Source organism: Mesoplodon bidens (genome assembly GCF_964165515.1).
Source record: "Mesoplodon bidens genome assembly, contig: HAP1_SCAFFOLD_159, whole genome shotgun sequence".
NCBI classification, from domain to species: Eukaryota; Metazoa; Chordata; class Mammalia; order Artiodactyla; family Ziphiidae; genus Mesoplodon; species Mesoplodon bidens.
In genome coordinates, this window is record NW_027672558.1 from 482,367 (window position 1) to 616,229 (window position 133,863).

The 133,863-nt window shown below is 37.6% G+C and overlaps 2 protein-coding genes across 5 annotated transcripts; one reads left to right on the forward strand and one right to left on the reverse strand.

Moving 5' to 3' along the window:
- Positions 1-24,653: 24,653 nt before the first annotated feature.
- Positions 24,654-86,430, forward strand: TMLHE (trimethyllysine hydroxylase, epsilon). 4 transcript variants are annotated; one of them, XM_081259306.1, is made up of 9 exons: positions 24,654-24,788; positions 43,416-43,597; positions 56,634-56,663; positions 58,165-58,341; positions 58,609-58,888; positions 60,484-60,603; positions 63,741-63,977; positions 82,904-83,042; positions 83,729-86,430. In XM_081259306.1, exons 2-9 carry the CDS (start codon positions 43,417-43,419, stop codon positions 83,858-83,860), a joined length of 1,296 nt encoding a protein of 431 aa, XP_081115432.1. In that variant the 5' UTR covers positions 24,654-24,788; position 43,416; the 3' UTR covers positions 83,861-86,430. The 4 variants fall into 4 exon arrangements, with proteins under 4 accessions (XP_081115432.1, XP_081115435.1, XP_081115433.1 ...); XM_081259309.1 differs by lacking the exon at positions 63,741-63,977; XM_081259307.1 differs by lacking the exon at positions 56,634-56,663 and having other exon boundaries at positions 83,729-86,429.
- A 6,685-nt stretch (positions 86,431-93,115) lies between these two features.
- Positions 93,116-115,496, reverse strand: LOC308610021 (protein eva-1 homolog C-like; the record flags this gene model as incomplete). The annotated part of the gene is made up of 6 exons (XM_081259290.1): positions 93,116-93,498; positions 106,039-106,182; positions 108,155-108,346; positions 108,765-108,888; positions 110,224-110,432; positions 115,361-115,496. The coding sequence occupies 6 exons, from the start codon at positions 115,494-115,496 to the stop codon at positions 93,116-93,118; spliced, it is 1,188 nt and encodes a 395-aa protein (XP_081115416.1).
- Between the last annotated feature and the right edge of the window lie 18,367 nt (positions 115,497-133,863).

The following is a 133,863-nucleotide window of genomic DNA, read 5'->3' on the forward strand; positions in this document are numbered from 1 at the left end:
AACTTATTGACAAACATCAAACCACAGATCCAGGAAGCTCAGAGAACATCAAGAATATATCATATTCAAGAAGCCAGAGAAGGGGTAAAACACCTTACCTTTAGAAGAACAAGACTTTCTCAGAAAAACAAAAACTGAGGAAATTCATCACCAACAGATATGCCCTGCAATTAGTATTAAAAGAAGTCCTTCAGGAAGAAGGAAAATAATATCTGTCAGGAACTTGAATCTCCATTGAGAAGAGAAGATCACCAGAAAAAGAGTAAAGGTAAAATTAATTTTAAAAGTTTTATTATTCTTAATTGCTCTAAAAGATAATTATTTTAAAGTAATAAAAGTAGCAATGTGTTGAGTGATTATAGCATATAAAAAGGCTTAATGATTGAAAGAAAAACCATAGGTGATTAGAGGAAGGAATTGGGAATACACTGTTAGAAGATTTATGCTCTACATGTGAAGCAATTTAGTGTTATTTAGAGGTGAACTCAGATTAGTTAAAAAATGTATATCACAAACTCTAGGGCAATCACTAAAGAAAACTTAAAAAGAAGAATAATAGAAATGCTAAGAAAGAAGATAAAATGAAATCATAAAATAATTAAAACCAGAGAAGGCAGAAAAAGAGGGGGAAAAAACAAAGAATAAATGTAACAAATAGTAAAGTTACCAAAAATGGTAGATACCAGTCTGAAAGTATCAATAGTCACTTTCAATATAAATGGCCTAAATATACCAATTAAAAGAAATAGATTGTCAGTATGAATTTTACAAAAAGATCCCAACTATATGTTGTTGACAAGAAACTGATTTAAAATATATACACTCAAATAGGTTAAAAGTTAAGAAATGGAAAAAGAAATTCCATGCCAATTCTAAATTTAAAAAGTTGGAGTGGCTATATTAATTTCAGACAAAGTGGACCTGAGAATAAGGAAAAATATCAGGGATAAAGAAGGACATTATATAATGATAAGAGGTCAATTCTCCATGGAGATATAACAGTCCTAAACATGTATGCAGTTAACCAATAAAGCATCAGAATATTTGAAGTGTAGACTTCAAATTAAAAATTGTTTCAAGACAAAGAAGGGGAATGATATCAGCAAGATGGCAGAATAGGAAGCCCTGGATCCTCCATTCTTCCCACAGAAACACAAATTCAACACAATACACAGAAAAATTCCCTTTGTGAGAAATCCAGAAACTAGTTGAGAGGCTCCTGTGTCCCTGGTGATGTGAAACCAGCCACAGTAAAGCCAGTAGGAATATTTGCAACACCCTGTCAGCATAAGCACTACTAACACCACAGTGCCATATTATTGAAGGAACACCCCCAACTCCCAGCTTATGCCTGGGGATGAAAGGACTAGTCCATATAACCAATATTCTGATTTTTCTGAGGGCTGACTCAGGCATTGGCTTCTGTCTCACCTGCCTTAGAGTGCTGATGGGACCCAGAATACTCTAGTCACCTGGGACCCATTAAGAACAAAAACTGTGGTTTGAACTAGCAAGCTAGCATAAACCATAGCTGTACTCCCTAGCTCAGTGAAAGTGAAAAATCTCCAGCTCCCAGCTTCTCCCTGTGGAGAAAAGTAAAGGACTGGACCATATACCCAACATTTTGATTTTTTTCTGGAGGCTGCATAAGGCACTGGTTTCTGTTTTGCCTGTCTAAGGGTGCTAATGGAACCTGTCATAGTCAAGATGCTTGGGGACCACTGAGAACAAGAACAGCATTTTGAAATAGCACAAAAGTTTGAGAGGTCCCCAGAATCTCTGGCCAGGCATTTCTCCAATGAACATATACAAATGGCCAACAGGTATATGAAATGATGCTCAACATCACTAATAATTAGGGAAATACAAATCCTACTTTCAATAACAGATAGGACAAATAGACAGGAGATCATTAAGGAAACAGAGGACTTGAACAACACTATAAACCAACAAGACTTAACAGACAGTATAGGACACTTCACACAGCAAGAGTAGAATATACACTCTTTTGATGTACACATGAACATTATCCACAATAGACCATAGGTAAAGCCACAAAACAAGTCTCAATAAATTTTAAAAGGTTGAAATCATACAAAGTATCTCCTCTGACTACAATGAAATGAAACTAGAAATTAATAACAGCAGGAAAATTGGAAAACTCACAAATATGTCAACATTATACAACACATTCTTAAACAACCAATGGGTCAAAGATGAAAACAAAAAAGAAATTAGAAAATACTTTGTGATGAATGAAAACAAAAATACAACATACCAAAACCTATAGGATGCAGCAAAAGCAGTGCTCAGGGAAACTTAACGCTTTAAATGCCTACATTAAAAACGAATAAAAATCTCAAATTAATTATTTTCACCTTAATGAGCTAGAAAAAGAAGAGCAAACTACATCTAAAGTTAGCATTAAAGAAGACCTAAATAAATGGAAAAACGCCTGTGTTCATGGATTGGAATACTTAGTATTGTTAAAATAGCAACACTCCACAAATCAATCTACAGATTCAATGCAACCTCCATCAATGTCCCAGCGGCCTTTTTTGAAGAAATGGAAATACGAACCCCAAAATTCATACAGAATTGTAATGGAATCTGGATATTCAAAACGATTTTGAAAATGAAGAACAAAATAAGAGTACTTATACTTCCTTATTTCAAAACTTACTTCAAAGCTACATGTCTTAGTTCTTTTGGGCTGCTATAACAAAATATGGACTGGGTGCCTTATGAATGATAAACATTTATTTCTCACAATTCTTGAGGCTGGGAAGTCCAAGATCATGACACTTCCTGGTTCATAGATGGCCATCTTTCCACTGTAGCCTCACAGATGCCCCACCTTCTAATACCATCATCTTGGCGGTTAGGATTTCAACAGAGGAATTTTAGAGCAATACAAACATTCAGACCATAGCTCCATAGCAACCAAAACTTTGTGGTACTGGCATAAGCATACACAATGGAATCTATAAATCATTGAAATGGAATTGGGAGTTGAAGAATGAACTCAAACTTTCATGTGTAATAGATTTTCTTTGAAGGTGTCAAGACCATTCAATGTGTTCTCAATTTTTATGAGGTTTGTTTCCAATTCTCTAGTTAGTGTACTACTTTCCCTTCATCTGGTACAATCATTGTAATGCCATCAGTGTAGAAGACTAGCATAATATTTTATGGAACTCAAGATAGTCATCATATTTGTATATTATGGCACAGAGTAGTAGAGTTGATGTAGCCATGAGGCCAGATTATGAAGGTGTACTGTTGGCCCTTTCAGGTAAAACTAAACTGATTCTTGTGATCCTTGCAAACTTACAGAAAGAAAAAGCATTCTCCAGGTCAATAGCTTCATACCAGGGGTCAGGGGATGTATTGATTAGCTCTAGTAAATACAGGACATCTGGAAAGCAGCTGTCACCATCTGGTGAAGTTTACAAGAGTCCACAGTCATTCTCCAAGATGCATCCTGTATCCACACAGCCCAAACAGGGGAATTAAATGAGGATATGATAGGTATCAACACCCTCCTTCTTTTAAGTCTGTGATGGTGTCACCAATTCCTACAGTTTCCACAGGCATTAAGTTTTGCTTTTGGTTTACTATCTGTGTACAAACAGGAAGTTCCTGAGGCTTATACTTGGTTCCTCCTGCAATAATAGCTCTTATTTCATAGATCGGAGAGCAAATGTAGAGATTCTGCCACTGTTTGAATATGTCTGCTCTATATATATTCAAGAACTGGGGGAGGGGGTGGAATAAGTAGAGAGAGGGTTATCTTACGTATTTAGCCACTGTTATTCAAACATAGGTCAAAATGCCACTTACCATTTTACCACCATAAGCCCACTTTTAGACTTATGGATCAGACTGATGATTTGCGTCCTCAGAAATTAACATTGACTCAGAGAGAGTGTCTAGTTTTCCCACAAAAGGACTGAATATTTTTTTCCTCAGTGTTGTCACCATGGTGAATGGCTACAGGTCCCTTTGTAGAAGGTTTGGGAAAAATATTTACAGTATGTATTTATGGCAATGCTGAAGGGTCTTTCCTCAAGGGACCTAGCCTCTCCTTCAGTCACAGAGCTCTGTCTCTGTGAACTTCTTAGGTCTTTGAACTGGGTTCTTAGAAGTCATGAATTTCCATTTTAGTGATTCAAGTCAAGTTTCTATCAGATCTGGAGTTTTCTTGTTAGTTAGATCTAACTACTCAGTCAATCCATGAACTTGTGATTTAAATAAGTGTTTTTATTAAGCTTCTAAGTTTTAGGATGGTTTGTTAAATAGCCCTAGATGCCTAATATACCAGTGCTCCTCTTACTAATATATTTCTCAAAGCCTTAGAGAAGGGAATGTTCTCTGTGCCATCATGAGGTACAGAGTGTATATATGGGTGGTGGTAGTAGTAGTAGTAGTGGCAATGGTGAGTGTAGAAATTGCATTTCATAAATTCACTCCATCATTCCTATCCCCCTAAGTCCTTAGAGCCTTTCCTCTACATTATGTCATGGAAGTTCTAGCATCACAATCTCATTAAATGTAGGCCACCATTCAGTCCAAATTTTAGTCAACTAGCCAGTTAAGCTGTTAGAGCTACTTCCTTCTGCAGAAGCAAATGCATTAAATCGAGACTCTTTGGTAAGTATACCTATATCAATGTATTTGGCCTGATATGGTGTTAGATTCCAACTTTCTTCATAAAACACCCTTAGAATCCATTCCGGTACATATTCCCTCAGGTTTATGGCAATATAACAAATATTAAAAAAATCTTTAAATTTTGATCAAATAGAAACTATTTCCTCTTAAGTCTGACTTTATACTTGCCCACAAGAAACATGGTGAAATCTTGATTCTAGTGATGAGCCTAGTGTCAAAAAACAGTAGGGAAGTAGGTCTTGAGGAAAGTAGAGATCCTCTTGAAAAGCAACTTTGGAAAACAATTTGACAGTATCTACTAAAGCTAACCATATGCATATTCTATGACCCAGCAATTGTATTCCTAGGTATGTACCTAACAGAAATGCATGCACATGTGCTACAAAAGACATGTACCAGACATGTTCATAGCAGTACTACACATTACATCCCCAAACTGGAAATAACCTTAATGCTCATCAACAGTAGAACTGATGGATAAATTGTGGTATAGTTACACAATGAAATTCTATACAGTAATGAGGATGAATGAGTTGGTGCTATACACAACATTAATGATGAATCTCATAAAGTTAATGCTTAGGGATGAAGATAGAACTATAACTAAGTAAATAAATAAATAAATAAATAAGATTTCATTTATATAAATTTCAAAAACAGGCAAAACTAATTTATACCAATAAGTCAGAATATTGGTTATCTTGAAGAAGGCTCCTGGGGTCTTGACAATGTTCTATTTATTGACCTAATTTGTGGCTACACAGGTGTGTTCATTTTGTGCATATCACTGAGTTGTATACTTATAATATCTTTACTTTTCTGTATTTGTGTCACATTCAAATTTAAGATGTTTTTAAGCAAATAAAAACCACAATGAAGTACCACCTCACACCAGTCAGAATGGCTGTCATCAAAAAGTCTACAAATAAATGCTGGAGAAGGTGTGAAGAAAAGGGAACCCTTGTACACTATTGCTGGGAATGTAAATTGGTGCAACCACTGTGGAAAACAGTATGGAGGCTCTTCAAAAAATTAGGAATAGAACTACCATATGATCCAGCAATTCCACTTCTAGGTATGTATACAAAGAAAACAAGAACACTAATTTGAAAAGATATATACACCTCCATGTTCAATGCATCATTATTTACAATAGCCAAGACATGGAAACAACCTAAGAGTCCATTGATAGATGAATGGATAATGGTATACAGTGGAATATTATTCAGCCATAAAAGAATGAAATCTTGCCATTTGTGACAACATGGATGGACCTTGAGGGCAGTATGCTAAGTGAAATAACTTAGACAGAGAAAGACAAATACCATATGATCTCACTTATATGTGGAATCTAAAACAAAAACAAAAACTGAGCTCAAATATACAGAGAACAGATTGGTGGTTGCCAGAGGTGCAGGGTGGGTTAAATGGGTGAAGGAGGTCAAAAGGTACAAATTTCTAGTTATAAAATAAATAAATCATGGGGATGTAATATATAACATGGTGACTGTAGTTAATAATACTGTATCAAATATTTGAAAGTTGATGAGAGTAAATCTTAAAAGTTCTCATCACAAGAAAAAATTTTTAACTATGTGTGGTGATGGATGTTAACTAAACATTATGACGATCATTTTGCAACATATACAAATATAGAATCATTACTGTATACACCTGAAACTAATATAATGTTATAAGCAAATTATACCTCAATAAAAAATAAATAATTTTTTTAAAAAGAGTAAACCCAAAAAAAGAGCTAAACAATATTTTTTAAAAGTCAGAGATGCCATTTCTGGCTTCTGATGAAAGATCTTTGGAGTAGAATGATCATGAAGCTTAAGCTCCCTAACAAATGTTAATGATATCTCATGTCACATTGGGATGAGAAAACTGAACTGAGGGAGCACTTGCTTATGTGATAATTTTTGGTTTAAAAACAGAACATTAAAAACAGACAAAAAGAATTAAGTTGAACCCCTACATTACACCATATACAAAAATTAACTCAAATGGATAAAAGAACTAAATGTAAGAGCTGAAACTATAAAAATCTTAGAAGAAAACAGGTATAAATCTTCATGACTTTGGTTGAGGCAATGGTTTCTTAGATATAACACCAAAAGCACAAGTAGCAAAATAAAAAAGTAGATAAGCTTGACATCATCAAAATTAAACATGTTTGTGCTTCAAAGGACACCATCAAGACAGTGAAACTTGCCCTGTGTGTGCTCTCAGGCAACAGGAAACTGCCTACATGAGCTCCAGGGGCAGGTGCAAGTTGCCACTGCGATCCTAGGCTCTAGAGGCAGGCCTGGGCTGCCAACAACAATAAGAGTCCTGCAAGCAGGTGCCAAGTGCTGCCCCTGTTGTCCCAGGAGTATGCAGGCTTCCTCTGCTGCTAAGAGACATGGGAGCAGGCACCAATCGCTGCCCTTGCTGTCACGGGAGTGCGTGGGCTGCCACATCTGCTAAGAGACCTGGGGCCAGGTGCCAATCACCGCTCCCACCATCCCAGGAACGTGGACAGGCCGCCACACCTGCACACCCCATATCAAGGGGATAATGGTCAGCACAAGCTGAGAAAAGAGGCAGCAAGCATCCAAACTAAAAGCAGACCCTCAATTCCTGACAAGATGGCAGAGTAGAAGGACTTGAGCTCACCCCCTCTCATGAAAACACCAAAATTACAACTAACTGCTGAACAACCATTGACAAAAAAGACTGGAACCTACCACAAAGATATTTTTACAATCAAAGACAAAGAAGAAGCCCCAATGTGATGGTAAGAGGGGCATTTCTGCAGTGTAATCGAATCCCATATCTACTGGGTGGGCAACCCACAAACTGGAAAATAATTATATCACAGAGGTTCTTCCACAAGAGTGAAAGTTCTGAGCCCCACATCAGGCTCCCAAGCCTGAGGGTCTGGCATCAGGAAGAGGGGCCCCCAGAGCATTTGGCTTTGAAGGCCAGTGGGGTCTGAGTGAAGGAGATCCACAGGACTGGGAAAAACAGAGACTTCACTCTTAGAGGGCACGCAAAAGTTTTCACATGAATTGGTACCCAGCACAAAGCAGTGACTCCATAGGAGCCTGGGCTAGACCTACCAGCAGGTCTTGGAGGGTTTCCTGGGAAGACAGGGGTCGGCTGTGGCTCACTGTGGGGGCAAAAGCACTGGTGGCAGAGACCTCATGCAATGTTCATTGGCATTAGCACTCCTGGAGGTCGCCATTTTGGCACCGAGACCTGGCCTCACCCAACAGCCTGCAGGCTCCAGTGCTGGGATGCCTCAGGCCAATCAGCAGGGTGGGAACACAGCCCCACCTATCAGCAGACAGGCTGCCTAAAGTCATACTGAGCTCACAGCCACCTCTAAACATACCACCTGACACAGCCCTGCCCACCAGAGGGACAAGACCTAGCTCCACCCACCAGTGAGCAGGCACCAGTCCCTCCAACCAGGAAACCTGCACAAGCCCCTGGACCAATCTCACCCACCAGGGACAGACACCAAAAGCAAGAGGCACTATGACCCTACAGCCTGTGGAAAAGGAGACCACAAACACAAAAAGTGAGACAAAATGAGAAGGCAGAGAAATATGGTCCAGGCAAAGGAACAAGATAAAAAACCCAGAAGAGCAATTAAGTGAAGTGGAGGTGGAGATAGGCAATCTACCTGAAAAAGAATTCAGCGTAATGATAGTAAAGATGATGCAAGATCTCAAAAAAAGAGTGGAGGTACAGACCAAGGAGATACAAGAAGTGATTAACAAAGACCAAGAAGATGTAAAGAACAAACAGAGATGAACAATACAATAACTGAAATGAAGAATACACTGGAAGGAATCAACAGCAGAATAAATGAGCCAGAAGAATGAATAAGTGAGCTGGAAGACAGTGGTGGAAATCACTGCCAGGGAATAGAATAAAGAAAAAGAATGAAAAGAAATAAGGACAGTCTCAGAGACCTCTGGGACAACATTAAATGTACCAACATTCACATTATAAGAGTCCCAGAAGGATAAGAGAGAGAGAAAAAGGCTGAGAAGAGATTGTAGCTGAAAACATCCCTAACATGGGAAAGAAAACACTCACTCAAGTTCCAGAAGTGCAGAGAGTCCCATAGAGGTTAAACCCAAGGAGGAACATGCCAAGATGCATATTAATCAAATTGACAAAAATTAAAGACAAAGAGAAACTATTAAAAGGAACAAGGGAAAAGCAACATATAATATACAGGGGAATACCCATAAGGATATCATCTGGTTTTTCAACAGAAACTCTGCAGGCCAGAAGAGAGTGGCATGATATATTTCAAGTGATGAAAGGGAAACACCTACAAACAAGAATACTCTACCCAGCAAGGCTCTCATTGAGATTTGATGGAGAAAGCAAAAGCTTTACAGACAAGCAAAAGCTAAGAGAATACAACACCATCAAATCAGCTTTACAACAAATGGTAAAGAAACTTCTCTAGGGGGAAAAGAAAAGGACAGAACTAGAAACAAGAAAATTACCAGTGGGAAAGCTCACCAGTAAAGGCAAACGTACAGTAAAGGTAGGAAATCATCCACACACAAATATGATATCAAAAGCAGCAATCATGAGAAGAGGAGAGTACAAATGCAGGATATTGGAAATGCATTAGAAATTAAGAGACCAGCAACTGAAAACAATCTTGCATATAAACAGACGGCTATATCAAAACCTCAGGGGAAGCACAAACCAAAGTCTACAATAGATACACACAAAAAAGAAAAGCAATCCAAACACAACACTAAATATAGATCAAAACACCAGTGAAGAAAATAAAAGAGGATGGGAAGAAAAAAGACCTACAAAAACAAATCCAAAGCAATTAACAAAATGACAGTAAGAACGTACATATCGATAATTACCTTAAATGTAAACGGATTAAATGCTCCAACCAAATGACATAGACGGGCTGAATGGATACAAAATAAGACCTGTATATATGTTGTCTACAAGAGATCCACTTCAGATCTAGGGAAACATACAGACTGAAAGTTAGGAGATGGAAAAAGGTATTCCATGCAAATGGAAATCAAAAGAAAGCAGGAATAGCAATACTCATATCAGACAAAATAGACATTAAAATAAAGACTGTTACAAGAGACAAAGAAGGACATTACATAATGATCAAAGGATCAATCCAAGAAGATGATATAACAATTGTAAAAATATATGCACCTAACATAGGAGCACCTCAAAATATAAGGCAAATGCTAACAGCCATATAAAGAGAAATCGACAGTAACACAATAATAGTGGGAAACTTTAACATCCCACTTACATCAATGGACAGATCATTCAGACAGAAGATAAATAAGGAAACACAGGCCTTAAATGACACATTAAAGCAGATTGACTTAACTGATGTTTATAGAACATTCCATCTGAAAGCAGCAGAATACACATTCTTCTCAAGTGCACATGGAACATTCTCCAGGACAGATCACATGCTGGGCCACAAAGCAAGCCTCAGTAAATTTAAGAAAATTGAAATCATACTAAGCATCTTTTCCAATCACAACACTATGAGATTAGAACTCAATTACCAGAAAACAAAACTGTAAAAAACACAAACACGTGGAGGCTAAATAATATGTTACCAAACAACAAATGGATCACTGAAGAACTCAAAGAGAAAATCCAAAATTACCTAGAGACAAATGACAACAAAAACATGACAATCCAAAACCTATGGGATGCAGCAAAAGCAGTTCTAAGAGGGAAGTTTATAGAAATACAATCTTACCTCAGGAAACAAGAAAAATCTCAAATAAACAACCTAACCTTACACCTAAAGCAACTACAGAGAGAGGAACAAACAAAATCCAAAGTTAGTAGAAGGAAAGAAATCATAAAGATCAAAACAAAAAGAAGTAGAGTTGAAGAAAAAGATCAATGAAATTAAAGCTAGTTCTTTGAAAAGATAAACAAAATTGGTAAACCTCTAGCCAGACTCATCAACAAAAAAAAAAGCAGAGGGTTCAAATCAATAAAATTAGAAATGAAAAAGGAGAAGTTACAACTGACACCACAGAAATACAAAGGATCATAAGAGACTACTACAAGCAACTATATGGTAATAAAATGGGCAACCTGGAAGAACTGGACAAATTCTTAGAAAGGTACAATCTTCCAAGATTGAACCAGGAAGAAATAGGGAATATGAACAGACAAATCACAAGCACTGAAATTGAAACTGTGATTTTAAAACTTCCAAGAAACAAAAGTCCAGGACCAGATAGCTTCGCAGGTGAATTCCATGAAATGTTTAGAGAAGAGTGAAAACTTATCCTTCTGAAAATCTTCCAAAAAATTGCAAAGTAAGGAACACTCTCAAACTCATTCTATGAGGCTGCCATCACCTTGATACCAAAACCAGATAAAGATACCACAAAAAAAGAAAATTACAGGCTAACAACACTGATGAACATAGATGCAAAAATCCTCAAAAAATACTAGGAAACTGAATCCAACAATACATTAAAAGGAGCATACACCATGATCAAGTGGGATTTATCCCATGGATGCAAGCATTCTTCAATATCTGCAAATCAAACAGTGTGATACACCACATGAACAAACTGAAGAATAAAAACCATATGATCAGTTCAATAGATGCAGAAAAAGCTTTTGAAAAAGTTCAACACCAATTTATGATTAAAAACTCTCCAGGAAGTGGGCATAGTGGGAACCTACCTCAACATAATAAAGACCATATATGACAAACCTACAGCTAAATTCGTACTCATTGGTGAAAAGCTGAAAGAATCTCCTCCAAGATCAGGAACAAGACTAGTATGTCCACTCTCACCACTTTTATTCAACATAGTTTTGGAAGTCTTAGCTATGGCAATCAGAGAAGAAAAAGAAATAAAAGGAATCCAAATTGGAAAAGAAGTTAAACTGTCACTGTTTGCAGATGACATGATACTATACATAGAAAATCCTAAAGATGCTACCAGAAAACTACTAGAGCTCACCAGTGAATCTGGTAAAGTTGCAGGTTACAAAATTAATGCACAGAAATCTGTTGCATTTCTATACACTAATAATGAAAGATCATAAAGAGAAATTAAAGTAACACTCCCATTTACCATCACATCAAAAAGAATAAAATACCTAGGAATAAACCTACCTAAGGAGGCAAAAGATCTTTACTCTGATAACAATAAGATGCCAATGAAAGAAATTGAAGAGGGCCCAAACAGATGGAAAGATATACTATGTTCTTGGATTGGAAGAATCAACATTGTCAAAATGACTATACTACCCAAGGGAATCTACAGATTCAATTCAATCCCTATCAAATTGCTAATGGCATTTTTCACAGAACTAGAACAAAAAATTTTACAAGTTGTATGGAAACACAAAAGACCCTGAAGAGCAAAAGCAATCCTGAGAAAGAAAAATGGAGCTGGAGGAATCAGGCTCCCTGACTTCAGACTATACTACAAAGCTGCAGACATCAAAGCAGTATGGTACTGGCACAAAAACAGAAATATAGATCAATGGAACAGGATAGAAAGCCCAGAAACAAACCCATGCACCTATGGGCAATTAATGTATGACAAAAGAGGCAAGAATATACAATGGAGAAAAGACAGTCTCTTCAATAAGTGGTGCTGGGAAACCTGGACAGCTACATTTAAAAGAATGAAATTAGAACATTCTCTAACACCATACACAAAAATAAACTCAAAATGGATTAAACACCTAAATGTAAAACCTGATACTATAAAACTCTTAGAAGCAAACTTAGGCAGAACACTCTCTGACATAAATTGCAACAATATCTTTTTGGATCCACCTCCTAGAGTAATGAAAATAAAAACAAAAATAAACAAATGGGACCTAATTACACTTAAAAGATTTTGCACAGCAAAGGAAACCATAGACAAAATGAAAAGACAACCCACAGAATGGGAGAAAATATTTGCAAATGAAGTGACTGACAAGGGATTAATCTCCAAAATATACAAGCAACTCATGCTGCTCTATATCAAAAAAAAAAAAACACTCAATCAAAAAATGGGCAGAAGATCTAAATAGACGTTTCTCCAAAGACATACGGGTGGCCAAAAAGCACATGAAAAGATGCTCAACATTGCTAACTATTAGAGAAATGCAAATCAAAACTACAGTGAGATATCACCTCACACAGGTCAGAATGGCCATCATCAAAAAGTCTACAAACAATAAATGCCAGAGAGGGTGTGGAGAAAAGAGAACCCTCCTACACTATTGGTGGGAGTGTAAATTGGTACAACCACTATGGAGAACAGTTTGGAGGTTCCTTAAAAAACTAAAAATAGAACTACCATACAATCCAGAAATCTTACTCCTGGGCATATACCCAGAGAAAACCATAATTCAAAAAGATACACGCACCCCAATGTTCATTGCAGCACTATTTACAATAGCCAAGACTTGGAAGCAACCTAAATGTCCAATGCCAGAGGAATGGATAAAGAAGATGTGGTACATATATACAATGGAATATTACTCAGCCATTAAAAAAGAATGAAATAATGCCATTTGCAGCAACATGGATGGACTTAGAAATTATCATACTAAGTGAAGTCTGACAGAGAAAGAGAAATATCATATGATATCACTTATATGTGGAATCTTAAAAAAACATGATACAAATGAACTTATTTACAAAACAGAAACAGACTCACAGACATAGAAAACAAACTTATGGTTACCAAAGGAGAAACATGGCAGGGAGGGATAAATTAGGAGCTTGGGATTGACATGTACACACTTCTATATATAAAATAGATAATAAACAAGGGCCTACTGTATAGCACAGGGAACTCTACTCAGTATTCTGTAATACCTATATGGGAAAATAATCTGAAAAAGAATGGATACATATATAACTGAATCACTTTTCTGTATACCTAAAACTAATACAACATTGTAAATCAACTATATTCCAATATAAAAGAAAAATTAAATTTAAAAAAAGACAGTGAAAAGACTACTCACAGAATGGGAGAATATTTTTGCAAATCATATACCTTCTAAGGTCTTGTATCCAGAATGTGTAAAGTATTCTTACAACTCAATAATAAAATGACAAATAACCCAATTTCAAAATGGACAAAGGATGTGAATAGAAATTTCTCAAAAGAAGATATACAAATGGCCAATAAGCACATAAAATATCTCAAAATCATTAGTCCGTAGGGACCTGTAAACCTAAACCACAATATGATACCACTTAACACTAGGATGGTTATAATTAAAGACAAACAAACAAACAACACTTAAAAAAAACCCCAAGCATTGGCACAGATGCAGAAAAATTGGAACCCTCATACACTGCTAGTGAGAATATAAAATGTTGCAGCTGTTGTGGAAAACAGTCTGGCAGTTACTCAAATGGTTAAACGGTGTTACCATATGACCCAGCCACTCCACTATTAGATAAATGAGAACATAACTCCACACAAAAACTTGTACACACATGTCCATAGCAGCATTATTCACAAAAGCCAAAAAGCGGACACAATAAAAATGTCCATCAACTGATAAATGGATAAACAAAATGTAGTGAATTCACGCAATAGACTATTATTCAGTCATATAAAGAAATGAAGTGTTGACACATGCTACAACATGAATTGAACTTGAAAATATTAGGCTGAGTGAAAGAATCCAGTCACAAAGGAACACACTTTGTATGATTCAATTTACATGAAATGTTCAGAACAGGCAAATCTATACAGATAGAAAGTAAATTAGTGGTTGCCAGTGGCAGGGGCGGTGGAAGATCATGGCTAAGGGGTGCAGGGTTTCTTTGGAACGTGATGAAAATGTTCTAAACTTGATTGTGATGACAAATACAAAATTCTGTGAATATAGTAAAAGTGACTGAATTGTACACTTTAAATGTGTGAATTGTATGGTATGTGAATTATATCTCAATAAATCTATTTAAAAACATGCCCATAAATAATCCACAAAATTAAGACTCTGGGAAACTACAGATAAACACTCCTTCAACAAACAAATGGCAAGAAAAAGTAAAACAGAGAGATAAAGTAGAAATCTATATTCAAAGAGATTTAAAAAATAAACTTACCAGTTTCAATTTCTGGACCTTACTGGGATCTGAGTCAAACAAACTGAAAAAGAGAAAACATTTACCACATGTATGGGACAGCTGGAAATTAGGATACCAACTGAATATTTGATGATATTAAGGAAATACTGTTTGGTGTGATAAAGGTATTATGGTTCTGTCAAATTTTAAAAAGTCCTTTTATTTTATAACTGCAAAGTGAAAGATTTACCAATGAAATGATAAAATATAAGGGACTTACTTCAAAATAATCTAGATGAAACACAACTTGCCATGAACTGAATAGTTGAGGCTGGGTGATATATATATGGGGATCATTATGCCATTCTCTCTACTTTGGTATAGATTTGAAGTTTTCCATTAATAAAATTTTTTAAAAATAAAAAATGCCTCAAAGCTGGAGGGGGTGCCCCTATACTCTGAAGAGGCTAACTATCACCCAGCCTGTACTTTGGGGGTGGCCTTTGGCTGCTGAGTTTGTAGTAAAAGTATGGGCAGAGTAGGGGCAGTGCAGGGGGTCTCTTGTACAGCTCTGCTGGAGAGGTCCCTCTATTACATGTATAGCTGTTGTGGGGTACAATGGGGTATAGATGAGGAGCACCCTGAATGCCTTGGGAGGCTCTGGAGTCCCAGAGACCCTGAGTCTCTTGCCCAGGAGGTCAGTCATACTGAAGAATTTAGGCCCAGCACTACTGGTAGTACCCTGTGAAGCCCAAATAAATCTTTGACCATACTGGAAGGAAGGGACGTTGGCTGATATCATCCTGACTCCCTGAGTGGAGAGGACATCATTTGGGAACTCGGCCTCCAGACTCCCAAAGACACAATTTATGAGAAATAGTTGAACCACAGGGAATGTTTAATTTAAGGAAAAGGAGACTCATGGAAGTGGGGGAGTGGTAGAGTGGGTGCAAATAAGGGTTACGGTGGACAATGCAAGGGGACCTGGATAAAAACTTAGATTTGTCAGACTCTAGAGCCCAGAGGATTTGCCTCACCAGCAGTAAGACTAGAAAGAAATAGGTAATAAGAGAAAAATTAATATGATGAGGTGACTAAAATATACTTTTTCATTGTTTTATGCATTTCTTGGTGTAAATCCAAAATGGATTTAAAGCCATTTATAATACAGGACATGCATGGAATACGTCTTCTAAAACAATGGTTTAAAACTATTTAGAATCATGTAAAGAGAATAAGTAAACTGACCATAATGATTGTGACAGAGTTTGATCAGAAAATTTAGTTGTTCTTTCATGCTCTCTCTGTGAGCAGCCATAACAGTTGCCAGATTGAGTTTCCAGCATAGAAGTGACTACAGTAATGCAGAAGTAGCAGTGGTATGAATAGTGGTTTCCTCACCACACCAGTTGTGCAGTGAATTTTTGGTTGTTGAACTTGGAAACGTAGCTCTATACCTGATTCTCCATGCCTCACAGTGATTCTGTCAGCTACTAAATATTCTTTCTTCCAACTTAGTTTTTTATCAATTATAACTTATACACAGTTAAATATACAAATCCTAACTGTACAGGTCAGTGAGTTTTGACAAATGCATACACTGTGTTAACCAACATCCCAATCAAGAAACAGAACATTACCATCACTCCAAAGGATTCCCTCATTCCTCTTTTCAGTAAACCCACATTCTCTCTGCCCCAGGCAATCATTATTCTGCTTTCAATCACCATACCTTCATTCTGTATTTTCTAGAATTTCCTATAAATTGAGTCATAGTATGTATTCTTTTGTGTCTAGCTTCATTAGCTCAGCATAATGTTTCTTTTTAAAATACAAATAGTTGGCATTTAATTGATAGTTTTTTCTCAGTTTTGACAAATGTACCATGGCTTTGTAAGATGTTAACAAGAGGGGAAGTTGGGTGGTGGTTATATGGGAAATTTCTGCACTCTGCAATTTTTCTGTAAATGTAAAATTGTTCCAAAATATGTAGTTTATTTAAAAACAGAAGCAAGGCGTAATGTCTTGGAGATTGATCCATGTTTGTCACTTGTAATTCATTTCTTTTTTATGGTGAGTAGTATTCCATTTTATGGATGTACAGTTTGTTTATACATTTGCCTATTGATGGACGTTTGGATTGTTTACAACTTGGAGTCATTACAAATAAAGCTGCTATAAACATTTGTGTACAAAATGCTGTATGAATTTGTATTCTCATTTCTCTCAGGTAAATAACTAGAAGTGGGATTACTGAGTCATAGGGAAAGTGTATTTTTAACTTTAGAAGAATCTACTAAATAATTTTCTAAAGCAACTGTGCCATTTTATTTTGCCATCAACAAGGTATGAGAGTTCAAATTTCTCCACATTCTCACCATCATTTGATGGTATCATTCTTTTAAATTTTATATATTTGTATTGGTGTGAAGTGTTTTGTCTTTGTGATTTTTCCTCTTCATCTAAAGAGTAAATGATATTGAGCATATTTTCATGTGTTTATTGGTCATTCATGTATCTTCTTTTGTTAAGTACACATTGAAGTCTTTTGTCTATTTCTAATTGGGCTTGTTTGTGCTTTATCTTTCAAAGAGTTCTTTATGTATTCTAGATACCTAACCTTTGTAAGGTATATGTATTGTGACTATTTTCTCTTCTAGTCCATGGTTTACATTTTCATTTTTATAACAATGTCTTTGATTGTAGAAGTTTTTAATGCTGATGAAGTTCAATTTATCAATTTTCTTTTATAGTTAATGATTTTTTCTGTTTTCTATCATCCTAACCCAAGATCATGAAGATATTGTCCCATGTTTTCTTCTTTCAGCTTCATAGTTTTAGCATTTATGTTTATGTCTATGATTCATTCTAAATTAAATTTTGTGTGTGGTATGAGGTAAAGTTTGAGCTTCATTTTCTTCAATATTCAATGGTTTACGAGACTTCCTTTCCTATTTAATGGCATTGGTGACCTTAGATAAAAGTAACTGAAGTAATCAAGGCAGTGTGGTATTGGCAGAAGGACAGACACCTAGATAATTGGAACTGAATTAAAAAGTCAGAAATAGGGCTTCCCTGGTGGTGCAATGGTTGAGAATCTGCCTGCCAATGCAGGGGACATGGGTTCAAGCCCTGGCCTGGGAAGATCCCATATGCCACGGAGCAACTAAGCCCGTGCACCACAACTACTAAGCCTGCACTCTAGAGCCCGCAAGCCACAACTACTGAACCCACATGCCTAGAGCCCACGCACCACAACAAGAGAAGCCACTGCAATGAGAAGCCCAAGTACCACAACAAAGAGTAGCTCCGGCTCGCCGCAACTAGACAAAACCTGTGCACAGCAACAAAGACCAAACGCAGCCAAAAATAAATAAATACATTTATTTTTTAAAAAGTCAAAAATAGACCCACGCAAATAAATATATCCAAATAATTTTTGACAAAGGTGCAAAATCAATTCAATGGAGTAAGGATAACCTTTCAAGCAATTGTCCTGGAGCAACTGGACATCCAGAGGCAAAAATATAAATCTCAACCTAAGTCTCACATTTTACAAAAGATCACTCAAAATGGATTGTGGACTTAAATACAGGATACAAAACTATAAAACTTTTAGAAAAAACTGAGAAAGTTATTTGGGATATAGGTTTGGGCAAAGAGTCCTTAGACTCAACACCTAAAGCATAGGCAATAAAAGAAACATTGATAAATTGGACCTGATCAAAATTCAGAACTTTTACTGTATGGAATACTTAGGAGGATGAAAAAAAAGAGAAGCAACAGAGAAAGAAAAAAAACCACATATCCAGCAAAGGATTAGTATCTTAAGTACTTAAAGAGCTCTCAAAACTCAACCATAAGAAATAATTCAAGCAAAAACTGGGCAAAATACATGAAGACACATTTCACTGAAGATGATATACAGGTAGCTGATAAGCATATGAAAATTTTTTCACCATCATTAATCAGCAGGGAAATGCAAATTAAAACCACAATGAAATATTACTATAGACCTATCAGAACAGCGGAAATAAAAAATATTGACAACACAAAATGTTGGAAAGGTTGCATAGAAGCTGGATCTCTCATACATTGCTGGTGGGGATGTAAAATGGCATAGCCACTCTGGAAAACTGTTTGGTAGTTTCTTAAAATATTAAACATGTAACTAGTATATAACCCAGTAATTGTATTCATAGGCATTTAGTCCAGAAAAGTTAAAACTTGTGTGCACACAGACACCTGTACATGAATGTTCATAGAAGCTTTATTCACAATACAAAAATACTGAAAACAGCCCAAATGATCTTTGATGGGTGAATGATTGAACAAACCAAAAATAAAATAAATAAATAACGATATATGTGTAGGGCTATTACTGGATTCTAATTTTTTCCACTGATTTATTTGTCATTTCTTACTCCAGTATCACACTGTTTTGATAAGTGTAGCTTTACAGTAAGTCTTGGAACCAAGAGCAATAAGTTCTACGACCTTTTCACTCTTTTTAAAGATTTGCTGAGAGCCCCAAGATATATGTTTGCTCATTCCAACATCTACACAGCTTTGCCTCCTGAGCTCAGTGAGACTGCCAAACTCAGGTGGGAATCCCAGCTCTCCGTGTTGGGGTCAGGAAATTGTCAACAGGCAAAGAGCTCACGTGATTCTGAGGGCTTACATTGTGAGTTTCTTTTCTGTGGATCACAGTCACTGTGCTGAGTATTGTTCAATAACTGTAAACAGCTTCCTTACATATCTTATGCAGTTTGACAATTTTTTGTAACAGCAGGAGTGCTAGTCTAGTGCCATTCACAGTATAGGTTTATTAAACGTTTTTCCTGCTTAAATCATCCAGACTCAGCTTTTTTTTTGCAGGCAACTAAGAGCTGTGACTGATGCAAGTCACCAATTTATGCTACACTCTAAGTAGGTTCTTAGCATTCATTACGTGATTTAATCTTCATTTAGAGGAATCTTTCCTTATAGAAAGCAAAGCAGTGGGCAAGAGGCATTTCTCACGGTGGTATGAGGGGTAAAGGGAGAGAGGTTTCAGTGAGAGAAGCTTTCTAAATGGAGGAAGCATGTATAAATGCACAGGAGACTGAGCATGATATGAAATAAAGTATGACACCTTTGGCATCTTCAAAGGATTAATTCTTAGACTTTCATAAATTCTCCTAATCCAATAAAAGCATTATAATGTAGAATTTCCTCCATAAAATGCAGTAAAATGCAATGGTTTATATAGTATACAACCTATAGGATGGTCTTAAGTGCCCCTCCCATCCCTATTAAGATGGGTACCTCTGGGATAACCAGCCATCCTCGTTTTAGCAAAGTCTCACATCCCAGGGAATCTCTCAGTCCTAGCCAAACTGGGATGATTGCTCACTCTTGAAAATTGTCCTTTAATATAATGTGACATCACTCACTTAGCTACAGTTGATTGGTTCTGCATAGGCACCAGACTTAAACTTGGCTGATGAATCCCTCCCTCAGATTTATGGATATGGGACCACAGTGTCTGTGGCAACCCTGGAGGTGCCTTGCAGATTTTCTTTCAAGAAGAAACCTACTGTGAGGAATGTAGTCACCCAACAGCCTCCAACTGTAACACTATTAGGATATTTTTGCATCATTTGATCCAAGACCATTCCCATCCCAGCATCTCCAGCCATTTTCTGAGCACAGGAGTGATACTAGGGCCATTTCTGTCCAATGTTGGATTCATCTAATCAGCAACCTTTGCTCTGGATTCCCCAGTTGGACTGGCTGTTACTTCCATAGAGTTGCACTGCAATCTCAGGCACTTCCTACCCATTCCTCCTTCATTTCCGATCCTTTAACAAGCATCAGACCTGTGTTGTGGTCTGAAGTCTCTCCCTGCCCACCCCTGCTCCTCCTCTTTATATTCCTAATCATTACCCACAATAAATCTTTAGATGCCAACTTGGCATCTGCTTTTCAGATGATCCAACCTGGCATAGTGTTCTCCAGTGGTTGAAGCTGTAAGATGAAAATTTAGGAAGGTGTCAGTAACCATATTTCCTGTTGCATGGACCTAAGAAACAAAAGGATCTCTGGAGGGATGGGGAGAGAGGGAGAGAAAGGGAGAGAAAGAGAGAGGAAGAGAGAGGGAGAGAGCTCACAAATAAATGTATGAGGAAGAATAGAGATTAAAGAATGATAGAGTCTTGATGGCATTTGAATCCTTGGTTTTGGCCATTCTTGAGGCCTAACTGTACCTTGTTCTTTCCAAGTTCTGATTGCTCCACTCCTAGAATTTTGTGAGACACCCCATTACCTTTCCATAAATTTCTCTTTCACTTAAGTTAGTTTCAGGTAGGTTTTTGTCAATTTAAACTAATGAAATGCCTCTTCAGTGTAAACTTATTGTACAGGCTACTAAATTTGTGCTGAATCATATTTCTGTTGAGAGTCAGAAATGTCCATATCCTGTTCATATCTTCATATACAAAATTAACACACTTTTCAGGTTTTACCAAATTTTTATCCATCAGTAGATGAAGGAAATTTTGCATGGCCTAGACGATTTCTTCTGAAAAGTTTTAGCACTCATTTGTTTCTGTATAGAGTGTATAGTAGAATTGTTGTCATAGACCAAAGCCTCAGCCAAATTCAACATTGCACTGTGTACAGAATATTTATTTTCTGGCTAAAGTCACTTTTAGTTACATAATAAAAGTTACTTTTATTATGAATGTTCATTTTCTTTCTTTCTTTTCTTTATTTTTTAACCTTTCAAAGATCACTAGTATTTGGTTCTTTTAAAGACCATTTTGATGAATAAAAATTCAAAATTACAGTACACACTTTGAATCACTTTTCAACAACTCTTAAGGTTATGAACAGGATTAGAAAGCATGAAAGTTTCACTAAGATGCTGATAAAACCAAGATGTAGATGTTGGCCAGAGTTGGTGGCTCCCACATACCTTTCTTATACAATAGCCCATGCAACAGATGGTGGTAATTTAGTCTAGAGCAGGGATTGTCAAATTAGAGCCCACAGGCCTAATTCTGCCTCCTGTCTATCTTTGTAAATAAAGTTTAATTAGAAAATATCCACACTCATCATCTAAATATTGTCTGTGACTACTTTTGCTCAATGAACATGGATTTGAATAGTGGCAGACAGACTGCATGTGCCCCACAAAGCCTAAAATATTTACTGCCTGACCTTTTCCTAAAAAAAAAATTGCCAACACTTGGCCTTAAGTATTAGCAGTACAAGTGGAGACAAATAAATGAGCAGATTATATTTTTGGAATCAGAGCAGGAACAAGCCTGGTGAGTTCTAGTAACATAAAGGAAGGAAGGCCAGAGTGGCTAAAACATAGAAGGAACCAGACACTATCATTGTTTTTTTTTTCTTTTCTTATTTTGTAGCACATTTATACCTATTGCTTTTTACTCAGACATTAACTCATTTATTCAACAAATGTTCTTTAAGTTCCCACTCTGTCCTAGACACTATGTTAGCTTCTTCACACAAACACACACAAATCATAATAAGGGAAACCAACAAGTAAGCAATTATAACAGAGGGGGAATGATTTAAGTGATGCAAAGAGGAGGAAATAAACTTTTGTTTCACTACCTATTCAATATTTATCTGATATGCCATATCACCTTCCCCAAATTGTACCTGAACCACACCTTCCCTGGTTGGTCATGCCTCCCCTCCAGTCACTAAAATGCATCACCATCATAGCAGCTAATACTCATGGAGCATTTACTGTGTGTCAGATACGGCCAGGTACTTTACACATATTGTCTCATTTCATCACCACAAACCTGTAATATAGATACTATTATTATGCTCATTTGTGGTAGGAAATTGAGGGTTAAAGAATTGAAATCCTTTGCCCAAGATCTCATATGTGCTCCAGAAAAGAGCACTCATGTCAACTATTTTCTACTTCCTGTGCTCTGGCTTGCTGCTGATGCCTAATGTTAAGATCATTGCTGCTTAATGGTATCACCTACCAAAGGCACCACCACCACTGCCAATACCAACCAATGTCTGTGCCAAAGTCTTAAGTCTAGAGCATTAATATTTGGGTCCAGGATATTGTTTCTTGAAGCTCTTAGTATTGTTTCTGATAGATGCCAAATATCTGAGAACAATGAACATATTTTGTGAAAGAGTTCTTTGTAGTTTTTACTTGTGCTTTTATTACAGTTCTTACCCTCCAATCTGGAGCCAGATTACCTAGGTTTGAATCTCAGCCCTGACACTTAACTACTGTGTGATCCTGCTGAAATTGCTTAACTTCTCTGTGCCCCAGTTTCCTTATCCTTAAATCAGGAATAACAGTAATATTTATCTTAAGTGTTTGTTATAAACACTTAGCTCAGCACTTGGCATATAGCACAAATTTAATAAATGTTGGTTACTATTATTAAGGCAGCTGGCTTCTTTTTCCGACTCTTAAACAGGCTTTATCTATCAACCTCTTGCCTCTTTCTGAGTACTTTCTATCTGTTGAGTTCACCTTTATTGATCTTATCACTCTAATTGCTACTGTCATGTTCTTTCCTACTACAGGACCTTTGGTCATACCGTTCCCTCCATCTGGGATGTTCCTTTTCTTGCTGCTTGGCCAATTCCTATTTGTTCTTAAACTCTATAAGGGCATGAACTCTATCTGTTTTGTTTTGTTTGGCTCTGTTTTTTTTTCTACCATTTTACACCCAGTGCTTAATACTGCACCTGGGGTTCGGTAGACACTCCTTAATGTTTGCTGCCTGAATGAGTACCAGTCTATCATCTTACTTTATTCAGTTATTCCTCTGTATATTAATTCACATCCTAGCTATAGCCTTTTTTCTTTCTACTCACTGGTTTACACAATTCTAAACAAATATTCACTAAACACAATATTTGTTAGGTCTGGGCTAGGGACTTGGAATATAAATTTGAAAAACATGAATTTTCTGCTCTCAAGAAGGTACGTGCTCATTGGGGGACACAGGCATGCAAAGAGAGAAATGATAATCCAAAATGATAAGTGGTATAATTGAGGCCTGTGCTGGATACATTTGTCATATTGGACCCACGAAAAAGGATCAATTTTCCAAATAGACAAATAGGGGTAAAGCCTCTGGCAGCAAGAATTCCAGGGTAAAAGTATGAAGGTTTTTTTTTTCTTTTGTTAATTCTGACTCTACAAATCTTTTCCTTTATTATTACCCTTTTGAGTAACAATTTTAATCTCCAATAACTACAATACTGCTCACTTTCCCATTTTCAATGTCTATACATTACATTTCTTATGAGTTGTTGCTCTCAATTTTTTCCCTTTGCCCTGAATTTACATTGCACATACTATTTCAGTGAATTTTTTTGTCCTTCTTTGTAATATGTACTGTTCTTCAATTTTTACATGCACAAGATATGAACTCTTAGCGGCTCGTTCCATTCTAGTGCTCAATGTACTTAACAAGGTACCTGGACCTTGGATTCAAGGTGCTCAAGTAAATTGGTGGGAGTCCAGCAGTGGAGTGGTATGCGATATAAGTTCAAGAAAGTGGTGGAGGGATATTGGAAGAATTTAAGTTCCAGCGACCCTCGATAAACTACCATAAATAGGAGCGTACTGGGAGGAGTCCTGAAACGGCAAGCAAGGCGACCTAGGTTTTACACGCATACTTTTATAGGTCTATCTATCCTCCCGTCTGCGGCTGTGGTTCCAAATCTGCTAAGTGAAGGCAATCAACCAGAGCGGCTCAGCTCAGCCCTGTTGCATCAGAGGCTCTAGCACGCTCCGCAGCCTGCTTGGTCCCAGACGCGCGAGGCCCCCACCCTGCATGGCCGGAAGGAGCGGGGCGGGGCCTCCAGGCTAAGCGCTGGGTCCGAGCGCGCTGGGGGAGGGGAGCGCGGAGCCGACAGTTTCAGGGCAAAAAGCAAAAGGCGGGCGCAGGGCTGCCTTCCGAGGTTCTCTTTGCTTGCAGCTCCTCCCGCTTTGCTGAATTGGGAGTCGCGACCTCCGGCACAGGTGGGTGACGCCCTGTGGATCGGCGAAGGGGTGTTCTGGGTGGGTGCGATGAGTGGATCTGCCCAGCCGCTGGCTTTCAGGCCTGGCGCAGTGAGAGGCGGCTGCTCGGCCTCGGGGTGTTGGTACTCACCTTTACCCTGGCAGAGGAGAAGGCCACTTGTGCCTTGCCGCAGGGCTCTCGTCACGGTTTGTGCCAGCTGCGCGAAACACAGCCCGCCCGGAGATCAGCGCGGGGTCAGATGGGCCTAGTGCTTGGGAAGAGCTGGAAGAGCTGGAGCAACCTTGCGCTGGGACTGACGCCCAGAGTACATTGTCTCAAACTCGATCGGACTTCCCTGTCCTGGGTCTGTCATTGACTGTGTCTAGCTTTCGGCGAGTCCCTACCCTCTCCCTGCTTCACTTTGCCGGGCAGTGCAGTGGAAGGTGGAACTCGGCTGTCTGCAAGAGCTTGCAGCACTGACTTTCTTTCTTGGTAATGTTTTCTGCCCAGATTTTACCCTTTCTCTGCCCCTCCTGAGCAGGAAACCTAGCAAGAGTCAGGAGTAGCAGGGCAGGGCATTGGGGAAGCTAGGCAAGGCAGCTCTTTCTCTGTTCTGAAAACAACTCTGAAAAGCCTATTTAGGCTTACTTACTTTACTGACTGCCCTGAAAACTGGAAACAACATTCATTCAATGCCTTGGTTGAATGTTAACTCAAGAATGCGCTTCTGAATGCCTTACCATTAAAGATTTTAACCAGAGGACAGATGATTGACCAAAACCTTATGGGTTGAATGAGCATAGTACACTGCCTGATGAAAGTCTAATCATAAAAGACTTGGTGACTTAACTATATACTCAAGCACTGAAAGACAAACTTGAGCTCCCATGTGTGGGAATACTTCCATATTCCCTTCCCATACAGCAGTCTTTTAGGGTTGCCTCTTAGCTTGGTATTGCACTTTCAGGAAACACCGTAGTAAAAATTACACTTTATTTTACATTAACTTAACTATAAAGGCAAAGAATTAGAAACACTATGGAAGGACATTGTGCTGTCATTCTGATTCTTCCTCATTAAGGAACTGGTGATAATGATAACGGCAACCATATATTATGCAAAACACTGTAATCTTCACAACCATGAGAGGTAAATGTGCTTATGTATCATGATACTTAAAGAGGTTATACTTTATCCCATAACCAGTATGATGAAGGGAATTTTCAATTTGTCAGTTGAGTCTGGGGGCGTCTTTTGCGTGTCCCACCTCATCCTCTATTTCTGGGAAGGGTGGACTGGGAGGCATCACTTCCTGGTTTTGGTATCTATATCAGGAATCGTAAGCGGTTCTGTATCTCTGCTTGTCAACCCTGGGAACAGCAGTAAAATATCCAAATTGATCACTCACTGTCTGCAGTGTTTCTGGCAGCTGTGTTTTCTGCCTGCCAGGATGGGCGGTGGGTGGAGCGGTGGGCCCTGGATTAATAAACCCCCTCGGATGGGAAACGTCTCTTTCTGCTTGGAGCCAAAGTGAACATAGACCCACCAGTTGGGCACCACTGTGAACCTCTTTCTACAACGCCAAACGTCCCCCATGCTTGTATGGGCTGTACATGTACCTGCCATTGCCCACGTGTAAAGAATTTACAGGGTGAGAGGCTTTGGGCAAAACCTGATCTCTGCCACAGCTGCAGGGTTTAGGCAAGGAGTGGCCACCGGTATGAATGTGAGTGTTCTTCAAGGTGTGGGACCTGTTGATTTCCCAAATGTTCAACAGAGTGAGAGGGAAATTCCGATAGACATCTGCTGAGCTGACCTTGTGGGTGAGTATAGGACTGGCTGTTTGGCAGGACCTGGTGGATGCATTGGCCCTATTTTTACTCTGTTCATTCATTCTTTCACTCCAAAGGCAATCAATGAATGCTTACTCTGTGCCAGGATGCTGATCCACTCACTGAGATTAGCCGCACAGGAGGACAGTAAGTTTGAGAGGACAACAGGAATTCAACTTGAAGCATGTTAAGTCTGAGGCATCCTCACTCTTCCCCATTCCCAATATCTAATCAGTACAAAATCTTGTCACTTCTGCATCCTGAATATTGTTTTAAACCCATCCACTTCTCTTTGCCCCCACTACTACTCAGAATTTCAACCCAGCAACATTCTTTTTCTGTTAATTTTTAAAATTTTTATTGTAAAAGACCCAAATCCCTGCTTGACCCTCAGCCCTCATGGGAAAACCACCATAACCATGGCAACAATGACAACATCAACAACATACAACAGCCCAGTGAGCTCTGTAGGACCCATAATAAATTGTGTCAGTTGACACAGACTTTATTTTCTCTACTTCCCAAAGTGTTTTTAAAATTTTGTATCGAGATATAATTTACACACCATAAATTTGACTCATTTTATGTGTACATTCAAGGATTTCTAGTAAATTTATCGAGTGGTGCAACCATCCCTACAATCCAATATTAGATATTTCCATCACCTCAAAGGCACCTCTCTCTTGCCCATGTGCACTTAGTCCCCATTACCACCCTAGCCCCTGGGAACCACTAATCTTCTTCTTGTCTCTATGGATTTGCCTATTCTGGACATTTCACATAAATGGAATCACATAGTATGCAGTCTTTGGTGACTTGCTTCTTTTACTTAGTGTGACGTTTTCAAGTTTCATCCATGTTGTAGTGTGAATCACTACTTCGTTACTTTTGATGGCCGAATAATGGTATATAATATATGTATATACCACCTTTTGTTTACGGACATTTGGGTTATTTCCACCTTTTGGCTATTGTGAATAAGGCTGGTATGGACATTTACGCACAAGATTTTGGTTGCACATATGTTTTCGATTCTCTTGGGTAGGTACCTAGGAGTGGAAGTGCTGGCTCATATAGTAACTGTATGTCTAGTCTTTTGCCAAGGTATTTTCCAAAGGGGCTGCACCATTTTATATTGATTACATTTACATGCACCACCAGCAGTGTATAAAAGTTGAATTTCTCCACATCCTCACCAATGTTTGTTATTTTTCCTTTTAAAAAATTTATAGGGGCTTCCCTGGTGGCGCAGTGGTTGAGGGTCCGCCTGCCGATGCAGGGGGCGCGGGTTCGTGCCCCGGTCCGGGAGGATCCCGCATGCCGCGGAGCGGCTGGGCCCGTGAGCCGTGGCCGCTGAGCCTGCGCGTCCGGAGCCTGTGCTCCGCGACGGGCGAGGCCGCAGCGGTGGGAGGCCCGCGTACCGCAAAAAAAAAAAAAAAAAAAAAAAAAAAAAAAAATTTATAGCTGCCCTTGTGGGTGTGAAGTAATATCTCATTTGGAATTTGATTTGCATTTCCCTAATCATAATGATATTGAACATCTTTTCATCTGTTTCTTGTCCATTTGTATATGTTCTTTGGAGAAAAGTCTATTAAATATTTTGCCCATTTTTCAATAAGGTTTTTTCCCTTCCTATTATTGAGATGTAAGAATTCTTTATATATTTAAGATACAAATCCTTTATCAGGTATATGATTTGAAAATATTTTTTTCAGTGTGACTTATCTTTTTCATTTTTTAATTGTGTCTTTTGAAAGACAAAGGTTTTGAATTTTTTTAAGTTCAATTTATCATTTTTGTTTTGTAAATTCTACTTTTTGGTTAAGAACACTTTGCTTAATCCAAGGTCATGAAGATTTTCTCCTATATTTTCTTCTGCAAGTTTTATAGTTTTATCTTACATTTATGTCTAATGCATTTTGACTTCATTTTTTTTAATTGAAGTATAATTGACCTACAACACTATGTTACTTCCAGGTGTACAGTGTGGTGATTTGATATTTCTATACATTACAAAACGATCACCATGATAAATCTAGTTACCACCTATCACCATACAAAGATATTATAATGTTATTTACTATATTCCCTGTGTGTACATTAAATCCACAAAATTTATTTATTTTGTAACTAGAAGTTTGTACCTCTTAATCTCTCTTACCTGTTTCTCTCCTCCGCCCTTACCTCTCTCCCCTCTGGCAACCACCAGTTTGTTCTCTGTGTCTATGAGCCTGTTTCTGTTTTGTTAGGTTTATTCATTTGTTTTGTTTTTTAGATTCCACATAGAACTGAAATCACATGGTATTTCTCTTTCTGTTTAACTTATTTCACTCAGCATTATAACCTCTAGGTCCATCCATGTTGTTGAAAAAGGCAAGATTTCATTCTTTTTTTATGCCTGAACATTATTCCTGTGTGTGTGTGTGTGTGCGTGTGTGTGTGAGTGTATACCACATCTCTTTATGCATTCATCTATCAATGAACACATAGGTTGCTTCCATATCTTGGCTATTGTAAGCAATGCTGCATTGAACACAGGGGTGCACATATCTTTTCAAATTAGTACTTTCACTTTTTAGGGTATATACCCAGAAGTGAAATTGCTAGATCATATGGTAGTTCTATTTTTAATTTTAAAAGGAACCTCCATACTGTTTTCCAGAGTGACTGTACCAATTTACATTCCCACCAACAGTGCACAAGTGTTCCCTTTTCTCCACATCCTAACCAACACTTGTTATTTGTTATGTTTTTAATAATAGCCATTCTGACAGGTGTGAGGTGGTATCTCTTTGTGGTTTTGATTTGCATTTACCCGCCTCCACAGGGATTAGACCTACATCATGGCCCAACAGCTGTCCCAGTCTTTTCAGACTCTGTCTCCATTTTCTCTCACATATGTTTCCCCTGATAAACCACTTGTACATCTCTTCCTGTCATGGCATCTCCTTCTCAGAGGACCTGAACTAATTCAGTTATCAACATTACAAATTGGGAGATTTCTTATATAATATGCATTTCTGGCTCCTCTCAAATCTGGCAACATTCGGACTGTCTGGCAATAATTAGCTAGAGCTGAGTAGTGGCTAGGATTTTTGGACAGATCAGGCATTCTTCAGTTCACCACTCTTACCACAATCCCCTATTGTCTCTTATACTTTACCTATTTATGTTACTTGCCTAGCCCCTGTGGACATTTAATTTTGAGGTCCTGGTGTAAAGCAGCATTCTTTTAACTCATGTAATGCAGTATATTATTGCACTAGTTAAACACAGACACAGATATGACAGATAATCTCAGCTTAGAGCTTTCGTATTGGCCTACTTTACATCAGATATCTTCATGAATAATTCCCTTTTTGCTCAAATGTCATTTTGCTCATTAAAGTCTACCCTGATCACCTGTTTAAATGTCCGACTACCTCCAGCACATCCCTTTATCCTGCCATATAGCTTTTATTGCCTTCTAATATACTATATAATTTACTCATTTATTATGTTTATCTTTGTCTACCACCTTCCGCTAGAGGATAAGCTCCATGAAAGCAGGCATTTTTGTCTGTTTTGTTCACTGATAAATTCCAAGTGCCTAAAATAGTTCCTGGCACATAGTTGACACCCAATAAATATTTGTTAAATGAATTGTGCAGGAAAAATGAGAGGAAGAATATGGTAGGCAAAGGAAACAACATATGTGAAGGCCCTGAGGCAGTGGGCAAGATAGATGGGGCCAATTATGTGAAGCCATTGTAAAGAGATGACTCAATCCTTCTGTCTGCCCTCAAGGAGCTTTCAGCAAATGGGAAGAGAAAAATAAACAGGCAATTATTATATGTGTTGTAAGTGCACTAATAAGGGTATGCACAAAGAGCTGTGAAAACACTGGGTAGGCAGCTACTAACTCTTCCTAGGGGAGTTAGGAAGATTTTACAAAGGTGACATTTGAGCTAGGTCTCAGGCAGGAGAGTGACATGATGAAAGTGTTTTAAGAAGATTAATCTGGCAATAGTATGGAAAGTGGATTGGAATATGGATGGAATGGAGGCAAGGAAACCATCTAGTCTATGGCAGTAGTCCAGGTATGAGGTGATGAAGGCACCTATAGGAATGGAAAGAGAAGGACAAATCTGAGAGACATTTGGAAGGAAAAATTGACAGGAGCTAAATGGACTCTTGGCTTTAAGCCTTTTAGGGGGTAATGCTTCTTCCTTAGTAATAACCATGAAAAGATTCAGATTGACCTATTATGTAATTGCTTATTCTGACTAGAATTTCTAGCTATGGCTGTTCTCCAAAAGTTTCTGTTATTATGATTGATACTTGTTGGACTTTAATTTACATTAAGATGGCTTTAGACTCTAAAGGTTGGGAAGCTCTCAAAAACATCATTTTGACTATGAAACAGCAAATTATTCTATTAAAGCAGAAATGAGGGAAGCTATGGGGTTCCAAGGGAAGTTTTACAATGACCTAATAGTTGCTATTTTTTTAAGAATAATATATAAAAGATGGAAAAGAAGGATGAATATAACAGGTGGCACTTGCCTAAAGGATTAGTATTTGGACGGATAAGCCCCCAAATTACCTCAGGCTTGTATAAATACATATTTGCAAAGACAAGAAGAACAATTTTAACTACGTTCTCAGAAAGAAAAAGTACATGTGTCCTGGGATGGATAAGTTATAACTTGATATTGTTAAACTATTCTCAATGATCAAAAGAATTAAGGAGAATAAGGACAGGTGCTTTAACACTGGATTTATATAAGTATATTACCACTTCTAACCAAAGGAAAAGGAGGAAGAGTTTTCAATCTACTAATCAATAAGCTAAATATGTCCTGGGTTAGCTTCTAGAACAGATTTTCAAGTAAGTGAGTACTTAGAAAATTACACAGTGTTATCAACAAACAAAGACGTTCCACACAAATCTAGTTTTTATTTCTGATTATTAGAGGTGTTTATGGAAATAAGACAGATATAACATATACATTGAATGAATGAATGAATGAATGAATGAAACTTCAGCAAGATTTTTTTGGGGGGGGATTAGCAGTTTTTATTCTAGTGGAGGCGACCTCGGTTGTGGAAGGGCTTGCCAAAGCCCAGGTTTTTTTTTTTTTTTTTTTTTTTTTTTTTTTTTTTTTTCTTTTTGCGGTATGCGGGCCTCTCACTGTTGTGGCCTCTCCCGTTGCGGAGCACAGGCTCCGGATGCGCAGGCCCAGCGGCCATGGCTCACGGGCCCAGCCGCTCCGCGGCATATGGGATCCTCCCAGACCGGGGCACGAACCCGTATCCCCTGCATCGGCAGGCGGACTCTCAACCACTGCGCCACCAGGGAGGCCCCAAAGCCCAGGTTTTAAGTGGGTTCCCCTGAATGGCTAGATGGCATTGCCCACAAATAGATCCCACTGAACTCTCTGGGCTTGCATTAAGGACAATAACTTAAGAATCAGTTCAAAAGTTTGAATATCAAACTTGCTTTCTTTTCTTTTTTTTCCTGGCTACGATTCAATTTGCTGATATTTTTAGGAAAGTTTTAAGCAACTATTAATCAGCCACTAACCAGAATATAAACATTCAATGTTCAAGTATTTTTCCAGTAAGATTTTAACAAGTCTTTTATGACACCCTTGTGAACAAGAATTATGAATCCATGTTGATGGGTTATATAATTAATACAATTATGTATTAATTAATTAAATTACCATACTAAAAGAGTGCTGATAGCAGACCATAAGCAAAGGAAGAGTTTTAGATGGCCTGTTGCAAACCCTACCTTTGGCTTGACATCATCAATATTTTTATTACTTACTTAACTGAAGATTTAGAGCAGACATCTTACCAGATTTAAAGAGGCTATGAAGCTGGAAGAAAAGTAATTCAATCCAATGTCCACAAACATTTATGAAATTCTCCTAAGTACTAGAAACCATGCACACTGTTAGGGTACAAACATGAATGACCCAGAGGCCTTCACATTGAGATGTGTCCAAGTATTACTGGTGGGAAAGACATAAAAACATATAATTTCAACAAAATATATTGAGAAGGAAAACAGAGGCATAAACAGACTATAATGAGAGAACAAAAGAAAGCTACTAGTTCATTCTGTGACTTTAAAGAAGAATTCTTAGATGAGATGATATCTCCACTGATTCTTGAAAGACGTATAAAAGACAGAGTAGGAACGGCTTCCAGTTTGAGGGAACAAAAAGCATGAACATGGGTGTCTCAGAATTAGGAAAGTATAGTGGGTCTGGGAAACTATAAACAATGAAATACAAGAAGGTAAATAACAGGAAGTGAGGCTGAGAGGTAGCTCAGGATCAGGTAATGGGAGGCATTACATAACATGATAAGTAAATTGGACTTTACCCTGAAGGCCCTAGGGATCCATTCAAAAGGAATGACATACTAATATATATATATATATATATATATATATATATATATATATTTTTTTTTTTTTTTTTTTTTTTTTTTTTTTGCAGTATGTGGGCCTCTCACTGCTGTGGTCTCTCCCGTTGCAGAGCACAGGCTCCGAACGCGCAGGCTCAGCGGCCATGGCTCATGGGCCCAGCCACTCCGTGGCATGCGGGATCCTCCCAGACCGGGGCACGAACCCGTGTCCCCTGCATCGGCAGGCAGACTCTCAACCACTGCGCCACCAGGGAAACCCTAATATATATTTTTTAATTCACTATTCCTACAGTGTGAAAAATGATTTGAAGGGAGGGCAAATGTGTGTATGGATAGATCAGTTGGGAGGCTTTTGCAGTCTTTGAGTGAGAAATAACGGTGGGTCTGGACTGGGATGGTAGCAAATAGAGATATAATGCAGTGGGTCAGCACTTATAGCAATGCCTGGCATCTAGTACATGTAAATATCTGATATATTTGTAATAGGAGTCCTAGGAGAGGAGAGAGAGAATGGTACAGAAACAACATTTGAAGAGATGATAACTAAGAGTTTTCCAAAAGTAACAAAGTATTGTTTTATTTTGCTATTGCTGCATACCAAGTTACCACAAACTTAGTACTTAAACAAACATCCATTTATTATCTCATAGTTCTGTATGTCAGAAGACCAGGCATGGCATTACTGGGTTCTCTGGTCAGTGTATTAAAGCTGAAATTGGGGTGTTGGGTAGGCTGTATTCTTTTCTGGAGGCTTTGGCTAAGAATCCACATCCACCCTCATTCAGATTGTTGGCTGAATTCAGTTCCATGTGGCTGTAGGACTGAGGTTGCTGTTTCCTTGCTGCATATCAGCCACATAGTCCTCTCCATCTTCAAAGCCAATAGAGAATCTCTTTGACAGCAGATTCCTCTGCTGCTTCAAGTCTCTTTCACCAGAAAGATCCCTGTCCCTTTTAAGGGATTGCTGGATTAGGTCAGACCAACCAAAGATCATCTCCCTTTCTTAATGTCAGTTGTGCCATATACATAATCTAATCATGCATGAAGTCACAGATTTAAAAAGTGCCATAACTCAGAGCAGAATAAATAAAGAAAACCTCATCTAGATGTATTTTAATAAAGACTGATAAAAAATAAAGAAAAAGAAACAATCTTAAAAGCAATTAGAGAAATAAGATGTATTACCTTACAAGGAGTAGCAATCAGATTGGCTTTAACTTCTCAACACAAACAATGTGAACATAATGGAACAATATCTTCAAAATGCTGGAGAAACTAACTGCCAATCAAAAATTCTATATCCAATGAAAATAGCCTTTGAAATGATAGTAAGACAGATGTTTTTAGATGGTCCCAACTTACGGAACCTTCCGCCAAACACCAAAGGAAATATTTAGGATCTTTAGGCTGAAGTAAAATGATCCCAAATGAAAGCTTGGAGATACAAAGTAAAATGATCCCAAATGAAAGCTTGGAGATATAAAATGGATGCAATGGAGAGGTTAAATATGTGGGTAGATCTGAATGTCCCTGTGGGATGTATGTGTGTGTGTTTGCGTGTGTGTATAATTAAAATACACAACAGCAGTTGAAGAAGGAAGATAGAGTTAATATAAATTATTTAATTTACATTATAATTTAAAAAAAATCAAAGATACGTGTTATAATCCCTAGAATAACTGCTTTTAAAAAAACAGTAAAAGAATGTATAACTAACAAGTAAACAAAGGAGGAAATGGAATGATACAAATTACCTAATCAGTGCAAAACAAAGCAAGAGAGAAAGGTAACAAAACAGGCAAGACGAATAGAAAGCAAATATTTGGCTTCACACATTAATTAAATGACAAATCATGAGGTTATAAAGCAAAATCTAACTACATATATGCAGTTTATAAGAGACAAAAGGGTGGAATAAATATACACCACAAACACTACCCCCCAAAAAAAGACCGATTTAGATATAATACTATAAAACAAGACTTTATGGCAGGTTTCTTTACTAGACATAAGGGATATTTTGTGATGATAAGAGAGGCCATCCACCAAGAAGATAAAATTATTGTTCTAATTTGTATGCAGCCCAAATATACAAAGCAAAAATTGACAGATGTCCAGTAAATAAATTCAGTCATAATCAGAGATCTTAATACATATCCCTCAATCACTAACAGATCATAAGACAAATAAAACCAATAAGTATATAGAACAGTTGAACAATAATATTAACAAACAACCTAATTGACAGACATATACAGATGACCTTATGCAACAACTACAGAATATATATTTTCTGCACACAGAAAAATAGATGATATGCTAGGCCATACAGCAACAAATTACAGTTGCACTGAGGGGTTTTTTTGCCACAATGAACTAAAGTTAGAAAACAATAATAAAAATGTAAATAGAAAATCCCTCTAAAATATGTTTACTTTTAAATAACCTGTAGGTCAAATTTTAAAAATCACAATGGAAATTAGAAAATATGTTAATTGGCTGAAAAATGAAAATATTGCATATCAAAACTCATGGTGGGGGAGGGGTGAATAGTCAGAGCACAGAGGATTTTTAAGACAATGAAGATACTCTGTGTGTTATTATAAAGGATACATGTCATTATACATTTACCCAAACCCATAGAATGTAGAACACCCAGCGTGAACCCTAATATAAATTATGGACTTTGGGTGATAATGATGTGTTGATGTAGGTTCATCACTTGTAACAAATGTATCACTCTGTGGTGGAGGATATTGATAATGGTGGGGATTATGCATGCGTAGGGGCAGGAGGTGTATGAGAAATCTCTATATCTTTCCCTCAATTTTGCTGTGAACCTAAACCTGCTCTAAAAAAAATCTTGCTTAAAAAAATGTACAGTTGGCAAAAGATCTTTGAACAGACACTTGACCAAGGAAGATATATAGGTGGCAATTAAGAATATGAAAATATGCACATCATTCATAATTAGGGAGATGCAAATTAAAACAACAATGAGATATTACTGCACACCTATTAGTTGCTAAACCTATTAATGGCTAAATCCAAAAAACTGACAATACCAAGTTCTAGCAAGGATGCAGAAGAATGGGAGCTCTCATTCATTGCTGGTGGAATGCAAAATAGTACAGCTACTTTGGATGACAGTTTCAGAGATTCTAGTAATGTTAAGTAAAACATCAGTAGCACTCTGGCATTTACCCAAGTGATCCAAAAACTATGTTCACCAAAACAAAAAAAAATGTATTTCTGTATGTATGTGTGGCAGTTGTGGAGATTTCAGCTGTATGTGATCTTGAGGTTGGTTCTCCAAACTGTTGATTGTTGATGAGTTTCCTTGAAGGAATGGGAATGGCAAATAATGAGGGAAGGAGGCTTTGACTTTTTATTTTATATATTTCTCAGTTGTTTAGATTACTTTTTTATTTTTTTTTCTTTTTACAGTGAGGAAGTGGCTTTTTCTTCTAGTTTTATTGAGATATAATTGACATACAGCACTATATAAGTTTAAGGTGTACAACATGATGATTTGACTTACATCATGAAATGATTACCACAATAAGTTTAGTGAACATCCACCATCTCAACAGATACAAAATTAAAGAAAAGGAAAAAAACTTTTTCCTTGTGATGAGAACTCTTAGGATTTACTCTCTTAACACCTTTAGTGTATAACATTCAATGGTGTTAATTATATTTATCATGTTGTACATTACATCCCTAGTATTTATTTATCTTATAACTGGAAGTTTGTACCTTTTGATCATGTTCATCCAATTCCCTCTCCCTCCACTCCCCGCCTCTGGTCTGATCTCTTTTCTATGAATTTATTTGTTTGTTTGTTTGCTTTTGAAGTATAATTGACCTACAGCACTATGTTAGTTCTTGTTACACAGCATAGTGATTTGATATTTCTATACATTTTCAAATGATCACCCAGATAACTCTACTTACCATCTGTCACCATACAAAGATATTACATAGCTATAACTATATTCCCCACACTGCACATTTCATACCGGTGACTCATTTATTTTGCAACTGGGTATTTGCACCTCTTAATCTCCCTAATCTATTTCTTTCCTCCCCCCACTGCTCTCCCTTCTGGCAAACACCTGTTTGTTTTCTGTATCTATGACTCTGTTTCTGTTTTATTATGTTTGTTAATTCGTTTTGGTTTTTAGATTCCCCATATAAGTGAGATCATATAGAATTTGTCTTTCTCTGTCTTATGTATTTTACTTAGCATAATACCCTCTAGGTCTATCCATGTTTTCACAAATGGCAAGATTTCATTCTTTTTTATGGCTGATTAATATTCCAGTCTGTGTGTGTGTGTGTGTGTGTGTGTGTGTGTGTGGGTGTAACATCTTCTTTTTCCACTCATATATTGATGGGATCTAGGTTGCTTCCATATCATGGCTACTGTAAATAATGCTGCAATGAACATAGGGGTGCATATATCTTTTCAGTTTAGTGTTTTCACTTTCTTCATATAAATACCCAGGAGTGGAACTGATGGATCATATGTAGTTCAGTTTTTTATTTTTTGAGGAAACTTTATACTGTTCTCCATAGTGGCTGCACCAATTTACATTCCCACCAACAGTGCACGAGGGTTCCTTTTTCTCCACATCCTCACCAACACTTGTTATTTGTTAGCTTTTTGATAATAGCCATACTGACAGGTGTGAAGTAGTATTTCACTGTGGTTTTGATTTGCATTTACTTGATGATTAATGATATTGAGCATCTTTTCACGTGCCTGTTGGTCATCTGTATGTCTTCTTTGGGAAAATGTCTATTCAGGTCCTCTGCCCATTTTTAATTGGGTTATTTCCTTTTTTAAATGTTGAATTGTATGAACTATTTGTATATTTTGGATATTAACCAATCAGATATATCATTTACAAAGATCTTCTCTCATTCAAAAGGCAAATTTTTCATTTTGCTGATAGCTTTCTTTGCTGTACAAAAGCTTTTTAGTTTGATGTAATCCCATTTGTTTATTTTTGCTTTTGTTTCCCTTGCCTAGGGAGACATATCCAAAAAACAATTACTAAGACAAATGTAAAAGCGCATACTGCCTATGTTTTCTTCTAGAAGTTTTCTGGTTTCAGGTCTTACATTTAAGTCTTTAATCCATTTTGAGTTTATTTTTGTGAATGGTGTGAGAAAGTAGTCTACTTTTGATTCTTTTGCATGTAGCTATCCAGGTTTTCCAACATCATTTATTGAAGAGGCTGTCTTTTACCCATTGTATATTCTTGCCTACTTTGTTGTAGATTACTTGCCCATATAAGTGTGGGTTTATTTCTGAGTTCTCTATTCTGTTACATTGATCTATGTGTCTGTTTTTGTGTCAGTACCATACTGTTTTGATTACCATAGTATTATAGTATAGTTTGAAATCAGGGGCATGATACCTCCAGCTTTATTCTTATTTCTCAAGATTGTTTTGGCTATTTGGGTTTTTGTGTGTCCATAAAATTTTATAATTATTTATTCTAGTTCTGTGAAAAATACCACTGATGTTTTGATAGGGATTGCATTGAGTCACTAGATTGTCTTAGATAGTATGGTCATTTAAACAATATTAATGCTTCCAATCCAAGAACACAGTATATCTTTCCATCTATTTGTGTCGTCTTCAATTTCTTTCATTGGTTTCTCAGTTTTCTGAGTACATGTCTTTTACTTTTTGGTTACATTTATTCCTAGGTATCTTATTCCTCTTGATGTGATTGTGAATGGGATTGCTTTCTTAATTTCTCTTTCTGATAGTTCATTGTTAGTGTATAGAAATGCAACAGATTTCTCTATATTAATTTCATATCCTGCAACTTTACCAAATTAATTGATGAGTTCTAGTAGTTGTTTGGTGGCATCTTTAGGATCTTCACATATAATATCACGACATCTGCAAACAGTGACAGTTTTACTTCATTCTTTCCAATTTGGATTCCATTATTTTGTTTTCTTGTCTGATTGGTCTGGCTAGAACTTCCAATACTATATTGAGTAGAAGTGATGAAAGTGGGCATCCTTGTCTTATTCCTGATTTTAGAGGAAATGGTTTCATCTTTTCACCATTGAATATGATGTTAGCTGTGGGCTTGTCATATATGGCCTTTATTATGTTGAGGTATGTTCCCTCTATACCTACTTTGTTGAGAGTTTTTATCATAAATGGATGTTGAATTTTGTCAAAAGCTTTTCCTTCATCTACTGAAATGATCATGTGATTTTTTTTCTCTTCAATTGTTAATGTGGTGTATCACACTGATTAATTTGTGGATATTGAACCATCTTTGTATCCCTGGAATGAATCCCATTTGGTCATGGTGTATGATCCTTTTAATGTATTTTTGAATTTGGTTTGCTAATATTTTATTGAGGAATTTGCATATATGTTCATCAGTGATATTGGCCTGTAATTTTCTCTTTTTTTTTTTTTGATACCTTTGGTTTGGTATCAGGGTGATGCTGGCCTGGTAGAATGAGTTTGGAAGCTATTCCTTTCTCTGCAGTTTTGGGGAATAATTCGAGAAGGATAGGTGTTAACTCTAAAGTCCACTTAGAGAAGTACCTTTAACATTCCTTGTAAAGCTGTTTTGATGGTGCTGAACCCTCTTAGCTTTTGCTTGTCTGTAAAACTTGATCTCTCCATCAAAACTGAATGAGAGCCTTGCTGCGTGGAGTATTCTTGGTTGAAGATTTTTCACTCTCAGCACTTTAAATATATTGTGCCACTTCCTTCTAGCCTGCAGAGTTTCTGCTGAAAAGTCAGTTGATAACTTTATGGGAATTCCCTTGTATGTAACTTGTTGCTTTACCCTTGCTGCTTTTAATATTCCCACTTTATCTTTAATTTTTGCCATTTTAATTACAGTGTGTCTTGGTGTGTTCCTCTTTGGGTTGATCCTGTTTGTGACTCTCTGTGCTTCCTGGACATGGGTGTCTGTTTCCTTTCCCAGGTTAGGGAAGTTTTAAGCTATTATGTCTTCCAGTATGTTTTCTGCCCCTTTCTCTCTTCTCCTTTTGGGACCCCTGTAATGCAAATGTTAGTACACTTGATGTTGTTCCAGAGGTCTCTTAAACTGTCTTCATTTTTTAAAATTCTTTTTTCTTTTTTCAGCTTAAGTAATTTCCACTACTCTGTTTTCCAGTTAGCTGATCTGTTCCTCTGTATCATGTAATCTATTGTTGATTCCTTCTAGTATGCTTTTTAATATCAGTTATTGCATTCTTCACCTTTGCTTGGTTCCTCTTTATATTGTCTAACTCTTTGTTAAAGTTCTCACTGTGTTTGTCCAGTCTTCTCCCAAGTTATTTGAGCATCTTTATGATCATGACCTGAACACTTTATTGGGTAGATTGCTTATTTCCACTTAGTTCTTCTTCTGGGATTTTATCTTGTTCCTTCATTTGGAACATATTCCTCTATTGCCTCATTTTGCCTAATTTGCTATTTTTATTTCTATGTATCTGGTAGGTTGTTACATTTCCCAACTTTGGAGAAGTGGCTTTTTTTATGAGGCATCCTATGTGTCTGAGCTGTGCACTCCCCTCTGGTCACCAGAGTTATATGCCCTGGGGGTGCCCCCTGTGTGGGCTGTGTGGGCCCTTCTGTTGTGGGGGGCTGACTACTGTGAGTGGTCTGGTAGGTATGGCAGGCCCTGTCTGGCTGATTATCAGGCTCTGCCTTGTACAGAGGCTGCTGGCCACTGGAGGTTGGGACTGGGTCTCAAGAGGGCTGGCTGCAGAGCCCCAGGAAATCCCAGGGCTAGTGCTGGCCCACGGGTGGGCAGAGCCCAGTGAGTGTGGCTTGTTGCAAGGCCAGTTGTCCCAGATCAAGCATCAGCCTGTCAGTGCATGGGGCCAGTTCCTGACATGTCTGACTGTGGCATCTGATATTACAAAGCTAGTGTCAGCCCACTCTTGAGTGGGTCTGGATCCTGGGGCAGCTAGCTGAGGAGCCCATGGTGTCTTAAAGCTGGTGTCAGCCTCCTGATAGGCAGGATTGTGGCCCAGGTAGGTCCTGGAGCTGGCGTTAGCCTGTTGGTTAGTGGGGTTGTGGCCCTGGTGATCTTGGACTTAGTGTTGCCTCACTGGTGGGCAGAGTCAGGACCTGGAGTCTAGTACTAGTGCTAACAGGCTGGGAGTGGGTCCAGGTCCTGGTGCTAATAATCTAGAGGGAGGATTCCACAATGTTCCTTGCCAGCACCAGTGTCCTCATGGTAGAATGAGCTCCCCAAATGGCTGCCACCAGTGTCTGTGTCCCCAGGGTGAGCTGCAGTGGCCTTCTGCCTCTCCAGGAAGCTCTCTCCAAGATCAGCAGGTGGGTCTGACCCAGGCTCCTTTCAAATTACTGCCTCTGCCCTGGGTCCTGGAGTGTGTGAGAGCTTGTGTGTGCCCTTTAATGGTGCAGTCTCTATTTCCTACAGCCCTCTGACTCTCCCAAAAGTAAGCCCCACTTGCCTTCAAAGCCAAGCGTTCTGGGGACTTGTCTTCCTGGTGCAGGACCACCAGGATAGGGAGCCTGATGTGGGGGCTCAGACCCCTCACTCCTTGGGTAGAACCTGTGCAATTGTAATTATCCTCCCACTTGTGGGTCACCCACCCAGGGGTATGGGTCTTGACTATACTGCATCTCAACTTTTCCTACCCATCTCATTGTGGTTTCTCCTTTATATCTTTAGTTGCAGAATGTCTTTTCTGCTAGTGTTTAGGTGATTCTCATAGGTAACTGCTCTGTAAATAGTCATAATTTTGGTGTGCCCCTGGGAGGAGATGAGCTCAGGGTCCTTCTACTCCAGCATCTTCTACAATGAGCAAATTTTATTTTGTAAGTAAATAGAAAACAATGAAGCACTTCTACAAAGAACACTGATCATATGGAGTCCTCCCAGTTTTCCTAGGCATAGTTAACCACTTGCTCCTTTGCACTTTTTCACTGTACTCTGTGTTTAAAACTACTATAGATAGTAGTAGTTGTCTTTCTTCCATACTAGATGATTATGAGATGCTTGAATGGTGGCTGGGATTGATTATTTATATTTGTATTCCTAGTACTTAAGAAAGTACCCTATTTACACATGCTTAGTAATATTTGTCAAGTGAAATAATGAAGAAATGAATGAATACACTTGCTTAAGAGTGTTTTTTTGTGGGGAGTAAGCCATTGTAAATAGAGAAGAGTATTTGATTAAGAATTAAGCATTAGACTAAGGGTTAGAAATTTTTTTTCTCTGAAGAGCCAGATAGCAAATATTGTAGACTTTGCAGGCCACATATGGTCTTGGTCCAATGTTATTGTTTTTATTTACAGTCCTTTAAAATGTAAAACCTGTATGTGGCCATATGAAAATAGGCATGGGCCATAGTTTGCCAGCCTCTGTCTTAGACTTTAACTCTCAATTTCCTAACCTATTTCAGAACCCTCCCTAATTCATCAGCAAATTCTATTATGTCTCTAGCTATGGCCTTTGTGTATGAAACCAATCAGTCCCTTTATTAGCTTACACCACACACTTAACATGTATGCATCCACTCAAAATAAGCATTTTTAGCGGGTTTAGTGACCTTAAGGGGTTATTGAGAAGGTTCATGTCAAGCACCATACAGCTTCTCTGCAGTGGCATGGGTTTCTCCATCTTTTCCCACAGGATGAATTAATTCCTTTTAAGATCTTATGCAAATGAAGTTATTTTATTAATATTTCTGAAACCATGACACTTAGTGTGTCTCCAACTCCAAGCAAGTTTATCAGGTACTTTTGCCAATAGACATAGTTTATCCCTAATAATAACCACAATAATAATGATGATTAGAATGATAGCATATCATATATAGGACATATATAGGACTTACTGTGTGACAACAAAGTTCTAAGTACTTTAGTCCTCACACTAAACCCATGGGATAAGTATTATTGTCATCCTCGTTTTACAAAACAGGAAACAGAGACACTGAGAGTTTAAGAAACTTGCCCACAATCACATATAATCAGTGGAAAAGAAAGTTTCAAGGAGTCAGGATGAGGATGATCAATAGTGTCACAGTGGAGAGTCCCAGAATGATAAGCCCTAAAAAGCAATCCTTCCATATGTGGTTGGAAGGTTAAAATTAGTGATTTTCTAAAGAACCACTTCAGTTAGATAGTGGGGTGGAAGCAAGATTGCAATGCATAATATGAGTGGCTGGTGAGAAGATAGAAGTAATGGTTATCAACCACTTATGCTTAGCTGTTCAGAATTTCTCCTTTAATGCTGTGGTTGAGATAATAAAATCTGTTCTTTTACATAGTTAGATATGTAGTGTCATTCCTATAGCCTTATAAACATTGTTTTATATTGTTACTAACACTCTCATTGTCAAATTTTCTAGGATGTGGTGCCGCAGGTTGTCCCATCTACAAAACAGGCTCCAGGACCTGCTGAGGGGACGAGTCACATGTTGGGCCCTTCAACAGCCCAACTTCAAAAGCTTATTTCCATTAGCCATCCATTGGCACCATACAGCCTCCAAGTCTCTGAATTGTGTTTGGCAGCAACATGAAGATCATTTTGGTAAGATGTGTAGAGGCAGATACTTTATTTTTAATTGTGACAGAAAAACCAAAATTTAATATCGTAACCATTTTAAGTGTACACTTCAGTAGTGCAAAGTATATTTACATTGTTGTGCAATGACAGATACTTTTCATGTGGACTGAAAGTACTTTCTGTGGAGTTGTGAAGGCTTCTAACCATTTATTTCCAGGATTATTTTACAGGTTGCAAGAAAGACAAAACTAATATAGGGTAATAGGAAAATCTCATCCCAGCTAGGGAAAGGGAGGTCTGCTATGCCCCAGCCACTCTATCTCCCTGTCTCATCTAAGAAACAATAAAGAAAGAAGAAAAGCCTCAGTATAAAGGGGAGAGAGTTTCAAAGACATAGACTGGAAATTCTATAGCCAGGGAAAGTATTGGGTGGCACAGGGGAAAAAAGCTTTACCCCTGTGTATTAGTTTCCTAGCACTGCTGTGACAAATTACCATAAACTAATTGGCGTAAACAACAGAAATTTATTTTCTCACAGTTTTAGAAGCAGGAAGTCTGAAATCAAGATGTTGGCAGGGCCATGTCCTCTCTGAAGACTCTAGGAGAGAACTCTTCCTTCCCTCTTCTGGGTTCTGGTTGTTGCCAACAATCCTTGGTGTTCTTTGGCAACATCACTACACTCTCTGCCTCCATCATCTTCCCTGTGTCTCTTCTGTGTCTTCAAATTTCTCTCTCCTTATAAGGGGACCATTTGTTGGATTTAGGGCCCACGCTAATCCAGTGTGACCTCATCTTATCTTGATTATCTTCCAAGACCCTATTTCCAAATAACGTCTCATTCACATGTACTAGAAGTTAAGACTTCAACATATCTTTTTGTGGAATGCAGTTCAACTCACAGCACCCTGGAAAGGGACAAAAACAACCGTGAAGGCCACACTCCCAAAACATAGACCCACTATGCACTCCAAAGACTTAGACTTAATGCAAAGATTAGAGAATTCCCCTCCCCCCCACTACAACCAGCTAATAAGCCTCCAGTTAAAATAGCAGTGGATTACAGCTGCAAAAGACAGACTGTCTCTGAGGTGAAGCACAAAGAGAAGGGCCAAGGCCAAGAGGGGGGATACAAACAAGATCACTAGAGAAATTTAAAGCCTCTGGTACCCATAGAGACAATAAATGTCAAACATAGCCCAACTCTTGGCCAGATTGATATAGTCACCCATAAATTCCTATTTACCTCAGTATCTACTGCTCTATACATGTCTGGCTGTCAACTACAAGAACAAAATTACAAAACATGCTAAAAGGCAAGAAATAACACAAGTTGAAGAGACAAAACACCATCAAAACTAGACTCACATATGACACAGGTGTTGAAATTTTCAGTCAGGAAATTTAAAATAACTATGGTTAATATCTTAAGGATTCTAATGGAAAAGGTAGACAAAATGAAAGACCAGATAGATAATGTCAGCAGGTTGATGGAAAATATAAGAAAGAATCAAAAGGAAATCAAAAGCACAGTAACAGAAATGAGGAATGACTTTGATGGACTCATAAGATACAACAAGGAATAGAATCAGTGAATATAAAGATAGGTCAATAGAAATTACCCAGACTGAAATGCACAGAGAAAATGAGAGTGGAAACAAACAAACAAAAAAGAGTATTCAGGAAGTGTGGAACGATATCAAAAGTTGTAACATATACATGAATGGAATACCAGAAAGAAAAGAAAGAAAGAACTAAGCAGAAGACATATTTGAAGAAATAATTTTTGAAAGCTTTCCAAAATAAGTGACGGACACCAAACCACATATCCAAGAAGCTTAGAGAAGCTTAGCATCCATTTTTAACCCCCCCACACACACAAAACCCCACACTTAGGCAAAAGAGCAAAAACAAAGAGCAGGGGCTTCCCTGGTGGCGCAGTGGTTGAGAGTCCACCTGCCGATGCAGGGGATACGGGTTCGTGCCCCGGTCTGGGATGATCCCACATGCCACGGAGCGGCTGGGCCTGTGAGCCATGGCCGCTGAGCCTATGCATCTGGAGCCTGTGCTCCGCAACGGGAGAGGCCACAACAGTGAGAGGCCTGCGTACCGCAAAAAAACAAACAAACAAACAAAAAAAGAGCAAATCTTGAAGGCAGTCAGAGGGGAGAAAACACTTCACTTACACAGAAACAGAAGAATTATAGCAGAGTTCTCATGAGAAACTATACAAGCAAGAACACAATGGCATGACAATTTTAAAGTATTAAAAGGAGAAAAAACTGCCAACCTGGGATTCTATATCCAGCAATCCTTCAAAAGTGAGAGAGAAATAGACTTTCTCATATAACTTCTCAAAATATTGTAAAGGAATTTCTTCTGGCAGAAGAAAAGTGATATAAGTCAGAAACCTGGATCTACATAAAACAATGAAGAGTGTTAGAAATGAATGAAGATAAAATATAAACTTTTCTCCTTAATTGCACTAAATTTTAATTATTTAAATAGTAATGGCAGTGTATTTGGTGTTCATAGCACATATAAAAGTGAAACAAATGACAAGAATGTAACAGAGGATAGGAGGGAGAAATTAGAAATATTCTATTATAAGGTAAAGCAAAAGAACTGACAATACCAGGTTCTACCAAGGATGAATAGGAATCAGAGCTCTTTTTCATTGCTATTGGCATGCAAAATAGTACAGCCACTTTGGATGACACTTTTAGAGTTATCTAAAGGTGGACTTAGATTATTTAAAATGTACATTGTAAACATTAGGAAAACTAAAAAAGTTTTTAAAAAATAGTATGAATAATAAGTCAAGAAATGAGATAAAATGGAATCATAAAAAATACCCAAGGAAAATCAGAGAAGGCAGAAAAAGAGGAAAAAAGAAAGGAAACAAGGAGTAAATACAACAAATGGAAAACAGCAAGAAGGTAGATTTAGCGTCAACTACATCAATAACCTCTTCAAATATAAATTGCCTAACCACACCAGTCAAAATACAAAGATTGTCAAAATGGATCAAAAAAATATTCTACTATATATTGTCTACAAGAAACGCACTTTAAGACACAGACCTACTGGGGGTGGGCTTGGGGATATGGGGAGGGGGGTGGGCTGTGACGGGGCGGGGGAGAGGCATGGACGTGTATACACTGCCAGGCTTGGGGTGGATGGATGGTGGGGGGTGGCCGCGTGGCGCGGGGGAATCGGCTCGGTGCTTTGTGGCCGCCTGGAGGGGTGGGATGGGGAGGGTGGGAGAGAGGGAGACGCAGGAGGGAGGGGATGTGGGAACAGATGTATATGTATGACTGATTCACTTTGTTGTAAAGCAGAGACAATTAAAAAAAAAAAGAAACGCACTTTAAATATAAAGACTCAGGATAAAAGTTAAGGGATGATGTGGGGACAAGGGATACATGGAGCTGTCTGTACCTTTGTCTCAGTTTTGCTGTGAACCTAAAACTGCTCTAAAAAATAGTCTACTTAAATTTTTTTTAATTCAAAGTGAAGGGATGGAAATAGAAACACCATGCAATGCTAATCAAAACAACAGTAACTATGTTAATTTCAGGCAAAACAGTCTTCAGAACATGGAAGATTATCATGGATAAAGAGGCACATAGCATAGTGATAAAGGGGTCAGTTCTCCAAGAGAACATGTAACAATCCTAAATATGTAGCACCTAACAATAAACCATCAAAATGCATGAAGCAAAAACTGACAGAGATAAAAGTAGAAATAAACAAATCCACGATTTCAGTTGGTTTTAATACCTCTCTCAGTAATCGATAGATTAAGCAGGCACCATCAACCAGCTTGACCCAATTGATATTTGCAGAACAATCCATCCAACAACAGTAAGGTACACATTGTTCTGAAGTTTAAATGAAACATTCATCAAGGTGGACCACATTCTGGGCCATAAAACAAAGCTCAAAAATTTTAAAGACTCTAAAAACATATAGAGTATGTACATTGACCATAACAGAAAAAACTAGAAGTCTATACCAGAAAAGTCCCAAATATTTGGAAATTAAGCTATACACTACCAAAAAAATGTCTAAGTAAAATAAGTCTCAAGGAAAGTTAAAAATATTTTGAACTAAATGAAAATGAATATAGAACTTATCAAAATTTGTGGTAAACAACGAAAGCAGTGGTTGGAGGGGGAGGTATGGCAATAAATACACACACACACACACAATCTGTGTGCAGACAACTACAAAACACTGATTAAAAAATGAAAGAACATAAATAATTGGAAAGACGTTCCATGCTCATAGATTAGAAGACCCAATATTTTTAAGATGTGAATTCTCAGTATGATCTATAGGTTCAGTGCAATCCCACTCAAAAAATCCCAGCAGACTTTTTTATAGATATTGACAAACCCATTCTAAAATGTATGTGGAGGGGGCTTCCCTGGTAGCACAGTGGTTAAGAATCTGCCTGCCAATGCAGGGGACACAGGTTCGAGCCCTTGTCTGGGAAGATCCCACACGCTGCGGAGCAACTAAGCCCGTGCTCACAACTACTGAGCCCATGCACCTAGAGCCTGTGCTCCACAACAAAAGAAGCCACCGCAGTGAGAAGCCCGTGCACTGCAACGAAGAGTAACCCCCCTTGCCACAACTAGAGAAAGCCCGCACGCAGTAACAAAGACCCAACGCAGCCAAAAATAAATAAAAATTTTAAAATAAATAAATAAATAAATAAATAAATAAATAAATAAATAGTGTATGTGGAAAGACAAAGGTATCAGAATAGCCAATACACTTCTGGAAAAAAGTTAAGTCAAAGGGCTTAAGTTAACCTTAGTACAGTTGACACAAACAACACAGGGGTTAGGGTGCCAACTTTTTGAGCAGTCAAAAATCTGAGTGTAACTTACAGTCAGCCCTCTGTATATACACAGTTCCTTCATATATGTGGTTTTACATCCACGGATCAATTTAACTGCAAATCAGGTAGCACTATAGTATTTACTATTGAAAAAAATCTGCTTATAAGTGGACCCAAACAGTTCAAACCCGTGTTATTCAAGGATCAACTACAATCAAGGCAGTGTGGTGTTGTCAAAAGGATAGATACATAGAACAATGGAACAAAATTGAGAGCCCAGAAATAGACCCACACAGATATGGTAAACTGATTTTTGACAAAAGTGCAAAGTCAATTCAATGGAGAAAGGACTGTTTTTTTCAACAGGTGGTATTAGAACAGTTGGATATCCCTATGCAAAAGAGCAAAACAAAACAAAACGTTCACACCTGCCTCATACTTTGTGTAAAAAATAGCTCAAAGTTGATCATAAGCCTAAATGTAAAATGCAAAACTATAAAACTTGTATGAGAAAATGTTTGTTACCTTGGATTAAGCAAAAAGTTCTTAGATGCAACTTCAAAAGCTTAATCCATAAAGGAAAAAAAATGGTAAATTGGACTCTATCAAAATTCAAAATATTTTCCCTGTGAAAGACACTGTTAAAAGAATGAAAAGAAAAGCCACACAGACGTGGAGAAAATATTTACAAACCACATGCTTGAGAAAAGATTTGTATGCAGATTTTAGAAAAAACCTCTTAAAACTTAACAGTAAGAGAACAAATAACCCAATTTTTAAAAGGGTAGAAAGATCTGAACAGACACTTCACCAGAGGACAAGTATGGCAAATAAGCATATGAAAACATGCTCAACATGATTTCATTAGGTAAATGCAAATTAAAGCCACAATGAGATGCCACTATACACCTATTAGAATGACTAAAATCCAAAAAAAATCCTGGCAGTACTTAATGCTGACAAGAATGCAGAGCAATAGGAACTTGTATTCATTGCTGGTAATAATACAAAAATAGTATAGCCACTATGGAAGAAAATTTGGTAGTTTCTTATAAAGTTAAACATGGACTTGTCAACAGTTGCACTCCTAGGTATTTACCCAACAGATTTGTAAACTTATGTCCACAGCAAAAACCCACACATGAAAAACCACTTTATTCATAATTGTCAAAAGTAGGAAGCTATCAAAATATCCTTCAATAGGTTAATTAATAAACTATAGTACATCCATACAATGGAATACTATTCAGCAGTCAAAAGGTATGACATGACATTCTGTTAAAGGCAAAACTATAGGGACAGAAAACAAATCAGTGGTTGCTAGGGGTCTGGAGAGTGTGGTTACCCATAAGTATAGGGGAAATGCTAGAATGAATCATGTGGTACTGGATTATAGTTGAACACATCAGTATAAACTCATGTTTAGCCTAATATAGATACAGATGGATAGATGCAGAAATAATTACAGTTGACCCTTGAACAATGCAGGAGTTATGGGTGCCAACCCTCTGTGCAGTCAAAAATCCACATATAACTTGTAGATTGCCCTCTGTATACACAGTTCTGAGTCCAAGTTCGCTCTGCTCGCTGCACAACAGGCCAATAAATCAGGAGATGAAGTGTTGAGGCAAGGAATAGTGACCTTATTTGGAAACCCGGGCCTCCGAGAAGATGGTGGATTAACGTCCTAGAGTACCATCTTATCGGGGTCTGGATGCCAGTTTATTTTATAGAACAGAGAGGGGGAGGAGATGAGGAAGTAAACTAAAAAGGCCACAAGTCTTGCAAAACATCTCCTGGTTTGGCCAGCCTCGGGGAGGGGATGTGTTAATTTCTTCTTTCTTGCAGCCATTCACTGGTGGGCAGGGTCAGGATGTTGCCCTGTGAGCTGAACAAAAGCACTTTAGTTTAACATTCAGGCAGAGGGGCAGGGTTCCCCGAGGTAGGCCATTATGTATGCCAATAGCTATAGACAACATCCTTTTAGTGATTATAGTAACAAAAAACAACGGAGAGCAAAGGTTAAAATAAAAGAAACAGATCCACCATGGAGTCTGATTTTGCTCTTCCCTGCTACAGTTGCTCTGTATCCACGTTTCCGCATTCTCGGATTCAACCAACCACAGACTGTGTAGTATCATAGTATGTACTATTGAAAAAAAATTCTGTGTATAAGTGGACCTGTGCAGTGGACCCATGTTGTTAAAGGGTCGACTGTATAGATACGTTTTTACACGTAGATTAATATATTTCCTAGCTCTAGCCACTGAGAGGTCCTGGAAACAACGACACCACAGTGGCAATGAACACAACCAGATCTTGGTTTCTAATACCATGCTCCAAGAAAAGGAACCAAGGGCTCCTTAGGAAAATGGACTATTCCAGAGCTGGGTCAGAGAAAATACAAGATGAGCCTGGAGAATCTTGAAGTCCCAGAAAGTAAGGAAGTGCTCAAAAAAATGATGAGGCAATGTTAAAGGGACACAGGAGCTAACTAAAATAGCTTCTAATGGCCAAAGCTGAGACAATTTGAGCAACAAAATAAATAATGTAATATTGGATTATAACCAAAAGTATAAAATAAATATCCATGAATACATGCTGATATAAATAAATGAATAAATGGGGAGAGTACATATAAATGTTTCATACAAAAGAATTCCAAATAATTTATGTAGATATTCCTCCTCCCCCAACTATGGAGGTGGATCTTAAGTCCCCAGTCCTAGAATGCAGGCTGCACTTGGTGATTTGCTGCCAAAGAATAGAATATGGAAGGAGGGTGGGGTAACTTAAGTAGAGAAATGTAGCAAACACTACCTTTGATAGCATGTACCAGTGATATGATATGGTGAGAAGGGCACCTCACTCCTGTGGCTATCTTCCCCAAAACTTATAACCCCACTTTAACCATGATAAAAGCATCAGATAAACCCAAATTGTGGGACATTCTAACAAAATGCCTGACCAGTACCTCTCAAAACTGTCAAGGTCATCAAAAACAAGGGAAGTCACAGCCCAGAGGAGCCTAAGGAGACATGATGACTAAATGTAATGTGGGTCTTGGATGGTATCCTGGGACAGAAAAAAGACATTAGGGGAAAACTAATAAGATTCAAATAAATTATGGAATTTAATTAATAAATAATGTATCAGTATTCATCAGTTGTGACAAATTTACCATACTAATGTATGATATTAGTAATAAGGGAAACTGGGCAAGGGCTATATGGGAACTCTTTGTATTTGCAACTTTTCTGTAAACTTAAAATCATTCTAAAATTTAAAACAAATTTATTAACAGAGAGGTAGTGGAAACCTCAAGCCATAAGTTTCAGTATGAAAGGGAATATGAGGTGGAGTGGTAGTGGAGGGGGAATACTGTTTTAAGATGGAAGACATTGCAATATGTTTGCTGATGAGAATGATCCAGTAGGAGGGGAAATTTTGATGATGCAAAAGAGGGGGATAGAAAAATTTCAGAAGTGTAGTACCTGAGTAGGAAAGAGATAGGATCTGATTCATAAATGAGAGTGTTGGCCTTGATTAAGTGCACAGATATTTCAACCATAGTAACAAGAAGGAAGGCAGAATATATGGGCACAGATGCATGTAAGTGGGTGGATGTGGAGCATGGGTTTGTGGAGATTGTCTTCTAATTGCTTCCATATTCTCTTTGAAGGAGTAAGCAAGGTAATCAGTTGAAAGTGGGAAGGGAGAGGTGGTGTTGGCAGTTTGAGGAGAGAAGGGACTATGTATAATAGTGTTCTTGGAGAGTGAGTAAGTGATTTTACTAAGAAATTATGCAAGGACTTTTTGGCAGCGTTGAGTACTCATTTGATATTTTTGGTGATGATTTTAAAATGAAAGTAACCAATACAGTTTAAATTTTTTTTCTCTAACAATGTTTAGCTGCTTGGCTGCAGGCACAGAGGAGGTGTGGACCTGAGTGTATCCGGGTCAGAGATTTGTCAGGGAAGCATGGCAGAGGGAGATATGGGGGGGGGGCAAGGGAGTTAAGGGTGTTTGCAAGGAATTAATTAAAATGACGGATCATGGAAGGTGGGCCCTGTAAGGAGGGAATCGAAGACATTAAAGGAGGCAAGATGATGGATAACAAAAAGGAGCTTATGGTCAATGGATTGGAGCTCTTTGTGTAGCTGAAGGATTATTACAGTGAAGAGTGCCTGAATAATTGAGCTGGAAAAGGAACAACAGGTAGCCAGAGTATAGGGTGTTTGAAATGAAAATGATGAAGGTATTACAATTAATAATGATGAAGCTGCCAAGAATGATGACAGGGGAAGGGCTGATGGGGTGACAGTAAAAGACAGTAAACTGATCTTCATTTATTTAAAAATAAAGTGACTCAGGAGATACATGATTAGAGTAATGAAGAAGTTTAGAGTTATATAGATAGCATGAGCTTCAAAGCAGCAATGAGGCAACTATCCTACCAGGATTACTACAGCCTTGCCTTGCTCCCTTGGTGATCTAGAAACTAGAGCAGTTTTTCCAAAGTTCAATCAGGTTTTTTTTTTTTTTTTTTTTTTTTTTGCGGTATGTGGGCCTCTCACTGTTGTGGCCTCTCTCGTTGCGGAGCACAGGCTCCAGACGCACAGGCTCAACAGCCATGGCTCACGGGCATGGCTCACGGGCCCAGCCGCTCCACGGCATGTGGGATCTTCTCGGACCGGGGCACGAACCCGTGTCCCCTGCATCGGCAGGCAGACTCTCAACCACTGCGCCACCAGGGAAGCCCTCAATCAGGTTTTAGTACTCTGATTTTAAAAATTGCTTTATAGAGGCCCACTGTTAGAGATGATGATTGGCTGAAGGTGGCAGGAGAAAAAAGTGGAAATGGAGAGGTCAGGTGGATTTCAGAGTGATATAGGAGGCGGAAGTAACAAACCTTGGTGATTGATTAAATGTAGGTTACAAGAGAAATGAGTTGAGTCCTAAGTTTCTCTTCTATATTGACATTTTGGCAAGACCTAATTAATAAACATTTGTTCAGTGTCAACTTTATACAGAACCAAAAATGGAAGACATATTCCCTACCTTAATGTAAACATAAAATATAAAATGAGTAAATAAATATAAAAAGCATAAATAGCTTATGCCATATGCAAATGCAAATTAAATTGTTACATACCAACTACTTAATTTCAAAGAAAATGTAGGGTTAGTCAAGGAAGCTTCCTTGAATTAAATTAATTTTTAGCTAGATTTTGAAAGAAAAGATGGTCATTTAATTAGAGGAGCCTGTAATTTTAAGGAGAAAAATGGCAAAAACAGAGGTAATAATGAATTCCAGCCATGGAAAGGACAGTAAGCATACCAACTTGACTAAAATAAAGGGGATTTTTTGGAGCTTTTTAAGATATGAGTCCATCCCCATAGTACAAATTATTCCACTACTGTACAGTATGTTCCTGGCAACTTCTCACCCATCTAATAGGGCAGGAGAAGATCATTCATAGTTTTGATGACAGGATCATTCTCATTCCTGAATGAGCAAGTACCAGGAGCCAGGCATTGTGATAAATGCGAAGCATGCAGTGATGGAGAAGACACATTCCCTATCCTCAAGGTACCGTCTTATGGCAAAAACAAACACACAGACAGTTATAAGACAGTGTGATAAATGCTTTTAGACAGCATGTGGAGTGCTATAAGAACAAAGAGGAGAGTTACCTAACCCAAACTAAAGAGTTATAAATGACTGCCTACAGGATTTGAGCAGAGTCATGAATATTTAAATATGAATTAGGCAAGGGAAAAAGGGTGAGAAGGTAAGGATGAATGTTCTGGTCAGAGGGAACTGCATGTGCAAGAGCTTGAAGGTTATAGTTTGTCAAAACCCTGGATTACCTCAGTGTAATGACCAATCTGAATGAGGGTTGGTGGTACTTAATCACTTTTATCAGTCTAAGGGAGTGGTTCTCAATATTTTTAGTTTATGAATCTCTTAGAAATTCTGTTGCAAGCTATGGATCCTCTCTATAGAAAAATACCGAACTACACACACACATACACACACAGAGACACACACAGACACACACACAGTTTTACATATCATTCCATGGATCCTAGGTCAAGAACTCCAACTCCAGAGCACCACCAAATAATAGCCCCATTCCACAGTATCAGCAGTTGCTATATCAGAGACTCTTTCAATTAACTTCAGTGTCTGGATTTTCAAGCATTCAACACCAACTTTTGACTCATAACTAGAAGATGTTATAGGTACATGGAGGTGATGCCCCAGTGGTCCACTCTGCTTCTCTTCCAAGGCTGTTAGAAGGGAAAGGCATTTCCTCCCAGGTGATAAGCTACCTACTAGCAGCATGCCTGACTTAGACAATAGGATTTCTTGTAATACTCTTCTCAGATAGTTTGTATGGACTGCATGGGCCACTCTTTTCTGTTTCTATATGTATATCAGGGTTTTTTGTTGAAAATCTGGACATTTTAGGTTATATCTTATAGAAACTGATTTCTGACCTCGCAGGGGGATTGTTGCTGTATGTGTGTTTTGTTTATTTGTTTATTGACTTCTCTGGAGTAATTCGTTTTTAACTGTGGCTTCTGTGTATCACAGTGGGGTCAGCATAACTCAGTGGTCTTCAACTGGGGGGATTTTGCCACCACAGGAGGCACTTGGCAATGTCTGAGAACATTTTTAGTTGTCACAACTGGCGAGGAGGATGCTTCTAACATCTAGTGGGTGGAGACTAGGGATGCTGTTAAGCATCCTACAATGCACAAGACAGTGCCCTGCAACAAAAAATTATCTAGCCCTAGATGTCCATAGTACCAAGGTTTGAGAAACCCTGGTATAGTTTAGTGGCCAGCTAACAATTGGTCAGTGGTTAAGCTAAAAACCTTAAGCCAGTAAGGCTTCCACCTTTTGCCAATGGATGTGTGTGTGGATTGGGGCACACAAAGTTTAGGCTGTTTATTAGTCTGCCCAGGCTTTCAGTTTCTGCCATTCTTCACATGTCTCCACTGTGCCTCACATTCTTCCAGGGACATGTAGATAACTAGGGCCCTTTCCAATCTCTCCTTATTGTGTGCACAGCCTTACCAAACACCGGGGATGCGAGGGGGCTTTCCAAGGCCCACTATAGCTGTCTCATTCCCTTGATCCCCTTGATAGATTTCTGGCTGTTCTGCGGATCTATTGCTTGTCCCAACCAGTGTGCCTTCCTTGATTGTATTCAACACCCATGGGCATGGAGTTTTTATGTGCTCTGCTCCAAATAAATTTAGTCCCCTTCAGCAGCAAAGCTGCTGGCTTTCTTGGTTTGCCTGCCCTGGTAGAACTATTGCTGATGGAGCTGGTAGGGGTGGGGTAGGGAGTGGAAGCACCCCAAGCTAAAACATACAGATTCCCACTGTTCTTACCCAAGGTTCAATAGTTTTTCTTGACTAAAGGCTTCTTAATTTGTTGTAAGCCTTTGGTCAATTTCCAGGTCCTAAAATGGTTGTTATTGGTAATTTTGTCCAGTTTTATCATTGTTATTGGGGGAGAGGATTTTCCAAGCTCCTTACTCTGCCTTTCCTGAAGTCTCACCTTCAGAGATTCCCAAGACTACACTTTGAGAAACACTAGCATAGGACTTTGGGGTTGGACAACTTGAGTTCACGTCCTAGGTTCCCCACCTAATGATTATATGATCTTACAAAGTTATTTAACATCTCTGACCTTTAGTTTCCTGTCCTTAAAGTGAGAATGATAACATTGTACAAAGTCAATTTGAGGAGTACAGATATACTGCATTTTTTAACTGTTTATTAGGATCTCATTGTAGATACACCATAGTTTATTCAGCTATTCCTCAACTGCCCCCACTGACGGACATTTAGTCTTATTTTCTAATTATTTTGCTATTATAAACAAAACTATTATGAATATCCTTGTGCATACCTCTTCATATGTGACGGTTTCTATAAGGTAAGTACTGAGAGGTGAATTTCTGGGTCAAGCAATAAATATACATATTTTTTATTATTTTCATAGAAACTTCCAGATTGCTATTCAGTGTGTCTTCACCAATTTATACTCACTTTACCAATGTTTGAGAGTATGCATTTCTCCACATCTTTTGAAAACTCATGTTTTAATCAAACTTTAAAATTTTTGTCACTCTGATGGATAAAAAATGATATCTTAATACCCATTTCTCTGATTACTACTAAGGTTAGAAGAGTTCATGTGTTTACTGGTCAATTCTGGTGACTTTCCTATTGATATCCTTTGGTCATTTTTCTATTGAGTTATCTTAATGATCACAAGGATTTATTCTATATCCTGGGTATTAACCCTTGTATGTTAAAAATATTTTTCCTGTTACTTGTCTTTTAACTTTGTTTTTTGCATTGTTTGCAAAACAGAAGGTTTTTATTTTCATACACACAAATTATCTTTTATGCTTTTTGTGTCATATTAGAAAGGCTTTTCCTACCTCAAAGTTGTCAACATATAATAGTTTTATTTTTTATATTTTACTCGATCAGTAATTTACTGTTGAGGCTGACGTGACTCTAGAATCAATTTTTCAAAATTCATTTTTCCAAAACTAGTTATTGAGTAATCTGTCTTTTCACCACTGTTACAAAATGCCACCTTTAACATATACCATATTTTCATGTACAGTTGAGTCTGTTTTGAGACTCTATTCTGTCCCCTTGATCTCTTAGTCCATTCTGCATGAATATCATACTTTTTAAATGACTATAGCTTTATAATACATTTTTATATATAGTAAGACTTCCCCTCCATGCCTTTCTTTTTCTTTCTCAAAATTGTTACTTTATTAATTCTGAGTATGATTCTTGGAATTAGCCTGTCCAGTACATGAAAATTTTCACTGGGATTTGGATTGGAAGTACATGGAGTTTTGTGTATTAATTTGTGGGAGAATTCCTATCTTTTCATTATTGAATCTGCCCATCTGTGAGCATATTTCTCCATTCAAGTTTCCTTCAAGTCTTTCAGGATAGTTTTATAGATTTCTCCATAGTAGTCTTCCACATTTTCATTTTTTCCCAGACACTTTATAGTTTTTGTTCCTCTTATAAATTTGAACTCCTTTTTATTTACCTTGTCTAAATGAATAACCTGATGTATAAGAAAGTTTGATTTTTTGCTAACTTTTTATTTTGATACATCTTCAAACTAACAGAAGAGTTGCAAGAATGGTACAAGGACCTCCTTTATATCCTCTATCCATGTCTTCTTTTTATATACTTGAATGGCTTCCTTTTCCAAATTTAGAACTCTGATCTGTTTTGAATTTATCATGGACACCCAGTGACAATATGAGATATGGACTCAATTTTATCTCTTTGCAAATGATTATCAGTTGTCCCAACACCATTTATTTAAAAATTCATATTTTCCACAGTGATTACACCTGCCAGTTTTTACATACCAAATTTCTATATGCATTCATGTATATTTTTGGACTCTTTACACTCTTCTGTTGTTTTAGCTGCCTTTTCCTATACCAACATCACACTGTTTTAATCATAGAAGTTCTATACTATGTTTTAATATCTAGTAGGGGGCTAGTGTCCCCCTCATTGCTCTTGCTTATTTCTTGGTAGAAGACTTTTTGAAGGAAGTTTTCTGGGTCCTGATTTTTTAGTTTTCCTAAATAAGTATTTATTTATTTTTATAAAATAAAAATGTAAAATAATATAATAATATAAAAGAGTGTGATCTTTTCCTTAGAACTGCAGTATGCTAACACCGTGATGCGCTTCGATTATGTCTGGCTTCGAGACCACTGCCTCTCAGCATCTTGCTACAACTCTAAGACTCACCAGCGCAGCCTAGACACTGCCAGTGTGGATTTATGTATCCAGCCAAAGACCATTCGTCTGGATGAGACCACACTCTTTTTCACTTGTGAGTGGACAGGAGACTTGGTCTTCTTTGGGGTACTCTTTTAAAGAACAATTGTTTTACAAAAAATGATTTGCCCCTTTCCAAAACAGGGTATTCTTTTAGTTACTCTTTGTTTTTCCTTTCTTTGGAAGCACTTATTTTTGAACCTTTTATTTTTCTTCTTAAATAAAATTGCTCTAATCTACAGCTGACATCATTCTTAACCAGTAAATTGTTGGCAGTATTTATAATTATTATTTTTAATGCCTTTGATTTTTCCCTTAAAAGGGCCAGATGGTCATGTGACTAGATATGATTTGGATTGGCTGGTGAAAAACAGCTATGAAGGGCAGAAACAAAAGGTCATCCAGCCTAGAATCTTATGGAATGCAGAAATCTACCAGCAAGCCCAAGTTCCATCTGTAGATTTCCAGAGCTTCTTAGAAACCAAGGAGGGACTGAAGAACTTTCTACAAAACTTTCTGCTCTATGGAATTGCTTTTGTAGAAAATGTCCCTCCTACTCAGGAACACACAGAGAAGTTGGCAGAAAGGATCAGCTTGATCAGGTAAGTCATTAGTTTCCTGATATCTGCAGAAATTAATTTCCAGTGACAGGTATGGTCACCTTCGTTTTTCCAGAATATTTTGTGGCCTGAATAACGGGATTCCCATTTATAGTGCTTTATTTGAAGCCCAGATTTCTAATCTCTAAAGACACTTACATGTTAAATATGGTGAAGACTTCAAAGTCATTGGTATTTTTTTCCAGCCCAGTGATGCTCAAAGTAGGAGTTAGTCATTGTACACGAGAAAGGGCACTAACTGTGAGTAAAGAGAACCAGATAGTAGTCTGAGTTCTACCATCAAGCAGTTGGGTAAACATAGACAACTGCATAACACACACACCCCTACCCTCAATCCCCACTCCTGCCGCCACAGTAGCCTCTATTTTCCTATCTTATCAGTAACAGGATTGAATAAGATAGTGTCTAAAGATCATCTACTTTTGATCTTCTATTATTCCTAAGGCTTAATTCAGAGCCTGGTTGTTAATACTACTGCCTTATACTGTATAGCATTTAACCAGCATATTCAAATCCATTATTTTCATTGGTCATTATAGTAATCCTGATAAGTGTGTATTTTATCTCCTGTTCTACTGATGAGGCTCTTGAGGCTCAAATGTATTAAGTGGCTTGCCCAGGACTGCTCTGCTAGTCAGCAGTAGAACTGGGATTCAGATAGCTCAGGTTTCCTGATCCTAAATACAATGTTCTTTCCATTGCATTTCTAGGTAGTATATAGATTTATCTTCTGTAGTGATGTAAACCAACTTTGTTATAATTAGTACTTTCCTTTTGTTTCATAAGAGCCAGATATAGCTCATTGTGTAGCAGACAGTATGCTGGGTCATTTGCCCTATCCTAGTAGAGCATAGTTAACATTTGTGAACCATTCAGTTTCAAACACAGTTTGAGAACTTTCAAGTAAAAAAGCTGTGCTAGTAAGCAATAAATTGACAAGGCTTTAGAGGTTATAGTTCAAAAGGAAGACCATTTCCTGTTTGTATTTTGAGGGTTCAGAGAATAAGATGAACTCTGAAAGCTAAAGAATTAAAGTGACCTTTAGTCAGATCTGAGCCTACTAGGAAAATAACTATGAAGTCAAAACCCATGACGTTATTGTATCTCTCCTCAAGGAGAGATACAATAACAGTGATACAGCAACTCTCACTAAATACTTGCTAATATAAACTATCCTTTCTCTTTTTCTTATTCCTCCATGTCTAAAAGATGGGTGAAGATCTACATTAATCACTTCTAAAAGCAGCTACCCAAAAACATCTTTTTCTATGTGAGGAAGGTGAGTGCAGGACAGAAGTTTGGGTGTGAAAACTATTAAAAGTAGAAACATAAACAGAGTGGGATGGTTCCCTAAGCTTTCAAACTATATTATCCTTTCACCCTTTTCCCCCCAGCTTCCTAGAATATTACTCAGTGGAGGAATTGTTTAGACTGGTGATGTGTTCAACTGTCATATTTACCTTATAGATGGAAATCTGGAGCCAAACAATCTATTGTTCTTTGTGAATAATTAAAGAAAGTATTGGAAAGAGTTTTGAATGATAAGAATGAAAGGTTTCCTATACTTCATTTAACAGAGAAACCATCTATGGGAGGATGTGGTATTTCACTTCAGACTTCTCCAGGGGTGACACTGCATACACCAAGCTAGCTCTGGATCGGCACACTGACACTACGTATTTTCAAGAGCCCTGTGGGTAGGTGGATTAGAATTTTCCAAAGTGAGATCATTACGTGTGATGGTCTTGAATAGTTTCTTAATCATTCTCTGTTTTATTTGAACCAAGATCATATCTGCTGCTGCTGCTGATTTGTGTGACCCTTTCTTTTCTCCTTAGAAACATGATCATTTTTAAACACCCTAGCTCAGTCTTCTTTAGACTTATAGGAATAAAATTTTTGAAATGATTGAAAATCTACCTTACTACATAAATGGATGTAAATTTTGTTTAATTTACATTTTTTCTGAAAGTAATTACAAATAACTTACCAAAAATGTATTGATTAACCATTAGTTTGGGAATTTGTACAGTTTTTCATATTTAGTTATTATGTTGCAAAGGGGTCAATCTTCTAAACACAGCTACTTTGGGTATGGTAGTAAGAGGAATTTAAATCCAATTTACAAGAAGTTAGGGAGGAGGAATGAATGAAAAATAACCTTCTTACATGGACTCCGAAGCTATTGAGTCAAAGATAACGTATACCATACTTTTTTGCAGCTTTATTGAGATATAATTGACATATGACATTGTGTAAATATAAGGTGTACAATGTGTTGATTTGATATGGTCATATACTGTAATATTATTACCACCAGTAGCTAACAGAGAGTAGATCTTAAATCTTATCACCACAGAAAAGAAATAGTAATTATTTGACATGATACATTGATTTCCTTTAAGGGTTTGGAACCTAAGAATATTTGGTTCAGAGGAGGAAGAATAAAGCATCTTTTTTACATCCTGCTCAATGTTATTGATATACAAAAAGCCCTGCATCCTCATTCTACAGGATGCAGAAGGAAGAATATGAGGAAATGGGATGAGAAACAGTTGGACAGGGGTTGAGGTTCAAATATTGACTGCTCTTTTCTCTCTGACTACTACCAGAGATACACAGTTGTCTGTGCCTTTAATTTAACCCTTTCTAATCAATGGCAAGGACCAAGTACATGAGCAGTATAATGAGAGTGGTTAAGAGTTCAGGCTATGGCATCAACCAGACCTGGATTTGTATCCCAACTGGAACATAGGTTAGCTTTGCAATCTTGGAAAATAACTTAACCTCTCTGTGCCTCAGTTTCTTCATCTGTAGAATGGGACTAGTAATAAAACCTGTCCATTTGTATTGCTTAGGGATTAAGTTACATGATGTATTTAAAGCACTTGGCATACTTCCTAGAACATAATAAATGTTCAATAAATACTAGCTATTATTATTATCATTTTAGCCATTGTCATCATCATCATCATCATTATATGCCTTATGCTTTCTAAAGCTACCTTTGCTCAGGATCTCATCCTTTCCAACCTCCTTGGGGATTTCTCTCTCCTGTATCTTCAGCCTTCCATACATATTGACTCCTTCCTATCAGCTTCTCATTTCTTAAATCTCTACTTTTGTACACTTCCTTTGACTCTATCTCCTTCTAGTTACAGCCCCACCTTACTCCTCACCTTCACAGCTAAACTTATTGAAATAATTGTCTACATGCAGTGTCTTTTCATTCTCACTTCTCATTCACTCTTCAAACCTGTAGTCAGCTAGTTTATCCACCCCCTTCCCAATTAAAATTAATCTCTCCAAAGTCACCAGCAACTAACTTATTGCCATACCCAGTGTGTACCTTTCAGTCTTCATCGTATTTGGCCCCTGGGGCCATTAACCACTACCTCTTCTTAAATATCCTTTCTTTTCTAGTTTTCCTTCTATATCTATAGCCATTTTCCCTCAGTCTCCTGTGCCAGCTTATTTTCCTTTGTCCTTTGTCGTAAATATTGTTGTCTCAAGGTTTTCTCCTTCTCCCTCTTTTCTTACTTGAAATGATCTCTTCAAATGACTTCTTCCATGCTCTTGGCTTTAACTATCACCTACAGACAACTACAAAATCTACCTCTCTTCTAAGGTATACATCTTCAACTGGCTACTAAGTAATCCATAACCTAGAAATTTCACAGAAAGGTCAACATAGCCAGAACTGACCTTTCTCATTTTAATTGTATTTACCCTAGGTTCTCCTTGATTTTATTCCTTCTATCTTTATTTATGTTTATTACTTATTTTACTTTGTTGTTTACTTTTCCTTATTTTTGCTTGTTTCCTAAATTACTATTAATTTTATTTTCCTCTTGCTAATTTGAAATTTTTACTTTAGTTTTCCAGTCCATTAATAGTTGCATTTCCTTTTCCTGTTAAATTTTCAGCCATATATAACTCAACTATTTCAACATGTCCTTAAACTGAACCTCTTCCTCAACCCCTCTCACCCCCTTATTATCATCCAATTATGCATCTGCCTGCATTCTCTTGGCAGATGGCATTATTATTTGTCAGGTTGTCCAGGTGAAAAACCTGCAGTCATTCTAGATATTTGCCTGTTCTTCGTCCTCTGTCGTGTTGCTTAGGTGTGTCCTCTTTTCTATAAAACCCTTCTCTAAGCTCAACCCCTCAGTATTTTTCTCTGCTATTTCAGTTATCCAAGTTGTTTTCCATGTTTTTTGTCATCTTGCTTCCCACCAGTTCATCACCCATCTCAGTTTAAACTCCTTGCTGTTTTACGTTGATATCTTTGGTCATACTTTTTTTTTTTTTTGCCTGGAATGCCTTCTCCTCACCTCAATCTCATTTCAGCCCAACTCTTGCTCATTCTTTAAGACTAAGCAAAACCATTCTCATCCACCTCCAGAAACATTTCTCTATACAACACACCACTACAATAATTTCCTGTGTTTATGGCCCCACTGTATCTTGTATACAACTTTATTATAGTGCCTGTTGGTACTTACTTGCTTCATCTCTTCTTAGTAGACTGGCCTTCTTTAAAACAGAGACTATACCTTATTCATGACGGTATTCCCCGGGTCTGTCACATATAGCTATCAATACATGTTAAATATGCTTAGGAGGAACCTGTAGTGGCATTAATATTTCAAAGCACAAAAAAGTACAGCTGGCTATGAAGGGAAGACAATTGGGAAATGAGATTTATTTCTTAGTGAAAAGAAGATGACACAGTGGTGTCAATAATCATTTCATATATATTTTTTCTAAAACGTTGATATATTCTCTTTTCTCCACTGAACGGAATAATTTAATTTTTCCCCCTCTTTAGCATTCAAGTGTTTCACTGTCTTAAGCATGAAGGAACAGGTGGCAGGACACTGCTAGTAGATGGATTCTATGCAGCAGAACAGGTACTTCAGAAGGCACCTGAGGAATTTGAACTCCTCAGCAAAGTGCCATTGAAGCATGAATATATTGAAAATGTTGGAGAATGTCACAACCACATGATTGGGGTAGGGCCAGTCTTAAATATCTACCCATGGAATAAAGAGCTCTATATGATCAGGTGAGTACCAAAGAACTATCTCTCAGTGTAATGTATTTGTCAGATATTAGTCTTCTAATGTAATGAAAATTCCTAATATCCTATGTCTATCACATTTTAATATTGCTATTGTATAGCTTTCTATTAGTACAATTTCCATTCCTATTATAATTCCCATGGAATAATAAATAGGCCAACAGACAAGGAATGCTAGATTGGAGGGGACAGATACATAGATAGATACTACATGGTAGGTTAAACAGGGAAAGTTTAGCATAAAGAATTAGGAACTAGGATAAAAGAGTGACTATGAGATATGAGGAAATTAATGTATATAATATTCTTTCAGAGCAGCTACAGTGTCATTGCATTTTAAACACAATGCTTTGCCATCTAATTTGATAACAAAATAATCCATACTCCTCTGTGCCTTAAACACAAGACAATTAAGTCCACTTTCCTCTTTTGTTGTTCCAACATTATGGGTATGCACTGGTAATAAAAAAAATTTAATATTATGGAATGACAGTATGTAACATTCAAAATGCTGGTAGTAATAACTGTATCACCACAATTTGTAATGTGCTGAGCAGTGGTGCAAAATGATGAGAGCACCACATACGTCTCTGTTGCTACTACTCAACTCTGCCATTGTAGTATGGAAGCCACCATAGACATATAAGTGAATACATGTGGCCATGTTCCAATAAGACTGTTTCTGGACACTGAGAGTTGAAATTCATATAATTTTCATGCATCACAAAATTTAAAAAAAGATATGAGGAAATTCATTATAGTACCCTAGGGCTGGGGCAGAGTATCCAAGGAAGAATAAACATGGAAGAGGTTCAGATCTGTAAGAAAGAATGGTTCAGCCACCTGATATCAGTGAAGTTTGCTGATTTAGCCAGGCAGGAGCTGGTCTAGAGTTGCTGAGCAAACAATAGGCCACCCTTCCAGAGTACAGGCAGGCAGGGAAGCAGGCAATCAGCAACTGGTGGTGTGAGTGTGCAACGGAAGCCTAGGTGCCAGTGAAAGCATGCAATCTAGGTGCTCTTAAGTCTTCCTGCTTTCACTGGCACTCAGACTTACTTTCAGTGTGTGATCCCACAGAACACAGGAGGACTCCTGCAGGTCATTCAGGGGCTCTGGTTTACTATGCTGAGAGGGCTATGGAAAGGTTGTCACCAGGATGAGGCTGCAAGGTGGCATAGGGACCGTGTCCTGGGCCCTGAGGTTTGGTGCCACCTGATGCCCTCACACCCACACAGCAGAGACCTGGCTAGGGCCAGTAATAGCAAGAGAACCTCTTTCTGCTGCAGTGTCCCTCCAACGCCAGCTACTGAGAAAGTTTAATGTTGTACTCGCTATAAAGGAAAAATGCTAAAAGGAATTCTTAAATCAAGAACATGTATTGTATGTAAGGATGCATTCAGAACTGAGAAGCAATAAATTGGTAACTGATACATACACATAGCTGGTTTCAGCTTAATAATATCATGTTGAGAAGTTTTGCATCTAGGTTCAAGAGGGATATTGGTCGACAGTTTTCTTGTTTTGTAATGACTTTGTAAAACTCTGGTTTACCAAAGAGTTTGTGTGATATTAGTGCTATTTCCACCTTAAATGTTGGCTAGAATTTACTAGGGAAACTGGGAATGGAGTTTATTTTATGAGAAAGTTTTGGATATTAAATTCAATTTTTTATGTATATATAGAGCTAGTAAGATTTTTGCTTTCTCTACTGGTTCTTTCAAGAAATCTGTACATTTTATCTAAGTTGTCAATTTTTCAGTCATAAAGTCATTCATAATATTCTCTTATTCTTTTCATATAATGTCTATCGTCTCTGTAATGATGACTCTTGGTATTAGTAATTTTAGCTCTCTTTTTTCTTGTTTAGTCTAGCTAAACGTTTACCAATTTTGTTCGTCCTTTCCAAGAGCCACTGTATTGCTTTGTTAATTCTCCCTATCGTTTGTTTCTATTTTATTGATTTATGTTATCTTCATTATTCCTTTATTTTTACATACTTTTCGTTTAATTTATTCTCATTTTTCTAGTCCTCCAAGGTAGAACCTTAGATCATTGATATTATACATTTAGTCTTTTTTAATATAATCATTAAAAACTATATTTGTACCTCTAAGCCTTTTTACCTGCATCCTACAAATATTGATGTTTATTTTCATGATAATTAAGTACAAAATATTTTCTGATTTCGCTTATGTGTTCTTTCTTTAACCATGTTATTTTGTATTCTGTGTCCTCTCTGATTTTTTTGACTAATTATTCCATCAGCCACTGAGAAAACAACATTAAAGTATCCAAATAATATGGTGATTTTGTCTATTTCTCCCTTTAATTCCATCAGTTCTTGCTTCATGTTTTTTGAGTATCTGTTATTAAGCACATACTCATTTATGATTTTTATGTCTTTCTGATGAAACAACCTTTTGTCATAAAATGTCCCTCTTTAACTTTGTTTTGAAGTCTATTTTATCTGAAATTCATATAGCCACTCCAATCTTCTTATACTTACACTTTGCATGCTATTTAATTTTCTATCTTCTTTTTCTAACTTATCTGTGTTTTTGTATTTAAATAAATGGCATATACGTACTTCAGTCTTGCTTTTTTATCCAGTCTGACAATTTCTTTTAATTGGGATATTAAGTGCATTAACATTTCTTAAACCTTTAAAACATTTTAAAAGTTATTTATATACCATAAAATTAATATGTTTTAAGTATATAATTCAGTGATTGTTATTGTATTTACAAAGTCATGTAACCATCATCACAATCCAGTTTTTGACATTTCTGTCAACCCAAAAAGTTCCCTCCTGCCCATTAAGCAGTGACTCCCCCATTCCCTCACCCCAGCCCCATCCCATCACAGCCCCTGGCAATCACTTATCAACTTTCTGTCTGTATGGATTTGCCTATTCTGGACATTTTCTGTAAGTGGAATCATACAATACAGAGTCTTTTGTGTCAGCTCTCTTTCACTCACTTAGCATAATGATTTCAAAGTTCATCCATGCTGTAATATGTATCTGTTTAATTGCTGAATAGTATTCCTTTATATATATCACATTTTGTTTATACATTCAACAGTAATGACCATTTGGATTATTTCTAGTTTGAGGCTATTCCAGATAATGTTGCTATGAACATTTGCATACAAGTCTTTATGTAGACATGTTTCTTTCATTTCTCTTGGGTAGATTTCTAAGAATGTAATTGCTGGTTCATATGGTAACTCTGCATTTATCCCTTTGAGGAACTGCTAAACTGTTTTCCACACTGGATGCACCAGTTAACATCCCTGCCAGTAATGTATGAGGCCTTCAGTTTCTCTACATCCTCACCAGCATTTGTTATTATCTGTCTTTGATTATAACCATCCTAGTGGGTGTGAAGTAGTATCTCACTGTGGTTTTGATTTGCATTTCCCTGATGATTAACGATGTTGAACATCTTTTCATTTGTTCTTTCATTTTGCTTCTTGGCCATTTGTACGTCTTCTTTAGTCAAATCTTCTGTCGATTTTTAAATTGTATCATTTGTCTTTTTTTCTTCCAGTTTCATTGAAATGTAATTGACATACAGTGCTGTATAAGTTTAAGGTGTACAGCATAATGATTTGACTTACATACATCATGAAATGATTATCACAATAAGTTTAGTGAACATCCATCACCTCATATAGGTACATTAAAGAAATATAAAAATATTTTTTCCTTGTGATGAGAACTCAGGATTTGCTCTCTTAACAATTTTAATATATAACATACAACGGTGTTAATTATATTTATCATGTTGTACATTACATCCCTAGTAATTTTTTATCTTACAGTTGGAAGTTTGTACCTTTTGATCATCTTCATCCAATTCCCGCTCCCCCCTCTACCCTCTGCCTCTGGTAACCACAAATCTGATCTCTTTTTCTGAGAGTTTGTTTGTTTGTTTTTGAAGTATAATTGACCTACAACACTATGTTAGTTCCTGGTGCACAACACAGTGATTCGATATTTCTATACATTTCATACCGATCACCATGATAAGTCTACTTACCATCTGTCACCATACAAAGTTATTACATAATTATTCAGTATACTCCCCACACTGTACATTTCGTACCCATGACTCATTTGTTTTGTAACTGGAAGTTTGTACTTCTTAATGCCCCTCAGCTATTTCTCTCATCCCCCTTCCCCTCTCCCATCTGGCAACCACCTGTTTATTCTCTGTATCTTTGACTCTGTTTCTCTTTTGTTTTGCTTGTTCATTTGTTTTATTTTAAAATTCCACATGTAAGTGCTATCATATGGTATTTGTCTTTCTCTGTCTGATTTATTTCACTTGGGACAATGCCCTCTAGGTCCATCCATGTTGTCACACATGGCAAGATCTTCATTCTTTTTTATGGCTGAGGAATATTCCAGTGTGTGTGTGTGTGTGTGTGTGTGTGTGTGTGTGTGTGTGTGTGTGTGTGTGTGACATCTTCTTTATCCATTCACCTATTGATGGAGCCTAAGTTGCTTTCATATCATGGCTACTGTAAACAATGCTGCAGTGAACATAGGGGTGCACATATCTTTTCAATTTAGTGTTTTTGTTTTCTTCATATACATACCCAGGAGTAGAATTGCTGGATCATATGGTAGTTCTATTTTTAATTTTTTGAGGAAATTTTCTACTGTCTTCCATAGTGACTGCACCAATTTACATTGCCACCAACAGTGCACGGGGGTTGCCTTTTTTCCACATTCTCTCCAACACTTGTTTTTGTTATCTTTTTGAAAATAGCCATTCTGATAAGTGTGAAGTGATCTCTATGTTTCTATACACTAACAATGAACAATCAAAAAGAGAAATTAAGAAAGCAATCCCATTTATAATTGCATCAAAAAGAATAAAATACCTAACAATAAATCTAACCAAGGAGGTAAAAGACATGTACCCAGAAAACTACAAGACACTGATGAAAGAAATTGAAGATAATACAAATTGATAGAAAGATATACCATGCTCATGGCTTAGAAGAATTAATATTGTTAAAATGTCCATACTACCCAAGGCAATCTAAAGATTCAATGCAATCCCTATCAAAATACCAATGACATTTTTCACAGAACTAGAACTATAATTATACAATTTGTATAGAAACACAAAAGACCCTGAACAGCCAAAACAATTTTGAGAAAGAACAACAAAGCTGGAGGTGTCACGCTCCTTGATTTCAAACTGTACTACAAAGCTACAATAATCAAAACAGTATGGTACTGTCATGAAAACACACAAATAGACCCATGGAACATAATAGAGAGCCCAGAAATAAACCCATGCACTTATGGTCAATTAATCTATGACAAAGGATGCATAATATACAATAGGGAAAAGACAGCCTTTTCAATAAATGGTGTTGGGAAAACTGGACAGCTACATGCAAAAGAATCAAACTGGACTACTCTTTCACACCATATATAAAAATAAATTCAAAATGGAGTAAAGACTTAAATATATGACCTGAAACCACAAAACTTCTAGGAGAAAACATAGGGAATATGCTCTTTGACATTGGTCTTAGCAATTTTTTTGGATATATCTCCTCAGGGAAGGGAAACAAAAGCAAAAATAAACAAATTGGACTACATTAAACTAAAAAGCTTTTGCATAGCAAAGGAAGCTGTCGATAAAATGAAAAGGCAGCCTACTGAATGGGAGAAGGTATTTGCAAATGATACATCTGTTAAGAGTTAATATCCAAAATATATAAATAGCTCATACGACTTAACATCACAAAACAACTCAATTTAAAAATGATCAGAGTACCTGAGTAGACGTTTTTCCAAAGAAGACATACAGATGGCCAGTAGGCACAGGAAATGCCGTTCAACATTACTAGTCATCAGGAAAATGCAAATCATTTGAATTCTTGTTGGTAAGTTTTATGAGTTCTTTAAATATTCTGGATACAAGTTCCTTATTGGATATGTCATTTACAATTATTTTTCTCCCAGCATGTGGCTTGTCTTTTTACTCCCCTGTGTTCTTTGGTTGTGCTAGAGTTTTAAATTTTGATGATATCCAAATTATCTATTTTTTCATTGCTTGTGTTTTTCTGTCTTGTATCTAAGAAGGCTTTGCCTAAAATAACATCATGAAGATTTACTCCTGTGATCTATTCAAAGAGTTTTATAGTTTTAGCTCTTACATTTAGCTCTCTGACCCATTTTTTAGTTAATTTTTGTTTATGGTGTGAATTAAGGGTCCAATGTTGTTCTTTACCTTGTGGGTGTTCAGTTGTCCCAACACTGTTGAAGAGATTATATCCTTTCCCCTATTAAATGGTCTTTGCACCCTTATTGATAATCAACCAAATATATATTATTTTTAATCTTTTGTTTTCTTTTTGCCTGATTGTTTTTTTTTTCTGTTCCTCCTTACCTACCTTCTTATGGATTATTTTAATACATGTTTTGAATTATACTTTAATTTATGCACCATGTAAACATTTTTTCTGGGAGCTTTCAAGATTTTACGTTTGGTTTGCAGCAATTTGTCTGTGATATTCCTAGGTGTGGTTCTCTTTATTTTCTTCCAAATGGGAATTCTCTGAGCATCTTGAATCTGTAAATTTATGTCTTTCACCAAATTTTGGTCATTATTTCTTCAAAAATTTTTTCTGCCCCCTTTTCTCTCTTCTTTTCTGGAACTCCAGTTACACACATGTCAGACTTTTTGATATTGCCCCACAGGTCCCTGATGTTTTGTTCATTTTCTTTTCAAAAAATTTTTAAATCTTTTCTTCAGATAGATCAAATGAAATTAGCCAGTTTTCAAATTCACAGACTCTTATCTGTCAGCATCATTCTGTTGTTAAGTCCATGTAGTAAATGTTTTAATTCAGATGTTGTATTATTCAGTTCTAAAATTTACATGTGGTTCTTTTTTATAGTTTCTTTTTTTTTTTTTGGCTGAGAGTTTCTATCCCTTCATTACAAGCATATTTTTCTTTACCTCATTGCATGTAGTGATAATAGCTGCTTTAAAAATGTTGTCTGGGGCCTCCCTGGTGGCACATTGGTTGGGAGTCTGCCTGCCAATGCAGGGGACACGGGTTCGTGCCCCGGTCCGGGAAGGTCCCGCATGCCATGGAGCGGCTGGGCCCGTGAGCCATGACCTCTGATCCTGCGCGTCCGGAGCCTGTGCTCCGCAACGGGAGAGGCCACAACAGTGAGAGGCCCATGTACCGCAAAAAAAAAAAAAATGTCTGATAATTCCAACATCTGAGATATATAATGGCTGATCTTATTTGATTGTCTTTTTCCTTTGATAATAGGTTGCATTCCTGGTCCTTGTTACATTGAATAATATTGAATTGAATTCTGAAGAATGTGAATATTATGTTATTAGGACTCTAGATTATATTTCTCTAAAGAATGTTGATTTGGGTTTTTTTTTAGTAGGCAATCAATTTAATTGTGCTCAGATTTCAAACTTCGTTCTTTGATAGTTCAAACTTCAGTTATTTTAGCTTTGGATGTAATGCTGGGAGTTTCTCTTGCACATGTGAAATTTAGGGGTAATCCACATATTTGGGTAGAGCTTATAAAGCTTTGTGCTCCTCTTCGCTGATTCTCTCCTTTCCAGGATTTCCTCTTCACCTTCTAGTGGCAGTGGATTCCCCCAAACTCTGTCGTTTGGTTCTTCAGGACAGAAAGACTGAGAGATTTCTTTTGGGGTTTTAACTGCCCTGTATGGTAAAGGCTGTAGCATACCCTCAGGCTAGATGCCATGAAAATGGGAAACTCACCCAGTACAGTTTCTTTCTTTCCTCCCCTCCAATATCTGCCTGTACAGTACCTTTGGATAGTTGGTTTTTGTATTTTGTCCAGAGTTTTAAATTGCCACCTATGAGAGGAACAGGTTGATGTAATAGGAGTTTACTTAGCCATTATCAGAAGCAGAACACAGTGCTCAATATTTTTTAATAAAATAAAAATATAGCATGCTTAGGCATTCCCTGGCAGTTCAGTGGTTAGAACTCCATGCTTTCACTGCCACAGCCTGGGTTCAATCCCTTGTTGGGGAAGTAAGATCCTGCAAGCTGCGTGGCACGGCTATATATATATGGCATGCTCTGTATATAAGTAAGCTTTTTCTATAAATGAGACATTATAATAGGTGCAATACCTATTCACATTTTAAACCTTATTAAAACATTTTAGAGCAAGAGGTATTAAAATGCAAATATTTTGGTACAACTACTTACCTATCCTTCAGCTGTTCTTATTCAAAGCTTAGTCTAACCCTGTCCTCCAAGTCTGAGTATAACTTACTGTGAAGACTTTCATGGTTTCTAGGGCTCATTTTTGTGGCTTGAGATAGTTAACTAGTGTTTATTTTAGCTAACATTATTGACCACCTATGTGTCAAGCACGGTGTTAGTTCATAATATATAATACTTCATATAATCCTGATAAGCATATAAGGAAGTTATTATTATTCTCAGTTTTCTGATGGGGAAATTGAGGCTCAAAGTAATCAAATAGTTTCTCTAAGGTCACACATCTGAACTGGGATTGTAACAGTGATCTGTCAAAGTACAGTGCCCATCAAATGCATCTTCCATTCAATCACTGAGCTCTCTGTACTTGGAAAATCTTTAATTTTCTGTCCGCTAATAAGAGGAATAGTTTCATTAGGACTCCCTAGATATTCTTGTCAGATAGGTATCTGCTTTATTTTCTTTCCTCTACTTCCAGGGCTTTCTTGCATCATATCAAAGCAGGAAAAAAAAACAAACAGACAAATTATGCAATAATATAATGACATCACTTTGTGCAAAAGTCCAGAAGTCATCTTATTCTAAATATAAAAAATTGCAAATCCATTTTACTAATCTGTAATAAACTTTTCCTGCTGCTTCTTGCTATCAGCCTTAGAAAACAACATCATCTAATATAATATAAATAGTGAATACTAGATCTCATGTGACCTTGGACAAATCTTATCTTTATGTTCCTTATCTATAAAGTAAGATAATAATTAATAGCTGTGCTACTTACCTCACAGGGTTATCAGATAGAGGGTCAATGAGATTGTGTATATGAAAACACTTATAAACTTCAAATCTCTATTTGAAGTCAAGAGATCACAATTATGATGTGTAAAAGTTGACCTTATGAACCAGCATACACAGGAATTAGATCACTGTTCTGCTCTCTGGTACAAACAATGAGTTAAAGTATTATGGAGACCTGATTTCAAAACCACTCTGCTATTTATAAACTCTGTGGCAGGTTTAACCTGAGTTTCAGTTGCTGCACATGTGAAAGGAGGCTAATACCACCTTCCCTTCTGGGGTGATGAAAGGATTAAATGAAATAATATTTGATCAAGTGCCTAAAACAGCACTGAGGGCTTCTGGAAGTGACAGTGAGTGTCAAGACCCTGGTGAAAACTATGCTTCCTCACCCATTTTTCCCTGTGTGCATGGCTCCTTGAAGCCTGGGATGAAGGACTATTATATGCATTCTTTCATTTGATTTTCACAATAGCTCTATGAGGTCAGCTAAGCAGATGTTGTTATGCTCATTTTTGTATGTGAGAAAACTAAGGGTATTGGCTCAGATTGTGCCATGTACTATCTAACACTAATGAATACTGTATGATGTCCAAAAAAGGTACCATTAAATGTTTTTTTTCTCTTTTGAAAGAATAGCTTTGGGGCTTTCCTGGTGGCGCAGTGGCTGAGAGTCCGCCTGCCGATGTGGGGGACACGGGTTCGTGCCCCGGTCCGGGAAGATCCCACATGCCGTGGAGCAGCTGGGCCCATGAGCCATGGCCGCTGAGCCTGCGCGTCCGGAGCCTGTGCTCCGCAACGGGAGAGGCCACACCAGTGAGAGGCCCGCGTATCGCAAAAAAAAAAAAAAAAAAGAATAGCTGTGGCAGTATCTATTAAAGCTGAGCATGTACATACCCTATAACCCAGCAATTCCATTCTTAAAATTATATCAAACATAGATGAAGATATATATATATATTCACCAAAAGACAAGTAATAGGATGTTCATATCAGCACTATTTGTTTTCTTTTTCCAGTTTTATTGAACTATAATTGACATAAAGCATTGGTATTAGATTAAGGTATATAGCATAATGTGTTGATTGATATATGTACATGTTGTGAAATGATTACCACAATAGTTAACGTCTATTACCACTTAGTTACAGTTTTTTATATTTCTTGTGATGAGAACTTTTAAGATCTACTCTATTAGCAACTTTCAAATATACAATGCAGTATTATTAACTAATTAGTCACCATAGTGTACATTAGGCCTTATCTTTTAACTGGGAGTTTGTACCTTTTGAGCATCTTCACCCATTTCACCCACCCCACAACCCCATCTCTGGCAACCACCAATCTGTTCTCAGTTTCTATGAGCTCAGTTTTTTTATTCCACATATAAGTGGAATCATACAGTATTTGTCTTTCTCTGTCTGACTTATTTCACTTAGCGTAATACCCTCAAGGTCCATCCATGTTGTCACAGATGGCAATATTTCATTCTTTTTATGGCTGAGTAATATTCCAGTGTGTGTGTGTGTGTGTGTGTGTGTGTGTGTCTGTGTGTCTGTGTGTCTGTGTGTCTGTATTACCACATCTTCTTTATCCATTCATCTGTCATGGTTACATAGGTTATTTCCATGTCTTGGCTATCAGAAATAATGCTACATTTAACATGGGGGTGCAGATATCTCTTTGAGATAGTGATTTCACTTCCTTCAGATATATGACCAAAAGTGGAATTTCTGGATCACATGGTAGTTCTATTCTTCAGTTTTTGAGGGACCTCCATACTGTTTTCGATAGTAGCTACACCAATTTGCATTCCCACCAACAGTGTACAAGGGTTTCCTTTTTTCCACATCCTCACCAACAATTGTTATCTCTTGTCTTTTTGATAATAGCCATTCTGATAGGTGTGAGGATATATCTCATTGTGGTTATGATTTGCATTTCTCTGATGATTACTATGATTACTGATGTTGAGCACATTTTCATGTACCTGTTGTCCGTTTATATGTCTTTGGAAAAAATGTCTATTCAAGTCCTCTTCCCACTTTTTAAGGGTTTGTTTTTTGGTGTTTTTTGCCATCGAGTTGTATGAGTTCTATATATATTTTGCATATTAACCCCTTATCAGATATATGATTTGCAAATATTTTCTCCTATTCTGTAAGTGGCATTTTCATTTTGTTGATGATTTCCTGTGCTGTGGGGAAGTTTTTTAGTTTGAGGTAGTCTCATTTCTTTATTTTTTATTTTGTCACCTTTGCTTTATTTGTCAAAACAAAAAATCATCACCAAAACCAATGTGAAGGAGCATACACCCTATATTTTCTTATAGGAGTTTTATGGTGTCAGGTCTTACATTCAAGTCTTTAATCCATTCGGAATTGATATTTATGTATGGTGTAAGATAGGAGACCAGTTCAGTTGTTTTGCATGTGGCTGTCCAGCTTTCCCAACACCATTTATTGAAGAAACTTCTTTCCGCATTGAGGATTCTTGCTTCCCTTGTCAAATATTAGTTGACCATTATATGCATGGGCTTATTTCTGGACTCTCAATTCTGTTCCATGGGTCTATGTGTGTGGTTTTATGTGAGTACCATACTGTTTTGATATGATTGCTTTGTAATATAGTTTGAAATCAGAAAGTTTGATGCCTCCAGCTTTGTTCCTCTTTCTCAAGATGTTTTCGCTATTCTGCGTCTTTTGTAGTTCCACACAAATTTTAAAATTGCTTTTTCTATTTTTCTGGAAAATGCCATTGGAATCCTGATAGGGATTACATTGGATCTGTAGATTGCTTTGGGTATTATGAACATGTTAACAATTTATTCCATAAGCATGGAATATCTTTCCATTTATTTGTGTCATCTTCAATTTCTTTCATCAATGTCTTATAGGCTTCAGTATACAGATCTTTCACCTCCTTGGTTAGATTTATTCCTAGATATTTTATTCTTTCTGATACAATTGTAAATGGGATTGTTATCTTAATTTCCCTTTCTGATAGTTTGTTGTTAGGGCATAGAAATGAAACTGATTTCTGCATGTTGATTTTATATTTTGCAGTTTAATTTGTTTATTAATTCTAACAGTTTTTTGGTGTAGTCTTTAGAGTTTCTATATATAATATCACATAGTCTGGAAATATAGACAGCTTTACTTCTTCCTTTTCAATTTGCATTCCTCTTATTTCTTTTTCTTGTCTGATTTCTGTGCCTAGGACTTCTAGTACTATGTTAAATGAAAGTGGTGAGAGTGGGCATCCTTGTCTTGTTCCCGATCTTAGAGGAAATGCTTTCAGCTTTCCAGAGTTGAGTATGATGTTGGTTGTAGGTTTGTCATATCTGGCCTTTATTATGTCTAGGTATATTCCCTCTATACTCACTTTGTTAAGAGTTATTATCATGAATGGATGTTGGATTTTGTCAAATGCTTTTTCTGCATTTATCGAGATGATCATGATTTTTAGCCTTCATTTTGTTAATATGGTATATCATATTAATTTATAGATGTTGAACCATTCTTGCATCCCTGGAATGAATCCCATTTGATCATGGTGTATGATCTTTTTAATGGACTGTTGAATTTGCTTTGCTAATATATTTTGTAGATATTTGCTTCTATATTCATCCATTATATTGGCCTATAGTTTTATTTTCTTGTAGTGTCCTTATTGGTTTTGGTATCAGGGTAATGATGGCCTCATTAAATGAGTTTGGAAGTGTTCCTCCTCTTCAAATTTTTGGAAGATTTTGAGGACTGGTATTAATTTGTCTTTAAATATTTGGTGGAATTCACCAGTGAAGCCATCAGGTCATAGACTTTTCTTTGTTGGGAGGTTTTTTATTACTGATTTAATCTCCTTACTAGTAATTGGTCTGTTCAGATTTTCTATTTCTTCATGATTCAGTCTTGGTTGGTTGTATGTTTCTAGGAATTTTTATCCATTTCTTCTAGGTTGCCCAAGTTGTTGATGTATAATTATTCATTGTAGTCTCTTATTGTCATTTGTATTTCTGTGCTATCAGTTGTAATATCTCCCCTTTCATTTATAATTTTATTTGAGTCCTCTTTTTTCTTGGTAAATCTAGTTATAGGTCTTGTCTATTTTGTGTATCTGCTTTAAAAAAAAACAGCTTTTAGTTTCATTGATCTTTTCTGTTGTCTTATTCATCTCTATTTCATTTATTTCTGCTCTGATCTTTGTTATTTTCTTCCTTCTACTAACTTTGGGCTTTATTCCATGAGATGTAATGTTACATTGTTTATTTGAGATCTTTCTTATTTCTTACTGTAGGTGTTTATTGCCATGAACTTCCCTCTTAGAGCTGCTTTTGCTGCATCCCATAAGTTTTGGTGTGTTATATTTCCATTTTCATTTGTCTTAAGATATTTTTTATTTCTCTTTTGATTTCTTCTTTGACCCATTGGTTGTTCAGTAACATGTTGTTTAATCTTCACATATTTGTGAACTTTCTAGTTTTCTCCTTGTAATTGATTTCTAGATTCATACCATTGTAATTGGGAAAAGTAGTTTGATATAATTTCTATCCTCTTAAATTTGTTGAGACCTGTTTTGTGGCCTAGCATGTGATCTGTCTTGGAAAATGTTCCATATGCACTTGGAAAAAATGTGTATTATGCTGCTTTTGGATGGAATGTTATATATATATATATAAAGTCCATTTGGTCTAATGTATCATTTAAGGCCACTGTTTCCTTATTGATTTTCTGTCTGGATGATCTGTCCATTGAAGTAAGTATGGTGATGATAAACTTCCCTACTGTTATTATGTTATTGTCAATTTCTCATTTTATGTCTGTTAATGTTTGCTTTATGTATTTAGGTGCTATTAAATTCAGTGCATAAATATTTACAAATCTTATATCCTCTTTTTGGATTGACCTCATTATCATTTAATTATAATCTTCTTTGTCTCTAATTAGTCTTTGGCTTAAAGTCTATTTTGTCTGATATAAGTTTATCTACCTTTGTTTTCTTTTGGTTTCCATTTGCATGGAACATCTTTTTTCATCCCTTTACTTTCAGTCTGTGTGTGTCCTTGAAGCTGAAATGAGTATCTTGTAGGCAGCAATATAGATGGGTCTTATTTTTCAATCCATTCCAGCCACTCTATGTCTTTTGATTGGAAAATTTAGTCCATTTCATTTAAAGTAATTAGTGATAGGGACTTCCCTGGTGGTCCACTGGTAAAAAATCCACCTTCCAATGCAGGGGACACTGGTTCAATCCCTGGTCAGGGAACTAAGATTCCACATGCCACGGGGCAAGTAAATGCCCACATGCCACAACTACAGAGTCCACGCTCTCTGGAGCCTATGCACCACAACTAGAGAGAGAAAACCCGCACACCACAACTAGAGAGAAGCCCGCACACTGCAGCAAAAGATCCCGTCTGCCACAACAAAGATCCCACATGCCGCAACTAAGATCCAACACAGCCAAAAATAAAATAAATATATATATATATATATATATATATTAATAAAATAATTAGTCATAGATACGGTCTTATTATTGCCATTTTGTTATTTGTTTTCTGGCTATTTTGTAATCCTTTGTTCCTTTCTTCTTCTCTTTGTCTCTTCCTTTGTTGTTTGATGACTTTCTGTAGGTGTTATGCTTAGATTTATTTTCCCTTGTCTCATGTATCTATTATAGGTTTTCCTTTGTGGTTACCATGAGGTTTATCTAAAACATCTTATATTTATAACAGTCTATTTTAAGCTAACACTTAAGTTCAAACACATACTAAAGCTCTGTATTTTTACTTTCTCCCCTGTGTCTTATGTTTTTGACATCACAGTTTACATCTTTTTACCTTGTGTAACCATTAACAAATTATTGTAGTTATAGTCCTTTTTACTACTTTTGTCTTTTAACCTTCATACTGAATTTATAAGTGATTACCCACCACCATTACAACATTAGAGTATTCTGAATTTAATTATGTATTTACCTTTACCAGTGAGATTTATACTTTCATATGTTTTGTTGTTCCTAATTAGCACCTTTTCTTCTCAGCTTATATTGTAGAAGTCCCTTTAACATTTTTTGTAAGACCAGTCTAGTAGTGATGAACTCCTTTAACTTTTGCATGTCTGGAAAACTCTTTATCTCTCCTTCAATTCTAGCTGACAGTTTTGCTGGGTAGAGTATTCTTGATTGGAGGATTTTTTTTTCAGCACTTTGAGTATGTCGTGTCACTCCCTTCTGGCCTGAAAAGTTTCTGATGAAAAATCTGCTGATAGTTTTATGAGGGTTCCCTTGTATGTAACAAGTTGTTTTTCTCTTACTTCTTTTAAGATTCTCTCTTTGTTTTTAACTTTTGGCATTTTAATTATATTGTGTCTCAGTGCAGGTCTCTGGATTTATCTTCTTGGTAATCCCTGGGATTCCTAGATTTGGATGTCTGTTTCTTTCTCTAGATTAGGGAAGATTTCAGCCATTATTATTTTTTTTTTAATAAGCTTTCTGACCCTTTCTCTCTTCTCATTCTGGGACCCCTATAATGCAAATATTGGTCTGCTTGATTGAGTCCCATAATTCCCTAAAGCTATCTTCACTCTTTTTCATTCTTTTTTTTTTCTCCTCTGATTGATAATTCCAGTTTCCTGTCTTGGAGTTCACTGTTCCTTTCTTCCACTTTATCTATTCTGCTATTTAATCCATCTATTGACCTTTTCAGTTCAGTTACTATATTTTTCAACTCTGCGCTTTCTTTTTTGTTGTTGTTGAGAAAGTAACAGTTTAATAGGCAGCATATTTGTAATACTACATACAATATGTCTGTTTTGTAAACATTGACATCCTACACTAAATGAAATATGTAAGTATATCAAATTTTGTTATTAAAATCAGAATCTGTTAAAGGTCACTTAACACCCAGCTATTAACTGTGAACCCAAATGGCCCAGAGTTCAACTCTGTGCTTTCTGTTTGGTACATTTTTAAAAAATATTTTCTGTCTTTTTGTTTAAATTCTCACTTTGTCATGCATTGTTCTCTTAACCTGGTGTGAATCTTTTGACCATTATTTTGAACTCTTTATCAGATAAATCATTTAATCTCAGTTTCATTAAGGTCTGTTTCTGGAGTTTTATCTGTTCTTTTGTTTATAACATATTCCTCTGTTTCTTCATTTTCCTTGATTCTCTGTGGTTTTTCACACTTCTCTCAGTTTTGACAGAGTGGTCTCATGTAGGAGATGAACCTTATTGTTCAGCCCAGCTCTACCTCTTGATTGTCTCTCAAACCTTTGTGATCGTCTAAGGTGACTTCTTTGTTCTCAGTGGCTCGCAGTAGTCGAGGGTATGTCAAGACCTGTCAGTGTCCCAAAGGGAAGGATCTCAGTCAGCCCAGATGCAGGCTGATTGGAAGCCTCAGACAGCAGTTTTTAAAGTATACAAGTAGACCTCTTTCAGGGAAAGACTGGGAGCTGAGGGCTTCTGCTTGGGCTCTTTGCACTAAGCCATGAAGAGATAGCCAGTTAAGAAGTGTTTCTTTGTTTGCTACAGTCCTGTGGATTCTGTAACTCAAACCCCACTGGCTACCAGAGCCATGTGATCAAAGGGGGTGTCCCCTGTGCAGCAGTCACAAAAACCAGGTTACCAAACATGTATACAAGCTCATTCCAGAGAGACACTGTTGACCTGGAGTGGGCCAGAGGAAGAATGTGAAGATGGTGCCCACTGGCCTTTCCCATCTCCAGGGAGGATCACAGTCTGTCCATAGATGTGTGCTAAATTAGAAGCCTGACCCTCAGGCAGCAGCTTTTAAGGTATTCAAATAGACCTCTTTTAGGGAAAGTTTGGGATATGAGTGTTTATGTCTGCTGTCTCTGTGGTAGGCCTGGTGGGGGGGATAGCCACAATAAGTCCTCACAAACCTATTACGAAGTGTTTCTTTGTTTGGTATAGTCTGTTTGGTCTCATGATTGCAAGCCCCATTGTCTTTCAAAGCTATGTGTTTTGGGGACCCATCCCTCAGGTGGAAGTCTTAAAAGTTGGGACACTAGATGTTGGGTTCCAACCCTTCAATCCTCAGGGAGAAGCTGGGAGTTGTGAGTTTCTACATGATTATATGTTTATATGTCACTGAATCAGGGGTAGGGCCATGGCAAGATTTTCTCATCCCTTCTTATACATTCTCATTTACCCAATGTGTAGGAGTTGCTCAGTTAGTTTCTAGATTTCTTCATAGAGAATTGTTCCCTGTGTACCTGTAGATTTGCTGTGTCCATGGGAGGAGGTGAGTTCAGGAGCCTCCTATATTTCCATCATGGACCAGAACCTCCAGCACTATTTGTAATAGTTACAAACCAGAAATGACTCAAATGTCCATCAACAGAATGGATGAATAAATTGTGGTGGTATAGTCCCACAATAAAATTCTATTCAACATGAAGGATGAATGAACTATTGCCATATAGCACAATGATGATAAATCTCCTAAATATAAGGTTAAATGAAAGAAGCCAGGCACAAAAGAGTACATACTGTAGTATTCCATTTATGTAAAGTTTTATAAATAAGCAAAACTAATCTCTGCTGACAGAAGTCATGATGGTAGTTATCCTTGGGTGAGGGGAGAGACAATATGGGAAAGGGGGACAGGGAATGTTCTGGGGTTCAGGTAATTATCTATGTATTGACCTGGGTGCTAGTGAAATGGATGTGTTCACATCATGAAAATTCATCAAGCTTATGATTTGTGTACTTTTCTGTATATATAGTGTACTTCAGTAAAATAATTAATTTGCCTTAGGTAAAAAAGAAATCCAATACCTTAGCAAAGCTTTTTCAGTGGCTTCCCACAGTACTTAGAATAAAATCCAAAGTCCTTACCATAGCCTACAGAGCTATACATGATCTGGCCCATGGCTACCCTCCTCCACTTCCCTTTCTTACCATTATTCCCCGTGGTTACTCAGCTCCAGCCACATGGCCTTCTCACTTGTCTGCAAACATAAAACTACTTTCCACCCTAAGACTTTGTACTTGCTGTTCTCTGCCTGGAACACGCTTCTCTCAGCTTGTCACATTGCTGGTTTCTTATCATACAAGTACCAGCTCAAATGTCACTTCTTTAAAAAAAGACAAAAAGTCCTTCTCTCAACAATCCTTCTGAAATAGACTTCCCAATATTTTTTTTTCATTTAACACTATTTTTTTCTACATAACATCTGTAACTAGTTATATATTTGTTACTTGTTCATCATCTATCTTTCTCAATAGAATGTAAAATCCCCAGAGGCTGGGATCATGTCTGCTGTGTTCACCATTATATCTTTAATGCCTGACACACCACCTAGCACATAGCAAGTGCTCATGTAAATGTTAGGGTTGAATGAATGAATCAATGAAGATTCCTGGGTAAACTCTCTACTAGGCTGTAGCTAGGATTTCTCCCATGAAGGAAAACACCTGAAAAGTTGTAAGTCATCCTATTAAAAAGAAAGCTTTGTTAGTACAAACTCTTGCCAACCTCAGCTTGGTGAGGAGAAAGCTCAGATCTTTCCCCAATGTTTCTATGAAATTTGGCCAAGGGAATGTTCTTTAGATAAAACATAATATTCTAAGATGGTAGAAACCAGCTGAAACTTTCTTCTATCCCCTATCCTCAGATTTTCCGAAAGAAAACAAAATATGGTCAGCAGGCTGTGGAGCTCTTCTCTAAAATCCTATAGTCATGAGAGAACATTATTATTGTTACCTCATCATGGGACAAGTAATAAGTATAGGGAAAGCTTATATGAAATTGCTAAATAAGCAACAGATGTCTTTAACATGTGTTTGAGGAGATCTTTCTTTCTCACAATTTCACCTTAGGTACAACAACTATGACCGGGCTGTCATCAATACCGTACCTTATGATGTTGTCCATCGTTGGTATACAGCACACCGGACTCTAACAATAGAGTTGAGGAAACCTGAGAATGAGTTTTGGGTCAAATTAAAGCCTGGCAGGGTGGGTGCCAAACTCGAAAGATGTCAAGTAAGCTTGTTATACTGAAGCAGTGAAGAATGAGTACTTATTGAATATGTGAGTCAAAATCTTGCAAAGGAAAAAGAGAAAAGAGTCCTGGGTGTTGGCCCTGGTCCTACCACTCACTCACTAAATGACCTAGAAGCAGGCTCTCCCCACTGACTCAGTGACTCTATTTGTATGATGAGGGGGTTGAACTAGATAGTCCCTATGGGCTAAGGGTCCTTCTGGCTTTATGATTCCTTTTTTTTTTTTTTTTTGCTCTTGATATTTACTCTGGATAAAGAATATCTCTAGCTTAGCATAAGACATAATGAAATAGCTTAACTCTTTGATAACACATATAATAACAATTAAAGAGAAGGAAAAAAATGAAACCAATGATCTGGTTTGCTTTGATAAGAGAATAATTAATCAAGGAATAAAAGCTCCTCAAAGTTCAGGGCCTGTAACCTGCTGTTACCTTTGTTACTTCCATTTAGCCTACTACAGAGCTATGTACATCCTAGTTTCCAAATGTTTGTTTAATCTCAAGGGAAAAACACCTCATTGAATGTAACCAGAGAACAACCTGAAGCTTTTATTTTAAATGATCTCTTCTGATTTAGGGTTCCTTTGGTCTGCCCTTGTTCTGAGTGTTTTTTTCTCTCTTTTTTTCCCATTCACAGGTCCTATTTATAGACAACTGGCGTGTCCTACATGGCAGGGAATCCTTCACTGGCTACCGACAACTCTGTGGCTGCTATTTAACAAGGGATGATGTATTAAACACTGCTCGTCTCTTGGGTCTTCAGGCTTAAAATGGGCAGCACTGGTATTATGAACACACCTGACAACCTGGCTACCAGAATTCATATCAGCAGAATACTATTGTGTCAATACTGACTTCAAATTGTCTCCTTACCTCATCACGCAAAACAAAAACCTCCCCTTTCTCTAATAGGGAAAACCTTGGAGAGAGGCTTCTGAGATAGCCAGTGTCAGCCATCTAGTATGGTAGCTTTCTTCCCCAAGTTATAACATGGACTCATTTGGTTTTTGGACCTTTTGATGTAATTGTGGTCAATCTGCTTCAGAAATATAATCACCACATTGATAGAGAAACAATAATAGTCACTAGGTAAAAATTTGTTTCAACAGGATCTGTTAAAAAGAAATGCATTCTAGGAATAACAAAGTCTTAATAGGGCAGAGATTTGCAACATTTTTGGTCTTAAGACACCTAATCACTCTTAAAAGTTATTGAGGACCCCAAAGAGTGCTTGGATATGCGTCGTATCTATCGCTACTAATTGTATTAGATATTAAAACTTAGAAATGTTTAAAATTTAAGGACAAAAAAGCACACATCCATCAGCTATCAGAGAGATGACATCACCACATGTCATGTAGCTTCTGGAAAAGTCTTCTGTACATTCATCGGATAATTCGAGTGAAAAAGGCAATATCATCTTAATGTTATTAAAAATTGTTTTCAGTACACAAACCCACTAAATGGATCTCATGGACTGCTCTAAAGGTGTCTTTAGACCACACTTTGAGAACCAGTGTGCTACAGGATACCTTGGGACAGTCCTTTACATAGGCCTATGGATTAAAGAGTTTAACTGGAACCCTAAATTTTTCTCTGTGGTCTCCTAGAGCTATAGATATTGTAGGAATTGCTTCATATTACAAGCTCAGTGATAAGGTGGGAACTGAATACAGAGTGTTTTATCTTGTGAGAAGAGTTATCTCTATCTAAGTCATCTCTTGAGGAATAAAACTAAGAAGTCACAATAGCTCCTGTGAAACAAACCCATCAGTTTGGTAATTCTGTGAGAGAGAATTGCAGAAAGTTTTTAGACGTTTCTGAGGTTCCATATAGTAATTCACACACACATGCACGTGCATGTGTGCATACACACAAAACACAACAGAGGGTACAGAGGGTTAGTCTCTAAGATTGTTCAGGGAATTCATCACAATCGATAATGTGCCTCCAAAGAACTGGAGATTACTATCCAAACTTGCATTTTGGCTTTTGATGGAATTTAGGATACAATCTGTTTTCCTCCATTTCTGCTAATCTTTTTTTTTTCCTTTTTTTTCCCCTATCTTAAAATATTATACATGTTAATTGCCAAGATTTGACTGGGTTAAGTATAATACCTTGTTTCTTTTATTTTTTTAATGGCTTTCCTTTATATGTGGAGAGAGAGAGAGGGAAAGAGAGACAGAGATAAAGACAGAGAGATAGGTGTGAGGTTTATTTTCCCTTGGCTTTCATTGAAAGCGAAGCTGTACAATAACCACATTGACTGCTATAAAATGATGAAAGACAGTCCAGGCTAGGATGTGCACAAGAGGAAAAAAGCATTATTAGTGAGGCTAGGAGTCACAAATCAAAGAAAAGTCAGTATTCTGACAGAGAATAGAGCGTAATCTGATGTTTTCAGGAAGTTCCTAGTTCACATTTAATACTTTATACATTATTTTATTGACCCATCCAGTGCTCCAAAATATGTTCTCAAATATTTCTGCATTTTAATTGTACTATATAGGAATCTTTCGGGGTCTTCCATGAAATGTGTTTTCCTCTTAGGTCAAAGGATTGATAATTAAGTTCACGTCTTAAAGAGTATACCCTTTAGCAATTAGAATAGAAAAGTAACAACATTTTAACATACTGCCTTTCCTCTGTACTATTATGTACGCTTAAAATATGTTACCATTCCTTAGTCTTCATCAGGATATTTACCTTTTTTGAAGTTTTGCCTAAATTAGCCTTGAAAATTCCACTATAACTGAGGTCAGCCTTGCTTTATGACAAGGAAAGAACATATTCATGGCCCTGGAGAGATAAGGACACAGATCAATCTTCTCCCTTACTGAAGGACTCCCTTTACCTTCTCTCTTCCCTGGGACCTTGATTCATTAATTATTTCATCCTCATGTTCCTAAATTTTCAATCAATACTTTTCTACAATGTACTCTCCTCGGAGGAAGAAAGAGGAAAAGGAATTATTTGAGTGTTGATCATGGCCACTGACAACTTTCTACGTGAGAGATTTCTTTTTCACATCTCTTTCTGGTGCCCCTGAAAATGTAAGCATGGGTGTGTGTTAACCAATCTCACTGAAGAGTCACTTTTACCTTTTGCTATAGTGGGATGGGATCAGTAGAGAGTCAAGAGCACAGCACCTAATATGGTGTTATAGCACCTAACATAATCATATCATAATACGGATTTGTTGTAATGAGAATAAATTAATGAATTCTTTTCAAACAAACTCACCAGAAAATATCACATTCTCTGTATGCCTTTTTGTGTTTGGCAGTTAACTGGCGCTGAATTTTGTTCACCTTCATCTAGAGAGACAAAGCATTCAAGTGTGCGCAAACTGAGAGGGGTTTCCTGGGCTGCGGAACTTACAGTTTTAAAACTGGGAAAGTTCCACGCAAATCATGACTGTTGGTCCTACCTTCTTGCAGCTAGCTGCATTTTGCTCTTCAGTTTTCTCTTCTTCAGTTTAAAATGAAGGCCTTGGATTAAGTAGCATCTAAAGGCTGTGCCATTCTGTAATTTTGTTTGGCCTCTCATCACTTCAGTTTTCTTATATGGGTACAGTAAGGATAATACCTACCTTACAGGGTTTTGTGACAAATTTCTGATTATTAACTAAGATGTTTGCATCACATAATAATGACAATAATAATAGCTAACTCTTACATAGTGCTTGCTATGTGCCAGACACAGTTCTAAGTTCTTTTAATCCCCACAGCAACCCTATCCCCATTTTAGAAATAAACAAATACAGACAATGAGAGATTAAGTGGCTTACCCAAGATCACATAGCTAAATAAGTGTCAGAGTTTGGATTAGAACCTTCACAGTCTGGCCACAGAGACAGTGCTTTAATTTGCCATATTGCTCAATAAATGTTAATTCCTACCCCCCTTTCCCATACTTACACAGTCTAGCTGACCAATCATGGATAATCATCTCCACTTTCACAGTCTTTCCCAAAAAATCTTAAAAGAACCATGAGAATATCTACATTTGTTTTTCAAATACTCTGCAAACATCCACAAACACCGCCCCCCTCAACTTTCTAAAAACTGTTCTTCACTTTCTCTAATTTTGCCTCTTTCAAAGGTGGAACCTTGATGATAGAAGGAAATCAATCAACCTATTCAGCATATTTCCTTCTTACCACAATCTTGCAAAATACCAGTCAGTTGTTAAGATCAAAAGCACCTTATAGGGCTTCCCTGGTGGCTCAGTGGTTGAGAGTCCGCCTGCCGATGCAGGGGACACGGGTTCATGCCCCGGTCCGGGAAGATCCCACCTGCCACGGAGCAGCTGGGCCCGTGAGCCATGGCTGCTGAGCCTGCGCGTCCAGAGCCTGTGCTCCGCAACGGGAGAGGCCGCAACAGTGAGAGTCCCGCGTACAGCAAAAAAAAAAAAAAAAAAAAAAAAGCACCTTACAGGACCTATTCACATCACTGCCCCAGCTCTTGGGCATATTGGAGATCCACTCACAGAGCCAGCTGATGGCTTGGCTCAGCTCCTAGTTGTGAGGTCAGCCCTGTGTCTGTGTCCTCACCTCTTCAAGATTGCAGCTCACCAGAACCAAAGATGCTGGGAGACTTGGTAGTAGCTCTTTTTTTTCCTGATTTACATTCAGGAGTTGGTGGGTTTGTGGATAATTCCATCCTGGTTCTTGGCTTTAAGCAGTGAGCTTCCATCTTGCTCATAGTCCTTTTGGACCATTATATACTGCAGGAGCTTAACTTTTAGACACCATTGTTTGCTTCCAGTGCAGCAAAAACCTGCTGCTTCAGCACAGAGACAATTATCCTATTTGTGTGTATGTTGACCATTCCTTTTTTATTTTACCTTTTTATATTTTGCCATCATTGCTGTGTGTTTGGAGCACAAGGCTAGCCACAGCATGAACTTACTGTAACATCTTGAACAGAAATCTTTTCCATATTGATATTATTCTTCCCTGATTCCCTAAATTGAGTTTGCAAAATATGACTGCACACTTTCTTGATGGATCAGGCTTATCGCTATCATGTCTGGTTTTGTGCCAGACTATTAAACAGTATAAAGTCTTAGCTTGATTAACGGAATCCAAGCTTCCTTTCTCGAAAAAACTAATCAAACATCTCTTACAATTGTGATACATTGTCTTAAGCCATGTATGTGTGTATTATATTGATTAATAGTGGTGTTCTAACTTACTTTCTATGTGGGTGGATAAGCATGGTAATTTATCGTGTGCACAAGTGAAGATCACAAGGGTCAATGCTATGCAAACCTTTGAAGTCAGTGAAGGCTTTTCTCTATTAGCCCCATCATTATCTATGGTCTACCCTTTGCCCCACTGATGGTGGTTAACTCCCTCCAATTCAGGTACTCAGTGTCCTCTCACCTTCTGCTTTCTAACTCCCTCTCTGATACCTTGACTGAGGCAGCATATTGTTGTAGGAAGAGCATGGACTTGAACAAACCTTGGCTTGAATTCCACCTCTGTCTCTTACTAGCCTGGCGAATTTTAGGAAGCCACTTTCTCTCCTTGAGCCTCTGTTTCTTAACCTGCAAAGTGGGGTAAAGAATGACATCTATCTGATAAACGTGTGGTAAAGAATGAAATGAGGTCACATGTATAAAGTGTCTACCATAGTGAGCAGCGCATAATAAACACTCAGTACTTAGTAGTTTATCATTGTCACCGATATCATTATTTGAACAAATAGCAGAGACCAGGGTTAGCCTGTGAGTTTGATAGAAATCAGCATTCTACTTAGAAAGAGCAAAGTTATGGGAGTCAGAGCTAGAAAAGTATGTGGAATGCTAAGGGTCAGAGAGAGTAGACAGGTCGTGAATTGCAGAACTACTGGCAAGACATCTGAACATCAAGCATGGCCTTTATGGATAGGAAGTTGGTTTGGGGTAGGTTGTCCAAGGGCTGAGAGCTGAAAGAGCAGAAAGGCCAGAGAAGAGATCAGAGAGCCTGATGAGAAAAGCTGAGTCTGGAGTGTTTTAGGGAGTGTGGCTTGATAACAAAGATGTGTAGGGTGAATGAGGCAGGCAGGGAGACATCCATGCCTACAATGATACTTCCACATCTAACTTCACCACCTTCCAAAATCCCACTGAAACTATGATAAAACGATATTTGAAAAGATTAGGAGAGCAGGAAAAGAGACAACTAAGAAGTCCACAAACTAGGAATTCTAAGCCCTTAGTGGGAAAAGCCAGAAAACAACCTGATTTACTAACCCCCCTTCGCTCCTCACCAGAATCTTCAAAGGTTGAAACAGGTAACTCTGGAAGGGGAGGTGAAGGGGGAGTGGGTACCAAACTAATGAGGGTTTTTGAAAAGTAAGAAGTAGATTCTTTTCAAAATCCCTTTCTGTAGTCGATGCCTGCCTGCACTGAGTGTCCGGCCCTTCCCTGCCCTGACAGAAGGCTGAAGTGTTATTCTCTGGAGAGGGTAAAGCAGAGACAATCTGGACTGAGAGTTCCCAAACATAGCCAACAGTTGGAGTCTCATATTGAAAACAGAGGGCTTAAGTGGAGGTATGCACCCTGAAAGCTATAATCCCTCAGTCTTCTCCCACTCTGACCCTAAAATTCTGGCAGCTGAAGGAGTATTCTGTGGGCCATCTGACCAACGAAAGAGAAAAATATCTAAGGATATTGATACTGAAGTGTCCCCAAAAAGGGCCCAGCTGGATTACTGTACAGTGAAGCACATAGTTTGACATTGTGAGGAAGATGAGAAGGAGGAGACCCATCCAGTTGAGGATATTTATTTTCAGAAAGGGAGAGTGGACCTGAGTATGTTTCTTACTGAAGGGAAAGGAGCTAGTCAGAGAAGAGGGAGAGATTAGAGGATTCTGGAAAAAGAAATGAATCCAAATCGCAAAAGAAGAAGTAAAAGTGTCACTGTTGGCAGATGGCATAATACTATACATAGAGAATCCTAAAGGTGCCACCAGAAAGCTACTAGAGCTAATCAATGAATTTGGTAAAGTAGCAGGATACAAAATCAATGTACACAGTCTTCAAAATCCAAAGAGACACACCAATTATTGTGCCTCTTTCTTAATCATAAGTAGTGTGAGGTGCAACAACTTGCTCTCACTTAAGAAGTAATATCCTGACTTCCCATAGAATTTCCACAGAGTTTAGTCTCCCTCCTTATGGCAGACATTTCATATATATATATATATATATATATATATATATATATATATATATATATATCACAACTCACAACAAAGAACAAGGGATCTGACATTGCCCTGAGGGATGGACAGTAAAATTAATACTCCTTGTAAATGCAAACTTATTCTGATTTTACTTATCGTGGGGAACTGGAGAAAAGAAACTTTGTGGGTTGTCGATTTGCTCCAGAACTCACAACGCATCTGAAATCTCAGCTGCAATTGATATTGCCACTGAATTAAATTTGTGATGATCTGCTGTCATTTTCCAGGACCCATCCGTCTTTTGTAGGAGTGAAACAAATGAGTTAAGTTGGGATATAATAGAAATCCCACCATTTGGTATATAATAGAAACTTTATGTGATGATGGAGAGTTTTCTTATTTGTGCTGTCCTATATGGTAGCCCTTAGTCACATGTGGCTTTTGAGCACTTGAAATATGGCTAGTGGAACTGAGAAACTGATTTTTCAAATTCATTCAATTTGCATTTAAATATAAAAAGCCACATGTGGCCAAATAGCTACCCTATTTGACAGCACATCTCTAGATACATAAGAAGCCTAGTGACTTCACCATCTTTCTAATCACTGCACAGGTAGTAAATGCTACTTGACATCCCAATGTCTTGACTTCCTAATGAACATCATCCTGCCACAACTGATAACAATTTGCATCATCATGATTACCCAAGTGGACATATTCCCCAAACATAAGATTAAGTGAACACTGCAACCTGCACAAAGATATGTACAATATATTACCAATTATATGAAGTTTTTTAAAAGGCAGAACAGCACTCTGATATTTTTATGCAACCCATGAATATGTAACAAAAGAATAAAAATCTTTGTGTGGATGATAAATTACAAATTCAGGTGATGATGACCTCTGGGGAATAAGGACTGGAGGAATAAAGGGCCATGAGATCAAGGAAGAATGCACAAGGGCTTCAACTATCGTTGTGATGCTTTAGAGCTAAAACTTGGTGGTAAGTAGATTGTTACTTGTTATATTATCATCTACACTCTTGTATGTCTGAAATATTTTTTAAAAAGAAAACATGCAGAAATAAACACACACTTCTTGCAATTATTGTGAGCTGGACTTAAAAAGAAATTGTGCTTCACACTTTCAAGATATAGAAAGAATTCAGACTTATAGGAGGGAAGGTGAGAAGCATATTTGGGGTAGATTCCCTTAGTATTTTTTTTAGTATGCATTGTCAAGATGTGGAGAAGTGGGAATTCATACACTCTTTGGTGTATGTCTATCTTATGGAAGTAAATTTTGTGGGCAATTTGTCACTATCAATACAAGTTTACAGATTAAAATGTATTTATATATATTTTAGCTAAACATTTCTAAAAGGTTTAAAAATATTCTTTCTAACATGTTTCTGCCTTCACTCTTGTCCTTGTTCCTAATTGAATCTCCATACTGAACCCAGAGTGGCCCTTAAAAACTGCACACTATGAGCTTCCCTGGTGGCGCAGTGGTTGAGAGTCCGCCTGCCGATGCAGGGGACACGGGTTCATGCCCCAGTCCGGGAAGATCCCACATGCCGCGGACCGGCTAGGCCCATGAGCCATGGCCGCTGAGCCTGTGCGTCCGGAGCCTGTGCTCCGCAACGGGAGAGGCCACAACAGTGAGAGGCCCGCGTACCTCAAAAAAAAAAAAAAAAAAAAAAAAAAAAAACTGCACACTATTGTACACATTATCTTATATATAATTATTTGCAGTTCCCCCAACGTGCCATGCCTGCCCCTGCCTCTGTGCCTTTTCACATGCTTTTTCCTTTTCCTTGAATGCCATGTTCCCACCATCCAGTGTGCCTAGCAAACTTTTAGTCATCCTACAAAGTTCAATCGTAGCCTCACCTCTTTTTACCCTGTATGTTTTAGTTATTAATGTTCTTTATTATTTCTCCTTCTCCCTGACCTCAGTCCTTTGCACATTAGCACCTTATGCTTCCCCCGTATTCTGTTTAAGAGCCAGTTTCCCCTGACTAATTTGTGAACTCCTTGGGAGCAGGGGCTGTCTTATTCATTTCTATATCCCCAATACCCAGCATTTGGAGATGTTAAATGAATGAATTATTTTAAAAGGACATTTAATAGGCAGTATTTAACACCTGACAATCCACAAATGAATAATCCACTGTACCACATAAGGTTAGTATTTTTGCTGGTTTGCCTTTGAATATAGATAGATTCTAAAGTGCCAACAATCGGAACATAGTAACTCCTGCCACCCTAAATTACATTTTATATAACACCTTTACATACAATAATCCATTTGATTTTCTAGACAATCACAACTTTAAATATATTTTATAGATTATAAAATGGAGAACTTGAGTGACCTCTTGAAGTTCATGTGTCCTGTAACTACTCCTTGTCAAGTGTTTGTTCCACCTCATCTCTGAGCCTTTATAAAATCCTAAATATATGCTTAAAAGTATCTTTTCATCAGGTGAACTCATTGATATAGGTAGTATCCTAGGCTTATATGTTGTAATTTCTTTCCCTATCTACCAAAAATTCCAGGGCTTACTCCCCTGCTTATTAATAAACTTTCACACTAATGACCTCATTTCTATTTTCCTTTTTGTAGACCTTTCTAAAAAATTTAGTATGGTCATATAGCTTATGGGGCCTTACTGTAACCTGAAAGCTCATGGTCTCAATCAGACCTTTGAAAACTGATATATTAACAATAATACTTTTCCATCCCTATTACCCAGTATTTTGTGGCATTTCTGTATTTAAAACATACGATCATCTCTCTTTACACTTGGTACTCAGGTAAATAGCATATTCTGGGTCATTTTATTTTGTGGCAGATTTGACTTTGTAAATGGCATAAGGACTAGGTTCTTTGGCTATCCAGATTTCATCTCTTTCTTGGTTTCTTTCCTTAGCTGCACGCTCTAAAACTGCAGTCAGTTCAGGGCAAAACAGGCTATCTGAGGCTGGATAGGTGTGAGTAAAATGATGGAAAGAGGAGCCAGAAGAATTGTCATCGTTGTGGTTATCTTCTTCTTCTTCCTCTTGGTCCTGTAGCTTTCTCTTGCCCAACTTGGAATTTATACACCAGAAAACTTCTTTCAAGTCCTGGATAAAGGTCACTTTGGGAGTAAAGATGCATAATAGAAAGATAAGACCTCCGGAGACACCACACAGGAAATACAGGCCCATTTTCTCAGGGATGCCTGTGAGGAAAACAATAAACCAGTCACCCATAAGGATCATGGGCATTGTTCAAGGAGACAAGTATTTATTGATCTCATCACTTAGCGAAGGTAGATCCTTCTGAGAATACTCTGTAATGGGGCAGTTATGAGAAATACTAAAACTAACAAAGAATAAATGACAAACCAGTTCTTTAGTCTCTTGATGGTTTTGTATTCCTGAATGCTAGAGATTAAATTGTGTAGCTACCCCCAAATTCATGTTTTGAAGCCCTAACCTCAATGTGATGGTATTTGGAGATGAAACCTTTGGAAAATAAGTTTAGATAAGGTCATGATAGTAGGGCCCTCATGATGGGATTAGTGCCCTTATAACAAGAGACAACATAAGGATCTCTCTCTCTGTCTCTCTCTGTCTCTCTGTCTCTCTGTGTCCCTCCCTCTCTGTCTCTCTCTCTCTTTCCCATTTAAAGACATCTAGTGAGAAGGCAGATGTCTACAGTATAGGAAGAGAGTTCCCACCAGAAACCGACCATGCTGGCACCTTGATCTGAAACTTCTAGTCTCCAGATCTGTGAGAAAATTAATTTCTGTTGTTTAAACCAACTAGTCTATGGTATTTTCTTATGGAAGCCTGAGCACACTAAGACATTGAATAAGAATTGGACTGGGACTTCATGTTTATTTAATCTTTATAAATGTGGAGCCCAAACATGGTTCAGTGGGGTTTTTTCCTAATGTCTCAAACAAAAGATAGTAGTTGGATATGCATTTTTCATTTGTCAAAGTTCAAAGTACAGAGAATAAAATGGTACACTTCCTATTCCTACCTTCAAAGAAGGTGCTTATTTCACACCAGTTCCATATTAAATGCAACACAGTGCACCAGAGAGACACATATTTCTCCCCTTGCTATCAATTCAGAAAGAAGAATTTATCTTTTTATTACCTTTACCTATAATTAGCTGTCTTTTTGGATATCTAAAAATTATTTATTATGACAGGGGAAACTGCTACTGAGAGTTTACTTGGAAAAAAGCAGATAACATTATATATACAGTATTATCTTTTTTCTTTTGTTTTTTTTAAAAGGACTTTATTTTTTATAGCAGTTCTATGTTCACAATATTATGATCTTTTCATGAAATGACCAGATACCCTTTCTTTCCCACTGAGAGATGGATTAACTTTTTATCTTTGTCTTTTTAAATTATAAACATGAAATATATTATGATAAAACTCAGAAAATGGAAAAAACCACCAGCAATATCATCACTTAGGAATACTAACTGTTAACATTTTGATGTAGATTTTTCAGGTATTTTTCTAAATTTGTTTTAATGACTTTATATTCTATAGGATCTAACCGTGTTATGGAAAAACCCAAATGAACTTTTTGGCCAACTCAGTAACATTTTTCATTTGTGTAATACATTTGTTACAATTGATGAATCAATAGTGATATATTATTATTAACTAAAGTCTATAGATTATGTTAGGATTCACTCTTTATGTTGTACAGTTCTATGGATTTTGATAAATGCATAATGTTATGTGTCTACCATTACAGTGTCCCACCTATTCGTTCCTATCTCCACTCTCAAAAACAAACTCCCTCATCTTCCTTAATCTGAACTATCCATACCTATACCTATTTTATCATTCCTATTTCAACTTGCTTTCTTTAGAGAATCTGTCCCTCCTATTTCAATTGGCCTATTTTTAATTTCACTGATTCTTTCTTCTGCCATCTCAAATATGCTGTGAGCTCTCTAGTGCACTTTTCATTTTAGTTATACTTTTCAGCTCCAGAATTTATATTAAGTTTAATTTTTATAATTTCTCTTTATTGAAATTCTCTATTTGGTGAGACATCATTTTCATACTCTCCTTTAGTTCTTTGAAATTATGCAGTCTGAGAAACAGAAAGAAAAAGTAATGAAGATAAATTAACATAGCCTCAGAGACGTGTGGGACACCATTAGACATACCAACATATGCATAATAGGAGTCCCAGAAAGAGAGGAGAGAGTTGAATAGGCAGAAAGAGTAGTTGAAGAAATAATGATGGAAAACTCCCCAAATTTGGTGAATAACGTAACACTACACATCCAAGAAACTCACCAAACTCTAAGTTAGAAAACTCAGATATTCATACCTAGACATATCATAACAAAACTGTTGAAAGTTTAAGATGAAAAGAATTTTGAAACCTGCAAATGAGAAGTGACACATAATGTACATAGGATCCTCAATAATTTTAACAGCTGATTTCCCATCATAAACCATTGAGGCTAGAAGGCAGTGGGATGACATATTTAAAGTGATAGAAGAAAAAGACTTTTAACAATGGGTTCTATGTCCAGAAAAAAATGTCTTTCAAAGATGGAGAAATTTTAAACTCTGAATCAAATAATTTGGTACCTATTAAATCCTTTCATGGTGTATAAAATAAAAAAATGATGCAGGGAAAAGAAATTAAGGTTGTAGTTCTCCTACAGAAATCTGTAAGATTTAATTAAGTGTAGAGAGAGAACATGTTTTAAAAATATTGTGGGTACACAGAATGGGAGAAAATATTTGCAAATGAAGTGACCGACAAGGGATTAATATCCAAAATACACAAACAGCTCATGCAGCTCAGTATCAAAAAACAAACAACCCAATGAAAAAATGGGCAGAAGATCTACATGGACATTTCTCCAAAGAAGACATACAGATGGCCAAAAAGCACATGAAAAGATGCTCAACACCACTAACTATCAGAGAAATGCAAATTAAAACTGCAATGAAGTATCACCTCACAGCGGTCAGAATGACCATCATCAAAGTTTACAAACAACAAATGCTGGAGAGGGTGTGGAGAAAAGGGAACCCTCCTACACTATTGGTGGGAATGTAAATTGGTACAGCCACTATGGAGAATAGTATGGAGGTTCCTTAAAAAACTCAAAATAGAACTACCATATGATCTAGCAATCCCACTCCTGGGCACATAATCTGTAGAACACCATAATCTGAAAGGATACAGGCAGCCCAATGTTCATTGCAGCACTATTTACAATAGCCAAGACCTGGAAGCAACCTAAATGTCCAATGCCAGAGGAATGGATAAAGATGATGTGGTACATATATACAATGGAGTATTACTCAGTCATAAAAAAGAATGAAATAATGCCATTTGCAGCAACATGGATGGACCTAGAAATTATCGTACTAAGTGAAATGTCAGACAAAGACAAATATCATATTATATCACATGTGGAATCTAATTTTTTAAAAAATGAAACAAATGAACTTATTTACAAAATGGAAATAGACTTACAGATATGGAAAACAAACTTATGGTTATCAAAGGGGAAATGTGGGTGGAGGAGGGATAAATTAGGAGTTTGGGATAAACATACACACACTACTATATATAAGATAGATAATCAACAAGGACCTACTGTATAGCACATGGAACTCTACTCAATATTCTGGGATAACCTATATGAGAAAAAAATCTAAAAAAGAATGAATATATGTATATGTATAACTGAATCACTTTGCTGTATACCTGAAACTAACACAAGATTGTAAATCAACTATATTCCAATAAAATTAACATTTAAAAAATATTATGGGTACAGCTATTGGTACATGGATCTGACTGAAACAAAATAGCTAAAAAGTTGAATAAATTTTAGAAAATGTACTGCTAAAATAAAAATAAGTCTGAACTAATGGAAAATATGATGGTTGTGGATTTTAAAATAACCCTTTCATGGATAAGAAGTATTCCCAGAGAGCTTCTCAGCCCCTAACTACAGCCTCATATTTCAATACTACCTTCAAATATTACCAAAAAAAATAAAAGAAAAAAAAAAGATTTTTCTAAAGGAAAATGCTAAGATTCATAGCTAAGGACACAGTGGGATAATTACTCCCAGGGAACAGAACAAAGGCCTAATCAAACAATACTTTCCACCTCCGGTCACTTTTAGTTCAGGTGTTTCTGGATCAAGAGGAGTCATATTGGGCTTCCCTGGTGGTGCAGTGGTTGAGAGTCCGCCTGCCGATGCAGGGTATACGGGGTCGTGCCCCAGTCTGGGAAGATCCCACATGCCGCAGAGTGGCTGGGCCCGTGAGCCATGGCCGCTACGCCTGCGCGTCCGGAGCCTGTGCTCCGCAACAGGAGAGGCCACAACAGTGAGAGGCCCATGTACGGCAAAAAAAAAAAAAAAGAGGAGTCATATCTGGACTTAATGTAGAGACTACCACATACCACCTAGAGATGCCAAACTTTGAGCTCAATACAGTCAGTGATTAGGACTTATGAGTGATTTATTGTTTGATAGATAATAGGTAATTGTATTGTCCATACTGAATATTTGGTGACCTGAAGGATAACTCATGCTATATGGTTTTATTGTTCACCCGTGGTGTAAATGCCTATTAGCTTTTGATTTCTGATGTTCAAAGACATCCATCACAAACAAATACATTGCCAGCTACTAGATAAAGAGTCAGGGCACCCCCAACCCCAAGTTTCCTTTTGTTTAGAAAGCTCTGGCTTTTCCTTTCCTGCACTTTAATTCCTATTCTTATGTTTTAAATTCACCAATAAAGAGTGAACCTGTGAAACTCTAGGCACCCTACCTTCAATCCCAATAAAGGCAGAACCCCACATCCTCTCTCTACCTGGGACCTCACTGTGTGGCCCCAGGTATGCTGTGTAGCATCCAGGATCTATAAATAATAAAACTTGCTTTGATTTTTTTCAGCGTTCCCTGATGTTTGTTGTTGAGGTGTGTCTTGCAATCGTAATAACCACAAGGGCTGGTCCAGCCACAACATTGACTCTGAAAAGGGAAATGTCTTTAGGAGCTCACTATGTGTATTATGGGTCCAAGTGAGTGCCTCTAGACATTTCTAGCTGATGACATCACTATCAATAGTCCGAGACCAGCACAAAACATCACCAGATATTCCAGTTTTTTACCATGAAGTGCTGCTTCCCATAGAAGCATTATACATCCCTTTCCTATTGAACCCAGCATGGCCATGTGACTTGCTTTGATCAATGAAAGGTTCAACAAATATTTATTACCCACCTCTGGTTTCTAGGTACTATACTGCTGGTGACACAAAAAAGATGAATGAAGTCTTTGCCCTCAGAAAGCATACAGTCTTCCTCAATAGATGGACATATGACACTCAGCCTTCTTGCCACCCCATCCCTGAAGTTTCTCAGTAAGATGTGTAAAAGAAACACAAATGTTTCCCAAAAAAAGCTCTGAAAAGTTAATCTTTAACAAAGTCCTACAGAAGCTTGAAAAGGAGTTTTAAAGAAACGTTGCTATGGTCTACATATACCCTTTCAAGATTTTAAGAAATGAAAGTAAAGAACTTTACCTCTTTTAAAAATATATTCAGCTATTGAACTGTGCTTCTTAGACATGACACTGTTCACAGACTAAAGCACATCAGCTTTATGTGTTACACACCACACAGAACAAAATTTGTTTTAAACCCACTTATGTATCTCTCAGTCTAAAGCTCTAATCATTTCAACAGCTGCTCCCTCAAGTAGCCTTATGCCTTATCTTAGAAGGTGATTGTGATGAAAACTTTACCTTAAATTTTTGCCACTGAGCACAAAAAGTTAGAATACACTATAAAAACGGATACTAGAATAGGAATTTTCCTGCCACAGAATTGCTGTTGAGAACAATAGGTCCAAGTACCTGCACATTAAAGAGAGGTAGTTGACCATTCATCTGAGCAAGACTTATAAAGGGCTGACTCCGAAACAGTTTTGTGACTTCTAGCTCATAATCATCCATCTCCAGGCTATATAAAAGAATGAGAGAGTGCTTGTGGAAAGAGGCTGGTAGCACAAATTTCTTTGAAGCATCTTCCATCAGGTGATAGTGTGTGGAGTGCTGTTTCCCCTCTCTGGTTAAGTGCTTTTCATACACTATCCTTTTTCACATGAGGAAATTTTTACCCTCATAAAGTATGGATGTGTCACCTCCAACCTCACATCAGCTCTGCTGGATGTACTGAGATACAAAAGTTTACAGGCCTACCTTGTACTACTACTGAAGTAAAACATGTAAGATAATTTTGGAGCAAGCTTTATCTGTATCCCCTGGAGTTTGAAGCACACAGAACTTGGTAACGGGATCTTTTTTAAAAAGTCCGGGAACAAGAGGCTAGCTGGAGTTGTTTGACATAACAAAGCAAAGATACAGTTGGTGAGGAGCAGCCTTCACTGCCCAAGTTTTGGTTGAAAGATAAAGTGTATTGCTTCCCTTGGGCCAGAGTGGACATCAGAGAATGTGACTAGGACATAAACAGATGGAGATGTATACCATGTTCTTGGATTGGAAGAATCAATATTGTGAAAATGACTATACTACCCAAGGCAATCTACAGATTCAATGCAATCCTTATCAAATTACCAATGGCATTTTTCACAGAACTAGAACAAAAAAATTTACAAGTTGTGTGGAAACACAGAAGACCCCAAATAACCAAAGCAATATTGAGAAAGAAAAACAGAGCTGGAGAAATCAGGCTCCCTGACTTCAGACTATACTACAAAGCTACAGTAATCAAGACAGTATGGTACTGGCACAAAAACAGAAATATAGATCAATGGAACAAGATAGAAAGCCCAGAGATAAACCCACGCACATATGATCACCTAATCTATGACAAAGGAGGCAAGGATATACAATGGAGAAAAGACAGGCTCTTCCATAAGTGGTGCTGGGAAAACTGGACAGCTACATGTAAAAGAACGAAATTAGAACACTACCTAACACCATACACAAAAATAAACTCAGAATGGATTAAAGACCTAAATGTAAGGCCAGAAACTATAAAACTCTTAGAGGAAAACATAGGCAGAACACTCTTTGACATAAATCACAGCAAGATCTTTTTTGACCCACCTCCTACAGTAATGAGAATAAAAAGAAAAATAAACAAATGGGACCTAATGAAACTTAAAAGCTGTGTAGGTTCATGAGAGTTAAGACAAAGAGTGCATCATTATGTCCAGAAAAAGTGCAGTATTAAACGTCCCAAAAGGATCCCCAAAGGGAAACAACCAACATTAGCTCACCTGCCACCTACAGGACACTAATACCATATTACAACAGCACTATTCAGTTAAAACCATTTTGTCTCCTTACTTCTCTCTCATACTCCAACCTACTCCTAATTCCTGAAGGATCCAGAAGCAGTATAGTGATTTGGAGCATAAAGAATTATCAGGAACACTATATAAAATAACATTGTTTAATATATTTTATGTAAATAAGAGATTGAAAATATGCATATAGAGCAAAAACATAAAAATGACCCAGCAGATTTGAAGAACCGAAAGGAATTCTGTAAATAAAAATATAATAATTTTAATTAAAATTAATCTGATAGGTTTAATGGCAGATCAGATACAGCTGAATTTAGAGCACTGGAAGATAGACCAGAAGAAATTATTTGGAATGCAGCATAGAGATAAAAAATAAATACAAGAGATAAAAAACATGAAGGATAGAGTATGAAACTTTACTATATGATTAATCAGAGGCTTAGAAGGAGAAAAGAGGAAAACTGAGCAGAGGTAATATATGAAGTTATAAAGGCTTACATTTTCTAGAACTGATGAAGTCCACAGATTCAGTAATTCCAATGAATGCCAATCGGGGTGAATAAAAAGAAATCCACATCTAGACACTGCATTTAAAAACCAATGAAAGAAAAAAATAACCAATGGAAGTATCTTAATAAATGAGGGGAAAGGAAACCTCTTTTTAAAAGTGAATTGCAACTAGGCTTCCCTGGTGGTGCAGTGGTTGAGAGTCCGCCTGCCAATGAAGGGAACACGGGTTCGTGCCCCGGTCCAGGAAGATCCCAGATGCCGCGGAGTGGCTGGGCCCGTGAGCCATGGCCACTGATCCTGTGCGTCTGGAGCCTGTGCTCCACAACGGGAGAGGCCACAACAGTGAGAGGCCCCTGTACCGCAAAAAAAAAAAAAAAAAAAAAAAAGAATTACAACTAATAAATGTAGAAGAAATGAGAATTGGAAAATCACTATTTTGCAACCAAAATATTAATTCTTTCAGGCAAAAATCACTGATAGTGAGTGAAAGTTTGTTGAGGAACAAGACATTCATATAAAGCATCTCCCTACAAGATACGTATTACTTACAAAGGGAAAATTTATTTACAGTAAAGAAAACTGGAACCCATGACCTTAACCAAGTTTTCCAAGATAACATGATCAGTAATGGGACAAATACATCACTTCTATGGTATTTCTGCCAAAAGTGCATAACATGAATCTAATCATTAGGAAACACTAGACAAAACTGAACTTATGAGCATTCTACAAAACTGTGGGTCCATGCCTCTTCAAAAATGTCAAGATCATGAGAGAAAAGACAAAGGAACTGTTACAGATTGTAAGAGACCACATTGAAACTAAAAACATGAAACGTAAATGCAACGTATGATCATGTATTGAATCCTAGATCAGAAAAAAATATAGTTATAAAGAGCATTATTGAAACAATTGGAAATTTTTGAAAAGGGTATCTGGATTAAATGGTGGTTTTTGTCAGTGTTAATTCCCAGATTTCAAGGGTTTTATGGATCTACAATTGTTTGTATGTATGTCTTTGTATGGATTGTATGGATATACAATGGTTATGGGTTTTGTTCCATGCTTATGAATGAGAGATGCTTGTAGTTTTAAAGATATACACTGAACTACTTTAGAATACTGGGACATCAAATCTACAACATATCCTCAATGTGTTCAGAAAAATAATATTATGGATATATACCCAGAGATAGATGGTTAGGTGATATAATAACAAAGCAAATGTGATATATTTTTTTTTGCCACACAGTATGTAGGATCTTAGTCCCCTGGCCAGGGATTGAACTCATGCCCCCTGCAGTGGAAGCCCAGAGTCTTAACCACTGGACTGTCAGGGAAGTCCCTGCATGATGTACAAAAAATATTTTTAAATGGAGAACCTAGGTGAGTTCTTTGTACTATTCTTAAAAGTTTTCTATATGTTTGAAGTTATTTCAAAATTAAAAGTTTAAAAGTTCTATGTGAGTCTACTTTGCTCAACTCTATGCAAATAAATTTGAAAATCAGGATAAAATGAAAATACGCCAATCCTGAAGTGTAGAAAGCAATAGGAACTTTAAAGCTATAACAGGAGAATGCAAACCACAAAATGTTGGTGCAACTATATTAACATCAAACACAATAGACGTTAGGGTAATAAAACTTACTGAAGACTTAAAAGGTCACTACATACAAATAAAAGGTCAATACACCAGGATGATGTAATATCTTAGGCAAGTGATAACATAACCTCAACATCCATAATCAAAAACTTACAGGAGTAAAGGAGGGATGTGAAAACTCAACACAATTTATTGATCTAATAGTCACAAACAGAACACTTCACTTATTACTACAGAAAAGAAAATTGTCATCCATGTGCCAGGGATTTCAAGGAATGAAGATGCATGCATGTTTCTGAGAGTAATTTGTATAAGATGAAGCAGGGATACTTCTTTTCCTGACGACCATATAGGAAGTGAGTCAACCCTATGGGAAATGTGTCTCAAGGAAGTGGTAACCTATTCTGTCTCCCCAATTTGTTGGCCAGCTTTGGGTATGTTGGAGTGGCAGAGTCATCTAGGAGCATCTATAAGGGACCTGCTCAAAAATTCACCCTTCTACATATACTTTCACCAAAAAGGTCTATGGCGTTTGACATCACTTGAAAACTGCATTGGACTGATAATATATCAGTATTCTTAACTATTTTTGAGTCAATAGGTCTCTTGGGAATCCAATATAAGCTGCTACTGGGTACAGGATTTCTTTTAGGGGTAATAAAATGTTCTAAAATGTGACCGTGGTAATGGTTACACAACTCTGTGCATATACTAAAAATCACTAATTGTATGCTTAATATGGGTGAATTTTATGGTATGTAAATTATACCTCCAAAAATCTGCAAAAAAAAATGAAATAAAAGAAAACTTTTTGGAGGAAGTTTGCCATTTGAGAATGAGTCAAATATTAATGAAGTTTGGACTAATCACCTTAGACTCTGCTATTATATATTAACTCTATATTTTAACTCTATAATTTAGATATCTAATTATGATATAACATCTGAGTCCCAGAGATTGTTTGTATGGAAGGGATCTACTATATGGAAGAAGCTCTCCACTGTCAGACATTCTAGGCAAGATTTCCAATAGTTAGACAATAAAGTACCATTTCAAATATTAAATTCTATTTTTATGAGGCTTTATTTTTGTACTTAAGACTCTCTAGATTAGATTAAATTCCCATGACTGTGTCAGAATGGAAGAGATATTTTATAGGAAGGCATTCTGAAAGAGATCAATTTGGATCCAAGTTTTTTAAGGGGGGTAAGGATAAAGGAAAGAAAAGTTAGTGTTAAATAAAACTATTTAGCTATTCTATTTCTAATCATTCACTTGTAGGCAGTCCTACTATGCAGATTGTCTTCTGATACTTACCATATATATAATCAGACAGTGTAAATGGGTCCAGTGAGCTATGGTCCATTTGTTGCAGCAGCTTTATAGGCACTGAAATGCAAAACATCAAGGAGCAGAAAATTTGGCATGGAAATTGCAGTTACTGTTCATATAGTGGGGATGGATAGAAAGTTGATATTTGGCAGACATTCATTAAAAAAATAACATATTGCGAGAGACTAAATTAGTGTTAAACCTGAGTTTTAAATGACAGCGTTATCATACCTATTCATTCCATGGAATAAATTCTAAGCATTGAATCAGGTAATGGTCTAAGCATTGTCACAGAACAGAGGAAGAGGGCTTCCCTGGTGGCGCAGTGGTTGGGAGTCCACCTGCCGATGCAGGGGACACGGGTTCGTGCCCCGATCTGGGAGGATCCCACATGCCGCGGAGTGGCTGGGCCCGTGAGCCATGGCCGCTGGGCCTGCGCGTCCGGAGCCTGTGCTCCGCAACGGGAGCGGCCACAACGGTGAGAGGCCCGCGTACCGCAAAAAAAAAAAAAAAAAAAGAACAGAGGAAGAAATAAATAAACTAATGAAATTTCAAAGCACAGAAGTAAGGAGTGTACACTAAGTACTAAGGACTCTTGAACTGGAAAGTAGTGAAGAGTTTGGACTGAAGCAATTTCAAAATAAGGATTTGCCAAAAACCAAAGAAGATGAGGCCATTGTTTTGATGTATGGAATGGCTCCTTCCTCTCAGTTTAGAAAAAAGTTGACATATCTTAAATCAAAAATACAAATTTCTCTGTGATCTCACATCCCCTTAGAGCTATGTCTAAGTTTTCATGTCACTGTCCCTCTTAACATTATAGGCACAGTTGATCACTTCTTCCTTTCCATCAGTCTTCTCCCTTTATGCTTTCACATCACATTCTTCTCATCTTCTTCATACTTTACTTCTCTCTTCTTAGTCCCCTTTGAAATCTCTTTTTCTCTGCAAGTATCGTAAGGCTAATATTCCTTTGGACTTTGTTCTAGCCCCTCTTCTCTTCAAACTATACACAACAGTTATCATGCTAGGTCACCTTATTGTTTGGAGATTTCCCCGTTCTATAAATATTAGTAGGATAAACATCATTAACCTTTTAAGGAGAATGTAAGCATATTTTAAGATATATGAGTGATAGCTATGTTAACCGCTTTGGCTACTCAAAGCCTTAACCCCTTTCTATGACTGCAATATTAACTCACATTATGGGGTTTTGTGCAGAGAAAAATCTACCTCCTATCACAGGAGATGAAAACTCTAGATACTGACTTTCCCAATCTCCCTTACAACTGGGAATTTGTAACATGACCTAGGCTCCCCCAATCAGATGTGTCTATGCCAGATTGACTTGAAAGCTAGAGACATAAGTTTTCTCTCTTTGGTGGCAGCAGCTGTTTAGTGGAATAAGCATGTTTCTTACCAGAAAGTTCCAAAGTACAGTTTGGGGCATTTTTCTTTGGTGTATAGCTGAGCCAGGTTATACATCCTTCTCAATAACTGCTTTGAGACATCCACTGCCCTTTAATAAACTCTTTTTCTGCTCAATCGGCTTACGTTGACCTCTACCACTTGTACCTAAGCATCCCCAAAAGATACAGCTCCTAATACCCTCAGTACTGGCCTCACCCTCAGATCCATACACATATATATATATACCTGCTTACTTATAATTTTCTCCTGAATATCTCACAGGAATGGAATCAAAGTCATTTAATAACTGTATAACCTTGATCATGTTACTTCTTCTTTCTGAACCTCTGTTTGCTTTTCTATAGAATGGGAATAATACATACCTACCTCACAGGATTATTGTAATGATCAAGTGAGAAACATGGATGTCAAAAAAATTTAAAACTGAAAAGTGCTATACAGATTTTAGCTATTATTGTAATTGTAAAATATAATTTATAATATTGTAGCTTTCTCACAGTAATTTATTAAGTGATAGAGATAACCTGTTTTTCTTACCACATATGTAAGATACTTGCAGCTGTTTCTTCACTCCTGGGAAACAAGGTTCACCAAAAGTAGCTGTATCTGCAAACAACGTACAGTTTTCTCTCTTTTGACACTGTCTCAAGACTCTTTGTAGAGCATCAGGAGCTAAGCACTCTGTTGGTTATGATTCAAACAAACAAATAATTTGAGAGTTGGGAAGAAAAAAAGGGGTAGAACGCATAGGAGAACAAGAATAGGTACTTCTGCAATGCAGCCTTGAGAGTGGTTTTTTTTTTAAGCATGCAAAATATTTTGAGGTCTCAAGGAAACAGAACTAAAAGGATGGTCTTGCAGTCAAAACAGTCTATTCAGGATACCACCACTGGGGTAAATGAATCTGGATACTGTTATCCTCTTTATCACTTTACTTGAGATACAAATGATCATGGAAAGAATATGTACTGGATTGGCCTGACTTGGCTAGCATGCCCACTCTTTGGCTAGTGAATAGTATTGTCCCATTAGACTATAGTCGATGTTAATAATTTCCTAATAGGAAATTCAGGATGTTGGTAGGACGGGAAAATAGATGCTGGGCAACAGCAACAAATGCACATTATTCTTGGATGGAAAGGGTAATCTTGATTTTTTTTTCTCTGTCACATCATGCTGCCAGGCTTTAACACAACACCAGGTCTAGAATTGTCTTTTGGCTTAGAGAGAAGCCAGCATCTTGGCTTATCTTCCCTAGGAAGCAAAACCATAGGACCTCCCAGGTTCTTGGCAAATACCAAATAATGCCTAGTCTTAGGCTTTTTCTCCTCTGAAATGCATGAAAGAAACTCTTGTGATTTTTGTACTTGAAAACGTGCAATATAATTTTTGTTTGCCAAGGGTTTTAAAGATTCTAATTTTCTCCAAGCTCCTACCAGCTCAAATTCTTTTTACTGCTCTGAATATAGAGTTTGCAGTGTATTATTTTAGATTTTCAGCAACTATATGTATTTAGCAATTAAAGATATTAGTACTGACTAGTGACTTGGAAAATGTTTATGGCTAAAATTTTTAAACATTAATTTTCTTCTGTCGCTTACAGAAGAAGGAATTGAAGTGTAGATGAGGGAGCCAGGTCAGAGGTATCTTGTGCTCTATCACTAGAGCAGAGTTTCTCAACCTTGGGACTATTGACTTTTAGAGCTGGATTATTCTTAGTTGTAGGGGGCTGTCTTGTGCATTGTACAATGTTTAACAGCATCCTTGACCTCTACCCACTAGATGTCAGTAACAACTGCCCCCGGTTGTGAGAACCAAACATGTTTCCAGACACAGTGTCTTTGGGAAAGAGGTTAAAATCACCTCTGATTGAGAATCGCTGGACCAGAGGTAAACTACATAATCCTGTGCATAATCCTGTGTAATAGGAAAAAGATTTATGAAGATTTTGCCCTGAACTATGCCAAGGTTTATGCAAATCAACAAAGGTTATTCAAAGCTTTTTGACCTGAATCATTCAAGAAACATGCCCTTCTACAGAACCATGAATATACCAGGAAGCAACACAATGCAAAAATAATCACAGGGCAGCATCACTGAAAATGAGAACAGTATAGGCCAAAGACAGAAATTATAGCACTGGAAATTGCACACAGACTCTATTTATTGATACTAAAGTTTCAGCACACTTCAGCAATAATGTGATACAATGTTGCATTATTAACTGAGAATGTCAGTGTAACTGGGTTTTCCAATTAAATTCTTAAGAATGTTAATTTTTTCTGTGGCATACACTTCAGGATAAATTGGAGTAGGCAGAGGCTACTGAGTTTGCACATTTTAAAACTAAGCATTGTCTTACACCCACACTGTCTCTGCAAAACATATAAGGCGTAGCTTTCAAAACCAACATTTCTGTGGCCCTGAACTAGCTGATCAAGATTATGCTCTTGCTCATAATATAGTTTTGAACCAGCTGAGAATGTACATATTATGTATTCAATGCTAGTCTTATAACATTGCTTATATGTTGGATATCATAGTGATCTGGAATATATTAGTCCATTATTTAAAGTTCAGTAAATCACTAATGTTGAACAGAGAATTTGGAAAAGTCTTTTGTAGATTTGTGTGTCTTCTATTTCCAACATACCTATGACAGGTCCATTTTTATTCATTACATCACATTCTTGTTTTCCTTCCATGAATTTGCCATAATTTGCAGAGAAAATTGTCAAGACAGATTTATTTCTGCACCGAAGCCTCAGCGTACCATTCTCACATACTGTCTTTATTCGGTAGTTCACTAGGAAACAAGGTTGATACTTTAGATTCCCTTTCAAATTCAGTATTACATTCCAACATTTATATTTTTAAACTGTTTTGAAGCACTGATAGTTTAAGCCTCCTTAAAATGAGGAGAAATATATAATAGAGTCATCTGAACTTGTAGAAATCAGCTATCAGAAGGATTACAACCCAAATTTGGGATTCCATGAAAAATTTTTAAATAAGAGGAGGGCTAAAGCTCTTACTTTTAGGTAAATTTCAAATATTTCTTTAATTATAGAATAGAAGTAAGCCTCTGTCACCAAGAAGTATTTCGTGTTTCTGGGTTATACAGCTTAAGGTATTATGCAGTGCTTTTTAAATTGCTAAGCATGAAAACAGAAATTGCACTTATAAATGAGCCCACAAACTATGTAGGTCCCATCCTTTTTGGTAAATTCCCTCTTGATTTTAAATGCCACTGTGAAACTTGCCTGGTCTACATTTATAAGATACTACAAGATACTTGGATGTGCCAGGACATGGATCTTGTCCAAACATTTGACTATTCACAGATATCTGACACCAGCGTTGGTCTTTGCACTCATCCAGGAGTTTCTTGTGAAGAAGGAAAAGAGAGAGAAATTACTGAATAAAAGTTCACATCAATGTGTTATTTCCACTAATGAATTTTACAAAATTGAAAAAAGTTAAATTCTTTAACTTTCCAATAAAATGTTTCTTTTTCCCCTGACATCTAGACATTCTATTTCCTGAACTCTGAGAAGAGAATGTATGTATAGTGATGGATTAGACATAAACACTAAGGCCTTGAATTACAGCTCTGTTACTTACTTGCTATGTGATTATCAACAAATTGCCTCTGTGAAATTGTATTTCTTTGTATGTTAAATAGAGATACGAATTCCTGGCACAAGTTAAGCAAAAGGCTATTTTCAGATCTAATTTATACAGAAATGAAAGCTTTTAATATATGGCCAAGTTGAATACTCTCTGGTTCTGGAAATGGTTAAAAACACCAGGTGGCCTAACAATTATTGTGGTTAGTTAAAATAGGAATGAGAGAGGCAACACTTAAAGGTGAGAAAAAAAAACCAAGAGAGCATGGTATCATGAGAACCAAAGGAACTGAGTGTTTAAAGAAAGGTGGAATGGTAGACTATGTCAAATGACACCAAGAAGTCACATTAGATTAAAACATAAAAGTATCCATCAAAGGTAACTTCATGAGGATCAATAGTGACTTCAGTGGAGTTAGTGGTGGCAGGAATAAGATTAAGTGAATTGCTACCAAGAAAGTAAAGATGGAGAGTGTATTCTCTCAAGCAGATAAGGATTAAATGATGTCAGTCAGGAAGCTGCTTATATATTAGCCTCTAGGGAGAACTATAATGTTCTCAATTGATTCCAGGTATATTTTAGCTTCTATTAGATACTGCGCTCCTAGGAGGCTTCCCAAATGATAGATACCTTAATCCAGCTCCATCTAGGTCACCAATAACCTCTATCACTGAATAGCTGTGTAACCTTGGGAGAATCAGTTCACCTATCTGATCGTCAGTTTCCTCATCTATAAAATGATATTTAAAGATAGTATCTACTTCACGTGGTTATGTGTATTAAAGGAGAGAATTCATGTACTGTGCCAAACAACATGCCTAGCACATAGTTAGTACTCAAAAAATGTTAGCTATTATTATATGAGAGAGAAAGGGAAATGGTCAAATTAAGATTATATAAGTAAAATCAAAACTCTTCTAATCTAAACGCTGTAGTCAAGCCATCTATGATTAATTTCTTTCTTTTCCATTTTACTCACATTTCCCTGGTAATTACATATCTAATCTACTATTTTCTCAAATAAAATTAGATAGGTTTCCTTTTGAATGCAAAGTTACCTGGGCCCTTGCTTTCTGAGAAGTTGGATCTTACCTGTCTAGCTGTGACTGACACACAGGTGGCATTTTCACTGGTCTTACCAGTTAGAGTTGGACAAAAGTTTTCATCAGGGACTTTACGACCATAAAAAGCAGAAAGGATGCTGATAGATGTCTTTTGTGGGCAAGTGATTCCCAGTTTCTCTCCTTCACAGGCATGAGCTGTATGGTTCTTCAGGACTTTCTTTAGGTAGCCTGAGGGAACTTTAGAGATAGACAATGGAGCAAAATACTGTATAACTCCCAAAGGATTTTGTGTAGGGTGAAGGACCTCCAATTTCATCTTGGCTAGCCTGCCACACAGTCCCTGAATATCTTTTACAGAATCCCAGCAATTGGTCCTCTGGCATCTGCTTAAACACCTTTTAGTAACAGGGGATTTGAAACATGGTCGTTGGATAGTTCTGTTAAAGTGTTTTCTCATGTTGACTGAAACCCTGGCCTCCCTGCTGCAACTTCTATTTAATGATCCTACTTCTATTACGTGGAGTTACATAGAACAGGACTGAGCCCGCTTTCCCGTGAGGCTTCCTTAGATGTTTAAGCACAATGACTTTCTTGGACTTTCTTGGATCACAAACCAAATTTTCTCAACTTTTCTTCTTTCTAAATGGTTTTCAAACTCCTCACCATACGTGGAAATCTCTTATGAATCCTGTCTCGTTTGACAATAAACTTCTTAAGGTGCTGGAAACAATATCAGATGAGTCTGAACAAAAGAGAGTACAATGTAGCTTCTGGCAGCTACTGTTTTCTTCTATTTTGAAACTCAGGATACTATTCCATTGTCTCAAGTCTTATCAGCCTGCATCAGACAATTTTAATGAAATACACAGTATTTATTTCTCCCTTTATTTACTAACAGAAGCCCCATTTTTTGTATGTGAGTGGCAGCAGTTTTCCCAACCCTAAGTGAGATATTTCCATTTCTTTGAATCATCTTCAATTTCCTTTATCAATGTTTTATACTTCTCAGTGTAAAGGTCTTTCACCACCTTGGTTAGGTTTATTCTTAAGTATTTTATTTTCTTGTACGTGTTTTTTTTGGGTTTTTTTTTGTTTTGTTTTTTTTGCAGTACACAGGCCTCTCACTCTTGCGGCCTCTCCCGTTGTGGAGCACAGGCTTCAGACGCGCAGGCTCAGCAGCCATGGCTCACGGGCCTAGCCACTCCACGGCATGTGAGATCTTCCCGGACTGGGGCACGAGCCCTTGTCCCCTGCATCGGCAGGCGGGCTCTCAACCACTGCGCCACCAGGGAAGCCCTGTACATGTTTTTAAACGAAATTGTTTTTTTACTTTTTATTTCTGATATTTCATTATTAAAGAAATGCAAGAGATTTTTGTACATTAATCTTGTATCCTGCTACCTTGTTGAATTCATTTATTAGTTCTAACAGTTTTTGTGCAGATACTTTAGGGTTCCCTATATGCAGTATCAGGTCATTTACAAATAATGACATTTTTACTTCTTCCCTTCCAATTTGGATAACTTTAATTTCTTTTTCTTGTCTGATTACTTGTCTAAGTCTTCAAATGCTATGTTGGATAGAAGTGGTGAGAGTGGGCATCCTTGTCTTATTCCTGAATTTAGCGGGAAGGCTTTCAGCTTTTCCCCATGGAGTATTATGTGGGATTGTCATAAATGCCTTTTGTTATGTTGAGATATGTTCCCTCTATACCCACTTTGGTGAGAGTTTTTTTTTATCATGAATGGATGTTGAATTTTGTCAAATGCTTTTTCTGGGTCTATTGAGTTGATCGTGTGGCTTTTGTCTTCCCTTTTGTTAATGTGGTGTATCACACAACTTGATTTCTATATGTTGAACCATCCTTGTGACCATGGAATGAATCCAACTTGATCATGTTGCATGATCCTTATATATCTTCTTGGATTCAGTTTGCTAATACTTTGTTGAGGATTTTTGCATCTATATTCATCAAAGATATTTGTCTGTAATTTTCTTATTTGGTAATTTCTTTGTCTGATTTTGGTATCAGGATGATGGTGGCTTCATAGAATGAATTTGGGAGTGTGCCCTACTCTTCCATTTTTTGGAATAGTTTGAGAAGGATGGGTGTAAGTTCTTTGTATGTTTGGTAGAATTCTCCAGTGAAGACATTCGGTCCTGGACTTTTGTCCAGGATAAAGCAGTCATATCAGTATTGTAGAGTAATGTGAACAGAAAACTTAGAATTCTAGTCAAGCTAAAATATCACTGCAGGTATCAAAGGTAAAGTAGAGTAAGATGCAAGCAGACATAGAGAAGAACTAAAGGTAGTTAACTCACTCTAGCTAAAGACAATTAATCAGGACAAATCTCAATATTTCCTGAAACTGAACAAAGAAAAAAGCAACTAATGTGAAGTTTAAGTTAAAAATTAATGAAGAACAAGAGAAAGGAAGAGCAGCTAGTTAACTCAGAAAAAGAGCATATCTTTCAAAATAATCTACAAAATACAGAATAAACTTTCTGATTTTTTTTTCCAAAAACGAGTCCTGTTTACAATAGTAGTAGGACATCACAAGGAGAGAACAAAGTTGGGTGGAAAGGAGATTCATAAAATAAGGTTGGTATAATATCTACTTTATGGATGAAAAAAATGAGTCTTAAATAATTCAAGAACAATGCATTGGTGTATAAAATCAAATTGTTGATAAAGATGAACTAGATAATCTTTTTCAGACAATGGCAAGCTAATATGTTGATATTTGATGTTTTTTGAGGAATAGCCTACTATTGAACAAGCAGAAGAAATAATCAAATTTAAAGCTGGAAGAAAAATGTTCCTGTGCTGATGAAAGACATGCACATGAGAATGCACAAATTAAAAATGGAGCAAATAAGAAAGTTAAGAAACTAAGAAGTAAATGGATTAGGGAGAGAAGGTAAGGAAAGAAGATGATTACAGATTAAACCAACATAAGCAGCAAAGATAAGTCATCATTACAGAAAATCACATATATTACAAGAAGGACTAGTATGAGAAATATTTTCAGAATACAGAGAGAATCAACAGGTGAAATTGATAAGAAATAAACAAATATGTTATGGAGCTAGAACTCAAATCTAGGCTTTTGACTTTACACTGTTGCCTTCTGCGCTTGGATTCATGCACAACCACTCATCTTCAACTTTTATTGGTACATTTAGCTTATTTTAATTTCCTGTTATACTCTACACACCTATACCCATTCAAATGACCAGAACATATATACTCTGATGAGGATCAGATCATATAATGTAGGGATCTTAGAATCACTTGTCATTAAAGCCAATTCTGATATATGATCTAACAGGAGAGGTATCAGCCTATGACTTAATGGGAAAGGTATACAAGTTCACAGAATCTCATACTCTACCTAAAATCTGTTCCAGAGTACAATGTAGCCTTTTACTGAGAAAATATGGAAAATAGTTCATCTATGACCTACCCAACAGGGAAGGCCTGAGGGGAGAAGGTGGAATCCCACACAGGCATGGAATCTAACAATCCTGCCCTTGTAAAATGTAAACAACTCCCTAGTCAGAAGAGACAGAAGCTTTCAATTCCTCACATCCTCTTTGCTGAACTGGTACCCTCCATCCTTTGTGCTCTCTACCTCTTGACCAATTTCTGAACTTCTCAGGTGCAGAACCCTCAACTCATCTCTTATCTATACCCTGATGCCCCCTCTTCACATCTGCTACTTGGTACTAGACCTTGAGCACTGACCTCCTCTTTCCTTTCTCCCTCAATTACTTAATCTCTCTGTGTCTGAAGTTACTCTTCTATGAAAAGGTAATAATAAGAGTATGAGTTTGGCTCTGGATCCTAGTGGCTTTGAGTTATGATCGTATTTTCTAGAATTGGAACAAGAACCTTATTATACTTTCAACAACAACAAAAATACAATCCTCAAAAATGAAACAAATTAAAAAGGATAGTAGCATCAAATGTGGCATTTAAACTATTGACTCAACTAAATAACAGTAACAATAAGTTTCCAACATTAAATCATGAGCCACCAACTTGCTTCAGAATAAACTGAAGAACAGTTAAAAATTTAGTTATCTCACAAGCTCTAGTGATGCTGTGAATAGTACAAATCATCATATTGTTTAAAAGAGTGGATTTGGCTTTTCCACTTACTTGTTCCCAGAGTCAATCACAGTTTCCCTATCTATATAGCAAGGAAAGAATACATTTTCCTGACACTTAGGCCAGGGCTGATGTTCACCAGTGTCACTTTATGTAATGTCCCCAAGAGTCCTCTGGAGGGAAGCAGAGGGAAGGACTGTCAAGAGCTGTGGCTACATAAACCAAATGGAAAGATATATTTGTAGTGAATTTTGTTAATATAGGCATAAAATCCTCCAAATCTGATACAGTCTGTCCCCCGCTGACAAGACATCTGGCCTAAATAATTAAGGTAATTGTGTTGAGGATCTACTTTGCTCTGCTGGTGAAGACTCCATTTTTCTGTTCTCCAGGAAAGTATTTAATCTTGAACCCGTTTCTTTCTCTGAAATAATTTTTCTGTAACCTGGGCTCTGGGGATAGTTTCAGTATCAACAGGAAGAAGCCTAACTCTGAAACATTCACAAAAGCCAAACAATATTCAGACCTCTGCAGAAAAGAGGTATTTGGTATCTCTCTCAGAAGACTTCATAGGCCATTTATTCTTGACTTCCTTTTCTTGCTTTAGAAGTTCCCTGACAGCATACAATTTCCTTCTGCATATAAACACAAGACTCTTATGTCCGCAGAACAGCAAGAAATGCTTGGGAAAGTGGGTTTTTTTTTCAAGTGCGCCTCTTGGGTTTATAATGAGGAAAATCTCATCTTCTATCTTCTCACTTTAATTTTCTTATTCTCCCTTACATTTCACTCCAAAATCAACTTCATTCTCTGTGCTCTAAGAATACTTTGGCTCAGTGCAGCTCCCTTCCTCTTCACTGGTGCTGATCAGATGATATTAGGATGTATCAACTCACAGATGTTTTCTATACTCATTCCACAACAGTAACGAGTAATACCAAAATAACTAAATGTAATAACTAGTAACAGTAATAACTAAGCGTGTAGTGGGTAGGGATGGAGACTGCCCTAGTATCAAAAGAAAAGACAGCATCAGAAATTATCAACTCACCTGAAAATTCTGGGACTGCTTCCAGCACAACTGCCAAATAGAGACAACTCAGCACTGATCGAAAATGCAAGCCTGTGCATCTCAGAAATTGTCCTAGAATAGCCATTTGGTGCCGTGTTTCCTCACTTGCCCGCATCTAGCTCACGATGGCACTGGGATTCAGAATCACTAGCCTCAAGCTTCTAAAAGACCCTCATTGTCTATAAACAGAGTCCATTCTTTGTCTCTTGGGTGTGTGTGTGTGTGTGTGTGAGAGAGAGAGAGAGAGAAAGAGAGAGAGAGAGAGAGAGAGAGAGAGAGAGAAATCTGTACCCAGAGAGAAAAAAGGAAAGATAAGAAGAAAAAGCAAAAAGAAAGACTATTTCTCACAGTTATGCAAAATGCATCATTTTAACTGATCATCTGAAGGGCCAACAGAGCCTAAGTAGGTATTATGCATTGAACTAGTTTATGGATTTGGCTTTCACTAGAAAAATGATGTCAGTTAAGAATATTGTAGTGACTTCCCTGGTGGCACACTGGTTAAGAATCCACCTGCCAATGCAGGGGCCACGGGTTCGAGCCCTGGTCTGGGAAGATCCCACATGCCACAGAACAACTAAGCCTGTGCACTACAACTACTGAGCCTGGGCTCTAGAGCCCATGAGCCACAACTACTGAGCCCGCACACCACAACTACTGAAGCCTATGTGCCTAAAGCCTGTGCTCCGCAACGAGAGGCCACCACAACGAAGAGTAGCCCCCGCTCGCAGAAACTAGAGAAAGCCCGTACACAGCAATGAAGACCCAATGCAGCCAAAAATAAATAAATAAACAAATGTATATTAAAAATGAATTAATATTTTAGTGACAAAAAAAGGGAAATAATGTACTTCTCTGCCTGCCTTAACCCCATCCACTTAATGTACTATAAGGTAAATTTGATATGTAATGCAAAATTCTTGTCTATAGCCTAATGTTGTAGTACTGCAGTTGATGAAGTCAAACCATTACCTGTAGAGGGAACATATACACAAAGAATATCCAAGAACTCACCTCCAGTTCAAGGGTCCCATACAAATATTACTTGAGTTTGTATTGCTGTGTGTGAAAATCTTTTTTATAAAATAGAAACTAGGAAGTTGTTTGTATATGTATAGATTATTAGTTCCTCATTATAAAATGTCTAAAATGATGATAAAGAAAAGTATTAACTAAAAATGTTAAGTATAAATTAGGGGCTGAGGAAAATCCCTGAGTAAAAATAGTCTGTAACATTAAGTAAACATGACCAGAGAAGATAGAGATGGGAAAATATAAGATGTGACCATCTACCCTACTCAGTGAGTATTCAGCAGAAAGACTGATAGTCCAAGCCTCTACATATGACAGCACCAATCTGATGGTCTGAAAACCTTGAGAAAGTTGCCAAAAAAGGAAGCAAATTCTTGGCCTTTTACAAAGAACCCTCAACTCTATCTTTGGCTCTGGAATCCTAGGTAGGCCTGGAGAAACACTGTTAATTTTTTTTAAACATTAAAGAGTTTAATTAAGATTTTTAAATTCCATAAATCATTGTACATATAAAAGAAATATATCTGGAGCAAGAAGTGGAATGGGGAATTAGATGCTGAGTTCTCATTCCCAATACATGAGCATGTGGAAACCTATTATGCAAAGGCCACCAAGGAAAGAGGAGCAAAGAGTATTTTGAAACTGAATTCCAACTAAAACATGGTTCCAACATCTTTAAAATATTGATAGGACTTACTTTCAGCTCTGGCAACATAGCAGACTAATATGATGATCATACTGTGTATAAAAGCAACACTTGACTATATTCTGGCTATAAGAAATGCTCTTAACAATACAGATGAAGCTTGAGGACATTATGCTAAGTGAAATAAGACAGAAAGACAAATATGGCACGATTACACTTATACAAGGTATCTAAAGTAGTCAAATTTGTAGAATCAAAGACTGCAATGGTAGTTGCCAAGTACTAAGGGGAAGGGGATATGGAGAGTTACTAATCAATGGGCACTGTTTCAGATAAGCAAGATGAATTAGTTCAAAATCTGCTGTATAACATTGTATCTATAGTCGATGATAATATATTGTACAGTAAAAATGTATTGAGGATAGATCTCATTTTAAGGGTTATCACAATAAAATAAAAATTTAAAAAGAGACGCTTTCTAAATATGAGGACAAAGAAAGACTGAAAGTAAAAGTATAAATATGTACCATACAAACAGAAGGCCTAAGAAAACTGGGATGGTTATTTAGATATTAGAAAAATTACAATTATTTTGGAGATTTTAATATCTCTCTATTGGCAAATTGAAAATATGCTCAACATCTTTAGTCGTTAGGTAATTGCAAATTAAAGCCACCATGAGATATCACTATACATCCACCAGAATGGCTGAAACTAACCAGCTGACAACATCAAATTTTGGCAAGGATAAATGAATGACCGGAACCCTCATACATAGTGAGAGTGTAAAATGGTACAAACACTTTGGAAAATAGTTTATCAGTTTTTCATAAAGCTAGATATACACCTAACCTATTACCCAAACACTTTCACTTTTAGGAATTACCCAAGGAAAATGAAAAGATAAGTGTACACAATTACTTGAACACAAATGCTTATAGCAGCTTTTTTCATAATAATAAAGAACTGAAAACAGGCCAGATGTCCATCAATTGTTGAACGTATAAATCAAGTGTAGTTTACCAATATAGCTAAATAACACTAGGTGATAAAAAGGAATGAATCATTGATGCACACATCCAACATAAGTGGATCTCAAAAGAGGCTTCACTGAAAGTATTTACATGTATGATTCCATTATTTGAAGTTCTAAACAGACAAAAGCAATATGTGGTGAAAAAAATAAGAACAGCGGTTGCCCATTGGGGATGAAGATGAGGCTAATTGGAAAGAGACCTGAGGAGCCTTTTCATATGACCCAGCAGTCCAGCTCCTGGGTATTTACCCGAGAGAAATGAAAGTTTAAGTTCATACAAAAACTTATCCATGAATGTTCATATCAGCTTTATCAAAAATTTGCAAAACCTGGAAACAACCAAAATGTCCTACAATAGGCCAACGGGTAAACAAACTGTGGTACATGCACACAATGGAATACTACTCAACAATAGAACATAACTATTAATACACATAATAATCTAGATGAACCTCGAAAGCAGTATGTTTAGTGACAGGAGCCAACATCAAAAGCTGACACACTTTATGAATCCACTTGCAAGACATATGGGAAAGGCAGTTTTTTAGAGATGGAGAACAGAGCAGTGGTTGTCAAGGGTTAGGTCTGAAGAAAGAGTTTGACAACTGTTGAGAGTTTAGTTAAACTACTCCATAATATTGCAGCCTCTGCATTCTTTTTGTGTGGCTAAGGGGCCTGAAGGGGCCTTGGGTGGGCAGAAACCTAACCTCAAGGGCATGCCCTGGATGACAGCCAGCAAAGTCACAAGAAAGTGTAACTGATATGAGTTCCCCAAAGCCCCTGGTGATAAAACAGTCTCTTCCGCCTCCCAGCTCCTTCCCCTTGTGGATCCCTTAGATAGGACTCCCACAGAGCTTACGAAAACCCTGCTCTTTTTATGGTTTTGAATTGCCAATCTGGCCTTATCCAGGGAACCTCAGAAACACATCACCTATGGACCCTAATAAAGGCATAAGCTGCAGGTCCTGCTGCTTGCCCTCTGCCCTGTACCCTGCCTTGACCTCCTGTGTGGCCTTCCAGGCGTGCTGTGTACCTCATCCAGGACCTGTGAGTACAGTAATAAACTTCTCTCTTTCACTTACCCTTGCGGTCTTTGTTGAGGCTTGGCTCACCATCCAACTCCCCACCCAGGACTCTACTTAACAAACGTTATTGTAGCAAAAATCAAGCACTTAAACAGGGCCAGCAGTACCAGACCAAGGACTTTCCTGGGTTGCTGGAGCTGTTCCATATCCTGAATGTGGTGGTGGATATACACATATATACATGTGCTAAATTCATAGAACTGGGCTCCAAAAGAGGGTGATTTTATTGCATAACATTAAAAAAAAGAAATAACAGAGTGCCATGGACTGCATGCAGTACTATCCCCACTACTTGGGAAATTCTTATTTTAGCACAACTATATTTTTATATATTTTAAAAATATATTTTATGTTATATATTATATATCATGTATATATATCAAATATATGTAATTTCTCTCTAACTCTTCTAATCATTATTCTGAAATGGTGGGCAGGTATTGCACTCTCATTATTAAAAATGAAGAAATTAAATTTCATTAAAAGGCTAGGTTTTTCATTAAAAACCCTATCAGGGAAGTAGTAGGCATAAAGTTTCTTACTAATCAAAACTACGTAAAGCATAAAGAAATAGAATTAATTTTAAAACGTGGGTCTCACACGTGGTTACTACTCTAGCTTTCTATGCTAAACCGCCATTTCCATGGTGACATGCAAATTCAATGATCGGAGGCGGAGCCTGGTCCAGCGAAAGTCACATATGCAAATTGAGGGTTTGGAAGAAAATACTTTCCAGTGGCAAGATTCATATGCAGGAATCTTGAGGGGAGGGGCCGTGCCTGGTGCAAGCTTCGTATGCAAACCAGAGGTGCTGGGGTGGGGCCTGGCCGGGCGCCCGCCCGCTGTTGCTAGGTGACAGCTTGTTACGCAGGTTGCCAAGCAGGGCATCTCTTGGCATCTCTAGGGGAACACAACCAAAAACTCTTGACCCCGCGTGACCCTACTTCCGACTTTGCCTATGTGTTGATTGTGTCCCGCCCACCCCAATCCCGATCACGCCTCAATCTTCCCGTCAAAGCCCCTGCCCCATGGGAGTCCATGCCAAGCGCTCTGTCCACCCACCCCTGCCTCCCGCACCCAGGGTGGTCGGTCGCCTTGGCACCTTCATCCTATCACGACGCCGCCCTCACAGTGTTGACTGCCGCCGCAAGGAACCCCGTCCCTCTGGGGACTTTGGCCTGGCTCCGACTTGCTCAGAGCCAGCGGGGGAGCCTTCCGTTGTCCCGCCTCACCCCAGGCCCCAGTCCGCCCCCACCCCCACTGCCGGGGTCCTGGGCCTGCAAAGAAATGGCGCTGGCAGGATCCTGCTCGCCGTGCTCGCTGGACTCTCTCTTTGGTGGAACTCTCACTGTCCACCGGACGGGAACTTTGTACAGAGAAGGCAGCTAATGGCGGAACATCCAGGGACACCAAGTATACACTGGCGGTGCTGGGCCACCATCACGACTATATATCTACTTCCAAATGAATAAAATTCCTGGCTGAATAATATTCAGCAGGCTGAATAATATTCCAATACGTGGCTAGACCACACATGTTGTGTATCCGCTCAGCAGCTGATGTACATTTGGGTGACTTCCACCGTGTGCCTGTCGGGCATAGTGCTCTGTTGAACATTCCTGTGCAGGATTCTGTTTGAACACCTGTTTTCAACTCATTTGGGTTTACAACCCATGGGATAGATCTATGGGTTTATTTCTGGACTCGTAGTTCTACTCCACTGATCTATGTGTCTATCCTTATGCTAGTACCACATAGTTTTGATAACTGTAGCTTTGGACTAAGTTTTGGAATAGGGAAGTGTGAGTCCTCCATGCCTTGGTACACTCCCCAAAATGTATACTGTTAATCTTTTTCCTGGCCTTCTCGAAAGGGACCTACACCTTTTTAATCAGTGTGATTTTGAATTGGGGGTAAAACCTTTTGGGGACTATTGGACACTGGCCATGAACTCACACTGATTCCAAGAGACCCAAAGTGTCACTATGGTCCATCAGTTATAGTAGGAGATTATGGAGGTCTGGTGATCAATGAGATTTTAGCTTAGGCCCATCTCCATTGGGTCCAGTGGGTACCCAGACCCATCCTGTGGTTATGTCCACAGTTCTGGAAGGCAAAATTAGGAGAGACATTTTCAGCAACTGGCAGACCCCATGACATATCAGTTTCCTGACCTGCAGAGTGAGGGTTATTTTGGTAGGAAAGGCCAAATGGAAACCATTAGAACTGCCTCTATCTAGAAAAATAGTAAACCAAAAGCATTGCATATACCTGAGTGGATTTCAGAGATTAGTGGCACCATCAAGGACTAGAAACATGCAGGAGTGGTGATTTCCTGCATATCCCCATTAAACTAGCCTATTTGGCCTGTGCAGAAGACAGATGGGTCTTGGAGAATGACAATGGATTTTCATAAGCTTGACTAGGTGGTGATTTCAATTTCAGGTGCTGTACCAATGTGGGTTCATTGCTTGAGCAAATTGAGATCTCCACTGCTACCTGGTATGGAGCTACTTAGATGGCAAATGTGTTTGTATCTATCCCTGTCCCTAAGACCCACCAGATGCAGTTTTTTTTTTCAGCTTGTGAGGGCTGCAGTACACCTTTGCCAGCCTACTTTAGGTATCTATTAACTCTCCATCTCTATGTCATCATTTATTTAGCAGGGATCTTGATCACCTTTTGCTTCCACAAGCTATCACACTAGTCCATTACACTGATGACATTATGCTGATTGGACCTAGTGAGCAAGAAGTAGCAACTTCCCTAGACTTACTGATAAGGTGTCTACTTATATGAGGTGGGAATAAATCCAAGTACAATTCAGGGGTCTTCTATCTCAGTGAAATATCTAGGAGTCCAGTGTCGGTTATTCTGGCCCATTCTAAGTGACTCAGAAAGCTATTAATTTGAATAGGGCCCAGAACCATAGAAGGCTCTGCATCAGGTCCAGGGTGTCATGCAAGCTGCTTTGCCACTTGCGCCATATGATCCAGCAGACCCAATGGTGCTTCAAAGTGTCAGCGGCAGATAGAGATGCTGTTTGGAGACTTTGGTAGGCCCCTACAGTGTTTTAGAGCAAGGCTCTGCCATCTTTGCAGATGACTACTCTCCTTTTGAGAAACAGCTTTTGGTCGGCTACCAGGTCTTAGTAGAAGCTGAATGCTTAACCGTGGGCCACGAGGTTACCATGCGACTTGAGCTGCCCATCATAAACTGGATGGTATCTGACCCACCAAGCCATAAAGTTTGGGGTGCACAGCAGCACTCCATCATCCAAAGGAAGTGGTATATACATAACCAGGCCCAAGCAGGCCCTGAAGGCACAATAAGTTATATGAAGAAGTGGCCCAAATTCCCATGGTCCCTACCTTTGCTACACTGCCTTCTCTACCCCAGCCTGCACCTGTGGCCTCGTGGGGCATTCTCTATGATCAGTTTCCAGGGGGAGAAAAGACATGGGCCTGGTTTAGAGATGGTTCTGCCCGATATGCAGGCAGCACCCACAGGTGGACAGCTGCAACACGACAGCCTCTCTCTGGGACATCCCTGAAGGACATGGTGAAAGGAAATGCTCCCAGTGGGCAGAACTTCGAGCAATGCACCTGACTGTTTGCTTGGAAGGAGAAATGGCCAGATGTGTGGTTATATACCAGTCCATGGGCCCTGGCCAATGGTTTAGGTGGATGGTCAGGGACTTGGGAAGAATATGATTGGAAAATTGGCAACAAAGGAATTTGGGGAAGAGGTATGTGGATAGACCTCTCTAGATGGGCAAAAAATGTGACAATATTTGTGTCCCACGTGAATGCTCATCAAAGGGTCACCTCAGCAGAGGAGGACGTTAATAATCAAGTAGATAGGGTGACCCATTCTGTGGATTCCAATTGGCCTCTTTCCCCAGACACAAAGTGTCCTCTTTCCTACAGCAAAGTGTCTGTGATGCCAGGGATGGAGGTGATAAGTGGGCTCAGCAACATGGACTTCCACTCACCAAGTCCAGCCCAGCTATGGCCACTGTTGAGTGCCCAATCTGCCAGCAACAGAGACTAGTACTGAGTCCCAATATGGTACCAATCCCCAGACTGATCAGTCAGCTCCCTGGTGACAGGTTGATTACATTTGACCACTTCCACTGTGGAAAGGGCAGCTGGCTTGGTAAATGGGTGGAAGGGCTCCTTGCAGACTCACTTACAGTGACAGCTAGGTGGAGATACCCTCTGGGGCAGGGGCAAGGTTCTCCAGAAGGCTGTATACACTCAGAGTCCGCATTCAGCATACGATGCTGTTTTTCCCACAGCCAGGATTCACGGTGCAAGCATCAGGGGCTGGAAATGGGGGTGGCACCACTCTCTATTACCTCCAGTGACCCACGGGCAAAAGCTTTGCTTCCTGTTTCTGCAGCATTATGCTCTGCTGGCCTAAAGGTCTCAGCTCCAGAGGGCGGAAGCTTCCACAAGGAAACACAACAATGATTCCATTGAACTGGAAGTTAAAACTGTCACTCAGCCACCTTGGGCTCCTCATGCATCTGAATCAACAGGCAAGGAATGGACTTCCTGTGCTGGCTGGGGTTATTGATCCTGACTACCAAGGGGAAGTTGGACTGCTGGTCCACACTGGAGGTAAGGAAGACTATGTCTGGAATATGGGACATCTTTTAGGGTGTCTCTTAGTATTACTTACCATGCCCTATGATTAAAGCCAGTGGAAAACTACAATAACCCGATTCAGGCAGGAGTACTAATGGCCCATATCCTAGAGGAATGAAGTTTGGGTCATCCTACCAGCTAAAGAGCTACAACCAGTTGAGGTGTTTGCTGAGGACAAATGGAATATGGAACAGATAGTGGAAGAAGGTAATTATGAAAGCAGTGATGAACATGTGACCACTTACAGAAACAAGAGCTATAATTGTCATGAGTATTTCCTCCTTATTTTGTTATGAATATGTTTGTGTGTATGTAAACATATATTAAGCATATATCTTTGTTTTTATTATTCTTCTATTGCTTTACTATGTAACCTATATCGTATAGAGGTTATTGACTTTATATCATAGTATTTAAGTATTGTTAACTTTCCATGATATTATTCAAGTTAAGGATACCGGGGAAGAGTTGGAAACATCACTCGAGGACTTAACCTCCTCTTCTGGGGAAGGCGTTAGTGTGTTTTAGTTTGTACTGCAGAAAAGTTATATCATATGAGATGGAATTATGATCTATTATTGTCTTTACTTGGAGAATAAGTGTGATGTAAGGAGATGTGTATAGGTGCCAAGTAGAAAAGGGGTGGAATTGTGATGGTTAATTTTATGTGTCAAGTTGACTGGGCTAAGGGATGCCAAAATAGGTGGTAAAACATTATTTCTGGGTGTGTCTGTGAAGATGTTTCACTCGCATTTGAGTGGCAAACTGAATAAAGAAGATTCGCCTTCAGCGATGTGGATGGCATCATTCAATCCTTTGAGGGCCCAAATAGAATAAAAAGGCAAAAGAAGGGCCAATTTCCTCTCTTCTTGAGCTGGGACATCTATTTTTTTCTGCCTTTGGACATTGGAGCTCATAGTTCTAGGGCCTTCAGACTCTGTTACACCAGTGAGTGCCTCCTACTTCGGACTCAGACTGAATTGTACCACCAGCTTTCCTGGTTCTCCAGATTGCAGAGGGCAGGTTGTGGAATTTCTCAGCCTCCATAAACTGTGTGAGCCAATTCCAATAATAAATCTCCTCTCATATATATGTATAGTTATCTAATTGGTTGTGTTTTTCTGGAGAACCCTGACAAATACTCCCACCCCATCCCCACTTTCATACTCTTTGGAAGCAAGTCACTAAGTGCAGCCCACACTTTAGGAGTTAAGCCCTAGAGTTAAGGGAGTACCTCCTAAATTATTTGGAATTCTTCTCTATGGGAGATTTGCCTCTTCTCTACTTTTTATTTATTTATATCCATATAGACTCGTGTATTTATTTTATACTTTGGGTTATAATCCAATACAACAGTATTTGTTTTTGTTGCTCAAATTGTTCCAACTTTGGGAGTTCTTTCAGGTTGGCTCCTCTGTCCATTTGCCATGCACCCATACTTTTGTTTTTTGAGCACTTCTTCACTTTCTGATGCTTCAAAATGCTCCAGGCTCATTTTGTATTTGTCCCTGCCCCAACACTAAAATAAGCTACTTCTCCAATGAACCCTTGTTCTTTTCTTTGGAGAATGGTGTGAAACCCGTATCTTGGTATTGGGTGTGTTTGTTGTTAGTAGAGTACCATTGCTTCTGGACCCTCTCAGCTGTCAGAGCTAGGAAATTTACTTGTGTATATTGACTCATGTATATACACATATCTAATTTTTGTATTTATTCGTCTCTCTCTCTCTCTCTCTCTCTCTCTCTCTCTCTCTCTCTCTCTATATATATATATATATATATATATATATATATATAAAGTTAAATATAAGTACATACTGATGTCTCTGAATCTAATCCAGTACCACATGGTTCACTGTAGCCTTCCCTTTCCCCTTCCTTATTTGTAACTTCTTTCAGACAATGAGAAACCCTGGTTTCTTCCATCCACCATCCATTTACTTATTTTTCAATTCTAGTATTCATATACAGTTGTTTCAAAATTATTTACCCATATCCCCTTGAGAAACAACTTTGCCATTTAGATACACTGTTTATGTACAGTTTCTTTTGTCTATAGTTTTATATTTTCCAGTGAAAACACGATTTTCCAGAGTTACTTTTGCCAATTCCTTTTTTCCTCCACCTTTGTTGGCTAATAAATGAGCCACTCAATAGTTTATTTTGATTGCAGCCTCTTTTCATTTTTTTATTTTTGTGAAGAAATTATGTTGTGATATTTCTATTTAAATCTTCTAAGTTTTCTGACTGTTGCTTTCCCATGAGTTAGGAATATTGTGATGAGTGCTTAGTCTGGTGATGTCAATGTATGTTAGATTCTTTTAACACAGCCATAGTCTCATTACATAATAAACATACTACTTTGCCATCTATTTTGATAACAAAGTAACCCACACTCCACTGTGCCTTAAGAATGCAACATTTGAAATCCACTTTTCTTTTTTCATTTTGTTTTGAGTTTGACATGATGGGTATGCACTAGTGTTAAAAAAATAAAATAAAATGGTGTAACATAGCAATATGTGTGGCGCTTGAAATGCTGTAGAGTTATAACTGTGTCACTGTGGTTTGTAGTGTGCTCTGCTGCAGTGCAAAGTAATGAGAGCATCAAGTGTGGTCTCTGTTACAGCTACTTAACTCTGCTATTGTAGCAGGAAAGCAGCTATAAGCAAAATGTAAACATATCAGTGTCGCTGTGTTCCAATAAAACTTCATTTATGTGTACTTAAATTTTAATTTTGTAAAATTTTCAAATTTCACAAAATATTCTTTTATTTTTATTTTTTCCAACTATTAAAAAAATGCAAAAATTGGCAGTGGCTGAATTTGGCTTGTGGGCCACAGTTTGCTGACCCCTACTCTAAGATTTTAAAGCTATACTATCATATCACGTGTAAATAGAGGTCATTTTGCTTTTTTTCCAGTTCTCGTGCCTCTAATTTGTTTCTCTTGTATAATTTCATTGGCTAACCCTTCTAGTACAAAGTTTAATGGTAGTGGAAGTGGATAGAGAACATTGATGCCTTGTTGCTCATCTTAGTGAAAACATTTATAGCTTTTCCCCATTAAGTAAGATGCTGGCTTTAGGACTGAAGTACAGTTGATCCTTGAACAACACAGGTTTGCACTGCATGGGTCCACTTATAAGTGGATTTTTTTCAATAAATTTATTGGAAAATTTTTTTGGAGATTTGCAACAACTTGTAAAAACTTGCAGCCAAACGATGTAGCCTAGAAATATCGGGAAAATTAAGAAAAAGTTAGGTATGTCCTGAATTCATAGAATATATGTAGATACTAGTCTATTTTGTCATTTACCACCATATAACATACACGAATCTATTACAAAATGTTAAACTTTATCAAAACTTACACACAGAAACACTAACAGAACATATGCGGCACCGCTCACAGACCAGAGAAGCATAAACAAAAGTAGAGATGTAGTATTAAGTCATAACTGCATAAATTAACTGTAGCACATACTGTGCTGCTCTAATAATTTCATAGCCACCTCCTGTTGCTGTTGTGAGTATCCACTTCAAATGCCGTGCGACACTAATCATCTCCATGTCAGCAGTTCATCTTTCCAGTAAATTGCATATCACCGTAAAAAGTGATCACTCTGGTTCTCAGGTATTTTTCATCATGTTTAGTGCAACACCATAAACCTTGAATAGCACCATGGGACCCACACGAAGCACCACTGGTGATGCTGGAAGTGCTCCCTAGAAGCAGAGATAAGTCGTGACATTACAAGAAAAAGTTGAATTGCTTGATATGTACCGTAGATTGACGTCTGCAGCTGCAGTTGCCGCCATTTCAAGGTAAATGAATCCAGCGTTAAGGACCACTGTAAAAAAAGAAATGGAAATTCGTGAAGCTGTCACTGCAGCTATGTCACCTGGCACAATAACCTTGCACTTTTTGCAAAATACCCTTTTCTCTTGTACTGAAAATGCAGCTTTTAAGTGGGTGCAGGATTGCAATAAGAAAAGCATACCTGTGGACTCTAGTATGATTTAAGAAAAAGCAAACTGATTACATGACAACTTAAAGCAAAAGGAAGGTGAAGGATCTAAAGCTGGCACATTTAATGCCAGCAAAGGATGGTTTGATAATTTAGAAAGACTTAAAAATGTCAAGAGAAGAGGAGAAGCAGCTTCTGCTGTACAAGAGGCAACAGACGAGCTCCCAAATGCCACTTAAAAAATCATTGAGGAGAACCCTGAACAGGTTCTTAATGCAGACAAAAATGCCCTATTCTGGAAAAACAATGCCATAAGGGACATTTGTTAGTAAGGAAGAGAAGTAAGCACCAGGTTTTAAGGCAGGAAGGGATGGGCTAACTCTACTTTTTTGTGCAAGTGCAGTCGGGTTTATGATCAGGACTGCTCTTATACATAAAGCTGCTAACTGCTGAGCCTAAAAGGAAAAAATAAACTCCAGCTGCTAGTCTTTGGGTTGGTATAGCAAGGAGGCCTGGACAATAAGACCTTTTCTGGATTAATTCCATTGATGCTTTGTCCCTGAAGTCAGGAAGTACCTTGCCAGTAAAGGACTGCCTTTTAAATTTCTTTTCATATTGGACAATGTCCCTGGCCACCCAGAACCCCATGAGTTCAATACCGAAGGTTTCATAGTGGTCTACTTGGCCCCAGACACAATGTCTCTAATTCAGCCTTTAGATGAAGGAGTCATAAGGACCTTTGAGGCTCATTACACATGACACTCTATGGAAAGGATTGTCAACGCTATGGAGGAGAATCCTTACAGAGAGAACATCATCAATGTCTGGAAGGATTACACGATTGAAGATGTGATTGTTGCTATAGAAAAAGCTGTGAAAGCCATCAAGCCTGAAGCAGCAAATTCCTGCTGGAGAAAACTGTGACCAGATGTGCATGACATCACAGGATTTATGACAAAGGCAACCAAGGAAGTCATGAAAGAGACTGTGGATGTGGCAACAACAACAACAGCAAACAAAAAACAAAACAAAACCAAAAAATCCCTTGGGAGTGAAGGGTTTCAAAATATGGATCTTAGAGAGATTCAAAAGCTAGTTGACACCACACCAGAGGAATTGATATAGATGAGTGCTTCTGAACCAGTGCCAGACAATGAGGAAGAAAATGAAGAAAAAACACTGCCAGAAAACAAATTGGCATCAGACAATCCCACAGAAGGTTTCCGATTTTTCAAGATTGCTTTTGACTATTTTTACAACATGGATCCTTCTATGATATGGGCACTGAAACTAAAGCAATCAGTGGAAGGATTACAGCATACAAACATTATTAGAGAAATGAAAAGGAAAAAATACGTAGTTCCATAAATTTACCAATGCCGCCTCCTCCTCCTCAGCTCACTCAGAGTGCAGACATGAGGATGTAGATCCACTTCCACTAGTAAATAAGCATCATGCCACACAGTTAAAAACTTATCTCCTGGGAGTATGTGTCTTCGTGTGAAAATCTAATAACTGTATGGCAAGAACTGTGTCGACATTTTTCTGTCATCGTCATCGTTATCATCACCTAAGGGTTCATCCTGTAGAACAGCGTGTGCAAGACTTGTATTGAAGTGGATAGCCTATCCCAACATAGGCATAAGGTGAGTGATATTTAATATAAAATTAATCGGTTAGTTTTCTTACCTTTTTATAACTTCGCTTTCAAAGAATTGCATTACTGTACAGTATGCCTTTCTCATAACTGGAGAAACTGCATATCAGTCTATCATCACAGGGAAGTGGTTTTTTAAAAATGTAATAGTGTTTCTAATACTGTGCTATGAATATGACTAACACTGTATGACATAAAAATTTTATAACGATTCATTCATTAGTGTATACATAGGGTAGGTTACCATAAAGCAATCATATTGCTGCTTCTTCGTTATCAATGCATGAATTGTTATACTTGTAAATAAATGTGTATTTCTTTTTCACATGAGCTTTCATTTTTGATGTCTAGTGTTAATAATACAAATAACATCTACAGTGTTTTTTTATCAGATAAGACAATATTGATGTAGGTACTGACATAGAGACGATTCACCTCATAAACAGATGACGTAAGCCTATGGTGTTGATAAATACAGCACAGCACTGTAAATGTATTTCCCCTTCATTATGATTTTCTTAATAACATTTTCTTTTCTCTAGCTTACTTTATTGTAAGAATACTTTATTATAAGAATATGTAATACCTATAACATACAAAATATGCATTGATCGACTGTTTATGTTATTGGTAAGGATTCCAGGCAAAAGTAAGCTATTAGTAGTTAAGTTTTGGGGGAGTCAAAAGTTATACATGGTTTATTGACTGCATGGGGGTTGGCTGCCCTAACCCCCACAATGTTCAAGGGTCAACTGTATGTATAACTTATTATGGTAAGAATATAACCATTGATTTCTTCTTTCTTAACTGTTTTTATCAGGTATTGTATTTGTCTAAGGCTTTTTCAGGATTTGTGGTGATAATCATATATGTTTTAATATTACATACCATATTAATGATCTAAGTAATATATGTATATATATGTTTACTATAATTATCTGTTATGTATTATTATTACTAATATTAAAACAGCCTTTTATGCTTGGAATAAATTCTACTTAGTTATGTTGTATTATTTTCTTAATGTGATTGGATGCTGCTATTGTTCTATTTAGTACTTTTATATCAACATTCAAAGGTAATATTGGTCTGTAGTTTTAATTTTTGTACTATCTTTATCAGGTTCAGTTATCAATGATATACTTAATAAAAAGAATTTGGACATTTTCCTCCATTTTCAATGTACTGGAACAATTTATGAAACATTAGGACTATGTTGTCTTTGAAAGTGTGGTGGAATTCCCCTGTAAAACCACCTGGGATTGGTACTTTCTCTGGGTAGTCCCTTAATAATTATCTCTATTTCTTCTATGAAATTGGTCTTTAAAATTCTTTTCATCTCTAATGGAGCTGTTTTTCATAATCTTTGCTTTCCTAGGAAATTATCCCTATCACCTAGGTTTTGAAATTTATTTTCATAGAGGTCTGCAAAGTAGTCTCTTTTTTATAATTAATTTTTATTGGAGCATAGTTGATTTACAATGCTGTATTAGTTTCAGGTGTACAGCAAAGTGATTCAGTTATACATATACATATATCCATGCCTATTCAGATTCTTTTCCTGTATAGGCCATTACAGAGTATTGAGTAGAGTTCCCTGTGCTATACAGTAGGTCCTTATTAGTTATCTACTTTATATATAGTAGTGCATATATGTCAATCCCAATCTCCCAATTTATCCCTCCCCTGCTGTTACTCCCTGGAAACCGTAAGTTTATTTTCTACATCTGTGACTCTATTTCTCTTCTGTAAATACGTTCATTTGCACCATTTTTTAAGCTTCCACATATAAGTGATATCATATGATATTTGTCTGACTTACTTCACTGAGTATGATAATCTCTAGGTCCATCCATGTTGCTGCAAATGGCATCATTTCATTTTTTTAATGGCTGAGTAATATTCCATTGTGTATATGTACATCTTCTTTATCCATTCACCTGTCGATGGACATTTAGGTAGTTTCCAGGTTTTGGCTATTGTAAGCAGTGCTGCTATGAACATAGCATATCTTTTTGAATTATAGTTTTGTCCAGGTATATTCCCAGGAATGGGATTGCTGGATCATATGGTAGTCCTATTTTTAGTTTTCTAAGGAACTTCCGTACTGTTCTCCATAGCGGCTGCACCAATTTACATTCCCACCAAGAGTGCAGGAGGGTTCCCTTTTCCCCACACCCTCTCCAGCACTTATTGTTTGTAGATCTTTTGATGATGGCCATCCTGACCGGTGTGAGGTGATACCTCATTGCAGTTTTGATTTGCACTTCTCTGATAATTAGTGATGCTGAGTCTTTTCACGTGCCTCTTGGCCATCTGTATGTCTTCTTTGGAGAAATGTCAGTAATCTCTTATTATGCCTTAAATTTCTTCTGTTTAACTGTTATTTCCCCATTATTTATTTTGTATATTTTTGCTTTCTCTATTTTATTTTGATCAATTCAGCCAGTTGTTTATGTTGTTCATCTTTAAGAATAGGATTTCGGGGCTTCCCTGGTGGCGCAGTGGTTGAGAGTCCGCCTGCCGATGCAGGGGACACAGGTTCGTGCCCCGGTCCGGGAAGATCCCACATGCCGCGGAGCAGCTAGGCCCGTGAGCCATGGCCGCTGAGCCTGCGTGTCCGGAGCCTGTGCTCCGCAACGGGAGAGGCCACAACAGTGAGAGGCCCGCGTACCACAAAAAAAAAAAAAAAAAAGAAAAAAAAAAAAAAAGAATAGGATTTCGATTCATTAATTACATCTATTATTTTTCTATTCTCTATGTTATTAATGTCTACTTTTATCTTCATTATTTCATTTCTCTTTTATTTACTTTGTTGTACATTTTCTAGTGTTTTTTGAGGAGGCATCACTCAGATCACTTTGGAGACATTTTTTTTTAATTGTAATAAAAAACAATACAAAACGCACCATTTTTTTTTCTTTGCGGTACGCGGGCCTCTCACTGTTGTGGCCTCTCCCGTTGCGGAGCACAGGCTCCAGACGCGCAGGCTCAGCGGCCATGGCTCATGGGCCTAGCCGCTCCACGGCATGTGGGATCTTCCCGGACCAGGGCACGAACCCGTGTCCCCTGCATCAGCAGGCGGACTCTCAACCACTGCGCCACCAGGGAAGCCCAAAACGCACCATTTTGACTATCTTTAAATGTACAGTTCAGGGCTATTAAGTATACTCACATTGTTGTGCAAATTTTTGGGGGGGGTTGAACTGGTATTTAATTGATTTATTTTCAGTCTTTCATTTTTACTGATAACAGTGATTAGTGCTATAACATTTCCTCTGATCAGTGCTTTAAATGCATCCCATAGATTCTGATATGTTTATATCATCATTTGTTTTAGAAATGCTGTAATTTTAGTTTGTATATTTTCTTTCAACCAAGAGTTGTTTAACTAAAGGTCTTAAAAATAATTCCCAGGGGCTTCCCTGGTGGTGCAGTGGTTAAGAATCCGCCTGCCAATGCAGGGGACGCAGGTTCGAGCCCTGGTCTGGGAAGATCCCACATGCCATGGAGCAACTAAGCCCGTGCACCACAACTACTGAACCTGCACTCTAGAGCCCGCGAGCCACAACTACTGAGCCCGTCTGCCACACCTACTGAAGCCCGCATGCCTAGAGCCCATGCTCTGCAACAAGAGAAGCCACCGAAATGAGAAGCATGCACACCGCAACTAGAGAAACTCTGCGCACAGCAATGAAGACCCAACACAACCCAAAATAAATAAATAAATAAATAAAAATAAAAATGGTCCACATCAAAATAAATAAATAAATAAAATTCCCAGGCAGAAGGCCCTTTTAAAAATGTTTTAATACTTTCTAGTTTTATTTTATTGTGATCAATCAGACCGTGTTGTTTGCAATATTTGTACTTTATGAAATTATTGATCTTTTCTTTGTGACCTAACATATAATCAATTTCTGTGATGTGGACACCTGAGAATATATAGTCTTTAATACTAGTGTTTAATGCATAAGATCAACATTTCTATGTTGTCTAGGTCCTCTACATTATTACTTAATTTTTGCCTACTTGAGCTGTCTTAGAGTGGCATATTCAAGTCTCCTATCTTTAGTGTGTTTTTATCTCTGATTCTGTACATCTTCTATATTTTTTACTTCATAAAACTAGTTACTGTGTTATATGATTCATATTGAATTGCAGATTTTAGTGTCAAAAAGCACTCTTCTTTGTCACATTCAATGTTTCTGGCTTGAATTCTGCTTTGTCTGATATAAGAAACACTACCCCTGATTTCTTGTTGTTTCCATTTGCCTTGTACGTCTTTATCCCTTCTTTTATTTTTGGCTTTTCTCAGTCCTTTTGCTCTCTGTGGTCTGTTGCCTGCAGCATATGATTGGTTCTTGCTTTGTGAGTCAAATTGAAAAGTTTCTTCTTTTAATGG

Coding starts and splice junctions, on each gene's coding strand:
- TMLHE (XM_081259306.1), top strand. CDS start 43,417: ATGTGGTGCCGCAGGTTGTCCCATCTACAAAACAGGCTCCAGGACCTG. Junction 43,598..56,633: donor GCAACATGAAGATCATTTTG/GTAAGATGTGTA, acceptor TACTAAGGTTAG/AAGAGTTCATGTGTTTACTG. Junction 58,889..60,483: donor GAAAGGATCAGCTTGATCAG/GTAAGTCATTAG, acceptor TTCATTTAACAG/AGAAACCATCTATGGGAGGA.